At 44.9% G+C, this 144,179-nt stretch overlaps 4 protein-coding genes, 2 non-coding genes and 1 pseudogene across 6 annotated transcripts; 3 read left to right on the forward strand and 4 right to left on the reverse strand.

The window, feature by feature from the left end:
* The first annotated feature begins 2,421 nt into the window (after nucleotides 1-2,421).
* Nucleotides 2,422-2,505, forward strand: TRNAL-UAA. The gene has a single exon. It is a non-coding gene; the product is annotated as a tRNA-Leu (tRNA).
* Nucleotides 2,506-4,475: 1,970 nt separating this feature from the next.
* Nucleotides 4,476-4,559, forward strand: TRNAL-UAA. Its single transcript has one exon. It is a non-coding gene; the product is annotated as a tRNA-Leu (tRNA).
* A 3,720-nt stretch (nucleotides 4,560-8,279) lies between these two features.
* Nucleotides 8,280-10,138, forward strand: LOC123441120 (dnaJ homolog subfamily B member 1-like). The gene is made up of 3 exons (XM_045117635.1): nucleotides 8,280-8,933; nucleotides 9,016-9,335; nucleotides 9,412-10,138. Exons 1-3 carry the CDS (start codon nucleotides 8,766-8,768, stop codon nucleotides 9,890-9,892), a joined length of 969 nt encoding a protein of 322 aa, XP_044973570.1. The 5' UTR covers nucleotides 8,280-8,765; the 3' UTR covers nucleotides 9,893-10,138.
* A 12,992-nt stretch (nucleotides 10,139-23,130) lies between these two features.
* On the reverse strand, nucleotides 23,131-33,386 carry LOC123445653 (annotated as a pseudogene).
* A 12,774-nt stretch (nucleotides 33,387-46,160) lies between these two features.
* Nucleotides 46,161-62,347, reverse strand: LOC123442280. Its single transcript, XM_045118304.1, has 7 exons — nucleotides 62,228-62,347; nucleotides 58,509-62,123; nucleotides 57,425-57,669; nucleotides 55,845-55,945; nucleotides 54,643-55,711; nucleotides 51,043-51,594; nucleotides 46,161-48,345 (listed from the first exon to the last, which is right to left on the reverse strand). The coding sequence occupies exons 2-7, from the start codon at nucleotides 62,080-62,082 to the stop codon at nucleotides 46,384-46,386; spliced, it is 7,503 nt and encodes a 2,500-aa protein (XP_044974239.1). The 5' UTR covers nucleotides 62,083-62,123; nucleotides 62,228-62,347; the 3' UTR covers nucleotides 46,161-46,383.
* Nucleotides 62,348-84,654: 22,307 nt separating this feature from the next.
* Nucleotides 84,655-98,521, reverse strand: LOC123442281 (putative disease resistance protein At3g14460). Its single transcript, XM_045118305.1, has 7 exons — nucleotides 98,516-98,521; nucleotides 96,224-98,471; nucleotides 95,515-95,594; nucleotides 89,590-89,818; nucleotides 89,497-89,522; nucleotides 88,861-88,941; nucleotides 84,655-85,488 (listed from the first exon to the last, which is right to left on the reverse strand). Exons 1-7 carry the CDS (start codon nucleotides 98,519-98,521, stop codon nucleotides 84,655-84,657), a joined length of 3,504 nt encoding a protein of 1,167 aa, XP_044974240.1.
* Nucleotides 98,522-112,407: 13,886 nt separating this feature from the next.
* On the reverse strand, nucleotides 112,408-131,987 carry LOC123445654 (disease resistance protein Pik-2-like). Its single transcript, XM_045122668.1, has 5 exons — nucleotides 126,853-131,987; nucleotides 126,576-126,714; nucleotides 125,395-126,500; nucleotides 123,520-124,140; nucleotides 112,408-114,590 (listed from the first exon to the last, which is right to left on the reverse strand). The coding sequence occupies exons 3-5, from the start codon at nucleotides 126,442-126,444 to the stop codon at nucleotides 112,656-112,658; spliced, it is 3,606 nt and encodes a 1,201-aa protein (XP_044978603.1). The 5' UTR covers nucleotides 126,445-126,500; nucleotides 126,576-126,714; nucleotides 126,853-131,987; the 3' UTR covers nucleotides 112,408-112,655.
* Nucleotides 131,988-144,179: the final 12,192 nt, after the last annotated feature.

The raw sequence follows: 144,179 nt of genomic DNA on the forward strand, positions 1-144,179 counted from the left end.
TTGTTAAATTTCTAGGGACACGTCCAACCAACCACAGTTGTTAAATGTTCTTCCTTGATCGAGTCTCCTTCATTTGGCATGCATATCTAGATTGATACCAAATCAAGCATATATTTAATAGTTGCAAACATATGCAATCACAACAAAAAACACTGAATCTTCAACAAGTTTTTACATCCAATCAATCCCAAAAGTTGTTGGCCCGGCTGTCTGTGCCAAAGATCTCCTCCTTTAGCTTCTAGTATGACTGTCCGTGATGGCACCCTCCATTTTGCCCGAAGCCCTTCAACAAGCCCGCATGTGGTAGGCTACAACAATCTTCGTTGCATTGGGATATAAGTCCGACATCTTCACGGACAATATTTTGGAGTGCGTCGAAATGTCATTGATGTTATGCTTTTTATCGAGCTTCTTATCTTGCATCCCCATGAAGATGTCAAACCTATCCACCTTCTTTCCCCCCTCTATATCATTTCGCATGACACTTGCGTGCTTCTTCCTTCTTCGTCCTCTTGACCTTGAACTTCTTCGTTATCTTGGCCACCACCCCTTCTCACTTCTGCTTCTTCTCCCCCTTCCTCATGTTGTTCCTAACCACGTTCATGGCTTGAGCAAACCCATCATGTGTTTGCAAAGTTGAATCACCACATTCATCTTCATTGAGCATGGTGGTCTTGGCGGAATTTGCAGTCGAGGCAAGCAATGCTTTCCCACTCAACTTCAACCAACAATGCATATATATGAAGTTATTCTTTTCCATTTTATGATATAGTGTGTACACCAAGTACATGCTAGCAAAGAAAGACAATGGATGGTCAAAAGTTGCAACAAGCCCCAAACCGATGAAATGATCAACACACATAGCAATAAGCCACAATACTTATGGGCTCTTGGGTTGAAGTGCCACTTGGCCATTGGGTTTTCACCTGATTGTAGAAGCAACAAAATTGTTGATGCCTTCTTGAATGTTGTATCATCGATGGGTGAGCGACTTTGCATTGCGCTAATGGATCACTTGCTTGCGGTAGGAATCATAGAGCTTTTTCTCGTGAAACCAAACATGCATGCTTTGCCAAAATGTTGTGCCCCTTTGCTACATGCCCTCAAAGAAATAGATACTAGAGGCCAAACATGCCTCACACGACAATTCATTCTCCTTTAGAGAGAAATTTAATCCCCTCTTATTCTTTGGGTCGTCACCTAGCGCCCACTGCTCATCCGGATCCATGTTAGGCCATTGGGTATCCAACTGTCGGGTACACGTCTACTGGGAGTCCGGCTGCAGTTGATTGTCATCCACACTTGTCCATCTTCATAGCCGCTTCTGCCATCGATAATGTCCATCCTCTCCTCGTCCTCCGCTACTGTCACACTTGGATGAGGCATTATGGCGAACAATGACCGGGCACTGAGGATCTTATCTACGAAACCGGACGATGGGTCCATAGCTGACATTTGTGGCCGGACAAGCCCTGACGAGTGCGACTCCAAGACGTGGTCATTGTTGATGTCGGTAGTGAGCTGGACTTGATGTCGGAGGACGCAGACTGTTGCGGCAGTTGATGCATGTTAGTCAGACCAAGGTGATGGGATGCATAGTAGTAGCCTAGCTAGTAGGGCGACTTCAATTGGGATGACATCGTTGTTGATTGCTCGGACAATGCTAGAGTGCATGTGGAGGCCTGCCCTGACCAGCCGTCGGTGCACCGCCCACCTTCTTCCTTGCCTTGTAGCGGCCGTTCTTGCGTTCCGCATACGCGACCTTGCAGGGGTCACCACGCTCGGGGTCCTCCGACTCTAGCGGGACGACGATTGTCTATGTCGGGTCCTCTTGCTGCAGTTCCATCATGGCGGTGGTGATGCGGTGGGGGAGGGCAATTGGGGTGGAGGTAGTGGGAAAGGGCATGTTTTATTGCAAAAATGGTGGTGGGAATGTCCAAATGCCGAGGCAGTGGTGGTGGGAATGTCCAAATGCCGAGGTTGTGGGTGAGATTTTTTTGGTGGACCGGACGTAGTGGAGATACGAACGTCTGCAAATCCCCTTATGTTTGGTTCCGGTTTTTGACATTTGAACCAGTCCAAACAAATCAGTTAACCCTCGTTGTATAGCAAAAAAATTGTCTGGCCAATCCGGCCGAACATTTAGGGCGCTCTTGGTATGTATGTATTTTAATACAGACGTATTTAACTTACCGGTGTAAATAACCATACAAAGCAATTTTCAACCGGAAACCAAAACGACCAAGGGATGTTTGTATTTTTTACAAGTGTATTTAGCAGAAAAACTACAAACCAAACATAGCCTTAGTGACGATTTGTGATCCTATTGGATAACACACCCCGCATGTTTATTGGTTCAAAAGATGGAAACAAAAAAATGTACTGGTCATGAGTACGGCTAATGATACGAGGAGAAAACGTGCTGGTTTGCCCGAGTGGTTAAGGGGGAAGACTTAAGATCTTCTGCAGTCAAGCTGCGCGTGGGTTCGAACCCCACAGCCAGCAGAATCATTTCTTTATCTTCCTTTTTTAATATTGAATTAAAAGATTTGAACGTCCTCATTTGACATATAAAACAACTCCATTAGTTTATGTTTCTTTTTAAAACCGAAGCAATCTAACCGGTAGTACATTTTGCGGCAGTGTCCAATAAAAAAGGTTCTCCACATACGTAGTGATAATACATGTATATACTCCCTTCGTCCGAAAAAGATTGTCCCTCAAACTTGGGATAAGCTTTTTCGGATGAAGGGAGTTGCACACAAGTACGCGGATATTGTGTTTGGCTCCCAAGCTCCATTTAGTCCGGTTTCCCAAAGATTGAAAAATCTGTCTTTTAAGTTTTCAAAAATTCTTAAAAATATATGCACATACCTATGGTGTATACTACTCGTCTGAAGAGTTTCATGGTGAAACATATTTGTTGCAAGCTAATAAAATAAAATAAAATCATACATTCACCCCTATAAACGCACATGTGCCCACATTATCACTATGATCACCTACGTGATATTGAGCCGACATAATATCTTAAGATTGACGAAATTATCACAGGTGCCCCGTAGTTGACCGGAACGTTTCCTCCCGCTGAAGAAACATTGTCAAAAAGTCTAAAAAAATCTATAAAAGTGGGAGCATCAATGAACAATCTAGTACTTGAACCCTAGTGCATTCATTCAACCACAAGAAATCTAACTATCTAAGAGCATCTCTAGCAGACCCTCTATAAAGCCAACCCGTAAAACTCGTTTACAGTTTGCGGAAAAACGGTTTTGCGAGCTGACGCAGGCGCGGACAGCAGACCCCGTAAAACGGATCCGTATAAAAGGATATTTGCAGAATATGCTCTTTTACGGGTCGGCTATGCGGGGTCTACTCAGGCGTCGCCGCGTCGACCCGTAAACCGAAAACCCTGTAAATCAGAATTACCAATGTGCAATATAAGGAAAATGGCAATATTACAACACAATAATTATTCAAATCACCGTAGAAAATGAAATAATTCAATATAAAATTTGTCCCGTATACGAATTACATATGAATAAAATGAAAATGAATGAAAAAATAGAATGTGTTACTGCCGAGCCCTTTGCCAATGGTGCTCAATGAGATCTTTATAAAGTTGAGAGTGGGTGTTTGCATTTTCAATCTCCTTGTAGGTGTGAAGAAAAGCTCTAATTCGGTTAGGGTCTCTAGCTGGTTTGATATGGCTACCCACATTGGCGCATACGGTACCTTCTCCGGAAGAGGTGCGGCGTATCTGTTGGATTGTCGGCGAAGTAGTCTTGCATCAACATCTCGTTCCCGAGATGACGATTTCGAGGAATGCAAAGGCGCCCGATGATCGATCCTCGCCGCCTCTTTCTGTTCTCGTCTTCGTGCTCCTTCACAGCAAGGGCCATCACCAAAGTCTGCTGACGAAAGGTGAGAAGCATCGTATCAACTTCCGAGTCGTCCGAATCGGATGAATCGTCGAGGAAAAACTTCTCGCACGGGCTCAACTCCATCCCCGACGGTGGCTCTCCGACCACGGTGGATTGTGGGATCTGAGGAGCCGGTGCAGCGGTTCGGCGGAAGAGGGCAGGGGCGCCCCCCGGCACGATTCCGCCCGCAGATTTGGCCGGAATCGCCAACGGCGAACGGGCGGAACCAATGGTGGGCGACGGTGGAAGGGGGTGGGGAAAGGGCGCAGGCTGAATGTCTCTCCCGCCAACCGCTTTCTTGGGATACGGGGCATCGAAGGGGCGAGGCGGAAACCTGTGTTTTCTCGAGTCAGGGAGGGGATTTTGCTGCACCCCTAAAAAATTTACGGATCGGACGCGTTTGCAGGGTCTGATCGGGTTGCATTTTCCGTGCTGACCCGTATTTTGACGGTTATTTTGCGGTTCGCGGCTTTATACGGGCCGGCTTCACATGCTATAAGGTATACTTAGTTTGCATGACATGATTCCGTTTTGTGCAATTAATCAACAGTTGCTGGTTTGCCCGAGTGGTTAAGGGGGAAGACTTAAGATCTTCTGCAGTCAAGCTGCGCGTGGGTTCGAACCCCACAGCCAGCACACCATTTTATATTCTTTTTTGTATATTTCTTTTTAATATTAAATTAAAAGATTTGAATCGTCCTCCATTAGTTGATGTTCCTTTTAACACCCAAGCAATCTAACCAGTAGTACCTTTCGTGGAAGTCTTCAAGACAAAGGGTTCTCCATATACGTACTGATAATACATGTATGCAGCACACAAGCATGCCGATATTGTGCTTGCCTCCCGAGCTCCATTTAGCCCGGTTTTTGAAAGATTTTAAGATCTCTTTTTAAGTTTAAAAAATTTCTGGAAAAAATATGCACACACCTATGGTATATACTACTCGTTTGCACATTTTCATGGTACCTGGACAAACAATTTCAATTTCTTATCATAGCTTTTAGATGTCATAGGAGTGTACCCTGCAAAATTTCATCTTTTTCGGAATTCGTTTGTATTTTTTGGAATTAAAAATGACAGAACTCAATGTTTGCTGTCGAATCTAAGCAACCTCATTTTTGAAATTTATTTCCTTCTTGTATAAGGCTGAAATATGCACTAAAGAACACATATGTGATTTTTAATGCATTTTTGCTAACTTTTTTATCCATCGGTAGTTCAAATCTTATTTATATTTGCTAAATGTCTAGAAACTTACATAACGGTTTAAATATATCAAACGGACCCCAAAATATGCCAAAATTTGAAATAGATCATGTAATGATGTGTCCTGAGTACAGAAAAAAATATCAATGCCAACGGATGAACAATCGGTCGTTTTGCTTTCAAATTAGACACATACTCTCTTGAAACCACGTTTCTTCTTGAGAGATGGTTCGATTTCTAAGCCATTTACTTAATAAATTTTGTGAAACCTTCTCAAAATTTTAACACGCTCTACAGGGACCATGTGATGACACCATGCAAAGTTTCATGCTTTTCAGAATTTATTTGGATTTTTCAAAATTTTAAAGCCCAAAACTCCATGTTCATGGTCAAGTCTTAGCGCCCACATGTTTGAAATTGCTTTCATTTTCTTGTATATGACCTTAATATTCACTCAAGAACATATATACGACTTTCCAATCCAATTTTGTCAACTTTTTCCTACATTCATAGTTCAAATTTAAATTTTATTCGTTAAATGTCTAGAAATGCACTTCAATGATTGATATATAACTAACTCACTCCAAAAGATGTCGAATTTTTACATAGATCATGTAATGGTGTGTCTTGAGTGTATACCAAATTCCAATGCCAACGGATGAAGCATCGGTGGCTTCGCCTTCAAATTAGACACATTCTCTCTCAAAACCATGTTTCTTCCTCGGAGATGGTTCGGGTTCTAAGCAATGTATGCCATAACATTTACGAATCCTTCTTAATTTTTGACCACGCCCCGCAGGATCATATGATGACACCATGCAATGTTTCATGTTTTTCGGAGTTCGTTTGCATTTTTCTTAATTAAAAAAACCCAAAACTCCATGTTCTAGGTCAAGTCTAGGCGCCCTCCTATTTGGAGTTACTTCCATTTTCTTGTATAAGAATTAAACGTGGACTCAGGAACACATATAATATTTATCAAGAAAACATTTGCTAACTTTTTCATCCATTGGTAGTTTAAATTTGAATTATATTCATTATATGCCGACAGATGCACTTAATGATTTAAATATAGCAAATAGACTCCGAAAGATGCCAAATTATTACATCGATCATGTAATGACATACATTGAGTGTAGAAAAAAATATTCAATGCCAGCGGATCAAGCATGAGTCGCATCAGCACAATTTTATTATATTCACTAAAATGTCCCGTCCATACAAAATTCACTGATTGCCTATAAATGAAGATAGAGAGGAGTGGAATAAAATAAGAGTAAAGTTCATCGAAGCTCCTAAAAGTATTTCAAGTGTGTCAAGTAGGTCTTAAAAGTTTAAAGCCGTTCACCACGGGTCCTATATGTGTATTTTTATTCGTGACTTTAAAAACCTACTTGATACACTTGGAATACGTTTAGGACCTCCAGTGGATTTACACACATTTAGGATACGCGGTGAACCGTTTCAAACTTTTAAGACCTACTTGACATACGTGAAATATTTTTAAGACCTCCAGTGTATTTTACTTATAAAATAAATACTTTAGAAAAGAAAGGAACATAAAACAAAAAAGGAAAATAGATAATTACAAAAGAAAAGAAACAATTGTAAGAAGACGAAAATGAAAAAAAAAAGAAGCTTGCCATGTGCAATAAAAATACACTTGACAAAGAGAAGGACAGGAAAATTCAGAAAATACAAAAGGTTTGCCGATTGCAAAAAGAAAAAGATCTCAGCAAAGAACTATTTTCCCAGTGTAGAAGAAAAAGAACTGCTCAAAGATTTCTTTGCCCAGTGCAAAAGAAAAAGAACTCGTCAAAGATTTCTTTGCCCAGTGCAAAAGAAAAACCTGGCAAAAAATCCGTTGCCTAATTCCCCGATAAGTGCACTCCGCAAACATTTAGAACTCACAAAATCTCATATTCTAGTAGTGGGAGTCCACCCCTAACCTATCATCAGCCTCCAAATCTTTCCCCACTTAATATTCCATGCCAAACAAATAGGCGAGTGCTAAGCGTCGGGGCGCCGGTCCAACAGTTCAGCAGGTACACCCTACCCGCCCGATGCCGCGAGCTCCAGCCGTCCGATCTGCGCACGTTGACTTTCCCATCTCCTTCTTCCTCTCCGCGCGGACGCTGCCCTCTATCGCCTCGATGTCCTCCCGGCCGCCGGCCATCACCCCCTTATTTGGACATCCTCCCTCCACCGCCCCATGCTACTGGATGGGGCCCTCGACGCCGGTCGCCGTAGCAAAACGTCAGTTGGGTTTGTAGCAAAATGAGACCATACTCGTAGCAAAACTACGATGTCGGCTTTGTGTTGTAGCAAAATGTGACGCCGATTGTAGCAAAATAACATGGGGGTTGTACCAAAATACGATGCTGGTTGATACATGTAGGCAAAACTGCGACGTTTATTTTTCGCTAAGGGCAGCTCCGCTCCGTCTTCACCATCCAGCGGTTACCATGCTCGCCGTTCTTCGTCGGAGCATCCCTGGACCGTGGTTGTAGCATCTCCGGGAGATGGTTCCAGCATCTCGCGGATGGTATATCCATGCCGGTTTCCAACGCCAGCTCGTCGGGGCGCTAGGGTTGGAGGTATGGACCTGCGTGGGATTGAGGCTAGCCGGCTGCGGGATCTGAAGGACGAAGACGATGAGCGTAGGGAGTAAGAAGGTAGGGAGGAAGAAGATAAAGCGGGGGCGAGTGGTCGCGCGAGGCGTACGATGGGCTTCTATCGTTTGGGACCGATCGAAGTTTTGGCCGGCGCACCGTATTACGATGGGCTTCTATCGTTTGGGACCGATCGAAGTTTTTGCCGGCGCACCGTATGAAAACGTTTTCCTAACAAACAAGCATTTCCACGCAGAGACACAAGTATAATTCCATAATGTCATATTCTGCATATTAATAATAGAAGGCCATGTGAATATAGTTGCATGACACATAATCCCAATAGATATGAACCAGAGTTGATCATTGAACTCGTCAGCAAATCGACAAGAACATTATGTTTCTCCATCTGCGCGATCTCCTTCTTCCCCAAGTTTTCACCTACTCCTGATCCCCTTTCTCTTCGAGATCCCTGATTTAGGGTCATATGACAATCACGTAAAGGACAAGCACGCGTGATCTTTTGTACCACGGGCTTTTCTCCTCCTATTCTTTGACAGCCTCCAAATAAAGCATGGAGAAACACATGGACAGAAATGCTCTCAATTCCCATTCTCCTCTGGCCTCGAACAGATCTCTAATTGTGAGTAAACAGCACCAGCTTCTTCAATTCAATCTTGTTTGCTTGATCAATCAAATGTGAGCCTCCTCTTTCATTCAGCGATCTTTCGAGCGAGCATTTTTTGTTAGGATGTTTGGTTGAGTTGTTTGGTCAGATCGATCAAATGTTGTGTACCTTGAAACTCCGGAGCATCGTCTTCCTTTGGCGATCTTTCATGCTAGCACTGGTCTCGTTCATCTCCCATTTCATCTGGTAATCCATGCAACCGAACAACTGTCAATCGCCATACACCCAAATTCCCCAATAAGTAAGTACACACATACACAAGAAATTATATTTGTTATCGATCGGGGACCCGGAGAACTACTCGTTCTTGTCATGCATCTTCATTACGGTTCACGATGGGATCGGTGGACTACTACGAGATCCTGAATGTCGACCGGAGCGCGACCGACGACGACCTCCGCAGGGCCTACCGGCGGCTGGCCATGCGGTGGCACCCGGACAAGAACCCCATCGGCGACAAGGACTCCGAGGCCAAGTTCAAGGACATCACCCAAGCCTACAACGTACGCTCTTGTTCATCCATGCATTCTGAACAATGGATGGAATCTTCGTGTACTGCTTGATCGTTTTGCTTTGCGTGATCAGGTTCTCAGCGACGCCAGTAAGAGGGCGGTGTACGACCAGTATGGGGAGGAGGGGCTCAAGGGCCCGCCACAGCAGCCCGCCGACGACATCTTCGCCGAGTTCTTCGGAAGCACGCCCTTCACGTACTGCAATAACGTGCGGGGCAGACAGCGGACGGCGTGGGACGGCGGCGGCTTGGGACGTACTTACGGCACCGGAGATCAGGGCGTCGGGACGCCACCACCGCCGGTGGAGACCAAACTGGCGTGCACGCTGGAGGAACTCTACACGGGCGTCACAAAAAATATGAAGATCTCCAGGAATGTCGTCGACTCCAGCGGGTAAATATATACACAAGATGTTCTGTTTGGATGCTGACCGAATTAGTTTTATCGATTGAGGTGACATGTCTCGTAGGAGGATGAAGACGGAGTCGGAGGTTCTATCGATCGAGGTGAAGCCGGGGTGGAAGAAGGGCACCAAGATCACGTTCCCTGGCAAGGGCAACCAGCAGTGGAACCAGCTCTCAGCCGACCTGGTGTTCGCCGTCGACGAAAGGCCGCACCACATGTACCGCCGCGACGGGAACGACCTGGTCACAGATGTGCGTCTCACCCTCGCGGAGGCCCTGGGCACGGTGATCGTGCTCCCCACCCTCGACGGCCGGGAGCTGGCGGTGGACGTCGGCGGCGGCCAGGAGGAGGAAGCCCCCATGGTTCGCCCCGGCTACGAGCTCGTGGTGCCGATGGAGGGCATGCCCATCGCCCGCGAGCCCGGCCGCCGGGGAAGCCTCAGAATTCGTTTCGATGTCACGTTCCCGGACCGGCTCAAGCGCGATGCGCGCCTGCAGATGAAGCGAATCCTGGAGGCCGACGCCGCTTCAAGCACAGACGTCTGAGACATCATGATATGTTTTTTCTTTTCTTATGAAAAGCTTTAATGGCAGCTTATATTATGTTTGTAATTAAATAGAGCTCTACATCACCAGCAACTGTGGTGGATATAGCCAAATTTATTAGGGCGTGCCAATAGGAGAACGGAAGTTTGGAGCTTGGTGTTCATGGAGGCCAAAACTTTTGAAAAATTCAAAATTCATATTTTTCGGTTTTGAAAAAATCTGAAAAAAATATGCAAGTAAAGAAGGATGTTATGTGTATGTGTCCCATACAAAATGGACCACCCATTTGTTTTGTGATATTTCAACACTGAGCACCATCACAAAAGATAGAGGCCGACAGATAAACCTACCGTATCTCTCAAGGCATCGATACATGTATTTTTCATCATAACTTCTGGGGCCTTCCCCCACATTTTCCAATTCAAAATAAATCATCATGAAAATTAAAATAAGCTTGCTAATTCAACTTATTATTTAATTTTCCTGCGTTCATTGCGGCATGTAAGTGCATCACAACCACATCACCCTGCAGATGGACCGGGCCCAATAAGGTGGGTTTAGTTTTCCTTCATAGTTTTGGGGATTTTATATTTTCTGTTTTTTCTTCTTCTCCTTATTGGTCTTTTATGTTTTCCTTTTTTCTACTTTTTAATTGATATATGTTTACCTGTTTTCTCTTTTTCCATTGGGGGTGTGGAGTTATATAAACAAATTTTAAGAAATACATGAACATCTTTTTAATACACATAAACCAGTAATGTAACACACATGAATAAATATTCTCAAATGCATGGTTTATTTTTAAAATATATTAAATGTTTGTCATATAAAGTGAATAAATTTTAAATATTACATAGACACATTTCAAATAAGAAAACAATTCTTATTAGATATGTGAATGTTATTACTGATTTTTTAGCCGAGTACAATCAAAGAGACTCACATACACGAGCATACACTCACCCTTATGAACGCAGACACGCACACCCTACCTCTACGAGCACCTTCAAGAGACTGAGCCGGCACATTATCTTGAGATTCACGAAGTCGCCACAGACGACTTTGTAGTCGACGGGAACGCCTCCTCCCACTGAACGCACATCGTCGGATGGCCTCGAACAATTCCAGGAAAATGCAACACCAATGTCAAGTCTGGGACTTGAACTCTGACGGGCAGAGGATACCGATGTCCTCCTAACTATTGAAGCACAGGTCGATTTGCAATTTTATTAATGTTTGGGAAGGAATTTTGCTACTATATAAAATAGTTCTTGCGCTATATTTCAAAAAATTATTGAAGAGTTATGTTTTCAGTTTTTTTTCTTTCTAAAAAGTGCCCACGGGCTAGACAATATCAGCCTATTTTTCATGCATGGGAATCTTAGGATTGATGTGATCATTGTAACAAAATCACTAATTAGCGAGTACACCTTTCAACGATTATTATCACCTCCACGGTTGCGACAAATGACGCTCTGCATGCGTGCCATTTGTCGCAACCTGGGAGTTTTCCATTTTTTCGTAGATCCGTATTTTCAAAATGTTTTATCTCCTAAACCATGCGTCCAAATCTCGAACCGTTTTCATCATTGGCTTTCTCGCGTCGAGATCTTCAAAACTAGATCCCATATTGATATGTTTTGATGAATTTTTCTTTTCACGAAAAAAACCAAAAGAAAAAAACCGGACGATAAAACTATGCCTCACGCGATAGAAAATAAAAACTGAAAACACGTTTTCCCCCTTTCTGAGAGGCACAGGTCGTGTCTCTTTGCGAAGGCAAAACCGTGCCTCTCGCAGAAAAAAAGAGAACAGAAGACACGTTTTTTTCTTTTCAGGGGCGTGCCTCTCGCGAAGATAAAACCGTACCTTTCACGGAAGCAAAACCGTGCCTCTCGCAAAAAAACAGAAAACACGTTTTTTTCCCCTTTTAGGAGAGGCACGGCGCGTGCCTATCGCAAAGGCAAAACCGTGCCTCTCGCAAAAAAAGAGGCACGGACGTGTCTCTCCCGAAGGTAAAACGTGCCTTTCACGGAAGCAAAACCGTGCCTCTTGCAAAAAAAAAAAACGAGTTTTTTTCCTTTTCGAGAGGCACGGCCGTGACTCTCACGAAGGAAAATCGTGCCTCTAGCGGAAGCAAAACCGTGCCTCTCGAAAAAAAACAGAAAACGTAAAAAAAAGTTAAAATTCTTTTTCCTGTCCAAAAGTTACGAAAAACCGGTGAAAAACCATAACACCAAAAATATTCGGAAAAAACCACTCAGAAAGGCGAATACGCGTGCGAGAAAATAAAACAAGAAATCCGAAGGAAACGCTCAGAATGCGACACATGACGGCGGCTGGAAACGCGTCAAATGACGGCGTGCGAAAGCGATCGCTATAAGGCTGTCGAAAGAGCGCTTGCTAACTAGTTTCTCTCTCGTTATAACAGTTACGCGGAAGCTATGTCTGCTTAATGCACAAAGTTAGCTCCACCTCGCGTATGGCGCTGGGTGGGAGCCCACTCTAGTGGAGCGGCCCATTAATACAGTTTTGGGAAGGCTCGGTAGGAACCGATTATAGAACCTTTAGTGCGTTTTTCTTCACTCTTTTTTTTATTAATTTATTTATCAGTATTGTTTCTTGTTTCCCTTTTTAAGTATATGTCTACTTTTTTAAATACATGTTATACAATTTTCAATGCACATGGAATAAATTTTTAAAACACGTTGAATAGTTTTCAAATACGAATATTTGAATTACATGTTTTGGAAAGAAATTGAGTACATGTTAAACATTTTTCCAATAAATGTTGCATTTAAATGGTATGAAATTTTAAAAAAAATCATGTGATTGTTCACACTGTATAATATTTTTGAAATGTCACAAATTGTTTTACAAAATGTCACGGACCTATTTTTGAAATTAGTAAACATTATTTTTAATGTTATGGACATTGTTTGGAAGTACCGTATTTTATACTCCCTCCGTCCGGAAATACTTGTTCTAGAAATAAATAAAATAGATATATCTATAACTAAAATAAGTCTAGACACATGCATTTCTAGGACAAGTATTTTCGTACGGAGAGAGTAAATGATACGAGCAATCATTAAATTTCAGAAATATTTTCCTGAAATTCCACAAACATTTTTTAAATGAATTGAATGGACTAGTGCGATTAGGATTAGTAGCACGAGAGTCAAATCGATCTGCAGATTTATTCGCAACTTTTAAAAAAAAAATCGGTCTGCAGACAAATTAGCGTGCGGCCGGACAGTACTGTTGTGATCGCCTACGAGACGTACATAATCCATCCATCTTGCAAATATAAACCCCTCTCTCCTTCTTAGTTTCTCCCTTCTCATAACCACCCGAAAGCTTGATTCTCTTCCCCGATCGGTTTCTGTGCTACTTAACTCGATGACCAAGATTTTCAGGTACACATCGATCGAAACCCATCCCCTACTACTTACCTTGAGAGAGGTTCGCGATTGATCCAATCCAGCCTCTGTTTTTTTCTCTTTTTTCTTTGCATCGCAGGAGCAGCTTCTACCGGTCGAAGCAACCCGAGGAGGAAGAGGAAGAAGAAGAATCAGCGGCGGGGGAGTACGAGTTCGTGGATCTCGAGGACGGCAAAGGCGGCGGCGGCGTGGACTCTGACGGCAACGGCAACCTGGCGTCCGGTGCTGTCTTGACCACTATCATCGGCATCTCCTGCATACTAGCGGGCTGCTTGTACGTCGTATGCCCATGCGGCCTCCAGCCCGGGGCCGTGGGGCAGGAGGCCACCGTCGCGATCATCATCGGCGCCTTGTTCCTCGCTTTCGCGGCTGCCGCCTTTGCATGTCTCGCCGTCCTCCGGGGCTACGCTTGCGGCTCGTGCTGGAGGACGTCGCCGGTTTCTGACTGAGATTTGTTCGTTCTTAAGCTTACTTCGCTCTCTGCGTTGCATCGATCGAGCATTGTTTAATCTTTTAATTACAAACAGTCCAATACTACGTACCATATATATTGGACTAGGTTGTTAACTCATATTGTACATGCATGCAATACCGTTGTAACTAATACCTAGAATCTAGGATCTCCACCGGCTCCACTCCTAACCTAACGGGAGCCTTCTCTTCAATCTATTTCAAGACATATGTACATGTATCACTGATGAGAGGAATGCAAGACATACTTCTCTCCAATCTATTTCATCTAACTTGTATCAGATACCATGGCTTTCGAGGACATCCTCGGCGATCAGCTCCCTGCCGCTGCCACGGCCGCCGCGGCCACTCCCCCTGCTTCTTCCCCGGCCATCTCCACCACTACCGCTGCTGCCTCTTCTGTCCTCACCACCATGGTCACCGCACCCCCACTTGCTGCCGACCACTCCCTTCTCAATTTCCATCAAGATCACATCTCCAACCACATAACCTTCAAGTTGGATCCTGCCCTCAACAACTACATCAAGTGGCGCACCTTCTTCACCTGTGTTCTTCGCCAACACCACGTCGAGGACCACGTCCTCCGTCCTCCTCCACCTTCTCCTGACGCTGCCTGGCTTGCCGTCGATCAACGCGTCATGCTGTGGATCCTCTTCACCCTCGCTGACTCCCTCCTCGATCTCATCATGGGCGGCACCGTCGACGCCTACACCGCCTGGACGCGCGTCCGGGACTATTTCCAGGCCAACCAGGGTGCCCAGTATCTCCATCTCACGCGTCAGTTTCGCACTCTCAAACAGGGCGATCTCCCTGTATCTGACTACGCCCGCCGCCTGAAGGCCCTCGCCGATGGCCTCGCGGATACGGGTCACCCTGTCCCCGACCACGATCTCACCATGCAGCTACTTCATGGCCTCGACGCCCGCCTCGACACCATCCGCACCCTCCTCGGTGACGCGGTTCCCCTGCCCTCCTTCGCCGCCACGCGCTCTCGGCTGGACCTCGCGGAATACAACATCAACCTCCGTGCTGCCGAGGCCGGCTCCGCCGCCCTCACCATCTCTGGCGGCCCTGGCTCCTCACAGGACCGTGGCGATCGCGGTGATCGCGGTGGCCGTGGCCCGGCGACCCTGGGGGACACGGCGGTCCAGGCGGTTCTCGCGGCTCTGGCGGCGGTGATCGCGGACGCGGCCGTGGTCGCGGTGGTGGTCGTGGCCATGGCCGCTCTGACTCTGCTAGTCGCGGCCCTCCCCCGCAACCCGTCCCGTGGACAGGCTACTTCGCCCCATATGGCATGGCGCTACCGGCACCACGCCCCGCCTGGGTCCCTCCCAACGCCGCCGGCGTCTTGGGTCCACGTCCCGACGTCCACTCCCAGGCGTACCCCCTCATGTTCTCTGGTCCGTCCCCAGCGTTCCACTCTCCTCCAGCGCCGGCCCCGTACCACCCCGGCACCTCCACATGGGATCAGGCGGCTATGTTCCATCACGCCCCAAGTCAGCAGGGCGTTCCCAACCTCGGCGCCGACTGGATCCTCGACTCCGGTGCTACCACGCCCGTCACCGGCAACCCTGGTAATCTCTCCTCGTTTCGTCCTTTCCCAAAGCATATATCTTCAAGCGTGACTGTTGGCAATGGTGCTCGCCTTCCCATCATTGGCACTGGCTCCACAACCCTACCTCCCACCAATCTCTCCCTTAATGATGTTGTTGTCTGTCCTGATATTGTTCAAAATCTCATTGCTGTTCGCAAACTCTCTCGCGATAACCATGTTGCCGTTGAATTTAACCCCTCTGGTTTCTTTGTGAAGGATCTTCCAACCAGGAATCTCATCATGACGTCCAGTAGTCCCGACCCGCTCTATCCATTCTACGGCACCACCTCGACCGGCGCCTCGGCTCTCCACCTCACCACTGCCAATTTGTGGCATCACCGACTCGGCCACCCTAGCAAAGCCGCCCTGGCTTCCCTCTCCAAGCAATTCCTTCCCGATTGTAATAAAGTGTCCAACACACCATGTACCGCTTGCCAGCTAGGGCGTCAACCCCGTTTATCTTTTTCCTCTTCCAATAATTGTACCACCGCTCCCTTTGATCTCATTCACTGTGATCTTTGGACTGCTCCGGTTGTTAGTTTTTCTGGTTTTGAGTACTATCTTATTATTCTTGATGACTTTACTCACTATTCTTGGTCTTTCCCGTTGCGCCAGAAATCTGACACCTCCCCTACTCTCCAACGATTTTTTACTTACATCTATCACCAATTTAACACTCTTATCAAAACCATGCAATGTGACAACGACGGCGAATTCATTAACACGTCACTTTGCACTTTCTTTTCTAACAATGGCATCACCTACCGCGTCTCTTGACCACACACTTCACCCCAGAATGGCAAGGCTGAACGCATGCTCCATACCACCAACGATGTCGTACGCACTCTTCTCCTTCATGCCAACCTACCACCCCCCTTTTGGGTCGAGGCTCTCCACACCGCCACTCTCTTGCTCAACCGGCGTCCCTCCACCCAAACCTCTCCTCACACGCCGTACTTTCTTCTCACTGGCGTTCTTCCATGGTACGATCACTTACGTGTGTTTGGCTGCTTGTGCTACCCAAATCTATACGCCACATCCGCTCACAAACTCGCCCCCCGCTCCACTCCATGTGTTTTCCTCGGCTATCCCCTCGAACACAAAGGCTATAGATGTTTTGATCTCGCAACACGCAAAGTTATTGTGTCTCGCCACGTTATTTTTGACGAGTCCACTTTTCCCTACTCTCCTCCCACACAGCAGACCACACCGTCCCTCCCCGCAGCGAATCCTCGCCCTGCCCGCCCAATCTTTCCCGAGATCACCACCCCACCTACCTCGGATCTGCCAAATCCACCTACCTCGGTGCCCCCCGACCCACCAGCACCTACCTGGTCTCCCGCGTCGCCAACCCATGCGGCCCCACCCCCACTACTGGTCATCCCGCCCCTCCTCCGCCAGCCGACAACCTCGGGTCCCCAACCAACTCTGATTCGCCCGCTGCTCCCTCTCCCACCTCCCCATTCCCGGCTGTTTCTGCCCCGGGGCCCACCGAATCCTCCTCTCGATCACCAACCACCACTCCGTCTCCTCCACGTCGCCCCACCGTCCCTGTTCTCCCGCCCGTGAATTCGCATGCAATGAAGACCCGCGCAAAGCGCGGTATCTCCCAGCCATGCCGTCTCTTCTCTCTCACCGCCTCCACTTCTATTTCCCCACTACCAGCCACATACAAAACAGCTCTTACCGATCCCCATTGGTACCATGCCATGCTTGATGAATATAATGCTTTGCTTAAGAACGATACTTGGAGTTTGGTTCCTCGTCCTGCAGGTGTCAACGTGGTCACCGGAAAATGGATCTTCCGCCACAAGCTTAACCCCGATGGCTCGCTGACTCGTTACAAAGCCCGGTGGGTACTTCATGGCTTCACGCAAAAGGAGGGAGTCGACTACGCTGAGACCTTCAGTCCGGTTGTCAAACCGGCCACCGTTCGCGTCATCTTGAGCATCGCCACCGCCTACTCTTGGCCCATCCATCAATTGGATGTCAAGAATGCATTCCTTCACGGTGAACTTGGTGAGACCGTTTATTGCGCCCAACCCGCAGGTTTTGCCTCTCCCTCCCACCCTTCCCATGTATGCCTCCTCAAGAAATCCTTGTATGGTTTGAAACAGGATCCACGCATGTGGTTCTTGCGCTTCCGGTCATACATCCTCTCTCTGGGGTTTGTGTCCTCCAAGTGTGACACCTCTCTTTTCATCTATCGCCACGGCTCCACTATCGCCTATCTACTACTCTATGTAGATGACATCATCCTCACCGCCAACACCCCTGCCACTCTCTCCTCCATAATAACCTCCTTAAAGGCAGAATTTTCCATGTCCGATCTAGGTGATCTTCACCATTTTCTTGGCGTCAATGTTATTCGCAACACTTCCGGCCTATTTCTCTCTCAACAACAGTATGTCTTCGAGATTTTGGACCGTGCCAGCATGCTCAATTGCAAACCCATTTCCACCCAAGTCGACACAAAATCAAAACTCTCTGCTCTTGATGGTGACCCTCTTTCCAATCCCACTCACTACCGGAGCCTCGCTGGTGCCCTCCAGTATCTCACCATCACCCGCCCAGAGATCTCCTATGTTGTGCAACAGGCGTGTCTCTTCATGCATGCCCCCCGTACAGCTCATCTCCAGTTCGTCAAACGCATTCTTCGCTACCTCAAGGGCACCTCACACTACGGTCTCCAGTTTTATCCTTCTCGGTGTCATGATCTCATTTCTTACTCTGACGCTGACTGGGCCGGTTGCCCGGACACACGAAAGTCCACGTCGGGCTTCTGTGTATTTCTTGGATCCAACTTGGTCTCCTGGTCCTCCAAACGTCAGTCCACGGTTTCTCGGTCAAGTGCCGAGGCCGAATACTGAGCTGTAGCCAACTGTGTTGGTGAAACTACATGGCTGCGCCAACTCCTCCACGAGATTCATCACCCGCCATCTCGCGCCACCATTGTGTATTGCGACAACATCAGCGCCACGTATCTCTCCTCCAACCCCGTCCAACACCAGCGAACAAAACATGTTGAGATTGACCTACACTTCATTCGGGATCATGTCGCCCTGGGAGAAGCTCGCGTGCTACACGTGCCATCCGGATCGCAGTACGCCGACATCTTCACGAAGGGCCTTCCTACGGTGGTGTTTGATGATTTTCGCTCCAGTTTAAACGTCCACCAAGGTGGAGTTCCCACTGCGGGGGGTGTTAACGCATATTGTACATGCATGCAATACCGTTGTAACTAATACCTAGAATCTAGGATCTCCACCGGCTCCACTCCTAACCTGACGGGAGCCTTCCCCTATATGTAGATGTATCACTGATGAGAGGAATGCAAGACATACTTCTCTCCAATCTATTTCATCTAACTTAGGTAACACTCAATCATCTTCGCTCAATTGCTCTAGCTAGGTCATTTCATTGAGACATTTTATTGACAGCAAGACCACTTTATTTCTCGGACAATAGATGAGTCATTTACATGCAAGTGAGAAATAAAATCAGGGATAGACTCATCACTAGTAGAAAATGGGTCTTTCGACCGGAACACAAAATCATATTAGCCCCGGTTCAAACTAAAACCAGGATCGATGCCAGAGATTGGTCCCGGTTCAGTTTGATAGGGCATTGGTCCCGGTTCGGTTCATCTTACTAGTTTCAGTTCGGGGCAAAAACCAGGACTAAAGATCCAGCGCCTGCCACATGGCGTGCCGCGGAGCATTAGTCCCGATTTATAGCTAGAACTAGACGATTTATAGCAATATATATCTAGCTAGTTCATCTGCCGTAGCATTCGCTTCCCTGAAGCAGTGCGTGAAGATCACCTATGCAAAATCACTTGATAAGTCTTTATTTGCACTCTGCCAACAACGCAAGATCTAGCCCCTGGTAATTGTCAGGTTGTTTGATCGCGTCGACTGCAAAGGTACACTCTGATCGCACTTGCACGCTATTACATCCAATGTGGCTAGCCATGTATATGCAGCCCATTGCTAATGACACGAATTTCTGCGGTGCGGAATCCACAGATGTCACGGTTGTAAATCAGATGTACCCGTGCGTTGCTACAGTAATTGTTGGCTATATATTTAGATGATAATTTTTTTTGTTAATCATATTTAGATGATAATTGCTTATGTGGAGTGTGAATATTACAGTTAACAATATAATCATGAAAATACAAATGTACTATAAGCTTTATTACACTTGATTAGTTTATATTTGTAAAATATTTTTGAAACATATGTAGCATAATGTGAGTTTATTTTTTATTTTTTTGGGGTTGTCCACACGAGTGTCTTTTTCATTGAAAAAAAATTGAACATGAATAGTGAGGTTGACTCTTTCCCCGCGCCTTGTTGCGATAGCTTTGTTAAGAACATGCGTAAGTAGTTGTTAAATCTAATAAAATAAAGTATAAACTTAAAAATCAATAAAATGAAGTGTCCAAAAAACTTTTGAATTGCAGTTAAAAATGTTATTTCGAACTAAAATGTGAAGGATGGCTAACATGAATATATGATGTGGCATCATTACATGCATCGACTAATAAAAAACTAGTTGCAATTTATAAGTTAAATTTATGACTCGGTTATGTGGAAGATTTTACATGATTTAATGGAAGAAAAATACTTAAATGCATTGCTTAGTGGGATGTTGAGGTGGACACTTTGCATGTTGAGAGTGCTTATGTGAAGCACTTTGCATGGCTTAATGGAAGAAATGGTTTTAAATGCATTGCTTAGTAGGATGATAAGATAAACACCTTGCATGTTGAGAGAATTGGGACCAACTTTTTAAGAATGTAAGATTTGAGCCCATCTCCGTCCAGCCTAACACCTCCAACGTGATCAATTTTGATCTATCTTGAGCCACTGCGTGCCGCACAGTCTAGTTCAGTCCCAAACCTCTCCAGGCATCTCTTGCTCTGCGTCGGGTGAAAAGACAGTGTTGGATATCTTCATGCCCCACCTATTGGGCATTGCGTGTCAGGGTGGATACAGTCCGAGCCGGTCCGATCCCGGTCCGAGCCAGTGTCTGGACCGCCATCACTTTTCAGGGATCGGAATGGCAATGGCCGAGCTCGGGCCAGACCGAGAGGACCGGCCAAGACAAGGACAGAGCGCGCTATGAAGCTCCGACAATGGCTGCTCATCAAGGATAGATGCTAGAGGAAGCACATCTCATCAAAAAGATGTCTAGGAGCTAAACAAGAACCAGAGGGAGCTAGAGGAACGAAGAATCTGGCACGACGGCCGACAGACAATGATGAAAGAGACCACGCCTCATACGGCGATGTAGGACCTCCCACATTGATTTCTTTGGTGCAAACCATAGATCCATGGGCCGCATCCAATGCACATGGTTTCCGGAGCCAGAGAGTCCATTTTTCACGCGGATGAACAGCCACCGCGGCGGCAGACGGACATGACGATATTTTCTTGCGCCCCCGCCATGTCTAGGTCGCCAAGCTCTCGCCATGGGCCTACCACGCCTCCGCCAGGGCCCCGCCATGCTGCGGACACGCCTCAGCCATGCTCCCCCACGCCCCACCATGCTCCGGCCACACTCCCGCCATGCCGCCGGCGAACTCGGTCCGCTCAGTCGGTCTGAGCTTTAACCGGACCGGACCGATATTTTTTCGGTCCTGTTTCTAGGTCCCGGACTGGCTGTTTTTTTGGTCGGGCCAAGACCGAGCCAGTTCGAACCGAGCGGGCCACGAGCCAGTCGGGAAGACCGCTTGTGCCGTCCACCCTCCGTCCTCTAATTTAAGAGTGTTTTGAGTACTAGTATTAAAAACACTCTTAATTACACGGTGTAGGGAGTACTCCTTCCTTTCCGGTTTATAGGGCTCATCTCAAAAATTTTAGATTTCCATTACATTAGGCTCATTTTGAGTCTAATTGAGTTGAAGTGCTTTGAGTCCCACACCATATTTAATTCATAGAGTTTAGAGAAAGGAGATGAGTGGCTATGCATGCATCTTTTTTACATCCACCATGCAAGTCCAATGAGAAGGAGGATGCTACATTTATTGCCTTGGAAATTGAATACTCCCTCCGTCCCAAAATAAGTGTCTTAAGCTTAGTACAACTTTGTATTAGAGCTAGTATAAAGTTGAGACAGTTATTTTGGGACAGAGGGAGTATGTGAGAAATATTTCATTGGCTAGTTAAAATTAGTGCCATCCACTCACAATTCACCTTGGTTGATGAGATTTCAGATTTAAGCCCTATAAACCAAAAAGTAGGGAGTAGTTGTCAACAAAGTATTAATTGTGTATAATGAAACGCGCCTTGGGATGCAAAGTCGATCGGATAGGATTTTTGTCCCAAGACTAGTGGCAGTGTAGAAATTACATAGCATTTCACATGATGATGGCAAGTCCATGACTTCAAATCCCTGCATGATGACAAACAAAAAAAATTGAGGGTATAACACACTGCCAGCATATATATTTTTTCCATGAGAACATTGTTCAAGCATATAGGAGTACATTATTTTCCCTTCAGAAATTAATTACAGTACAAGATTAGCCAAACACACTAGCCACATGACGATATTGCAAGGCTAGCTAAAGGTAAACCAGAGACCACCAAGTCCAAGATGCAGCTGCACATAAACACTGAGAAAACACACAACCATGAGTGTTGAGTGTTTCAGGGGGAAAATATCCAGTGATACCAACGCTCACATGCTCACATGCTCACATGCTATAAAGTTGAAACATTCAAATTTAAACATTCCAAAAAAATCTAAAACAAAAATCATAGATCTTCTTAACACATATTTCGACAAACGATGAAAATTTCAGATCAAATTCGAAATAAACATGGAGAACCAAAAAAGACAAATTCAGATGTGAAATAGTGTCATTCCAGCTTGTGTCTTCTTTTGACACTATTCATGACGGATTTCTCTTCTTTTTCCTCGGCATATATTTCGAATTTTGATCTGAAGTTTTTACGGGTTATCTAAACATGTGCTGTGAGCACCCATGGTTTTTCTTCGGAAGTTTTGGAAATATTTAAATTAGAAATTTTTAAATCGGTAGCCTGGTATCACCTGATAGGTCCTGTACATGGATGCTTTGTCTGACTGGAACAATTAGTAGTAAAAAAACTAAAGTATTAAAAACTGCATTAATTTTACGTGTAGATAGAAAATACCATGGTTTTAATATAACAACATTTTTTGCAGTATTCACAATGTAGAGAAACTGTTTGATTACGCCACATATAACTGCAATTTAGATTGAGCAAGTACACGGGAAGAAGATAACAACGTCCCACCCCTTCTTTTCGCCTTCTCTGTTTTTTAAAAAGAGGTCTGGGGTTCTTTTTTTTTATGCAGAGGAAAAACCACAGTTTTTTCAATACTGCAGTTTTAAAATCACAATTCTTAGAGGCAACCAAACACCTCATTGTAAATAAAACTATGATAATCTCCAAAACTGCAGTATTCTAAAAATACTACGAAATTTTTTTGTTATCAAACAGGGCCTAAGGGTCACAGCTGCAAAAATCTGAGCCCCACAGAATTGTCCCAAATATTGCTAACCTGAAAGCAGAGTGGACACTTGCTCTGTTTCCTACAATAAAACATGAAAATTAACTCCTGACTAAACTGTGCTCAAAATGGGACTACTGACGAACAAAACGCCGAATGCCATTTGCTCTTACATTACAAAGAGAGTAGCAGCTCACACATGCAGTCGGTGATACAGTGAGTACTGAAATCACACTGAAGGAGATATATAAAAGCTCATCATCTATCTGAGTTACATACAGCTAGTGTGTTCGAAATCAAAACCAGAGAACGCACATAACATAACTTGGTGCATTCCTTGGACAGGAAAATACAGTGTCCTAATAATTAAATTAAGTGTCACATAATTCTTTACTCATAAACAAAAGCACGGCAACACATATTCTACCGTTCTGAAAATACAGTGACATAATAATTAAAATATATTCCAGGCTGTATGCGCGGAAACAGTTCTGCCGTGCACCATCAACACCAGGAAATAGATCCTGCTGCTGATTGTTTGTACCTTCCCATTGTGATGGTGTGACCTCCCCATGGTGATGGTGTTGCGTCTTGACAGCTCGCTAATCTCTGCGAAAGGCATTTCTCCATGTCTTGGGCTTCAGCAGGGTAGGCTCTGTTCACAAATGATGTCACAACAAATTTATAAGTTTACACTGGCAAAGCTCGAGGAACGAAGAATTTACATCATGCTGTTACCATTATCTGTGATGACTACTTGATTACCAATGTTGTACTCTCTAGTGCAGTATAGTACTTACTAATTACCAAGTGTACACGTGTATGTAACATGCATGTTTGCTGTTACACTGAAAAGGAAGAAAATCAAGACCCTCTTCCTTTAAATTACGTTCTAGTAGTACCTAGCTAGCAGGTTAGAGACTTTGGATCCAAACCGAGTTGTAGTATATATATCTGCTAGGATTCTGAATTTGTTGTTGAAATATGACGAGCTAAAAGAGATGGATATTGTACCTTGATAGCGGGCATCTAGATCTTTCTCCTCAATGCTGCTTAGATGCTGCCGCAGGCCTGCAGGGAGCCTCTTTATACCAGGACAGTTTCGAATCCTTAGATACTTGAGAGATGCGTATGATTGCGGACCATCGGGTAGGGATGACATGGTTTTGCAATCCGAGATGTCGAGGCTCTCCAGTGATGGAAACTCTCCCGAGTGAGATTCCACTAATCTAAACTCGCAGCACTCAGAAACTGCAACTATCTTGAGGGATGGGGGGAGATCCAGGACCACTGTTAGGCTGTCACACCTTTCTATGACTATCTCTTCTAAACATGGAACGGGAAAATGTTTCACCCTGGTTATGGCTGATGATGATAACACCTCGGAATGTACAGGTGATTGAAGAATTGATACTGCTGACTCTCCCTGCTGCAGACTCCTGCTGAATATGGACTTGAGCTTATTGCAATCCATAATTCCCATTATCCTCAGGGATACAGGGAGTTTAAAGATTTCTACCATGCTTCCACAATCAGTTATCCAGAGATACTCAAGATGTGGCAGGAGCTGACTCGACGGTTCTGATACTGTTGATGGCTCAGCTGCAGCAGTATGTGCGTATCCAACCAATTGTTTGCAGAAAAAAATCTCTAGACTCCTCAAGGATACCAAGCTTTGGAACTCTTTCTCTGGCCAGTGGACAAGGGCAGCACAATCTGTAATGATCAACTGCTGAAGCTGTTTAAAACATGCACATAGCTCAGTTACACCCGACTTGAAGCCAGTTAACTGCAGATCTGCCAGGGGGAAATCATGATGATTCCATTTTCCCCTGGCGTTCACCACTTGTGTATAACTATGATCAGCTACCGCTGCCGAGGTTGTTTCCGTGTCTTTACGGTTCTGCAGATTCAGATTGGTCAGTGAAGTCAAATATCTAGCTACCCACAGGAATAGTTCTTCTTCGCCTCCTTCAAAGTCTAATCGAGTCAGCTTTGGTGCTTTAGCTTTCATTGTCAGCTTTGGACAATCTATAACACACATCTTCTCAAGCTGAGGAAATATTATCTCTTCATTTTGTTCCTCATTTGTTATTTCCCACAATCCTTCCAGACATTCCAGACCTCGTAGTGTAAGCACCTTCAGATTTGGAAAAGTGATGGAGGTATCACAACTAAATAACCATCGCAGTTTTTTACAATCGGAAAGATGGATCTCAACCATGTTTCGGGACATAACCATCCACGTTGGAAAGGTGGTGCCTCCATAGGATTCTATCCTTATAGCCTGCAACCCATTATGAGGTTTCAGACCCTCAAGCACTGTTACATCATCACTAGAACTAATAGTCCATCTTAATGTCAGTTCTAGGAGCTCCTTTTTTTTTTTCGAGATTTGCGTCTTCTGCATCTTTTTTTGTTACATTCTCTAGTTGATGTAACTCTAGCTGACCACCAAGGTTTAACTGCTGCAACTCTCTAACACTACTGCACTCAGACCCAGCAGGACCTACTATAAAACATGTAAGTGTCTGTAGGGATATGAGTTTTTGTAGGTCACCAGGCATGCTCTTCATATTTGGACAACCATGGGTGTAGAGGTGACGAAGTGCAGTCATATACTTCATTTGCCTTGGAAGCCGACAAAGTTGTTCGCAGTCAGAGATGTTCAGTGTTTGCAGGTTGTATAGAATGCTGATATCTTCAGGAAGTGCTTCAATACCACTACTTGAGAGATCAAGGTACCTTAGGTGATGCAGATGCTTTGATTTCAAAGAAAATGACCTGCTCGATGTGTGGAGCTGTAATGCTTTCAGAGAGCTGTATTTTGACAAATTATGCAATGACTCTGTCACATAACGATTGAACAGAAGTGTCTGGATAGCCGGAGATCTTTTTTCCAGAGAATCATTCAAAATACTTGCTGGTTTTTCACAAGGCAAAAGTAAGTGACGAGCTGTATCTGAAAGCCACTCTACCTTGCCTGGTTTCTCAGGTGCAAGAGCACATTCTTTTTCCATTGTAGATAGTGCAACATCATGCATCAGGTCGTGAATTTTACATCTATGTTTGGAATAATTTTCCCTCCCCCATCTCTCGATGAATGAGACTCGGACTTGCTCCACATCCACAAAGAATGACCTTGAGGCCAGCTCGCTGAAGATCCATTTGCCAATGGTTTCAGCACGGACTTCTTTTTGGTCCTGAATAAAGCCGTGTGCAATCCATAGTTTGATCAGCTTGTCCACATTAATCTCATAATCCTTGGGAAACACGGCACAGAAAGAAAAGCACTGCTTCATCTGCGACGACAAGTCATTATAGCTGAGCTTGAGTATTGGTAATATTCCAGACTCCTCAGTGCAAATGTTACTTACGGTTGCTATAGCCTTCCACTCTTCTTCGCTTGTCTTTGTACGCAGTACAGAACCCAGTGCTGTTGCGGCCAATGGAGATCCACGACATCTTTTCACAATCTCAGCAACCACTAGTTCGGCAGGCCTTTTTTTTTCCTTCTGCAAAGTGAATGCTCTTGTCTCGATAATTTCCTTTATGAAGTCATCTTCCAACTCTGAGAGATCATAGGGTTTCACTGAACCCATTATTTCTGCAACTCCTTTATCACGAGTAGTTGTCAGAACCACACTACCCTTGCCACCATGTGTAAGGCGAGTCTTGAGCTTTTGCCACTTATGGTTATCTCGGTTCCAGACGTCATCCAATACAAGGAGATACCTACGCCCGCTTAGTGCATCTTGAAGCCTATCCAGTGGCCTTTTCTTGGAAGCTGATTCACCTGTACTTCTGTTTGGAGTTGCTTCTTCAACAATAGTGCTAGCCAGGGAATCCACATCAAAGCTGTCAGAGACACAAACCCATATCAACAACTCAAAATGCTTGTGAACTTCAGGTTCATTGTAAATGAGCTGCGCTAAGGTGGTCTTGCCTAGCCCCCCTACTCCAACAATGGGAAAAACCATGAGACTTTCATTGCTACCGTGACCAAGTAGTGTAGCAACAATGTTTTTAGTATCTTGGTCTCTCGATCTGCTGATTATTGTCTTTGGATCGAAGATAACATGATCCGTCTGCCTCCACTGCATGGATGCCGGTGCTTGGTGCTGATATTTAAACTCAAAGGTGTTCATCTCAGCCACAAGGACCTCAATGGCCTGCACGATCCTGCACAGTTTCTTCCCCATTTTGTCACGGAACACAAAACGGTTGTGAGTGGGAAAGAGCTTCACTGCATCGAATCCGAGCTTGCTATAGTGCCCGTTCTTCTTGGCCTCGCGTCGGAGTGCCTCGTAATTGAACTCGTCGAAGACCTCGTTTGCCTCGTAGGCCACCCTCTTGACTTCTTCCAGCCAGGCCATGGCACCATCTCTGTGGGACGCCGCCTGCTCGGCGTCGGCAATGACGTCCAGTATGGCACGGAGCTTGCGCTTGAGCACTCTGTGCTGCTCTTCCATTCCCTGCATCACCTTGTACTTGTCCAGAAGGTAGCTGGACGCCTTCTGCTTCACAATGGACAGCAGCGGCCCAACCACCATGGTGGCCACCAGCTCTGCCATCGGACTGCTCAGAGGCTCAGAGCTCGCAGATGCACACACGGAACCACAACTGCAGAAACACACACAGGGCAGAGAAGATAATGGTGGTGTGAGCAAGCTAGATCTTCAGGTAAATATGCCTCTCTCAGGAGAATTGGAAAAAAAATGTGAGTACCTTAGCACTCCCCACGGTGAGATCCTTGGCGCTGAACCTGGAGAGGGGGGCAGAGAGAACACGGGGAATCAGAGCTGCATTTTGGCCATTTACTGGATGTTTGTGTGGATCAATTGGTTTTGACAGATAGGGGCTTTATAGCAAACAAATGGTCGGTGTTAATTGTTGCGCTTAAGCTAAACCTATGACGTTAACAAGAATAGAGGGAAGAGAGTATACCTGGTGTTGTCGAAGACAAGTGGGACCGAAACGGCAATAATATCCAAGACAGTGAACCTCAACCTCGATACCAGCGTTCTCCCAAGCGACCAAACTTCAGAGATCTGCTGGGCAAACCAGAAAGATAATTTACAGTTTACAGACTATAATTAGCACATGGCTGAACGTTCCAGTTAACATCAGCGAAGACACGCAATTCATAGGATGTGAGAGATCCACAAGAGCAGACTAAGAAAGACAATTTTTTTTTTACCAGGACGACGGGTTGCAGTCACCCGTACTGGCGCAGGAGCTAGCTGGACACCTTTCCTTCACAATGGATGGCACTACCTCTGCTGTTGGAACGCTCAGAGCTACCAACACGAGTAGAACACAGGAAAACACAATTGCAATCCAGGGTGGAGAAGAGAATGATTGTATGAACTAGCTTGAGGTACAGATGATAGTTTCTGAGGAAAAATGGAAGCCAATGCGAGTATTGAATTGTTGGGGAACAAGTGGTTCTGTACCTACTAGTGTTCTTTTTCGACGATTAGGTTGCCTAATTACAATTATAAATAAACTACCCCCTCCAGCCGGCAGTAGCTCAGCATCAGGACAACATTGTTACTTGGTCGGCATAAAGTAATAGGGGGACAGCTAACTCAACCTTGTGACATAGCACGTTGCCGGCTGAGGCATCTTTATATCTTAACTAGAGGATGCCCCAAAGGATGCCAGTTTGTCATACATTGAACAACAGTTCAAAGCAGATATGAGGCTGGAGTTGAAACACTTTTATGGGAAATTCGTGCTTAATGTGGTTGCCCCCGGTGTGTGTATCATCCTCGAGCAGATTTTGGAGGAGAAGTACCAGTGTTTTCTTGCGGGAGCTAGAGGTTGTCGTAGCTTGCTTTGCCCACCTACTAGTGTCCTGGTCGAGGTCGTTTTACAGTCAGCGGCGCACTTATGTTGTGTTCCTTAGACGTGTGTGTGTTCTGTTTTTTCCTTCTTAATGCAATGATACGCAGCTCTCCTGCACACTCCAGAAAAACAAAGAGACAAACTGTAAGCACACAAAAGAGAAGAAATGAAATACAGGACCATCACCTGTGACTAGAAAAGAGTTCCAAACATGACACATGAGTGAACAAATAGCTCTCTTTGTTTGATTAGCTGTCTACATTTTGCATTAGCATCTCCTTCGTTGTTAATTCTGTACTATAAGTTTTTAATAGTTAAAAAGGGTAGACCCAAATTAAGATATGTGATGATACTTGATAGTGCAAAATATTTGAGAAGTATGCTTACGACAAAAAAAAAAGAACTAAATATATATTCGCAGTATGGCTGTTTTTCAGGTCTTCAGTGTCCAATTGAAGAAAGAAGTGCCTCACTATGCATACAACAGGATCTGGTCCAATACAACTGAATTCTTCAATCTCTGTCACCTAAAACCAGAACATGAAAATAACCAAAAAGGAGAATATTCATAGATGACAAAATTAATTGTTTGTCAGTTTAAAAGGAAGCATATACACATATAGGCTTAATGCTTATATGTGTGAAAACCTCGTTCTCAGCTTGATGCCAAGACCGGCGATGGCGGCACTCTTTTGTCTCGTTACCTTCTCGAAGGCATCACTGTGGAGAAGCTCCAGACCTCTATCTGCTACCTCCGGGGAAAATCCTAGATCAGTAGATCAGATGACAATGTCGCATTGGCGTCGTTTCCTCCTTGGGGGCGTCATTCTTGGAGGCGTACAAGGGATCGAGGGACCAGTGGGCGGCTTCTTTGGTGGAGTGGTGCTTTATCTTACCCATTGATGGCGGCGGATCTCGACGGCGTGGTGCAGTGGAGACTCGGTGCCCGATGTGCGGAGATGGACTCGCGCAGGAGGAGGTAGTTGTCTGGCGTCATGGTGATGTCGATGGCAGAGTGGCCAGACAAGGTAGTAACCTCAGTATTTGCTTTAAAGACGGACCTGTGGAAGATGGTGACGACGACACATGTGAGTGTGTCAGACCGGTTTGTGCCCCAGACCCGATATGTGGCTCGGCTGGGGCTTTCGACTTTTGATGTTAGGCTTAGGTGAGTGGTCTGGGTATTTGGCCCAGCTAGCACCCCTTCATCATATTGATAGAGAAAACGACAGATGTTGCCAAGATGATAGAATCAGGCATATTGTTGTAATACTTTGTAAAGACCTCGAAAATAATCAATAAAGTGGCCGCATGAGGCCGGGGGTCATCCTCCTTTTCTAATATCTAGTTCCGCACATCTCTCATTCATTCTAGTTTCAATACTATTATCATACTTGATTATTATTTTGATTGAACTATATTCTCGTAAAGTACCGCTTGACGCAGAAGCCGAGAATAATTTAAGTGGATAGTACGTTTGCGGGAATTGGCGGGATTCTTTGTTGAGCATGTCATACCTACAGACGGAGAATATTATCCGAATTTCAGTAGCGATGTTGGTAATAGATAGATATATATTTTAGCTAGGTTAGGGATCGCAGGAGATGATTGTATATATGCACGAACGTGTACTATATGTAATAGCGTCGAATAGATATACGGAAACTTGTTGTTCGACCAAACATAGAGAAAAATATGTCATTTCTCTTTACGTTCATGACGATGTCGTTTAACATTTTTTTAATTGCTATATGTACGTACTAGCTAGCATCTAGTTGGCACCGGTCGAGAACACCAACAGGCATAAAGAAAAAAATGATGGACAAAAAAAAAGGGAAAACACAATATGAAACCCTAAACCCTCAAAACCCCTAAACCTCTCCTTAAAAAAATAAACCCTGCGCCTGGCTGCTGCTGACGCGCGACCGCCTTTTAGTCCCGGTCGGTTTTACCAACCGAAACTAAAGGTCCTCCTGCCCTCGCGTCCCACAACGGCCACGTGGAGCACCTTTAGGCCCGGTTCGTGACCCAAGCAAGACTAAAAGTTTGGGCGGGACTAAAGGCTCTCTGAAACCAGGACTAATGACCCGTTTCCATTAGTGTCACCTACCACCGGGCTACCGCTTAAGTCTTCAGTTTCATATGTGAATCACCCTATGTTTCGTAAGTTCATAAAAACCCATCTAATGACGAACTGGTGGCTCCTACAGATTATAAACTAAGGCGTTGCTTGGTCAGCTAGAACAGAATGGTGGTATGAGCTAGCCAGGAGTGCAAGTATTGAATTGTTTGGGGGGGGGGGGGGGGGGGGCAAGTGGATGCATTTGGTACTTCACCTACTTCTTTAACCAATCGTGTCATTCTTGCAATAGCTGATGAGCACTACTGGTTTGGTATTCTTTTTAGATGATTAGATGGCCTAAATAGAAATAAGCTACACCTTGGCAGTAGCTCAGCACCAGGACGGCATGGTTGACGTACAGTAATAGGGACAGCTGACTGAACCTTCTTGGCATAGCACGTTGCCGGCAGGGGCATCTTTGTTTCTTAATTAACTAGATGATGCCCCGAAGGATGCTACAAAAGGTTTGACGTACATTGCAAAAGTTCAATAGCCAATGAAACGGCTCCAAACTGTAGCCGAAATTATTACTCTCAAAAGCTTTATGGCTCAACCAGCAATAGATTCCAAAAATCATATTTAATATCAAGATTCCAGTGAAATTATCATTTACGAGACACTTTTAAGGGGAATTCGAAATCAAGTTTGCAGAGAAAAAACGATGTCACAGGCAGAGCCACAAAGAGACAAAGTGCAAACAGACAAAAGAGATGAAATCGAATAGCTCTTTGGAGAACAAAAAGGATAACTGGATTATCATCTTCATAGTAAAAAAGAGGTCCTCCTACTTAGTTCCACACAAGGGAGCACATCAATGAGAGAGATAGAAGATGTAGGGACCAGAAGACGAACTCACAACAACACGCCAATTACCTTTATTCCATTGGTTTCTATAAGAAAAATGCAATGTGTTTAGAACTCATGTTACAATAGTGTCACTTTGTTTGTTAGTTCTCTACATTTTGCATCAGCACCTCTTTGTTAGTTATGTACTGTAAGTACTTGTGCTTGAAGGTTATAAACACAATTGCAGTACAAAGTGGAGAAGAGAATGGTGGTATGAGCTAGCTAGACCTGCAGATTCTTGCTTAGGAAAATGGGAGCCCGTATGAGCATTGAATTGTCGGGTTGCAAGTTTGGTACGTACTTTACTTCTTCAACCAATCATGTCCAGTCTTGCAATAACTCAGAATCGGGATATAACATTCATTTGAGATAATTAGGTTGCCTAATTGGAAATAAACTAGTCCTTTCAGCGGGGAGTAGGCCAGCACCGGGGCGGCTTTGTTACTTGGGTGACGTAAAGCAATAGGGACAGGTAACTGAACCTTCTGACATAACAAATTACCGGCTTGGGCATCCTAATTTCTTAACTACCCCCTCCGTTCCTAAATATAAGTCTTTTTGAAGATTTTATTAGGAGACTACATACGAAACAAAATGAATGGATCTACTCTCTAAAATATGTCTATATACATCCGTATGTAGTCTTTTAGTGGAACCTCTAAAAAGACTTATATTTAGGAACGGAGGGAGTAGATGATGCCCCACGGCATGCCACAAAAGGTTTGTCATAGCTAGGTTGATCAATAGTGCGATAAATATGTGCATCCAATACAGCTTTAGTCAAATAGCCTTGTGGAGAACAAAAATGATAACTGGATTAGTAACTGGACCAATACAGCTGAAGTCTTGAGAATGTGCCAGTGCCACGTAGAACAAGAAGATGGAAGTAACCAAAAAAGGAGAAGATTCAGAGATGACAAAAATTATTTTTTTGTCAGTTTAAAAGGAAGCATATACATATAAAGACACAAAATCAGCAAATGCACTTGCTACATGAAGTTATGAAAACCGTTGAATCAGTGACGGTAATACTCGAGACCAGCAAAGCCATGTCTTGCAGAAATTAGGTGGGACATTCCATCAAACAACATATGTGCAGAAAGGAGTTTGAGTCTACGGGTTTGGCTTGAGTCACCTTTACTGTCGGTCAAAGCAGAAAAATTCATGGATCTGGTTGAAGAACCACCACTGCATGATGTACTTGACGCAATCTAGCACCAGTAGTACAATTAAATTAATGCTGTAAGAAAACACAGTACTAGGGGTAGATGTTAGTGTCCTGAGCATTACCCCCAACTCGATCGGGGAGTTGCTGACCGGCGAGCCAGTCAGCTCTGCCTGGGGCTGCCCCGGTGGAGCGGCAGTGGCGCACTGATCTAGACGCCCCCCAATCCGTCGGCTCACCCATCCACGCGCGCTGTGGCCTGCGGAGAGACGCATCGGCATCGTAGTGGTGCAGGCAGCGGAGGAGGTCTATCCATCCCGACGTGAGGGAGGAGATTGAGGCGGCGTCAGGAGGAAGCGGACGGACCAAGCCGGATTGGAGGGTGACGGGGCCGAATGCGGCGGCGGCGGCGGCCGCCGTAGAGCGACCCGGTCCGCCGGTGTGGCTCGGTCAGTTCGACCACGGCGCTCCTTTTCTGTTTTTTGGCACAAGAAAACTGAGCATTGTACAGCCCTTGATCTCCATCGCCACCACCGTCAGTTAATGGATACCCCTTCATTTCTTTTCTCACAACCAATCAAATATATTTTTTTCATCAAAATTTATTTTATTGAAGCTGGAGCTAGATAAAAGCCAAACATTATCTTCATAGTGATATAGCTTCTGTATGAAACTGCTTCAAAACGAATTTCATAAAGTAAAGCTGATTTTAATGAAATGGAGTAGTCCTAAACATGCCCTTAAAAGGTACACCTTCAATTGAGGTCTTCAATTAAAATTGAGTCCTCCGTTCTTTACAGTGTCAATAATTTCTCAAAGCTCTCTTATTCAAAAAAATTATACATTATGTTTCCTAATTTTTAAGGCATCACAATTGATTAAGGCCTTCAATTTTCAATTAGGTCACCCGATTTTGATCGGGTTAACAATTTTTTAAGGAGCATTCTCACTCAATTCTTTTAAATCACAATATTTTTTAAATTTTGAAGCTCTTCAATTTAGAATTAGGTCACCCGACTTTGACTGGGTCAACATTTTTTTATGGACCACTCTCATTCAATTCTTTTAATTCATAATTTTTTTTTAAGTTTGAAGCTCTTAAATTTAATTGAGGTATTCAGTTTTTGATTTGATTTACAATTTTTACATGGTCAACGACTTTTTAAATCAATCCCGTGCACCCTCCCATCACCTAAAAAAAGCAGTGGCACCATGTGATACGGTAGCACCAATATACTCAAGCAACCAGCGACAAGGAAATTTCCACATATAAATATATGTTAGTTAGCGGATAACACAGAATCACATCACGAAAGGCTCATCATTTTGGAATTTAATATATCCATTTTCAAATTCTGCTTACATGTTCATAAAGTATTTATGTTTAAAAAAATAGTATTTCCAAAACTGTCCGTGTTTTCGCTGGAGTGAATAGGCTGCTACAGCAGACCAACATCGTAAAATAGAACGTCCGCTATACTCATTGGCCCCAACCTCTCTATGGTCCGTGCATGGGCATGCCCGCTCAGACGAGCCACTATGCGGCAACCTACATTTGCCGTAAAGAGCGTCAAATAGGAGGTCAGGCACCAAGGCAAATCTAAAGACGCTTTGCTTTTGTTGGACCATTTGTGACATATGGGTAACTCAAGAAGGTCGTAGAGGAAGCCCGGGGCCTCATGAAGTAGCAAGGCCTGGCCATCCGGGCCATCACCGACCTACCCCCACCTCCCCGACACTCGGACTACCCCATGTTGGGCACCTCCACCTGGTCCTCATCCTCCGGCGATGAGATCCGTCGTGATTCCTGTTGGGGAACGTCGCATGGGAAACAAAAATTTTCCTACGCGCACGAAGACCTATCATGGTGATGTCCATCTACGAGAGGGGATGAGTGATCTACTTACCCTTGTAGACCGTACAACACAAGCGTTAGTGAACACGGTTGATATAGTGGAACGTCCTCACGTTCCTCGATCCGCCCCGCGAACAATCCCGCGATCAGTCCCACGATCTAGTACCGAACGGACGGCACCTCCGCGTTCAGCACACGTACAGCTCGACGATGATCTCGGCCTTCTTGATCCAGCAAGAGAGACGGAGAGGTAGAAGAGTTCTCCGGCAGCGTGGCGGCGCTCCGGAGGTTGGTGATGACCTTGTCTCAGCAGGGCTCCACCCGAGCTCCGCAGAAACGCGATCTAGAGGAAAAACCGTGGAGGTATGTGGTCGGGCTGCCGTGGAAAAGTCGCCTCAAATCAGCCCTAAAACCTCCGTATATATAGGTGGGAGGGAGGGGACCTTGCCGAGTCCCAAGGGGGTCGGCCGAGTCCAAGGGGGAAGGCTCCCCCCCCCAAACCGAGTTGGACTTGGTTTGGTGGGTGGGAGTCCTTCCTTCCCTTCCCACCTCCCCTTTTTTTTTTCTTTTCTCTTTGATTTTCTTTCCTAGGCGCATAGGGCCTTTTTGGGCTGCCCCACCAGCCCACTAAGGGCTGGTGCGCCACCCTCAAGGCCTATGGGCTTCCCCGGGGTGGGTTGCCCCCCCCCGGTGAACTCCTGGAACCCATTCGTCATTCCCGGTAACTCCGAAAACCTTCCGGTAATCAAATGAGGTCATCCTATATATCAATCTTCGTTTCTGGACCATTCCGTAAACCCTCGTGACGTCCGTGATCTCATCCGGGACTCTGAACAACATTCGGTAACCAACCATATAACTCAAATACGCATAAAACAACGTCGAACCTTAAGTGTGCAGACCCTGCGGGTTCGAGAACTATGTAGACATGACCCGAGAGACTCCTCGGTCAATATCCAATAGCGGGACCTGGATGCCCATATTGGATCCTACATATTCTACGAAGATCTTATCGTTTGAACCTCAGTGTCAAGGATTCATATAATCCCGTATGTCATTCCCTTTGTCCTTCGGTATGTTACTTGCCCGAGATTCGATCGTCAGCATCCGCATACCTATTTCAATCTCGTTTACCGGCAAGTCTATTTACTCGTTCCGTAATACAAGATCCCGCAACTTACACTAAGTCACATTGCTTGCAAGGCTTGTGTGTGATGTTGTATTACCGAGTGGGCCCCGAGATACCTCTCCGTCACACGGAGTGACAAATCCCAGTCTTGATTCATACTAACTCAACTAACACCTTCGGAGATACCTGTAGAGCATCTTTATAGTCACCCAGTTACGTTGCGACGTTTGATACACACAAAGCATTCCTCCGGTGTCAGTGAATTATATGATCTCAAGGTCATAGGAATAAATACTTGACACGCAGAAAACAGTAGCAACAAAATGACACGATCAACATGCTCCATCTATTAGTTTGGGTCTAGTCCATCACGTGATTCTCCTAATGACGTGATCCAGTTATCAAGCAACAACACCTTGTTCATAATCAGAAGACACTGACTATCTTTGATCAACTGGCTAGCCAACTAGAGGCTTGCTAGGGACGGTGTTTTGTCTATGTATCCACACATGTAAATGAGTCTTCATTCAATACAATTATAGCATGGATAATAAACGATTATCTTGATACAGGAATTATAATAGTAACTATATTTATTATTGCCTCTAGGGCATAATTCCAACAGTCTCCCACTTGCACTAGAGTCAATAATCTAGCCCTCACATCATTATGCGAATTACATTGTAATAAATCTAACACCCATACAGTTCTGGTGTTGATCATGCTTTGCCCGTGAAAGAGGTTTAGTCAGCGGGTCTGCTACATTCAGATCCGTGTGCACTTTGCATATATTTACGTCCTCTCCTTCGATGTAGTCGCGGATGAGGTTGAAGCGTCGTTTGATGTGTCTGGACTTCTTGTGAAACCGAGGTTCCTTTGCTAGGGCAATGGCACCCGTGTTGTCACAGAACAAGGTTATTGGATTCAGTGCGCTTGGCACCACTCCAAGATCCGTCATGAATTGCTTCATCCAGACACCCTCCTTAGCTGCCTCCGAGGCAGCCATGTACTCTGCTTCACATGTAGAATCTGCTACGACGCTCTGCTTGGAACTGCACCAGCTTACCGCACCCCCATTAAGAATAAATACGTATCCGGTTTGCGACTTAGAGTCGTCCGGATCTGTGTCAAAGCTTGCATCGACGTAACCTTTTACGGTGAGCTCTTCGTCACCTCCATACACGAGAAACATCTCCTTAGTCCTTTTCAGGTACTTCAGGATATTCTTGACCGCCGTCCAGTGATCCACTCCTGGATTACTCTGGAACCTACCTGCCATACTTATGGCCAGGCTAACATCCGGTCTAGTGCATAGCATTGCATACATGATAGAACCTATGGCTGAAGCATAGGGGACGGAGCGCATATGCTCTCTATCTTCATCAGTTGCTGGGCACTGAGTCTTACTCAATCTCGTACCTTGTAAAACTGGCAAGAACCCTTTCTTGGACTGTTCCATTTTGAACCTCTTCAAAACTTTATCAAGGTATGTGCTTTGTGAAAATCCTATCAGGCGTTTTGATCTATCCCTATAGATCTTAATGCCTAGAATGTAAGCAGCTTCTCCTAGGTCCTTCATAGAGAAACTTTTATTCAAGTAATCTTTTATGCTCTCCAAAAACTCCACGTTGTTTCCAATCAGCAATATGTCATCCACATATAATATTAGAAACGCCACAGAGCTCCCACTCACTTTCTTGTAAATACAAGATTCTCCAACCACTTGTATAAACCCAAATGCTTTGGTCACCTCATCAAAGCACTTGTTCCAACTCCGAGATGCTTGCACCAATCCATAAATGGATCGCTGGAGCTTGCACACCTTGTTAGCATTCTTAGGATCGACAAAACCTTCGGGTTGTATCATATACAACTCTTCCTTAAGGAAACCGTTAAGGAACGCCGTTTTGACATCCATCTGCCAGATTTCATAATCGAAAAATGCAGCTATTGCTAACATGATTCTGACGGACTTAAGCATCGCTACGGGTGAGAATGTCTCATCGTAGTCAACTCCTTGAACTTGTGAAAAACCCTTTGCCACAAGTCGAGCTTTATAAACGGTCACATTGCCGTCAGCGTCCGTCTTCCTCTTAAAGATCCATTTGTTCTGAATAGCCTTGCGGCCCTCAGGTAGTACTTCCAAAGTCCACACTTTGTTCTCATACATGGATCCTATCTCGGACTTCATGGCTTCTAGCCATTTGTTGGAATCTGGGCCCACCATTGCTTCTTCATAATTTGCACGTTCATTGTTGTCTAACAACATGATTGACAAGACGGGATTACCATACCACTCTGGAGTAGTACGTGGTCTCGTCGACCTGCGTGGTTCGATAGAAACTTGAACCGGAGTTTCATGATCATTATCATTAACTTCCTCCTCAACTGACGTCGCAACAACAGAGGGTTCCCCTTGTCCTGCGCCACCATCCTGAGGGATGAGAGGTTCGACAACCTCGTCAAGTTCTATCTTCCTCCCACTCAATTCTCTCGAGAGAAACTCCTTCTCGAGAAAAGCTCCGTTTTTAGGAACAAACACTTTGCCCTCGGATTTGAGATAGAAGGTGTACCCAACTGTCTCTTTTGGGCAACCTATGAAGATGCACTTTTCCGCTTTGGGTTCCAGCTTTTCAGGCTGAAGCTTTTTGACATAAGCATCACATCCCCAAACTTTAAGAAACGACAACTTTGGCCTTTTGCCATACCACAGTTCGTATGGTGTCGTCTCAACGGATTTTGATGGTGCCCTATTTAAAGTGAATGCAGCTGTTTCTAATGCATAACCCCAAAACGATAACGGCAAATCGGTAAGAGACATCATAGATCGCACCATCTCTAGTAAAGTATGATTACGACGTTCGGACACACCATTACGCTGTGGTGTTCCAGGCAGTGTCAACTGTGAAACAATTCCACATTGTCTTAAGTGAGCACCAAACTCGAAACTCAAATATTCACCCCCACGATCAGACCGTAGGAACTTGATCTTCTTGTTACGATGATTTTCCACTTCACTCTGAAATTGCTTGAACTTTTCAAATGTTTCAGACTTGTGCTTCATCAAGTAGACATAACCATATCTACTCAAATCGTCAGTGAAGGTGAGAAAATAACGATATCCGCCGCGCGCCTCTACGCTCATCGGACCACACACATCGGTATGTATGATTTCCAACAAGTCACTTGCACGTTCCATAGTTCCGGAGAATGGAGTCTTAGTCATCTTGCCCATGAGGCATGGTTCGCACGTGTCAAGTGACTCCAAAAGTCCATCAGCATGGAGTTTCTTCATGCGCTTTATACCAATATGACCTAAGCGGCAGTGCCACAAAAATATGGCGCTATCATTGTTAACTCTAACTCTTTTGGTCTCAATGTTATGTATATGTGTATCGCTATCAAGATTCAATATGAACAATCCTCTCACATCAGGTGCATGACCATAAAATATGTTACTCATAGAAATAGAACAACCATTATTCTCTGACTTAAAAGAGTAACCGTCTCGCAATAAACAAGATCCAGATATAATGTTCATGCTCAACGCAGGCACTAAATAACAATGATTTAAGTTCATCACTAATCCTGATGGTAACTGAAGTGAAACTGTGCCGACGGTGATTGCATCAACCTTGGAACCATTTCCTACGCGCATCGTCACTTCATCTTTTGCCAGCCTTCGTCTATTCTGCAGTTCCTGTTTCGAGTTGCAAATATGAGCAGCAGAACCGGTATCGAATACCCAGGCACTACTACGAGAGCCGGTTAAGTACACATCAATAACATGTATATCAAATATACCTTATTTTTCTTTGGCCGCCTTCTTATCAGCCAGATACTTGGGGCAGTTGCGCTTCTAGTGACCCATACCCTTGCAATAGTAGCAGTTTGTTTCAGGCTTAGGTCCAGCTTTGGGTTTCTTCGTCGGATTGGCAACAGGCTTGCCGCTCTTCTTTGAATTACCCTTCTTGCCTTTGTCGTTTCTCTTGAAACTAGTGGTCTTATTCACCATCAACACTTGATGTTCTTTACGGAGTTCAGACTCTGCGACTTTCAGCATCGCAAACAACTCGCCGGGTGACTTGTTCATCCCTTGCATGTTGTAGTTCAACACAAAGCCTTTATAGCTTGGCGGCAGCGATTGAAGGATTCTATCAGTGATAGCTTCTTGCGGGAGTTCAATCCCCAGCTCAGCTAGACGGTTTGAGTATCCAGACATTTTGAGCACATGTTCACTGACAGACGAGTTCTCCTCCATCTTGCAAGCATAGAATTTATCGGAGGTCTCGTACCTCTCGATCCGGGCGTTCTTCTGAAAGATAAACTTCAACTCCTGGAACATCTCAAATGCTCCATGACGCTCAAAGCGACGTTGAAGTCCCGGTTCTAAGCCATACAAGACTGCACATTGAACTATTGAGTAGTCCTCCTTACGTGCTAACCAAGCGTTCTTAACATCCTGATCAGCCGTAGCGGGTGGTTCATCTCCTAGCGCAGCATTAAGGACATAATCCTTCTTCCCAGCTTGCAAGATTAGCTTAAGATTACGAGCCCAGTCTACAAAGTTGCTTCCATCATCTTTCAGCTTAGCTTTCTCTAGGAACGTATTAAAATTCAGGGTGACTGTCGCGTGAGCCATGATCTACAACACAAATATATTCAAACTGGACTTAGACTATGTTCAAGATAATTAGAGTTTAACTTAACCAAATTATTTGCTAAACTCCCACTCAAAAAGTACATCTCTCTAGTCATTTGAGTGGTTCATGATCCACTTACACTAGCTCAAGTCCGATCATCACGTGAGTTGAGTATAGTTTCAGTGGTAAGCATCCCTATGCTAATCATATCATCTATATGATTCATGATCTACCTTTCGGTCTCATGTGTTCCGAGGCCATGTCTGCACATGCTAGGCTCGTCAAGCTTAACCCGAGTGTTCCACGTGCGCAACTGTTTTGCACCCGTTGTATGTGAACGTTGAGTCTATCACACCCGATCATCACGTGGTGTCTCGAAACAACGAACTGTAGCAACGGTGCACAGTCGAGGAGAACACAATTTCGTCTTGAAATTTTAGTGAGAGATCACCTCATAATGCTACCGTCGTTCTAAGCAAAATAAGGTGCATAAAAGGATTAACATCACATGCAATTCATAAGTGACATGATATGGCCATCATCACGTGCTTCTTGATCTCCATCACCAAAGCACCGGCACGATCTTCTTGTCACCGGCGCCACACCATGATCTCCATCAACGTGTTGCCATCGGGGTTGTCGTGCTACTCATGCTATTACTACTAAAGCTACATCCTAGCAAAATAGTAAACGCATCTGCAAGCACAAACGTTAGTATAAAGACAACCCTATGGCTCCTGCCGGTTGTCGTACCATCGACGTGCAAGTCGATATTTTCTATTACAACATGATCATCTCATACATCCAATATATCACATCACATCGTTGGCCATATCACATCACAAGCATACCCTGCAAAAACAAGTTAGACGTCCTCTAATTTTGTTGTTGCATGTTTTACGTGGTGACCATGGGTATCTAGTAGGATCGCATCTTACTTACGCAAACATCACAACGGATATATATGAGTTGCTATTTAACCTCATCCAAGGACCTCCTCGGTCAAATCCGATTCAACTAAAGTTGGAGAAACCGACACTTGCCAGTCATCTTTGAGCAACGGGGTTACTCGTAGCGATGAAACCAGTCTCTCGTAAGCGTACGAGTAATGTCGGTCCAAGCCGCTTCAATCCAACAATATCGCGGAATCAAGAAAAGACTAAGGAGGGCAGCAAAACGCACATCACCGCCCACAAAAACTTTTGTGATCTACTCGAGAAGACATCTACGCATGAACCTAGCTCATGATGCCACTGTTGGGGAACGTCGCATGGGAAACAAAAATTTTCCTACGCGCACGAAGACCTATCATGGTGATGTCCATCTACGAGAGGGTATGAGTGATCTATGTACCCTTGTAGACCGTACAGCAGAAGCGTTAGTGAACGCGGTTGATATAGTGGAACGTCCTCACGTTCCTCGATCCGCCCCGCGAACAGTCCCACGATCTAGTACCGAACGGACGGCACCTCCGCGTTCAGCACACGTACAGCTCTACGATGATCTCGGCCTTCTTGATCCAGCAAGAGAGACGGAGAGGTAGAAGAGTTCTGCGGCAGCGTGACGGCGCTCCGGAGGTTGGTGATGACCTTGTCTCAGCAGGGCTCCGCCCAAGCTCCGCAGAAACGCGATCTAGAGGAAAAACCGTGGAGGTATGTGGTCGGGCTGCCGTGGAAAAGTCGTCTCAAATCAGCCCTAAAACCTTCGTATATATAGGTGGGAGGGAGGGGACCTTGCCTTGGGACTCAAGGAGTCCCAAGGGGGTCGGCCGAGTCCAAGGGGGAAGGCTCCCCCCCCCAAACCGAGTTGGACTTGGTTTGGTGGGTGGGAGTCCTTCCTTCCCTTCCCACCTCCCCTTTTTTTTCTCTTTGATTTTCTTTCCTAGGCGCATAGGGCCTTTTTGGGCTGCCCCACCAGCCCACTAAGGGCTGGTGCGCCACCCTCAAGGCCTATGGGCTTCCCCGGGGTGGGTTGCCCCCCCCCCCCCCGGTGAACTCCCGGAACCCATTCGTCATTCCCGGTACATTCCCGGTAACTTCGAAAACCTTCCGGTAATCAAATGAGGTCATCCTATATATCAATCTTCGTTTCCGGACCATTCCGTAAACCCTCGTGACGTCCGTGATCTCATCCGGGACTCCGAACAACATTCGGTAACCAACCATATAACTCAAATACGCATAAAACAACGTCGAACCTTAAGTGTGCAGACCCTGCGGGTTCGAGAACTATGTAGACATGACCCGAGAGACTCCTCGGTCAATATCCAATAGCGGGACCTGGATGCCCATATTGGATCCTACATATTCTACGAAGATCTTATCGTTTGAATCTCAGTGCCAAGGATTCATATAATCCCGTATGTCATTCCCTTTGTCCTTCGGTATGTTACTTGCCCGAGATTCGATCGTCAGCATCCGCATACCTATTTCAATCTCGTTTACCGGCAAGTCTCTTTACTCGTTCCGTAATACAAGATCCCGCAACTTACACTAAGTCACATTGCTTGCAAGGCTTGTGTGTCATGTTGTATTACCGAGTGGGCCCTGAGATACCTCTCCGTCACACGGAGTGACAAATCCCAGTCTTGATTCATACTAACTCAACTAACACCTTCGGAGATACCTGTAGAGCATCTTTATAGTCAACCAGTTACGTTGCGACGTTTGATACACACAAAGCATTCCTCCGGTGTCAGTGAATTATATGATCCCATGGTCATAGGAATAAATACTTGACACGCAGAAAACAGTAGCAACAAAATGACACGATCAACATGCTACATCTATTAGTTTGGGTCTAGTCCATCACGTGATTCTCCTAATGACGTGATCCAGTTATCAAGCAACAACACCTTGTTCATAATCAAAAGACACTGACTATCTTTGATCAACTGGCTAGCCAACTAGAGGCTTGCTAGGGACGGTGTTTTGTCTATGTATCCACACATGTAAACGAGTCTTCATTCAATACAATTATAGCATGGATAATAAACGATTATCTTGATACAGGAATTATAATAATAACTATATTTATTATTGCCTCTAGGGCATAATTCCAACAATTCCTACTCCACCTTCCACCATTATTGCCCCGGCAAGGATAACAAGGACAAGGCCAAGTGCAAGCACATGTGAATGGTGAGATGTGTAGCCATGATAGTGCCTCCTTCCTCCACTTCACCGACGCCCCCTTATATCTTGCTCTTTGTTCGTGCTGAAGACATTGACTACTCTAGGGTAAGAAGATGGAGAGGAGGCCTAGGTCATATCTAGAGGGTGGACAGATGTGCCTTGGCCCACCAAGGGATTCTACATCAGCCCATCCATCTATGTTGGCCCATATATATAAGAAGAACAACTATTGTCGTCAAGTCACACTCTTATTTGGTGCTCTTAGCGCCAGTTCGCCAAACCACGCGTACCCACCTAGCATCTTTGGACTTGCCCCATTTAATGTTTTCACAGTTTTGTCACGGGATATTCCCGTGCTGATCTAAAACTATGTGTGTTGAGCCCTTTTTTCTGTAGTCTGCACTATTTTTATGACTACGGTTCAGTGTTTCGTTTATGAATTTTGAATTTTTGGTGAAATCAAAAAAATATTCACAAATTTACAAAATGGTGATAATTTTTATAAAAAATCAGGAAATTCAAAAAACCAAGTATTTTAAAAATGTTCATGAATTGGATAAGTGTTTGCATTTTTCAAAAAAATGCATAGGAAATTTTAATATGTCCATCATAAAAAAACATGAATTATACAAACTTCATGGATTTAAAAAATCATTGTTTATTAAAGAATGTCCATGAAACGTGATTGTTTTATGAATTTCGAATATATCCATGAATTTGAAATATTTTTACGAATTCTGAATATATCCATTAGCTAGCGTGCTATAACGCGATATTAGCAAAATATTATATATTGATCAATATAGCCAGACAGTTTTCAATACATTATAGTATGCTAGTAGCGATGGTATAATGCATTATTTATTTCAGTGCTAGTGCGCAGGACGTGCAGTGCATGTCCGAGGAGGGAACGAAATGGACGGAAAATTTGGGAGAATGGAGGAGTGAACGAAGTGGCGGGAAAGTTTGGGGAATATGAGCGGGAAATGGAGCCTGAAAAATAGCTAAGATGAAAAAAAAATCCATGCATCTATTGGCTTAGCCAATACCAATTAGTCCTTATTGGCCTAAGGTAAGGCTGATAGGGACTTATTGGTCTTGGCTAGGCCGATAGAAACTAATTGGCCTAGCCAAGGCCGATTAGTCCCCCAAACGCAAGGGTGACAGGCCTGTCGGCCTAGCCAAGGCCGATTGAGACTTATTGGTCTTGTCTAAGCTGATTAGTCCCAGTCGGCCATGCCTAAGACGAGGCCACAATATTTTTGAAAACTTTGAAATTTTCGCAATATTTTCAAAAATAATAAAAATGCAATATTAAAAAAAAAAAGCTCGGGCTAGCAGGCGAGAACGCGCTATCCCAGTAACTACAGTGACACGTACGGCGCACGACTAGGTGGTGGGCACCGCCACCGAGCACTGAGGAGGACCGGATGGTGGCCTCCACGTGCCCCGACCTTTTTCAGCCTGACAACTGTAGGCTGCCGAGCACGGGTTCGCTCGTGCACGAGGCCGTCAACGCGCGAAATCACTAATTAGCGAGTATACCTTACAATGATTATTTTCACCTTCATAGGTTGCGACAAATGACGCATTGCATTTGTTGCTTGTCGCAACCTGAAAGTTTTCCCTTTTTTCGTAGATCTGTATTTTCAAAACGTTTTATCTCCTAAATCGTGCGTACAAATCGCTAGCCGTTTTCTCCGTTGCCTTTCTCGCGTCGAGATCTTCAAAACTAGATACCATATTGATAGGTTTTGATGAACTTTATTTTTCACGAAGAAACTGGAAGAAAAAAAACGGATAAAGAAAACAGTGCCTCACCCGATAGAAAATAAAAACTGAAAACATGTTTTTTTTTTCTTTCAGAGCTTGGTCGTGCCTCTAGCGAAGGCAAAATCGTGACTTCCGCAAAAAAAAAACACGTTTTTTCCCTTTCCGAGACCGTGCCTCTCGCAAAGGCAAAATCGTGCCTCTCGCGAAAGCAAACCGTGTCTCTCATAAAAAAACAAAAAAACGTGTTTTTTCGCGTAAAAAATAAAAGAAAACGCGTTTTCTTCACAAAAAAATTTTGGTCCAAAAGTTACTAAAGACAGGTGAAAACCTAAAAAAAACCACACAAAAAAGACGAAAACGCGTGCGAAATAATTAAAAAAGAAAAATCCAAAGGAAACCCTCATAGCACGACACGTGGCGACAACCGAAAACGCGGCAAGTGGAGATGCATGAAATGATCGCTGAATGCTTGTGAAAGAGTGTTCGCTAACTAGTTGCTCTCAGGTGCTACGGTGCTGAGGACTCCTAATGCTGCTACATATGAAGGCCACCCATACATATGAAAACCAGAGCATTATCCGGCCCATTGTTCGTACAAAAAAGTTTTTTTTTTTGAAACGGAGGCAAAAAAGATTGTGATTGAGCTGTCCCGTTTCAAGTACGCCCCGAAGCTGGAATTACGGCGGACACACACTTGTTGCTCCCAACATCAGCATGCATATCCCAAACACCACTACTGCAATCGGTCGAATCCTCTTATTGTTAATCAATATATATATATAGCTAGCCATGGGAGACAGTTTTTCAGCAGCACCTGCTCCGTTTCGTATATAAAACATCACACGAAAATGTACTCTTTCATGGCTCAACAGCGCTCACACAAATAGACACATATACAAATCAATGAATCGTGACGGATTAACAAAACCAAAGCCATTTGCTAGCTTATGCATAAACTCAATAGTACAGCAATATCCCACCGTGCACCTTATATCCTCCGTCCCAACTCTTCAGAACGGGCTTGTTTATGTTCTCTGCCAGCTGGCCTCGCAAGTGCTCCACGAAATCAGTATAATTCCAGTACCCCCTATACAGCATAAATTCTTTGAGGCTTGGGAGATATGTTAACCCACATAACAAACTGGGAAAGATCCAATCACCAAACTGCAGCAACTCAAGCTTAGGGGCTGCTCCTTCTTCAAATCTCACCGACTTGAGGTTTCTTAACCAATCCAGCTGCAGCACCTTCAGGCTAGGGAATGCCTCCCGGCAGAAACTGAAACGGACCTCTTCACCAACGAACGAGTTAGACAATAGACGTAGGGTGGCCAGGTTTGGTAGACTCCCAAGGACGTGTATGGCTGCATCATGCTCAGATATCCTCGACCCCAATAGCTTCAGCTTCACTAGATTTTTTAGGCCCTTGATCCACTCCGGCAGTTTAACAAGCTTACCTTTCAACTTGAGGCTCTGCAGGTGTTCTGGAGGTAATGACAGGCCATCCAAGCAGCCTCGTAAACCTGTCTCTCCGGATGACTGGAGTGACAATGACTCCAGGCTGCTGAGACGAGCAATTGCTGAACACAACTCTTGACCATTTCTCTTGCTGATGCCAATCACTCCTAACTTGCGCAACCGGGTGAGCTTTCTTATATCTTGTAGAACAACCTTCCCCACTGAGACGTCCACAGTACGCAGTGTGTGCAGGGCCTTCAGCTTCCAAATCCCTCTTGGTACTTCAACACCACCTGGATTTCGTCCTCCTGCCGCATAATAAGGTAATACGCTGCAACAGAATGCAGTGCATACATCACGCCTGCTAATTGGTGCTTTATCCCCAACTACACTATTCTCTGTGAGACGATTAGGTGCACAACATGCAAGACAACAAATCGCAGACTGTGAAGGCAAACTCATTAGCGACTGATTATCTGCATGTACATATATATCATAATGTCTCCTTCCTACGTTGCTAGCAAGAATTCGTTGCATCTTCACAAGCTTGGTGATGGTCCTTGGTAGCTTCATTATGCTTGTAGCTGAAATATCTAGTGTCTGAAGTTGTCTCAGGTTCCCCAACGAATTTGGCAGGTGAAATATGCTATTATGACCCCTCAGAGAGAGATATTTTAGGTGTACAAGTTTCCCAATATGCTGAAGGTGATGATCAACGAGACCGCTTGCGTCTTCCAAATCCAGCACTCGTAGCAACCTCATCTTTTCAGAAATGTAAAATGACCTCCAATTTCCAAACACTGTCAGTGATCGTACATGGGACAAGTCTACTATATTCTCAAACTCACACAGGTCCCCCTTCCAATTGCTGCTTATAGCAAGATGACGCACCGTGCCTTGATTGTTCAAGCTGCACCCTTCCTCCAATGTGAAAACAAGATTTTCCTCCATAGACTTTGAGATGGCAATTTCACGAATGAGATCATGGACATGGCAGGAGTCAATTCCTTTCCTACTATAAACTGATCGTTGAGATGGCAGGATCATGCTCCTGCTTATAAGTTCCATGAAGTAACCGTCCAATACTTCCTCGACTGACTTGCCACGCACCTCACTTGAGTAACCCTCTGCAATCCACCGATGCACTAAGCGCCTCCGTACAATCATGTAGTCTTCAGGAAAGATAGCCAGATACAAGAAGCAAGCCTTGAGGTAATAGGGTAAACCATCATAGCTTTTCATAAGGACTGCTTTTATGGTCTCAAGTTCTGGATTCATGTCAAACTCAGCACTGATATGCTCGTTCAATTTTCTCCATTCAAAAGCAGTTTTTGGTTGGCTTGCCAAGAAGCCACCTATGGTGACTATTGCAAGGGGAAGTCCTCTGCACTTCTTCAATATCAGTTTTGCTTGTTCAGCCATCTCAGGATATTGCTCATCCAAATTTACGGTCTCCTTAAATACCTGAAATCCAAATCAATCAAGTCATTTAGTACAAGAAGAAAGAAAGCATATATGCACCTTTGTCTAACATATTATTTTATATGGGAATATGTACTACAAAGATGTAAAAGGGAGACAATGCTACTTTTTGTTGGATAATAAGTTTCTCCACCGTCCATTTTTTTATTTTGTATATCTTCATTTCTGTTCCTATACCTGCATTGCACTTTCCCATCATGCTTCTACTTCTAAAGCTACACCTCGTCTCAGTGCTAATTGTTATTCTTGCTACTGATTTCATTGGACATCAGTTACCTCACATAGCTACAGAAGTAGGCATTAACTTGATATGATTGGGCCTTTTAGTTAATGGTTTGTATTTGTCATAATCATAATGCCTGAATGTTGTTACTACATGGGAACCTAAGGAAACAAGTGCTGGGACGACATATACAGTTGCATATGCACAGAATAATTCTGGAGGCATTCAAGGAGAGAGCGCCATAACAACAAACATACCCAATAAAGTGTGAACTATTGGATTTCTTAGAAAACAATCCAGCCGCTGTGTTGCTCCCAGTTTAATGCGGGCGACTCAGGTGGGACTCCGCCCAGCTAGGTTTAGGGTTCCCTTCTACACCTCACCCCGCCTGCAATCGCATTGTGCGCTCCTGCCACTGGATCCGGATCTTTTCTGATCTGGTAAACCAGGGAGGGGTGTGGCAGGGCTTGGGCACCGAGGCAGCGGCCCTTGGTGGTGAGCGTTCTGCAATAGTGATGTCCGGTTGCTCTGGCTTTGAGGGCGGAGGGGCGGTTGTGAGGCGTTGGCTCAAGACAAGTTGTGCGTTTTTTGTGGTCGGACCGGGCTGGCAGCAGAGGGGGCGATAGGAGTGAAGAAGTGTAGTTGACGGTGGACTTCCTCTGCAGCAGGGGCTTGCCGACTTGTTGGCATCGTCTCCGGGAGCATGGAAGTTCTGCAGGGTAACTGAGGCCTGCCTGACTGCCTGCTCACTGTGCATGTCCATTGGATACTCCAAGCTTTCTAGATTATCTTTTGCTGGCATCTTGGCATCATCATTTGTTGGACATGCTGCTGGGCAGAGGGTGAAAACCCAAGCCCGAGTCTTCTGGGCCGAGAATTAGTGGCAGACTTCCTTCTTCTTGAAGACGCCGCCTTGCTGCTTCAGAGGACCTTCTCATCGGTGGTTGTGGTGTGGTGGCTGCAGTGTGCTGTGGTTCTGTAGGCTAGCTGCAAGGCGGTAGTCGTCTGGCTATGGTGTGATCTGCTGTGCTTGGTGGCCCGAAGCGCTGGGAGGCAAGGGCTTTTCTACGGTGTCCATTGACTAGGCACACAACTAGCTCGGGCAGCCCTGAAATTTCAGAGGAGCTTCATATGAAACATTTTAATTTCTCCACAATGCAAGAAAAAGTATCCCACATGCTGAAGCATGCCAATATTTTAGATGATATATTTGAGTTGTTAGCCATTCATGAGTTTCAAAGAAAATAATTTTTCCCATCTGATCAGATGTACTGCCAGCTACTAGAATTCCTAGTCCAATGAAATAGATTATCTCATTATATACTTGTATGATATTCTGTCCGATCAACACTATTGTAGTAAACTAGAGATATATGCTATCCGATAGAAGTTAATAGCAATGCTGCCATGCTACAAGCAAATGTTGTTACATTACACATAATCATATTGCAGGACCTCCCTTTTTCTCTTAAGTAACTATGTTGTTCAGTTAAGGATCGTTTCAATTCATGTAGTTTAAATACCTCCCTTCTAATTATGTTGTTAGCATGGCAGGAGATACGGAAATAAACTCGATTTCAAGAAATAAAAATATCGGAATGCTCCAATGTATCAATTTGTACTTTAAAGAGGCATGGTTTCCTTTTATTTAAATACATAAATACAGTTATAGTTTTTCATTATAACTTGTACTATTTGCAGACTTTTCTAGAAACTCCCATATATACGTGAGAAAAAGGCAAACCACAAACCATCTAAGTCCACATTGACTTATCATATGCAAATCTGGAAGAACTAATTAAGTGACTTGATTTAAAGATAACTGGGCCAGAGACAAAGTCGACGAGAGAGTATGAGGGTGGCTAAAGATTCTTATGAGCAAATTGAATATTTTTCTATTATTATTGAAGCATGTTTTTAATTGCAGTACATCTGGGTGGATAAAAATGCTAAAACAACAACTTCATTAACGAGGGGAAAATGCCTATGCACACCTATTTGTATCTTATAAGAACATGTTGTACCTTTATTTCTGCCTCTACTAACTTATTTTTCTTTGATAGAAAAAGAGGCATATCATACTTCATTTGACAGCTACAAAATCCACAATCATTTGGTTGGACCGAACTATAAGTAAATAGTTTTTTTAAAGATCCAGCATGTTGCTGGCATTTAAATGATTTAGCAGAAGGAACTAAACAGACTATTATGTCTCCACCTTATTGTAATCGTAGTTTATGTATTCTGTAGTCCTTCGTATTTATATTTATTATTCTAGCTATTGCGCAAGATTTCTAACAAATGCCAATTCAAATTTTCTAGTGGGCAAATTGATTTTATAATTCTGTTATACGTGCTCGTAAAGATATCGTTTGTGAAGTTTAAAGCAATAATATAAATAAGAAGGAAAGGATTAACAGAACAACTAATTGAGCATGACACTACTTCATTTTTACCTTTTTGGTGAAGAGGGTGCATGCGTCATCAGGGCCCAGTTGGTTCAGCTTGTATAGGTTTAAATCATCCTTTGAGCAGTGCTTGGCAATATTCTCTTCCCTTGTGGTGACTATTACGCAGCTTGCTGCCGTTTCTGGCAAATACATTTTTATAGCATTCCACTCTCCAATGGACCACAGATCATCAAGAACAAGCAAATATCTCTTTCCTTCTAAACATCCCCTTAAATCTCTCTCATTGTTATCTATGAATTGCATAGTTAAGCTCTCAAGGATTGTTTCTGAACTGAAAGGACGCATGACTGTAACACAAGCACGCTTATCAAACATGCTACTAATCTCTTGGCTTTGATAGATATCTCTCACTAGTGTGGTTTTTCCAATACCACCCATTCCCCATAAGGAGATCACATGAAATTGCTGCAGATCTCTATTTCTGATCTGTTTGATGATTTCTTCTTTATCATTCCCTCTCCCAATGAGACGAGATTCCTCTAGAGTAGCTATTGCCTCTGTGCGAGTGATAATGTTCTTGTGTGCAGAGCTGTCAACCTAAACACAAGCACACGATTAATAATTTGATATTGACTTCGTTTCCACTAGCACATATTACTATCACAATTCTGAAGTAAACTTTCCTTAAATTTGGAAAGGTTCAAACCATTAAACTAATGGAACCGTTAATGGTGTCCCTAGAACTCATTCATGCATAACTCTGAGGTATACTCCGGGGAGTATGTACTCTCATGCCTCACGTAACATTTTTATGCTAAGGTAGCATGATGGCCAGCAAGAGAAGCTCGCCACCTTTAGTGTCCAAGCAGCCCGCTGCCACTTCTGGCGGAGGCATGTATGGCGAAGGTGATGGATTCAGAAGTGTAAGATTTTCACTTCCGGTACATGATGCCCTGCCTAGTAACTAAAGAAAAATGTAATCTAACAAAACAATAAATTCGGCTAATCAGGTTAGTTGCTGAAAAATAATGTGCCAACAGAAAATTAAGGGTAAGGCGAGGTTAGGTCAATTGGCCAGCCTAGTGTGGGACGGCCATGTTCCTTTCCGTATGTCCTTTTGTGTGACCTGAGATAAGGATGCACTTGAGCGTCATATAACCCAACACGCTTGGCATGAGCTGTTTAAATGAGGCCACTAATATTAGAGCAGATGGCATTCTTTACAGTGGATCGTGAATCGCACTCGAGGAGATTCTCTCATTTTGTGGACGCAAGAATCTGGGGCAACTAGGATGCAAAATGCAGATACGTCCTTCTGTGCAACACTCTGGAGACAGAATAGCAAAGCTTCTAGTTATATTCTATGACCTACATCATCTCTCCAGTAGCAGTCTACACAGTTCTAGCCACCAGCAATGGCACGAGTGGTCCTCTCTTATGCCAATTCTAATTTTGGTTTGGCACCATAGTTTGCTTGCTCTCGTTGGTGCCGAAGAAGATGGAAATAATATAATTTATGGAAGAAGTGATTGTTTCTGACCAGTGGCCCCTAGATAAGTACAGTAAGCCAAATAACTCCATGCAAGAGTTGAGGACTTGAGCTAGGAAACGAATTGAGTATACGGTATAGTTGTAACCTCTCGAATTATTTGCATGGTTAAGAATGGATAAGTCTAAGAAAGAGAACAAGCAACCGGATGATGGGGAAGGGAGGGGGGATGAACAAACATCAAATGGAGTCCATTTTGCACATAGGGCATGGTACATTAAGGTTACTATGGGCCTGTTCGGAACTCCTCCTGCTCCGTGAACTCCACAAGCGGAGCCTGGACAAACACCACAGCGCAAAGCCGGCGTGTGAGTTCCAAACAGGCCCTATATATCTCATCTCGCGTCGCCTCCCGTGGGCGATGCCAGGGGAACCAAACCCTAGCTCCGCCAGGTCCCTCCCGTCTCCTCTCCTGCCACCGTTGTTGCCGGCCTAGTCCATAGTGGCGGCGGGCCCGATGCCAAAGCGATAGGGTGGGTGGTGTGTTGCGGGATATCCTGGAGGTGGCAGGGTGACTCTGGCGTTGGATCCGCCAGCAGCAGGTAGGGTGGTGCCCCTTGCCTGTGCGGCGGCAGCCAGATCCATAGTCGACATGGTGCTCTTCCCTTCGGTGGAGTATATGCTTGGAGATGGGTGGACGAAAGCAGCGGATCTGGCATCCCGTCCAGATCCGCCCGGCTTGGTTTGTTCCAACCGGCGGCGCGTGGAGGACCGGTGAGGGGCGGCTGGAGGCTCCCTGCCGCCATGCCGACGACGGCTTTAATCTTCATGGCGAGGCTCCGTACAGTTCCAGTCAGGTGCGAGATCGGGGGGCCGTGACTTCCGGTGAAAATCGTGCCGACTATGGTCATGACGGACGATGGCGACGTCTGTGACGTCGTTCCCTTCTCAAGGCATCGTTGTTGCAGGTCGAGGCACCCCACTCATGATGCTATGGGGGAAACCCTGGATCTGGGTCTATCGGATCAGACGGTGATGGCACCTACGATGCTGTTGTCCCTCCTAGAGGCATCGTTTTGGAGCAAGTGCTAGCTGGAGGGGACAAGAGGAGGAGCGGTGTTACATCTACCGCAAGGCCGACGGCGGATCCCGGCGGCATGGCGCCACGGAGGTTCGGCGACGGGCGCGTGTGGACGGATACGTGCAGGATGTTGGCGTTGTCTAGCGCCGTGGTGGCATCGACGACAGGCCAGGCAAGGTCGATGAGACAGTTCCTGCACCGGAGATGGACCGGTGGAAAGATGGCGCGGGCAGCCTCTCAGAGTGTGTCGGTCCAGTTTGTGACCCAATGCCAGTACATGCCTGGGCTGGGGCATCTGGCTTTAGATGTTAGGTTTTGGTACAATGTTTGTTTGGTATTTGACTCGGATATTCGGCACCCCTTCATCAAAGGGATAAGAGTAGCAACAGGTGTTGCCTAGATGGTGGCTTCAGGCTTACTGATGCATTACTTTGTATGGTCTTTATGAATAATTAATTAAATGGCCGCAGGCGTCATCCAGATGCAAAGGCCCGGGGTATATACTCTTTTTCCAAAAAAAACTTGGTTGTATCATACTCCCTCCGTTTCTTTTTACTCTGCGTATAAGATTTGGTCAAAGTCAAACAACATAAAGTTTGACTAAATTTATATCAAAAAATATGAATATCTACTATATTAAAATTATATAGTATGAAAATAAATCTCGTGGTGCATCTGATAACATTGATTTCATATTGTGAATGTTGATATTTTTTAATATAAAGTTAGTCAAACTTTACAAAGCTTGACTTTGACCAAACCTTGTATGCAGACTAAAAAGAAACGGAGGGAGTAAGTGGAATGTATATAAATCCTAGTGAAAACTTCCATGCAAATAATTATAAGTCGAATGTATATGTGGATAAGTGTGGTTATCCTATTAACGTATATAAGTGGAGTTCAGATTATTTCACATGGAAGAGGAAACAATATAATTATTTTTTAACTAATCTGTATAGAATGATTATTAACCTAAAACTTCCAGTGCAACACAATCTAGTTAATTATGTTAACTATTAGTTGAGATACTGAAAAGAAAATAACAACAAACAATTTTCAGGACTTCAGATATTACCTTCTTGTAGAAAGCATAAAGAGACCGATCAGAAAATAGCTTCTTACGCACAAGAGCTTCATCCTCTGCTCCCATGCATAAGCTTGCAACTTCAACCTGCTCAGTGAATACTATGATTCGGCTTCCTTTCTTGTTGTCTGGGAAACATGTTTTGATGCAATCCCACTCTCCCATGGTGTGTATTTCTTTGATTACAATTAGATAACTCTTGTCATTCAAATATCTCTTGAACACATGAGCCAAACCATCATCTTCTTTCGGCGTCACCATCGTCTTCAAAACTTGGGCCCCAATGGTTGTTTTTCCTCCTTCTCCTGTCTCTTGAAAAGAATTATCGTATATTTGCCTAACAATACTTTGAATGAAATCTGTCTGATTGAACGGACACATCAATGTGATGCAGGCACAACAATCGAAATTGTTTTGTATCATGGGATCTTCGTAGATATTTTTTATAATGGATAACTCCCCGGAATCAGTGCTACTTCTGCCCCACAACGCTATCACTCGGAGTGCATCATCCCCGCAATTGATCAACTTGACAAGATCCACTTTTGCTTTATGCCGACGCAGCCTTGCATCGTCGGCGGCAGACATGGTCGCACTGGAGATGGTAGGCTGCCCAACAACGGAGGTAGGCTTGGAGCTAGAGCCCTTGATGAGGTGGTAGCGTTGGTTCCTCTGGCTGACCTCCTCCACCTCAGCTCTGAGGTCCTTCATCAGGTTTGCCACATAACGCCGAGCTAGCAGCTTGCGAGAGAGACACCACCAAGACTGCTTCTCCAGACGGACAGCAATATCCAGGAGGCAGTCCTCGACAGAGTAGGACACGTCCCGGACTTGTTTCACCCAAGTCCTGACCACACTGTTGTCGTCTCGGTCGTTGTGCGCAGCCATCAGGAATGACTGCATCATCTCGAGTTCGCCCTTGATGAAGGATTGGTCACGCTGGACACCAAGCTGCAGAGCAACCTCCTCGGCCACAGCCGACTGGGCGTAGTTGAGCGCGCCGCTCAACACGGACTTGCCGATGCTGATGGCCGTCGCCTCCATTTTTTTTTTTACTTTCAATCAATTGGTTTTTACGGATAGAGGTTGTACTGCAAGCAAACAAGATGAATTGGATCGATCCGTGTTAATGGCTGCGCTTGAGTTAAATCTGAAGAGGCAAATAACAATAACAAAGAGGAAACAGAGCATACCAGCTGGTGTTGTGGACGGCAGCCTCGTGAGAGACCAAAACGGGGTTGAAATCCAAGGCCGTGAATGCAGCCTCAACACCAACCGACCAAACTTGAGAGATCTGTCGGGCGAAGCATAAAGATAATTTATTACAAACTAATTAGCAAACTATCCACTAGAGCAGAGCGTGCTAAGAAAGGTAATTTACGATTCAGGAAGTATAATTAACAGATGGCGACATGTACCGGTTAAGATGAACGGGGACGCGTGATTCAGAGGATAGATCCAGCAGCAGAGCAGACTAGAGGGCAATAGAAATTACCAGCCCAGGAAGAAGGGATGCCCGTCCGCCGTGGCCTCAGATGGGGAAGGAAGGAGGCACGGTGGGGGAAAGGATTCGAGATAAAGCCGGGCCATGGAGTGAGATCCCTTTTCTTCTTGGCGCTTCCTCCGTCCTCCCGGAAGAATCGAAGACGAGGAGGGGGAAAGAACAAAGAAGCTTCATTTCTTGTTGCCGCAGCATACGCATCATCATGGACGCTGGATTGCTCCCTTGGTAAGGACGGATTCGATTCTTCCGGTCCATTCTCCACGGCCTTGAGGAGGAGACGGATTGATTGGATTGGATTCCAATGGAATTGCAGCCTGGGAGCAGCTCTGCAATGGCGTGGAGCAGCAGCAAGAAATCACAATCGCCGGCGGCGGAGGGGAGGCTTGTTCGGTTGGGCCGGTCTCCACACAACAGATTCCAGCCACAAAATTGGTCCAGTGTTATTAGGGAGCACGTCACTCGGAGCGTTCTTAAACCGCCTCCACCTGGCTCGCTCTCAGTGTCCTCTCCGATTTGTTTTCGCACACGTTTCTGTCTTTTTAGTTTGGGTTTTTTCGGGGTTTTTTATGTTTTGGTTTTTCATCGGTGTTTTTTAGCTTTTGGATCAAAAAAATTACGTTAAAAAAACGTTTTTTATGAGAGATATGGTTTTGCTTTCGCGAGAGCCACGTCCGTGCCTTTCAGAAAGGAAAAATACATGTTTTCTAATTTTTTTTTGCGGGAGGGATGGCCGTGACTTTTGAAAAGGGAAAACATGTTTTTTTTTGTTTTTTGCGAGAGGTACGGTTTTGCTTTAACGAGAGGCATGGTTTTTCTATCACGAGAAGCACGGCCATGCCTCTCGAGAAGGGAAAAAAGATGTTTCTATTTTTTTTCTTTTCACGAGAGACATAATTTTGCAAATGATACGAAGAATTTTATAGAATATATTTTTAAGTGATACTAAGAATTTTATACTATGTTACAAACATTTCTCTAACTGTGTGAACAAATTTTAAATTTCATGAACATTCTTCTAAAATATGTTGGAACATATTTTTAAACACCTCGGATTTTTTTTAAACATGTATGCGAATATTCATCATGAAAAAAATTCATTTCATAAAACATTCTTCAAAAATGTGTTGGAACTTATTTTTAAACACACTGGATTCTTTAATCATGTATACAAATTTTACATTCCATGAACATCCTTGTAAAATCTCTCAAAGACGACTGATTTTTTTCTCTGAAATGTTATGTGACACACTAACAGAGAAGGAAACTGACGCATGGCAGGTAGAGCAATGTAACCTTGGAGGACTTGTGGGCAAATCCAAAGACTTGATGCTTCATACATGCAGCTGTTTGCCGTTGATGTCCACCACTTGTGTCAAACAGACGACTATGATCAACCGCCATCGTCGCCGTCGCCGCCGCCGCCTTGTCTTGATGGTTCTGCACTTGTAGATTGGTGGATGAAACCCACAGGAACATCTGCTCCGAACCTCCTCGCTCACTATCTGAATCTGAGTCTGACTAAACAGTAAATAACAGTAAATAATGCTGGAAATGCTGACCTAAAATAAAACATGAAAATGAGTAGCTCTGTTTCCTAATATAAAACATGAAAATTTGTTACCGATGACTAAACTGTGCTCAAAGAGTGACTACGGACAAACAAAGGGAGTGGCGCACGCACGCAGTTGGTGATAGATTGACTGAAACCACACTACTGAAAATTCTGCCAACAACAATTATTTTGGAACAAGAAAATACAGTGCTTACATTCTTGCCTCACAAACGAAAGCCAAGGTGTATGTGCTTAAATTCTGCCAAGGAGGAGCCGTACGTGCAAAAATCAACACCCAAAAAAAAAGTCTGAATATAGATCCCGCTGCTGATTCGTCGTACGTATCTTCCCATAGTGATGGTGTTGCGTCTTGACAGCTCGCTAATCTCTGCGAAAGGCATTTCTCCATGTCTTGGGCTTCAGCAGAGTAGGCTCTGTTCACATATGACGTCACAACGAATTTGTAAGTTTACACTGGAAAAGCACGAGGAACCAAGAATTTACGTCATGCTGTTACCATTATCTGTGACTAGTTGATTACCAATGTTGTACTACTCTCTAGTGCAGTATAGTACTAATTACCAAGTGTACACGTCACGCGTATGTAACACATGCATGTTTGCTGTTATACTGAAAAAGAAGAAAATCAAGACCCTCTTCCTTTAAATTACGTACTACCTAGCTAGCTGGTTAGAGACTTTGGATCCAAACCGAGTAGTAGTATATCTGCAACGATTCTGAATTTGTTGTTGAAATGTGACGAGCTAACAGAGAAGGAAACTGACGCGTGTGTGTACGTACCTTGATAGCGGGCATCTAGATCTTTATCCTCAAGGCTGCTTACACGCTGCTGCAGGCCTGCAGGGAGCCTCTTTATGCCGGGACAGTTTTCAATCCTTAGATACCTGAGAGATGCGTATGCTTGCGGCCCATCTGGTACGGATGACAGGGTCTTGCAATCCCGGATGTGGAGGCCCTCCAGTGATGGGAACTCTCCCGAGTGAGATTCCACTAATCTCAACTCACAGCACCGAGAAACACTAATATACTTGAGGGATGGGGGAAGACTGAGGACCCCTGTTAAGCTCTCACATCCTGATATGTATATCCCTTCTAAACATGGACAGGGGAAATGTTCCACCCTGGCTACGGCTGATGATGGTGATAAGACCTCTGAATGTAGAGGTGACCCATGAAGAATCGATGGTGCTGATGCTGACTCTCCCTGCTGCTGCAGACTCCTGCTGAATATGGACTTGAGCTTACTGCAATCAATAATTGTCATATTCCTCAGGGATGCAGGGAGTTTGAAGACATCTACCATGCTTTCACAATCCCATATCTCGAGAGACTCGAGACATGGCAGGAGCTGACTCGAGGGTTCCGATACTGTTGATGGCTCAGCAGCAGGAGCTTGTGCGTATCCAACTAGTTGCTTGCAGTCCAAAATCACTAGAGTCCTCAAGGATACCAAGCTTTGAAACTCTTTCTCTGGCCAGTGGACAAGGGCAGCACAATCTTTAATCCTCAACTGTTGAAGCTGTTTAAAACATGCACATAGCTCAGTTACACCCGACTTGAAGCCAATTACATCCAGATCTGCTAGAGGGAAATCATGATGATTCCATTTTCCCCTGGCGTTCACCACTTGTGTATAACTATGATCATCCACCGCTACCGAGGTTGTTTCCGTGTTTTTACGGTTCTGCAGCTTTAGATTGGTCAATGAAGTCATATATCTAGCTACCCACAGGGATATCTCTTCCTCACCTCCCTCAAAGTCTAACACGGTCAGCTTTGGCGATTTAGCATTCATTGCCAGCTTTGGACAATCTGTAACACACAACTTCTCAAGCTGAGGAAACAGTATCTCTTGTTGCTCATTTGTTGTTTCCCACAATCCTTCCAAACAATCCAGACCTTGTAGTGTAAACTCCTTCAGATTTGGAAAAGTGAACGATGTGCTACAACTGAATAACCATTGAAGTTTTTTACAATCAGAAAGATGGATCTCAACCATGTTTTGTGACATAGCCATCCATGTTGGAAAGGTGGTGCCTCCGTAGGATTCTATCCTTATAGCCTGCAGCGCATCATGAGGTTCTAGACCCTCAAGCACTCTTTCACCACCACAACAACCGGAGGTCCATTTTAATGTCAATTCTCGGAGTTCCTTCTTGTTTTGGAGATTCACAGATTTTGCATCTTCTTCTGTCACATTCTCTAGTCGATGTATCTGTAGCTCACCACCAAGGTTTAACTGTTGCAACTCTCCAACAGAACTGCACTCAGAGCCAGTAGGACCTGCTACAAAACATGTAAGTGTCTGTAGTGAAATGAGTTTTCGGAGATGACCAGGCATGTTCCTCATCTTTGGACAATTATGAGTGTAGAGATGACGGAGGGCAGTCATATACTTCATCTGCCTTGGAAGCCGACGAAGTGCATAGCAGCCAGAGACATTCAATGTTTGCAGATTGTATAGAATGCTTATATCTTCAGGAAGTGCTTCGATATCACTATTTGAGAGATCAAGGTACCTTAAGTGCTGCAGATGCTTTGATTTCAAGGGGAATGAGCTTCTCAATGTGAAGAGTTGTAATGCCTTCAAAGAGCTGTATTTTGATAAATGCTGCAGTGAATGTTCCATTTTCCCATCGCACAGAAGAGTCTGGATTGCTGGAGATATTTTCGCCAGAGAATCATTCAAAATAATTTCTGGTTCTTCACAAGACAAAAGTAAGTGGCGAGCTGTATCTGGAAGCCAATCAGTCTGACCTGGTTTCTCAGGTGCGAGAGCACATTCTTTTTCCATTGTAGATAGTGCAACATCATGCATCAGATCATGGATTTTACATGTATGTTTGGAATAATTATGCATCCCCCAGAGCTCGTTAAATGAGACTCGGACTTTTTTCACATCCACAAAAAATGACCTTGAGGCCAGCTCACTGAAAATCCATTGGCCAATTGTCTCAGGACGGACTTCTTTTTGTTCCTGAATAAAGCCATGTGCGATCCATAGCTGGATCAGCTTGTCCACATCAATTTCATAATCCTTGGGAAACACAGCACAGAAAGAAAAGCACTGCTTCATCTGCGATGACAAGTCATTATAGCTTAGCTTGAGTACTGGTAATATTCCAGACTCCTCAGTGCAAATGTTGCTTCTGCTTGCTATAGCCTTCCACTCTTCTTTGCTGGTCTTTGTACGCAGCACAGAGCCCAGTGCTGTTGCGGCCAAAGGAGAGCCACGACATCTCTTCACAATATCACCAACCAATTTCACTAGTTCGGCAGGCCTTTCTTCTTCCTTCTGCAAACCGAATGCTCTCGTTTCGATAATTTCCTTTATGAAGTGATCCTCCAACTCTGCGAGATCGTAGGGTTTCACTGAACCCATTATTTTTGTGACACCTCCATCGCGAGTAGTTGTCAGAACCACGCTACCCTTGGCACCATGTGTAAGCCGAGCCTTGAGCATTTCCCACTTATCGCTCTCTCGGTTCCATACGTCATCCAATACAAGAAGGTACCTACGTCCGCTTAGTCCATCTTGAAGCCTATCCAGTGGCCTTTTCTTGGAAGCTGCTTCGGTTGTACTTTTACTGGGAGTTACTGCTTCAACAATATTATTAGCCAAGGATTCCACCTCAAAGCTGTCAGAGACACAAACCCATATCAACAAGTCGAAATGCTTCTGAATTTCAGGTTCATTGTAAATGAGCCGCGCTAAGGTGGTCTTGCCTAGCCCCCCTACCCCAACGATGGGAATAACCATGAGATTTTCATCGTTAGCATGACCAACTAGCATATCAACAATATTCTTAGTGTCTTGGCTTCTCGATCTGCTGATGATTTCCTTTGGATCGAAGATAACATGATCCGTGTGCCTCCAGTCCTTGGATGCCGGTGCTTGTTGCTGATATTTAAACCCAAAGGCGTTCATCTCAGCCACAAGGACCTCGATGGCCTGCACAATCCTACACAGCTTCTTCCCCATCTTGTCACGGAACACAAAACGGTTGTGGGTGGGAAAGAGCTTCACTGCATCGAAGCCCAGCTTGCTGTAGTGCCCGTTCTTCTTGGCCTCTCGGCGGAGCGCCTCGTAATTGAACTCGTCGAAGACCTCATTTGCCTCGTAGGCTACCCTCTTGACTTCCTCCAGCCATGCCATGGCACCATCTCTGTGGGACGCCGCCTGCTCGGCGTCGGCAATGACGTCCAGGATGGCACGCAGCTTGCGCTTGAGCACCCTGTGCTGCTCTTCCATGCCCTGCATCACCTTGTACTTGTCAAGCAGGTAGCTGGACGCCTTCTGCTTCACCATGGACAGCAGCGGCGCCACCACCATGGTGGCCACCAGCTCTGCCATCGGAGTGCTCAGACCTCGCAAATGCACACACGGAGCCACAACTGCAGAAACACACACAGGGCAGAGAAGACAATGGTGGTGTGAGCAAGCTAGATCTGCAGGTAAATATGCCTCTCAGGAGAATTGGAAAAAAAAATGTGAGTACCTTAGCACTCCCCGCGGTGCGATCCTTGGCGCTGAACCTGGAGAGGGGGGCAGAGAACACGGGGAATCAGAGCTGCATTTTGGCCATTTACTGGATGTTTGTGTGGATCATTTGGTTTTGACAGATAGGGGTTGTACAGTACAGGAAACGGATGCTCGGTGTTAATTGTTGCGCTTAAGCTAAAATCTCAAGTTGTTAACAAGAATAGAGGAAACAGAGCATACCTGGTGTTGTCGACGGCAAGCAGGACTAAAACTGCGGTGAGATCCAACACCAAACTTGAGAGATCTGCCGAGCGAACCAGAAAGATACTTTACAATCTACAAACAGCAAAAGGCCAAATGTGCCAACCAAGATCAGCAAAGACACTTGATTCAGAGGATGTGAGGATCCACCAGAGCAGACTAAGAAAGACAAAGAAATTTACCAGGACCCGTCACGCGCCTCCATATCACTCCTTGTACTGGTCCAGGAGGTAGCTGGACGCGCGCCTTCTCCTTCACAGTGGACAGCAGTGGCTCTGCTACTGGAACACTTGGAGCGACGGGTGCAGAACACAGGGAAACCCAATTGTAGTCCAGGATGGAGAAGAGGAATATGGTGTGGCCGTGTTAGCAGCTAGCTAGATGTGCAGATACTACTTGCTTCTGAGGAAAATGGAACACAATGCCAGTACTGAATTTCGGATGCTTGCTTCAGAGTATTGCTTCTGAGAAAAACAGATGCTTGCTTCAGAGTATTGCTTCTTTGTAGAAAACAGCTAAGCTTGACTAAAAAGGATAAGTTGGTTCACACCCTCGTCGTAGGGCATGACCAATGCATAGCCCCAGGATGATGCCCCGTAGGCCACGTAGGATCGGATGTCATGAAAAATAGGTTTGGATGAAGCAGTGGGATCCTCTATAGGAGGTGGGTGCTCGGGGAAAAAAAGTGGTCCGGTGCATAAGACTAAGAAGGTTGAAGTGAAGAGTAGAGATACATGTGTAGTGGGAGTCTTTATTCTTTATTCTTTGATAAGGCCCACTAGTGGTAGCTTGCATTGAGGGAAAAAAAATAATGTAGATGCTTCAAACTACTTTTTATCATGAGGCATCCGTATTTATATATCACCATCGTACATGTCCGTAGAAAAAGAGGTATTTAGTTCCCACACATGGGTGCACACCAATTAAAGAAATAGAAGATGCAGGGACCAAAACACGAACTTGAAAGTTGAAACCACACACCAGTTACCTTTACTCCATTGATTTATATAAAAAATGCAATGCGTTCAGAACTTTTATTACAATAGTGTCTCTTTGTTTGAACACTACTCAAAGCATTCCTAGTAGTGTGTGCATGTCCTTTTTTTTCCCGGTGGCACTAGTAGCCCCCGGATCCATGATTGTTGGTGGAAGACTTGCCTTCGGATGAAAATCCTGCATCTAGTCAGTGTCGATGGTAACGGCGTCTATGGATGTCGTCTTCCTCCTTGGAGATACCTCCGTGGAGCTCGTTTTTCTCTTCGTACCTAATGGCTTGTGGTCTTCGGATGAAAACCTAAGATTTGGCTAGGCCAGATCGGGTGGCGGTGTGGCTCACAACATAACTTCCTCCTTGGAGGCGTCACCTTGGAGGCGTCACCTTGGAGGCCAAACGGTGGTTTTCAATGGTGTGCATGCTTGTCTGTGGAGCTTGGGTTTGTGGTGGTGCTGACCTTTTTCTTTCTTTTCTTTTTGCACTAGCCTTTTGTTGTGCTTTCCTCTTCGGGCGGTTCCTCTAATGCATCTTCTGATCAATGAATTTGGCATCTTTCTTGCCAACGTTCGAAAAAAAAGTGCATTTTTGGTCTTAGCAATCTCTTTCTTTGTTAGTTCTGTATTGCATGTAGTATCGAATGAGAAGTATGCTTACTACAAAACAACAAAAAGTGGTGATTCGTAGTTCTACAGTGTGGATGGATGGAGAAAGAAATACCACATTATATACATACATCAGGATATGGTCCAATTAATATTGCTCATTTCTTCAATATGTTCCACCTAAACAACTAGAACATGGCAGGAACCAGAAAGGTGAACCTTCAAAGGTGAACCAACATTATAAGCTTGACTAAAAAGGATAAGTTGGTTCACACCCTCGTCGTAGGGCTAGGCCATGGCCAATGCATAGCCCCAGGGTGATGCCACGTAGGATCGGATGTCATGAAAAGTAGGTTTGGATGAAGCAGTTGGATCCTCTATAGGAGGCGGGTGCTCGGGAAAAAAAAGTGTGGTCCGGTGCATAAAACTGAAAAGGTTGAATGAAAAGTAGAGATGCATGTGTAGTGGAAGTCTTTATTCTTTATTCTTTGATAAGGCCCATTAGTGGTAACTTGCATTGAAGAAAAAAAATCAATATAGATGCTTCAAACTATTTTTTATCAAGGTGCATCTTTATTCATACGTCATCATTGTACATGTCCGTAGGAAAAGAGGTATTTAGTTCCCACACATGGGTGCACACTAATTAAAGAAATAGAAGATGTAGGGACCAAAAGATGAACTTGAAAGTTGAAACCATACACCAGTTACCTTTACTCCAGTGGTTTATATATAAAAATGCAATGCGTTCAGAACTTTTGTTACAATAGTGTCTTTTTGTTTGAACACTACTCACAGCAAGTACAATAAGGTACAGTCAGCAGGCTGTAAGGATTAAAATACTATATTTTTGTTGAGTTGGATGAGAGAGAGGAGGAGAGAGAAGGGAAGCGAGCTCTTCGTGAAGAGCCAGCTCTAGCACGTGCTCCTAGGTGCTTTGTGAGAATAAAAGGTGAGTCATATATGATAAAAGTATTACTCTTTTATAGCTAACTATTATACAAGCTAGCTATAAGACTGCTTATAGCCAGCAGTTGGCTATACTATTAACCATGCTCTCAAAGAGCCCACACTAGATGACAAGTTCGCTCCTAGTAGTGTGTGCATGTCCTTTTTCTGTCCGGTGGCACTAGCTAGTAGGCCTCGGATCCATAATTGTTGGTGGAAGACTTGGCTTCGGATGAAAATCTTGCATCTAGTCAGTGTCGATGGTAACGGTGTCTATGGATGTCGTCTTTCTCTTTGGAGGTACCTCCATGGAGCTTGTTTTTCTCTTCATACCTCATGGCTTGTGGTCTTCGGGTGAAAACTTAAGATTTGGCTAGGCCAGATCGGGTGGCGGTGTTGTTCACGACATAACTCCCTCCTTGGAGACGTCACCTTGGAGGCCCAACGTTGGTTTTCAATGGTGTGCATACTTGTCGGTGGAGCTTGGGTTTGTGGTGGTGCTGACCTTTTTCTTTCCTTTTTTTGCACTAACCTTTTGTTGTGCTTTCCTCTTCGGAGGGTTCTTGTAACGCTTCTTCTGAGATGAGAACATTATTTTCTGTCATATACAACCACTAGGCTATCGCCCAGTCCTCAGTTCTCATCTTTGAATCACCTTATGTTTTGGGGTTAATTGGATTCATGCCACTCCAATTTTCACCGGTTGGAGATATGCCATTACAAAAACTGAACTTGAACATGGTATAATTGACACAATCCTGCACTAGTACAGTGTTGTAAGAAAATAGAGTTAGTAACCTAGCTAAAAGCCAGAACGTGGAAGGAACCAAAAAGGTGAACATTCAGAGATGAGAAGCTTAATCTGTTGCCAGTTTAAAAGGTAGAATATGCATATACAGACACAAAGTCAGCAAATGTGCTTGCCAAAATTGCAGCCAGTTTAAAAGGAGGCATAAAATTGCAGCCAAAATATGTGCAACCAATAGTTCTAAGTATGTGCATCAATGAAATGGTTATGATTTGCAGCCAAAAAAATTATTATTGTAGAAAGCATTAAGCATCAACCACCAATAGATTCCAAAAATCCCATTTAATATAAAGATTCCAGTGAAATAACTTTTATGGGAATGCAGAGAAAAAAGTTCAGTCACGCTCAGAGACACAAAGGGACAAAATGCAAAGACACAAAAGAGAAGAAATCAAATAGCTTTGTGTGGAACAAAAATGATAGCTGGATTAGTAACTGGACCAATACAGCTAAAGTCTTCAGTATGTGCCCGTGCCACGTAGAACAAGAAGATGGAAATAACCACAAAGGAGAAGATTCAGAGATGACAAAGATCATTTTTTTGTCAGATCAAAATGAAGCATATGCATATACAGACACAGAATCAGCAAATGTGCTTGCTATCTGAACACCGTTGAATCAGTGGCGGTAATACTCGAGGCCAGCAAAGTCATGTCTTGCAGAAATTAGGCGCCACATTCCATCAAACAACATGTGCACAAAGGAGTTGAGCCTACCGATTTGCCTTCAGTCACCTAAACTTTCAAGTCAAACCGGAAATATTCATGGATCAGCTGGTTGAAGAACCAGCACTACATGATATACTCGACACAATCTTATGTAGCAGGCAGTAGTACAACTAATGCTGTAAGAAAATACTGTACTAGAGTAGAGTTTATAGTAAACTGATAGGTAATTAGGTATTGCCCCCAACTCGGGCTGCGTTGATCGAGCGGCAGGGGTGCACTGATCGAGAGTTCGAGACTCAAGCCTCGGAATCCCATCCGCGCGCGCTGCGGGCTGCGGAGAGGGAGAGACGCATCGGCACTGTAGCAGGACAGGCAGCGCGCAGCGGAGGAGGTCGATCCATCCCATTCTCCATCGTACGGCTAGAAGCGGAATAATGTAACTAGAAGACTATGTGTCCAGAGTCTTACAATCGATACCTATTAATATGCACTTCAGGCGAGCTTTAATAGGAGCATGTTGGGAGGCATGGATGCATCTGGTAAGAAGACTTATGCAGGTACAATTATCTGATCATCCAGACAATGTTCGATGGATTTTAACTGTGAATGGGGTATTCTCAGTAAAGTCCATGTATATAGATCTGATGGAAGATGGCCGCACGGGTTATCTTCAACCGGTTTGGATGGCGTGCTAGTAATAGACCAGGTGTATAGGCAACGTAATTTTGGGCATTTTGCTTGGGAGTGTCCGGAGAAGAAGAAGGACAACCAGGAGAAGGCATTGCTCGGCGTCGAGGATGAGCCGGCTCTTCTCTAAAAGTGCATCACGAGTGAAGGATCAAGATTAAGGAGGAGAATGTTAGGTTTAATCTTGATCATGCATCTGCATTTTTAGTTTTAGTCATGCATGTATTTGTCCAGAGGTTGTACATGTGACGTGTACATGGCGTGCAAAGCGATTTGCCCAAGATCGTCGTGCGAAGCGGCGTGTCTGGCCAGAGCTGGGATAGTCTGTTAGTTAGTTAGTGCATGCATGGCCGGGTCATGGAAATCATGGAGAGATTCCAGGGTTTGTTAGCAGCCGGACGTGCGTACATGGAGGACGTGCTGTTAGTGGCCAGTATGGTAGCTGGGTATGTGTGCGTCGATGTACTACTTAAGTTGTAATGCTGCATATTTACTTTCAACGCAAGAGAATAGAAAGAGAAGAAAAGACCGGATGTGTGATACAGTGGCACCAAACACCTGCGTCTTTTTCCCTGTTCTTGTGAGAGCTACGTGAGGTAGAAGAAGAGTAAGAGGGGCTGGGAGAGTTAGCCCAACATTTGATATCGGAGCTAGGTTGAAGATGACGCGTGACTCTTCAGCGAGTGGAGCGTTGGAGCCGGCAGTGGCCGCGATGACGGCGGCGGCGGCGACGGCGATGGCGCAGCGGGAAAGCTTCCATTCCCGCTGCTAACAAGGACGAACTACGTGGCATGGGCGATGAGGATGAAGTACCTCTTGCGAGCCAACGGCGCATGGGCTGCCGTTGATCGCGAGACGTCGTCCATGAAGGTTGACAAGGGCAAGGAGGAGTTGGCCATGACGATCATCTCCCAGTCGATTGACGACACGACGCTGCTGCGCGTAGCAGAGAAGGAGACCGCTGCCGATGTGTGGGCGTCTCTACGCTCCATGCACGTTGGTGTCGAGCGCGTCCGGGAGGCGAGGATTCAGTCCTTGCGCTCGGAGTTTGATGGCCTCAAGATGGGTGATGCAGAGTCCGTGGATGATTTCGCGGCGATGTTCACGACGCTCGTGGGACGCATCCGTGAGCTTGGTGATCCGCTGGAGGAGAAGTACATGGTGAAGAAGCTGTTGCGAGCCGTCTCCAACAAGTTCATCCACGTTGCTTCGTCAATTGCGTTGTTCGGCGACACCAACAAGATGGCCATGGAGGAGGCCATTGGTTCACTCAAGGCACATGAGGAGCTCGTCAAGGGGCGGGAGACGACACGTGAAGAGGAGCAACTTTTCATGGTGAGAGGGGATGACTCGTCGCGAGGACGGGGTCGTGGCCGTGGACGCGCTGGAGGGCGCAAAGACAAAAGTGAGGTACAATATTACAATTGTCGTGATTTTGGGCATTTTGCTTGGGAGTGTCCGGAGAAGAAGAAGGACAACGAGGAGAAGGCATTGCTCGGCATCGAGGATGAGCCGGCTCTTCTCTAAAAGTGCATCACGAGTGAAGGATCAAGATTAAGGAGGAGAAGGTTAGGTTTAATCTTAATCATGTATCTGCATTTTTAGTTTCAGTCATGCATGTATTTGTCCAGAGGTTGTACATGTGATGTGTACATGGCGTGCAAAGCGATTTGCCGAAGATCGTCGTGCGAAGTTTCGTGTCTGGCCAGAGCTGGGATAGTCTGTTAGTTAGTTAGTGCATGCATGGCCGGGTCATGGAAATCATGGAGAGATTCCAAGGTTTGTTAGCAGTTAGTGCATGCATGGCAGGGTCATGGAAATCATGGAGAGATTCCAGGGTTTGTTAGCAGCCGGACGTGCGTACATGAAGGATGTGCTATTAGTGGCCATTATGATAGCTGGGTATGTGTGCGTCGATGTACTACTTAAGTTGTAATGCTGCATATTTACTTTCAACACAAAAGAATAGAAAGAGAAGAAAAGGCCGGCTGTGTGATACAGTGGCACCAAACATATGCGCTTTTTTCCCTGTTCTTGTGAGAGCTACGTGAGGTAGAAGAAGAGTAAGAGCCTAAGAGGGGCTGAGAGAGTTAGCCCCAACAGGTTTTGCCTCCTTTGGTGGCGATCACTGGTGGAAAAACAGGCTTCCGTCCAGCCCCATAAGTCGCGAAGCTGTAGGAACCGCGACTAATGGGACCTTTAGTCGCGGTTCTGGAGGTGAACCGCGACCAAAGGCCTGGGCCCAGGGCGCTCGGTGGCCAGCTGGTGCACGTGAGGGGCTTTAGTCGCGGTTGGCCAGGACAACCGCGACTAAAGGCCTTCGGGCACCTTTAGTCACGGTTTGCCGGGCCAACCGCAACTAAAGCCCCTCCCCTATATATACCCATCCAGCAGCCAACACTTAGCCATTTGGAGCCATTCTCTTCACAAGTGGATGTAGGTTTGCTTTTGGTTCCTCTTATGCACATAAGGTGTTTGATGAAATGCCCCAAGAGCATGAAACAAACATGACATGAAGTGTTGGAGCCACACTCCTCGATCGCGGTTAGCAACTTGATGAACCTTTGATGTGTCATTGATAAAATATGCATGTGTGTAGTTCATTGTTTAATTTATATTGTTTGTAGCTAGTTAGTTTAACAAATGCATGATGGTTAATTATATATTTTATATTATAATAATGCAGATGAATCGGCAATGGATGTACGTTAACCGACTCTCCGGCGAGTTCACTACGGGTTTGAAAGATTTCCTCGTAGTGGCTAATGCGAACAAGCGGGGGGGTTTTGTTATCTGTCCATGTGTTAACTGTAAGAATCAGAAGGGTTACTCTTCCTCAAGAGATGTTCACATGCATCTGCTTCGGCACGGTTTCATGCCAAGCTATAATTGTTGGACCAAGCATGGAGAAAGAGGGGTTATAATGGAAGAAGATGAAGAAGGGGATGATTTCATCGATGAAAGCTATCTTGCTCATTTCGGTGATACTTTCATGGAGGATGCTGAAGGTGAAGGGGAAGGTGAAGAAGAGGCACGTGATGATCCCGTTGATGATCTTGGTCGGACCATTGCTGATGCACGGAGACGCTGCGAAACTGAAAAGGAGAGGGAGAATTTGGATCGCATGTTAGAGGATCACAGAAAGGCGCTGTACCCCGGATGCGATGATGGTCTGAAAAAGCTGGGCTGCACACTGGATTTGCTGAAATGGAAGGCAGAGGCAGGTGTAGCTGACTCGGCATTTGAAAACTTGCTGAAAATGTTGAAGAATATGTTTCCAAAGGATAACGAGTTGCCCACCAGTACGTACGAAGCAAAGAAGGTTGTCTGCCCTCTAGGTTTAGAGGTTCTGAAGATACATGCATGCATCAACGACTGCATCCTCTACCGCGGTGAATACGAGAATTTGAATGAATGCCCGGTATGCACTGCATTGCGTTATAAGATCAGAGGCGATGACCCTGGTGACGATGTTGAGGGCCAGAAACCCAGGAAGAGGGTTCCCGCCAAGGTGATGTGGTATGCTCCTATAATACCATGGTTGAAACGTCTGTTCAGGAACAAAGAGCATGCCAAGTTGTTGCGATGGCACAAAGAGGACCGTAAGTCGGACGGGGAGTTGAGACACACCGCAGATGGAACGCAATGGAGAAAGATCGACAGATGGTTCAAAGATTTTGCAGCTGACGCAAGGAACATAAGATTTGCTCTAAGTACGGATGGCATGAATCCTTTTGGCGAGCAGAGCTCCAGCCATAGCACCTGGCCCGTGACTCTATGCATCTACAACCTTCCTCCTTGGTTGTGCATGAAGCGGAAGTTCATTATGATGCCAGTGCTCATCCAAGGTCCGAAGCAACCCGGCAACGACATCGATGTGTACCTAAGGCCATTAGTTGATGAACTTTTACAGCTGTGGGGTGGTGTCCGTGTGTGGGATGAGCACAAACAAGAGGAATTTGACCTACGAGCGTTGCTTTTCGTAACCATCAACGATTGGCCTGCTCTTAGTAACCTTTCGGGACTGTCAAATAAGGGATACAATGCATGCACGCACTGCTTACATGAGACTGAAAGTGTACATTTGCCAAACTGTAAGAAGAACGTGTACCTTGGGCATCGTCGATTTCTTTCGAAAATTCATCCAGTAAGAAAGAAAGGCAAGCATTACAACGGCAAGGCAGATCACCGGCCGAAGCCTGCGGAACGCACTGGTGCTGAGGTATTTGATATGGTCAAGGATTTGAAAGTCATCTTTGGAAAGGGTCCTGGCGGACAATCAGTTCCGAAGGGAGCTGACGGGCACGCAGCCATGTGGAAAAAGAAATCTATATTCTGGGAGCTAGAATATTGGAAAGTCCTAGATGTCCGCTCTGCAATCGACGTGATGCACGTTACGAAGAATATTTGCGTGAACCTCCTAAGCTTCTTGGGCGTGTATGGGAAGACAAATGATACAAAGGAAGCACGGCAGGACCAGGAACGTTTGAAAGACCCTGATGACCGGCATCCGGAATGGTTTCAAGGTCGTGCCAGCTACGCTCTGACCAAAGAAGAGAAGGTCATCTTTTTTGAATGCCTGAGCAGTATGAAGGTCCCGTCTGGATTCTCGTCCAATATAAAGGGAATAATAAACATGGCGGAGAAAAAGTTCCAAAACCTGAAGTCTCACGACTGCCACGTGATTATGACGCAATTGCTTCCGATTGCTTTGAGGGGGCTCCTGCCGGAAAATGTTCGAGTAGCCATTGTGAAGCTATGTGCATTCCTCAATGCAATCTCTCAGAAGGTAATCAATCCAGAAGTTCTACCACGGTTACAGAACGATGTGATCCAATGTCTTGTCAGTTTCGAGTTGGTGTTCCCGCCATCCTTCTTCAATATTATGACGCACCTCCTGGTTCACCTAGTCGAAGAGATTTTCGTTCTCGGTCCTGTATTTCTACACAATATGTTCCCCTTCGAGAGGTTCATGGGAGTATTAAAGAAATATGTTCGTAACCGTGCTAGGCCAGAAGGAAGCATCGCCAAGGGCTATGGAAATGAGGAGGTAATTGAGTTTTGTGTTGACTTTGTTCCTGACCTTAAGCCGATTGGTCTTCCTCGATCGCGGCACGAGGGGAGACTAAGTGGAAAAGGCACGATCGGAAGGAAATCAACGATATGTATGGACGGCCATTCTCTGACTGAAGCACACAACACTGTACTGACCAATTCCATCTTGGTGGCTCCGTACTTTGAGAAACACAAGAATATTTTACGCTCTGACAACCCGGGGAAGCCTGAATCCTGGATTAGGAAGGCCCACATGGAGACTTTCGGCAGTTGGTTGAGAAAACATTTAATGAATGACAATGATGTTGTAGATCAGCTGTACATGTTGGCCAAGACACCATCTTCGACTATAACGACTTTCCAAGGGTACGAGATAAATGGGAATACATTTTACACGATCGCCCAAGATAAAAAGAGCACCAACCAAAACAGTGGTGTCCGCTTTGATGCAGCAACCGAGAATGGGCAAGAGGTCACATATTATGGTTACATAGAGGAGATATGGGAACTTGACTATGGACCCTCCTTTAAGGTCCCTTTGTTCCGGTGCAAATGGTTCAAGCTAACAGGAGGTGGGGTAAAGGTGGACCAGCAATACGGAATGACAATGGTGGATTTCAACAATCTTGGTTACCTTGACGAACCATTCGTCCTATCGAAAGATGTCGCTCAGGTTTTCTATGTGAAGGACATGAGTAGCAAACCGAGGAAACGGAAAGATAAGAAAACGATCAGTACATCATGCGATGATCCAAAGCGCCACATTGTTCTTTCAGGGAAAAGAAACATCGTGGGAGTGGAGGACAAGACAGACATGTCAGAAGATTATAATATGTTTGCTGAAATTCCGCCCTTCAAAGTGAACACCGACCCAAGCATTAAGTTAAATGATGAGGATGCTCCATGGATACGGCACAATCGTAAGCAAGCAGGGACACAAGGGAAGAAATGATGTGTAATAATTTATTGTACCAAACTTTGTTGAATGGATCATGTGAATTATATTACCCGTGATGTGTTTGGTGTCCATTTTCGAATGATTCGAGATACCACTGATGATACATGAAATTTGGAGTGATTTAGTCATACTCCTGCCTAGGCGTATAATATGCATACTCGTAGTCTTCATAGCCGCCGTCGTCGTTGTACTGGTAGTCGTCGCCTTCTAAGTTGCCGCCGTCGTCGTCGCTGCTGTCGTCGCTGTCGTCGGGCGGCGCTCGTGGCTCGAACTGAGGGTAGCGCAGGCGGGGGATATCGCCGGCCGTGATGTAGTCCATGACGCTCTGCAGAGTCCGGCCGTACCACCATAGCCGACGGCCGGCCTCGTGGAAGTTCCCAGGAGGCAGACCGTCCTCCTCATACCTGGCGAGCGCCCTCTCACGCCGATTGATGAAGAAGGCGTCCCAAGTATGCTGGTTATCGGGATGCCAGCGGGGATTCATCCGCTGCTCCGGCGTGAGGTCGAGGTAGTAGTGGTTCGTGATGGCCGCCCGGCGCGCAGTACCCTGAGGGACGGGAGGGACCGGCACGCCGCCGGCGCTTAGGCTCCAGCCGGTGGGGACGCGGTAGCCCGGTGGACAAGGGTAGTTCGAGGCGCAAAGCTCCTCCACCTGCTGGTAGGTTAGAGTGGGTGCGGTGGAAGCCATGAGAGTGATGAGAGATTGTAGAGATGTGATAATGCTGGCCAAGCCGGGCTACATATATGTAGTGAGAAATGGCGGGAAAAATGGGAGCGGGAAGACAGGAGGCGGGAAGACAGGAGGCGGGAAGAAAGTGGCGGGAAGAAAGAGGCGGGAAGACAGGGAAGAAATGGCGGGAAGAAGAGGAATCCAGAGCTGGTCATCTAACCTTTAGTCCCGGCTGGTTGGTGCAACCGGGACTAAAGGCCAGACCAACCGCGACTAAAGGTCGTTGCGCGCGGGGAACGCAAAAACGACCTCTCAGCGGGCGGATAGGAGAAGAAAGGGGCGGCGCGCTCACGGCTCGGGCGAGAGGCCTCTCAGCGGGGCATCACAGCCACCGCACCAGGCTGGCGTGAGCAAGATGGGTCGAGGCCGAAGGCCGGCCCAGGCCGGGGGGGAGAGAGGCTGTGGCCAATGTTCCCTTTAAATGGATTCTCTTTTTTCTGTCCCGTTTTAGGCAGATTCAATGTATTGTCTCTATGCATATTTTCCCTACGAAAATATGCTTAGAAAACAGAAAATAAAATGTTTGAAGTTTCTATAAAAGCAATGATGATTTTTCTGAAAAGAAAAAGATAAAAGGTTCTGAAAATAAAAGAAGATTTGGGGGGGCCTTTAGTCGCGGTTGGTCTGGCAAACCGCGACTAAAGGTTACCCTTTAGTCGCGGGTCGCCTCCCCAACCGCGACTAAAGGGGGGGGGGGCGCGGGAACGCAAAAAACCCGCCAAAAACCCTTTAGTCGCGGTTGGGGAGGCGACCCACGACTAAAGGGTACCTTTAGTCGCGGGTCGCCTCCCCAACCGCGACTAAAGGGGGGGCTATAAATACAAGTGCGGGTCGCCTCCCCTGCCGCCGTCTTCTCCATCTCTCTCGTCTTCTCCGATTCTCTGCCGCGCGCGCCGAAGGCCTGCCGCCGCCGTCGCCCTCGCCCTCGTCGACGCCGCCCGCCGTCGCCCTCGCCCTCGTCGCCGCCCGCCGTCGCCCTCGCCCGCGACTAAAGGGTTCACCCCTATCCTTTCATCTTTCCCGCGCCGCGCCCGCCAGCTTCCTCGCTTCCTGTCGCCGCCTACTGCCCCCTCCGCTCGAAGCATTGCGCTCGTCGTTGCGCTCATAGCCGCCCTCGTCCCCGCGCCCATCGATGCCGACAGGGCTCGCAGAAATCAAGAACGAACATCTCATCCCGACGTCCCGTGGGTAGTTCGTCTTGGAAGAACGTCTTGGAAGAAAAAGAACAGAGACTATCTATTTAAAAGTTTCATCGAATATAAAAAGTTTCATCGAATATGAAAAAGAACAGAGACTATCAAATATGAAAAAGTTTCATCGAATATAAAAAAGATCATCGAGTTAAAAAATCATCAATTTAAATAATTAATCAATCTAAATTGAAAAAAATTAGCGAATTTGGAAAAGTTCACCATTTTTGGTTGAGTTTAAGACTATCTATTTTGGTTGAGTTATTGCAGGACATGATTTTGGGAATGTATCAATTATCTTTTAGATTATTTCAAGTTACTTTATTTGTGTAGTTTAAATTATGTGTGGGATCAATTGTGAGTATCAAAAAATCAACAGAAAACCAAGAAGAGAGGGAGTCATGGGACGAAAAAACAAAGGGAGTAGGAGAGGCAACGGAACCAACTCCTCTTTTAATAATGAGATACTTACATAATATTTACTCCCTCCGTTTTTAAATAATTATAGCCAAAAAAAGATAGTCTAGTTTTTTTAACTACAATTATTTAGGAACAAAGAAAGTATTTTCTTTTATGATTAAAAACTAGCAAATGAACCAGCGAATCGGCGGTCGGCCAGTGCAAAGCTGAAGCAGCAGGTTTACGGTCAAAAACTCTAGTTAAAACTCTAGTTAAAACTCTAGTTCACGGTTCACGAAGAGAAAACATATTGTCGAGCCCTATGATTTCTCGATGCACCTGCACAGTCCCGGGTCTCATACTCGTGTGGTTAGTACACACGACAGTGATGAGAAAAAAAGTATGGTCCCGGGTCTCCCTCTCCGTGACGCCGTCGTCTGCCGCCCCGTCTCGCGCTCTACCGCGACACCCTCTCCCACCCCTTCCTCGCCCCCTCCTTTTGCCACCGCCCTTTCGCCACCGCCACCGCCACCGCCCCCCTTCTTCACTTAATTAATTTGTTTTTACTGCATGTTTTCAGGACTGACATAATGGCGGACGATAGAGCTGACCCGATTATGGACAACTATGATCCGGACGGTGAAGCACATATGTTCGGCATCATAAACGGCGATATTCTATATGTGCCGACCGGAGAAGAAGAAGATGATATCTCTTCTTATCTGAACCTTGACGGTGAAGATGAAGGGCGCCGTCAGCAAGATGATGCCGAACAAACGTCGATAAACGACGATCTTCAAATGGAAGTAGCAACCACCTCCGGCGCCGAGGTATATATATACATTGAGCCTCTGGTGATACAAACTAACTGATTTGAATAAATATGTGTGTACTAACGCGCGCGACTCTCTTTCTTATTTTAGCCCTCGGCCGGATCGTCGAAACAATCGAGTACGTCGTCAAAGCGTGGCGCAACCAAGACGATGAAACAAGGAGAAACATGCACCATCGAGGTTGTCGACAGTGCAACCGGCAGGCCGCTGGAGCCCCGCAAGAACGCCACCAAGTTTGTCAGCCAATGCGGAGCCGTTGTTAGAGACAACGTCTCGATCACCGTCCAGGAGTGGAATGAGCCAAAGAAGGCACGAATTGCTGCAGGTTTCACTTTTTTCGATAAGAGAACAAAAAAAGATTGCTTCAAGAAGCTTATGGAACATTTCGTTCTACCTCCGGAATACAACAAATTCGATGAGGAGGGTAACAAGATTGAGGAAAACAAGGAGAGGAGGAGGCTAGTCAAACAGTTCGCTCTTCATAAGATGGCCGACGCATTCCGGAAATTCAAGCAAAATCTAGCCCATGACTTTGTCAAGCAGAACAAGACTCCGGATTTCAAAGGACAATATGAGAAACTGAAACATGATTGGCCAGAATTTGTGAAGCAAAAGAAATCGGAGCAGTTCATTCAAATATCGAAAAAAAATAAGGAAAATGCGGCTAAGAAGGAGTACAATCATATTATGGGGCCAGGAGGGTATCGCATTTTGTTGCCTAGGTTGGAGAAGATGGAGAACGAGCTGAGGGCGCGAGGAATCCGTCCAGGTACGGAGGGATGGGACCCAAGGGCCAAAAGCTGGTGGTACGGGCATGGGGGAACGCTGAACCCGGAGACAGGGGAGTGTGTTTACCGGGGCAAATTAATTAAACCCACCCAAGCCCTTATTGACGCAATGAGGGATGCTCAAGAGGGGAAGATCAAGTTCAACAGAGAGAACGACGCGCTGACAAAAGCCCTCGGGAATCCTGAACACGGAGGACGTGTACGAGGCATGGGGCACATTCCGTGGAAAATAGGGTTCCCCCAGAACGATGACCCATACGGTTACAGAAACCGTAAGAGAAAGATGGATCGGGAAGCAGATGTTGTGGCGCGGTTGGCATCGGAAATGGATGTGATGAAGAAAACCATGAGTGTACTAGTAGCCGAAAGAGATGCAACTCGGGTGCAGCATGAAGATCATCCAGCGGATCTCGGAAGCCAGCAGCGGAGAAGCAGCGTGGCTTCCACGGAGGCCCCACCGGCTGGTGCAGATGCACCGACGATCGAAATTAATGCACCGGAGCCTCTGGTGGTCGAAATTACTGCACCGGAGCCTCTGGTGGTCGAAATTACTGCACCGGAGCCTCCTCGCTACCCCGTGGACGATATAAAGGAGATGAAAGAATGTCATCTGTATTATCCTATCGGGAACATGTCCATGAAGGTAGCCATCGGCAGTGCTTTACCATGTTTACCTGGAGCACTCCACCACAACAACCCCATTCAAGATGGCTATGCTCGTGTCACGGTGGAGGACATAGTCCAAGGGTTTGAGGACCTGGAGATTGACATTGCTACACCTGAAGGGGAGAAAAGACTTGGAGATGTCAAGCGCCATTTCATTCTATGGCAAAAGAAGTTTATCAAGTTTCCAGGCGAGGCGCCAAGGACAACAAGTCCACCCCCCTACGGTGGTGGTGGTGGCGGTGGCGGTGGTGGTGGTGGTGGTGGTGGTGGCGGTTCACCTACACCTCCGTCACGTCAGCCGACGCCCCCCAGTCCACAACGTCCGGCGGGTGATCAGACGCCGCCCCCCAGTCCTCGTCCGGCGGGTGATCAGACGCCGCCCCCCAATCCACCTCCGGCAAAGAAGCAGAAGCAGAAGCAGTCCTGGATTATTAACCCGGACCCTTATGTACCTAAGACCACAAAGGTACCGGAGCCATCACTGAAGCCTCTCCCCACAAGGCCTTGGGAACGTAGTGCCGAGGAAGTCGACGCGGCCGCGGCTGCTGATTTGGAGAAATGGAAGGCGGACTGCAAGAAGAAAAGAGAGCCCGAGCCCAAGCCAGTATTTTCTGATGAGCAAAAGAAGTGGGCTAAGTCATTTTTGAGCACACCGTCCCAAGCCGCGAAGAATCTGCCTGACGACTATGCACGTGAACTTCGCAGGCAGGCACTCATGTTCAAGGAGAACAAAGAGCGGGAGAAGGCCGAAAGTAAAAAAAGCGGGAAACAAGTTGCCCAGCTCGGGGAACAAAGTAAACAATCGATTGCCCCGCTTATAGTGGAAGCCGCCGGTCCGGATGCCCCCGAGATCATACAAGCTGCGGCAGCACAGGGATTGACTGCAACGAGTGCCAGAGAACAAGCGGCCAACTTAGGTATTACTCTTCGTGAACTGTTAGGCCTTGATGAGGCGCCAGTGAAGGAGGTAGTAATTACATATGTCAAGAATGGGCCTCTCGTCGAGCCTGCGCAGGAAAAGGATCTACCTCCACAAATGAAAGGTCTGCTGAAATGGTACAAGGGTTACATAAAAAATAAAAACGCCAAAGATTATATTTATGCGGAAGTTAGACATGAGCATCACTTCAAACATTACTATGTACAAATTGAACTGAGTGAATTGTTCCAGCTTTTCAATCTGCGCGATCTCGACAAATCTATCATCAGTTGCTACGTTCTGTAAGTGATTTATTTCTACCCCATCTCGTTCATATTGCCTGCACTATATATATGTCCTAACTATATTGTTGTGTCCGCTATTATACATGCAGAATGAAGATTAAGGAATGCAGAGTAAGGAACATCCATGATGTTGGGTTCATTGACCCACACATCGTTAATGGACATGTGTTGGAGCATCACCCCGCCGACATGGAGGCAGACCTGTGGCAGTTTCTTACAAAGCAGGAACTCAAAAGTGATATTCTATTTCCTTACCATTTTGGGTGAGTGTTTCTGTCTTGAGCACATTCTCTTTTGTTTACTCCATGCATGGTATGTGGCCGGCTAATCGATGAGTTATGCATGACGTACTGTGCATGTATCGTGTCCGCAGGTTCCACTGGATTCTGCTAGTAATTAAAGTTAACACCTCAGAATGTCTCGTCCACGACTCTCTGAATATGGATCCAAAGCTTTGGGGCGGCATGAGAAGAATGCTGCAGAAGTAATTATTTTCATTCATTTGCGCTCTATATCGATCGGCCTATTTCGTTCATTTCCTAATATCAAGTAACTAATAACTCTCTTGTTCATTTAATTTTCTTTGCCTCGTAGGGTTTGGAGACGGTTCGTAGATACAAAGGTCGGTGAATTCAAAAAAGAGCTAGAATTCAAAAGGTCAAAGCCGAAGAATGCTGGGGATATTCAGCCAGCGGGGACCAATCTATGTGGATACTATGTCTGTGAGATGATCCGGAGATACACCTCTGAGCGGGTTCCGAGTGATACCAATGCTAAGAGGAATAACCTCCGGATGATGCTTAGTCCAGAAGCTCGCTTCCGACCACTTCAAGAGGAACTAGCTGGATGGTTCAGCAGGGAAGTCCTCCATCCTAAAGGAGAACACCATTACGAGGACGTAGAACTTTATATGCATTAAATTATGTATGGAAACTTGTTCAAAATTGTATATGGTCATCCGATGATATTGAATATATATTGTATATTCCTCTTGAATTCTTTTTGGTTTTAATTTCAAATTTGTTTGAAATTGTACATTCATATGCATGTATGTAGTACCGTAGAATATATGAAATTCCTTCAAAATTAAAATAAAGCACAAAAGAAATAAAACAATACAAATTAAACAGAAAACAGGTTTAGGGGGGGGGGCGCGCGCGCTAAAACCCTAAACCTATGGCGGCCTTTAGTCGCGGTTGGCCAGAAGAACCGCGACTAAAGGTCCTCCGCCCCGACGGCCGCCTGGCGCCCACGTGGACGGGCCTTTAGTCGCGGTTCTTAAGAAACCGCGACTAAAGGTGGGGGGCTTTAGTCGCGCTTAGTTGGTCGCGGTTGCGCAACCGCGACTAATGGCAGTTGCGAACCGCGACCAAAGGCCTTTTTTCCACCAGTGGATTGGGTAAAGAGAGAGATTCGATTCTCCCGGTCTAGTTGATGGCCTTGAGGGATTGGATTCGAACTGACTTGCACGGGAGCATCTCGGCAACGGACTTGAGGAGGCGTGGAGCACACTACAGGAAAAAACTTATAAGCCGAGTGCCCGAAACACTCGGCTTACGACGGATTACACTCGGCTTATATATAAGCCGGCTGTTTTCCCCGGCTTATCCAGTGTAAGCCGAGAGCAACAGTTAAAACACTCGGCTTACATATAAGCCGAGTGCACCCACGTAAGCCGAGTGTCAACGGACACACGATTTACACATAACGGCAACGTGGTTCTAACGGCAAGCCCTGTGACGGTTCATATAAGCCGAGGGCCTACCGTCACACGGTTTATATATAAGCCGAGGGCCTACCGTCACACGGTTTATATATAAGCCGAGGGTCGAGACCGGGCGCACGGGTTATATATAAACCGAGGGCCAGTGTGACACGCACGGTTTACATATAAACCGAGGGCCAAATCTGACACACGGGTTATATATAGGCCGGGTGGTAGTGTCTGGGGCACACGGCTTACAGCCCCAGCGCCTGGGACAACGGTCTATAAGTCGGGTGCTATTATCTGGGACACACGGCTTACAGCCCCCAGCGCCTGGGACAAACGGCCTATAAGCCGGGTGCCAGAGCCTGGGGCACACGGCTTACAGCCCCCGATGCTCTGTAAGCCGGGTGCCAGTGCGTGTGACACACAACTTATAGCGCCCAAGAGCATATTTTTTTTCCAGACAGTAGCAACAACAATATATTACATATCCAATAGATCACAACAATATATTACATATCCAATAGAACACAACAACAATATAATTTCACAAAAACATGCATACGCGTACATATGCAACAAGAACACAAATGAAATGGTCATGCATACATATCCAATATATTACAAGTTCACAACAATAACAATCCGATGATGAGTTCTAAGTCCACACACGCATACATATCCAATACAGTTCCACAAAAGCACACATACATATTCAAGGAGGGTTCACAACAACATGCATACATATGCAAGAAGAGTTCACAAATGAAAGCATGAGTTCAACCTACAATATGCAATGAACTTCCACCACAGCATGTATGCCCACCGTCGACGATATCCGTGATCGATGCAAACCTATAAGTTCAATAGCACACGCATGAGTTTCCAAAATTAAATTGCAAATGATCGATAAGGCACAAGAGTCAATAAACATGAACATATAAGTTTCAACTTGAAGATAAGGCACAAGAGTCAATAAACATGAACATATAAGTTTCAACTTGAAGATAAGGCACAAGAGTCAATAAACATGACCATATAAGTTTCAACTTGAAGATAAGGCACAAGAGTCAATAAACATGAACATATAAGTTTCAACTTGAAGCTAAGAAGTATGAATAATACAAGGATCAACACTTGTGGGCTCTACTAGCAGCAATGCAAAGTTCTGAGTTGAGAGGCACAACCAACGACAAGACACAAGCATGAATAATGTACAAGCATAGACAAGTACCTCGAGTGATCATTGTGGCATGGAGGTCAAAGCATCTTCAGCCGCAGTGCGTGTCATTGGGCTTGCTTGGGTAGGTGTAGATCCAGCAACCACAAAGTCATTGAAGTGTTCTCCTGACTATGGATAGTTCAAGCATGATAGTAAGATGGTAAGATGATTTAAGAATGATGGTAAGATGCATGGTTGAAAAGTTGAAGACTTACAAGGCTGAATGTAGGAAGAGGCGGAACAGGAGGAAGATCCGGCAAAGTTGAACACTGCATGATATTACCGAACCGAGCAAACGTCTCCTGCAGGGCTGCCTGTTGTTTAGCCATGAATTCCTGCTGCTGAATTAGGGTTTGCTGCATTTTCATGGCTTGCTCTTGTTGAAGTAGGGCATTGGCCTGAGCTTCCTGTCGTAGCCTGCTTTCTTCCTCTAGGCGGACCTACAATATGCCAGCACAACAAGTTCACCATCGTTGCAATGCAAAGATAAAATCAGAAGGAAGATCAGTGAAGTAAAACATACATGGAACTGATGCAGCATGTCCATCCCAGGTTGTGGGCGACGCTCAATAGCAGGACCTGAGCTCGATGTGGTAGCACGAAGGTGGGCGAGTTTTGGAATGTTCTTCTTACGAATGGAACCGTCACCAACATATAACCGGCCACGCTTCTTGCCTTCTCCCGACTTGAGGGAAACCATAACGTCAATGTCTTGTGAGGCCGGATCAGAGTCGGGCCCGTTGCACTCCTTGAACTTCCCACTATATGCATTAATCCTAAAGCCAGCCCCTGGGTTGACCCACCCCCCCTTCCGGTTTCTTTGACTTACGTGAGAGACATAATCCCGTGAAGGTATTGAGAAGCTCTTCACCCTCACCTCTCTCCCTATTCTGCAATAGAAGCAATAATATCCACAAGGGCACAAGTTGAGAAGTTCATAAACCAAATGATATTATTACCTTCTTCTGCACGTAAGCATGGAGGTTGAGGTTGCCTTGAAGGTGTACCGGACCACCCATCAAGGCACACCGCTCCGAAGCCGTTGTGTGTGTGGCCCTCCACTCCGGGTTTATCCACCTAGATATGATTTGTTGGTAGCAACGAATCTTGTTGTTGCACCACGGAGGAACCGCCTGAAACATGTCAAATATATCCAACTTAGGAATGAAACTAAGTTGTTTTAATCCACGCAATCACAGCTAAATGAAAACTACCTTCATGTACATGGAACGGGTGAGATGCACTCTACGGGCTAGCGCCTTTGGGAGAAGCATCTTGCGTTCATAGGCGAAATACTTCACCACCGAATTGACACGAGCATGGTAAGGCATGTCTTGGACAACCTTCTTGGCAATCTCCTCCACAATATCATTAGCTTCATCCTCCATACCCTCAACGCAAGTAAAGAAGTCCTACGAAAGTACATCAATTCACATAAAACAGTTATCGATGCAATGATTTTGAATATTGCTAAAGAAATAACTATGAAAACTGACTAAGAATTTTACCCAAAAATCGTTGACCACCCGCTCTGCAGCATTGCGGTATTCCCTGCCCCACTTGTCTTTCATATCTGGAGCGCGTTTCCAATGCTCCCAAGACCAAGCTGGCTCCTCCTCACCGTCTCCTATGGAAACCAGGCCAGGGTAATGATGCCTGCAAAGACAACCAATGATGGTGCTTGGCTGGCGTGGCGGGATTGTGGTTTCTGGAATAACCACGAAGGCCCTGCACAATAGAAAGGCAAGTGAGTTAGTATTGGCAAAAAACTTGAATGTAAAGACATAGTTAAGAGTCCACAAAAGCACTTACTTCTCACCGACAGGTTTAACAATGATCCCTTTATGTGGATATGGCCGCGAAGGGAGAGTGGACACCCCACGCAACCATATTTTGGTCTCCTTAGGAACCGGCCATTCCATGTCCTTTGCCGATTCCTCCACCGCATACTCTCCCTCCTCCAACTCCTCCTCCTCAACTAGGTCCTCCTCCCTCTCCTCCTCCACAGCTGGCTCCTCACTCTCCTCCTCCTCCGACTCCTCCTCAGAATGGGCGGAGGGGATAGGGCTAGCAACACATGGTACAAGCATACTATCAACTCGTCTAGCCCGGGGACCATCCACTGTGGCTCGTTGTGCGGGTTTGCCCCTGCCTGCCTTTGTGGAACGTGTTGCACCTGTGCCCTTCTTTTTTACCCCCATCGCCTTGCCTAACCTTTCAATCACATTGCCAAGTCTCGCAACTTTTTTCTTTTTGTTGCATGGCATCTTTCAGTCACCTGCACCGAGAAACAATATTGCGATTAGTTCATGTTGAAAGCATCATATCCAAAACAAAATCAGTTCATATGCAGAAGTAGTTCAAAAGTTCATATGCAAAACTAAAGGAGTTGAGAAGGCCATGTTTAAAAGTTCATATGCAAAAGTAGAGCACTTCAGAAGTTCACGTTTAAAAGTTCATATGCTATCACAAAAAAACATGTGCAAAAGTTCAAAATCATAGGGCGAGAACTTCTTGGCAAGAAGCACAAGTTCATAGAACATAGAGTTGTCTTACATCTAGAAGTACATCAAGTATTTAGACTCGACAAAGTTCACATTTAGGAGTAGATAGTACATAGAGTTGGTTTACATCCAAAAGTACATCATCGCTATCACACGTCTTGTTGGTACAAGTTCATGGTACACAGAGTGTTACAAGTTTCAAAAGTCATAGTCCTCATCGTTTGGATCATCAGTTGGCCCGGGAGTTTCATCGTCGCTGTCGCGCATGTCGTCCCACCGTCTTGAATCGTAGTCTGGAGGTGGACCGTCTGACTCATCGTCTTCACCTAGACGGACTCGTTCAAGTAAATTCAGGTCCATGGGGTCTTCAATGATTTCATCAACATCTGGCTCATCGCCTCCTTCCATGCCATCATCTTCATCTTGCTCACCGTCTACTTCCATTTCATCGTCGTCAGTGGGCAAGTGAATACAAAATTCTCCTATGAGCCCATCTTCCTGATAGAACTCACCCTCATATGTGTTAGGATTTATGCGTTGGTAATCTTCATCGGTTGGAGCAGCTGGTTTACTATGCGTGGGTACATTGATCACAACATCCCAGCCCTTCAGGTTCTTCACAGTTTGGCATGCATATGGTAGATAGAATACCTGCTTGGCCTGGTTAGCCAAAATATAGACATCATCTCCGTCATACTTGTATGCTCGCTGAATTTCGACCAATCCTATGTCTGGGTGCCGCCTGACTCTGGTTGGGTCGAACCAATGGCATCTGAATACAACAGGGTTTTGCCAGTCGCCCAAACCGTAATCCAGCTCGATCATTTCCTCGACTCTACCATAGTAGTAAAGTCCATCTGACCCTAGTGTTTCGACCCCGCTGTTTATTGTCTTTACACCGGGCCGGCTCATGTCGTAACAATGGGTATGAAAGCGATACCCATTCACATCGTAAGCATTCAATTTCTTGGCGGAACATGTGAAGCCTATGGCAAAATCTTTCAAATCGGCTCTCATAGGGTCCCTTTTTGCCTACAAGTTCAATAAGAAAAGTTTGATGTATGAGTTGAAAACGACACCAACTTGAAATGTGGACACTAGAAGAAAGTTGGACAAATTGGCATACTTTTTCCGCGAACCAAGGAATGAAACCGCCATTTCCTTTACCGCCTTTTTTAAAGATATGTTCCCTCTCCTCTTCGGTAGGAGGCCTTTCTAGGTTCCAGCATTCAAGTGTGAATTCTCTGTAGCAATTGGAAGGAAGTTAAGGCATACACAAACTTAATTGTGATTATTTGCGAAAAATATAGGAAGCACTTACTCAATGTACGGTTGTACTTCAGGCATGTTTGTCAACACGTACGACATAATAGTCATCCACTCTGGATGTTTTATGTGTCTGGGTCTTCTACCACTTGCTCTGCCACCTATCCCTGAGAAGATGCTAAGCCGGGGTAGATCGTCCGGGGTGATGACATTGTAACGAAGGATTGGATTGTGCTCAGTGGGAATATTGGCATCATAGTACTTTGTTGTGTTGTTTGACACCTCCTCATTGAGGTAGGCCTCGACTATAGATGCTTCAATACGACATTTATTCGTGCATTTGGCACGAAGATTCTTATTTTCTCTCTCAGGTCCATACATCCAACGGTACTGCACAGCCCCCCCCCCCCCCCAAACGCGCCTCAGACGGAAGATGCAAGATCATATGTTGCATCGGATTAAAGAAGCTTGGTGGAAAGATCTTCTCTAGCTTGCACACCAACTCTGGTGCATGTTTCTCTAGCTTGTCAACAATTTTTGGGTCTAACTCTTTAGCACAAAGTTGACGGAAGAAATAGCTTAACTCCGCCAGCACTCGCCAAATCTCCTCGGAGACAAAGCCTCGAATCATCACCGGCATCACCCGCTCAAGCCAGACATGATAATCATGGCTCTTGAGACCCCCTATTCGCAATGTATTCATATTCACTCCCTTCATTATATTTCCTGCGTACCCATCAGGGAACCGCAATTTATCCAAGACCCACTTCATCATTACCTTCCTATGCTTCCTTCCAGGGCAGAACGGGGCTGGTGGCTTGCACCACCCTTTTCTTTTGGGTCCGGGTTCGACCATTTTTAAATCTAGCCTATCACAGAGTTTCTCTTGATCAAGTCTGGCCTTGACGTTGTCCTTCGTCTTCTCAGTGTCAAAGATTGTGCCAAAAAGGGCCTCGACGATATTCTTTTCAGTGTGCATTACGTCAATGTTATGTGGGAGGAGGAGATCCGCAAAGCAAGGGAGCCTCCATAGGCATGGTATGTGAGTCCAGTTATTTGTCTCTCCATATCCCACAAAACCTGACCCATTGGCATTGGGCTGGAGACCATCTAACTGAGCCTTGATCATGTGACCGGTCATCACAGGTGGTGGTGGAGCATCCATAACTTTACCTTTCTCGAAGTTTTTTTTGTCTTGTCTGAATGGATGATCAGGATGAAGGAACTGACGATGCTTGTCAAAGCAGGTATACTTCCCACCTTTCTTCAGCCAATAGAACATTACATTCTGCATACACACCGGGCAAGGCCACTTCCCATGTACGCACCAACCGCAGAAGATTGCACGTGCTGGTAGGTCATGCAAGGATGTGAAGTACCAAACATACATATCAAAGTGTTTCTTTGTTAGGGCATTGTATGTCCGTATCCCTTTATCCCAAGCGACCATCAAGTCATCCACAAGCGGCTCCAAGTACAAACTCATCTTCTTGCCTGGATATTCAGGACCTGGAATTACCAGTGACACAAACATGTATTGTCGTTTCATGCAGAAGCCAGGGGGGAGATTCATCGGAATAACAAACACAGGCCAACGGCTGTATGTGGCATTAGTCATACCAAATGGATTGAACCCATCAAGTGTTATCGCAATAGCTACACTGTCCTGTTTACCAACTTTGTTTGGGTATCGCTTAACAAAATCCTTCCATGCTTCAGCATCAGACGGATGTATCACGACACCAGGCCGGTATCTAGTCCCTTCTGCCGCCCACTTCATGTTTTGGGCAGACTCCGCGGACATAAAGAGACGTTGGATCCTTCGTATGGGATCAAGATACCGAAGGACCTTGTGTGGGATCTTGAGCTGCCTCTTGTGACCATCATCACCGTCAACCTCAATATACCTAGAGGATTGGCACTTTGGGCAGTAATTATCATCCGCGTGTTCTTTCCTAAATAAGATACATTTGTTTGGACAAACATGTATCCGCTCATATGGCAGCTTAAGTTCACTGAAGATTTTGTTTGACTCATACATGTTCTTTGGCAAAATGTTGTCTTTTGGCAAAAGAGTGTGAACAACGGTCAGAAGTGTATCAAAGCAAGATCTAGTCCAGCCAAACTGGGCCTTCACAGCAAGCAGGCGTGCCATGCCATCCAGTTGAGTGACCTCTGTATGCCCGTGTAAGGGTCTCTGTGCCCCATTCAAAGTTTCATAGAACTTACTCGTCATTTGCTCCTCATCCTCCTCCCCCAGCCCCTCTTCACCTACGACAGGATTTTTGGGCGCTGCAGCATTTTCTAGGTCATCTAGCATGAATTCAACATGAGTAACATATTCGGGTGAGTCTGTGCGTTGTCGTACCACCGACTCTCTCGCACGCTGGGGCTCAAACTCACCATGCGCGACCCACCGATGGTAGTTTGGCATAAACCCATTCTTAAGAAGGTGCCAACCCATTTCATCCTTTGTTTTTTCCTTGTTGTTCCCACAACTGGTGCAAGGGCACCAAACTCCACCATGTCTTGTGTGTCTGGCAAATGCTACTTCCAAGAACTGATTTGTCTTTGTAATCCATTCTGGAAGCACATCCCCTCCACTCAGTCGTCCACTATACATCCACTCACGATCCTCCATCTGATGTGTTTTTCATTGACCAAGTAGTTTCAACCAGTATTAGTTCAATTAATTACAACTATTCAATTTTTACGGCATGAACTCAAAACTACCTAATAGGTAAGGATGGGTCCTAATCCCACCCGAGGATGTGTAGGTTGGCTTCGCTTTCATGCCCTACTCCGATCCGACACAGAATTTTGGCAGCACCTCCCCGCTGTTCTCGAAATACACGTCTCGACATAAGCAGAGAGAATGTGTATCCGGAGAACAACGGGGAGACGCTGCCAAAATTCTGTGTCGGATGGAGTAGTGCATGAAAGCGAAGCCAGCCTACACATCCTCGGGCTGTCCGTGGAAAACGCTGGACAATTCGAAAGAGTTACGGTTATAAATATGCAAAGAGTTGCATATTTATAAATAATGTAACTTTTTCGAACGGGAGACACATAGGTAACGCGACTAGCTAGCTACATGATTTACATATATATAAATCCTTTGAGGCAAATTATTCTTACCCTCGAAGTGTGCTCGGCAATGGTTGTCCCTCCAGCAAAAAGCCTTGCCACGACCCTTCCAATGTCAAATTGATGTGTGTCCTACAATAAAGTGAAAACTAGAATCAAACATAATTCACATGCACAAACCAAAACACAACATATTCTACAGTTCCTTAATAAGTCGTTCTTCGTTTATTTGCCACCCGACATGTTTGATAATTATCCATGTTCCTCGTGTTATATCATCCATAGTTACTATTACTTCAAAATTAAACTAACCCAAGAAATTATTAGCAAGACCAAATTCCAAATGGCTTTCTTTGATGTAATTCTCAAACAAATCAGATTTTCTGTTGTTTTCTGTTGCACCACCTTTCAAACACCTTTCTCAAACTATAATGTAAGAATCTACAACCTTTCAAACATTTCAGGTTGTTTTCTGTTGCACCACCAACAAACAAATGAATCTCTGATTTTAAATCACCTAAAACTTGACACCACTTCATAGCATATCTGCATATCCACCTTAGCTACATAGATACATGCACCACCGAAAATGAACCTTCCACCTCAAATAATGCTAGGAGGAGCACCTTGCTGCTGGAGGAAAATCTTCTAGCACCTTGCTGCTGGAGGAGCCTAGTCTGTGAGCACCTTGCTGCTGGAGGAGCCTAGTCTATCTGCAAAAACAGAAACACCCAGTCAGAGAGATAAGAGAGAGAGATATAGGGAGAGAGAGAGACTTACCAGTGCAGGGGCCGGTGGAGGGGGCTGGTGGAGGGGCCGGTGGAGGGGCCCGTGGAGGCGGCCGGTGGAGGGGGCAGTGGAGGGGGCCGGTGGAGGGGCGGTGGAGGGCCGGCGCAGGGGCGGCGGAGGGCCGGTGGAGGGGGCTGGCGCAGGGGCGGTGGAGGGGGCCGGTGCGGTGGAGGTAGTTGGGGTGGGGAGCTCGGTGCAGGGGCAGCAGTGGTGGGATCTGCTGCGCGAGGTGGAGGGGAGAGGTGAGTGAGCGCAGGATTTGGAAAAAAAACCAGAAAGCGCGGTCTATTTTGGAGAAAGCGCGCGTGATATTTGGCTAACTCCCGCGTTTTCTGTATATGGAGTAAGCCGGGAGCAAAAATGTAAGCCGAGTGCCCTATGACAAGTACACACAGCTTACACATGAAAATATGTTCATGTGTGTGCAAATTCGTGTTTAACTTCTATTTTGAATATTCGTGTTTTTAACTTCCATGACATTCATCTGGTATGGTATTTAATTACTTCAAATTCACATCATAGTTTTTTTATTGACATGACCAAGAAATACCTAGAGCAATACTGTAAGGTTTTTAGATTACTATTAAGGCATTACGTATAGTGCCAAATTTTATTTCTTTTACATACTTCGAGAAAATAAAAATGTTGGTTGCACTAAATCTAATCTTGAAACTTTGGCAGGAATAAAATCGGTTTCTTTATGGCTCTGAACCATATGATGTCCTATGTGATGTATTTGTGACATGGGTATGCCTTGTGCAGTCGTGGGAGGGGCAGCCCCAGTCCTCAGGATCAGGCACGACGTCATCACATGCCCCTTGTAGGGTGTCGTAAAAGTTTGGACGCGGTCTGGGTGGGCCTTACCCGAGGCCGTTTGTAAACTGCACCATCTTCGAGGTAGTCTCTTGGTATCGAGAGGGAACGTGTCACGTTTGTGAAGGAAGTGTCGGTCATGTTGCTCCGTTGGCATCGAAACTCCTCGTGCTCTCAGAGGAGGCCATCAAATAACACGTGTCAGGCCCCCGCATTTTTCTGACCCGCCTACAATATTTGAGACATTATTGCAATTCTAGGGTTTCAGTGTCGTAAATTGCAGATCTGCAAGGCGACACATGAAATCATGCCCAGAAGAAGCATGGAAAATCCTATGTGATGTATTTGTGACATGGGTATGCCTTGTGCACTCGTGGGACGTGCAGCCCCAGTCATCGGGGGTACGAAATCACTTGGGTGACATGCCTCATCAAACCGTTTGAAGCCTCGGAAAATGGTACGATGCCAGACATCATCACATGCCCCTTGTACGGTGTCGTAAAAGTTTGGACGCGGTCTGGGTGGGGCTTACCCGAGGCCGCTTGTAAACTGCACCATCTTCGAGGTAGTCTCTTGGTATCGAGAGGGAACGTGTCACGTTTGTGAAGGAAGTGTTGGTCATGTTGCTCCGTTGGCATCGAAACTCCTCGTGCTCTCAGAGGAGGCCATCGAATGACACGTGTCAGGCCCGTGCATTTTTCTGACCCGACTACAATATTTGAGACATTTATTGCAATTCTAGGGTTTCAGTGCCGGAAATTGCAGATCTGCAAGGCGACACATGAAATCATGCCCAGAAGAAGCATGGAAAATCCTATGTGATGTATTTGTGACATGGGCATGCCTTGTGCAAGCGTGGGAGGGGCAGCCCCAGCCATCGGGGGTACGAAATCACTTGGGTGACATGCCTCATCAAACCGTTTGAAGCCTCGGAAAAGGGTAGGATGCCAGAAATCCTTAGGATCAGGCACGACGTCATCACATGCCCCTTGTAGGGTGTCGTAAAAGTTTGGACGCGGTCTGGGTGGGGCTTACCCGAGGCCGTTTGTAAACTGCACCATCTTCGAGGTAGTCTCTTGGTATCGAGAGGGAACGCGTCACGTTTGTGAAGGAAGTGTCGGACATGTTGCTCCGTTGGCATCAAAACTCCTCGTGCTCTCAGAGAAGGCCATCAAATGACACGTGTCAGGCCCCCGCATTTTTCTGACCCGCCTACAATATTTGAGACATTTCTTGCAATTCTAGGGTTTCAGTGTCGGAAATTGCAGATCTGCAAGGCGACACATGAAATCATGCCCAGAAGAAGCATGGAAAATCCTATGTGATGTATTTGTGACATGGGTATGCCTTGTGCAGGCGTGGGAGGGGCAGCCCCAGCCATCGGGGGTACGAAATCACTTGGGTGACATGCCTCATCAAACCGGGTGGGCACGTTCCGGGTGGGCCCACAACTATTTGAGACATTTATTGCATTTCTAGGGTTTTGGTGATCTTTCTACCCCCCCCCCCCCTACACGGTCTATAGCCGACATGAGAGACATTCCTGTGGTAAAATGAATAAATAAGTAACATTCAGGGATTAAAGATAAATGCAAGGGAAACCACTTTAGAACTTTTTTGAATTTGAAAATCTATAAAATATAAACCGAGTGCTTTTGCAGAACACACGGCATATAGTGTGTAAGCCGTGTCTACTTACCAAGCACACGGCGTATACTATGTGTAAGCCGTGTGTTCTTGTCAAGCACACGGCTTATAGTGTGTCTAAGCCGTGTGTACTTGTCAAGCACACGGCTTATAGCTCAAGCCGTGACGGCGCCGTCAAACACCGTTGTTGTAGACACGTGGCGGGTACCTTTACCGGGTGACACGCTATAAACCGAATACTTTCTTCATATATACCGTGTGAAAACTATAAGCCGAGAGCTTTTTTTGGACACTCGGCTTATATGATAGCATAAGCCGAGTGCATTGTTTTTACCTGGTGTTTTTGCTTGTGTACACGGCTTATATTTAAATAAGCCGAGTACCCGAAAAAAAAAACACGATTTATAGCTTGCCACACGGTAAAACGTGATTTTCCTGTAGTGGCAGCAGCAAGAATCACAATCGCCGGCGGGCAGCAGCCGGCGGCGAACGGAGGCTTTTCCGGGGAAAGAACTGCAGGGTGCTACAAGTAGTTCGGTTGTGCGAGAGAATATCAATGCTAATCGTAAAATGGGCTAGTAGAAGAGCAGCACCGATCCACAAAATGGGGCCTGTTACAAGGCGATATCAATGCTAATCGCAAATGCCGTTTTAGGATACACTTTTAGTGGGGATTGGTTTTTAGTCTGTAATCTTTCACACGGATTTGGTAAGGCTAGCTCTACATTTAAAAAAATCATGGTGTACTTTTACTTTCCAAACAGGAAAAGGAAAGAATTCTCAAAAAAAAAAAACAGGAAAAGGAAAGAAAAGACATTGAACACCAACCCGCACGCTACAGATGCACCTACGAAGCGACCGGAGAAAAAAAAAGGCAATGTCATAAAAAAGGAACTACAGTAGTTCGAGCCGGCCCACGTGGGGTGTTCAACGGGCGACCCGCTTTATGGGTGAGCTAGACGCGCCCTGTGCTAATTGCCTCCTAAGTCACCCTGGGCGTCCGGCTATTTCAGTTCGGGTAGTTTGATTTATGGGTAAGTTGGGTACTTCAAAATGAAAACCGAATTTTTTTTTCTGCCAAAAAGATATCCGAACCCAAATTATCCAAAATTTTGGTTCGGGTACAAAAACCCCAAAATATTCGAAGCATACATCAAATTTTAATATAAATATAATTTGGATAGTATGCATATTTCATGAAGATGTCATTCCATCAAGTAGGATAGATCTAAAGATGCCGTTGCATACAAAAACCTGGCTAATCTCTGAACGGATGACTGAATTTTTGGCCGAAACGTTACATGACACACTAACATAGAAGGAAACTGACATATCTGGAGGCAGAGAGGCAAAAGCTTTGATGTTGGAGACCCAGCTGTTGTCGTTGATGTCCATAACCTGTGCCAAACTATGATCGATGAGCCACCTTTGCCGTTGCCGTCACCCTGTCATGATGGTTCTGCAGTTTCAGATTGGTGGATGAAACCCACAGGAACATCCGGTCGTCATCTCCATCAGTGCCTCACTCGTCACATCCGATCCTCTGACATGCAACTCATGAAGCTGAGTAAACAGTAAATAATGCTGGAAATTCTGACCTGAAGGCAGAGTTGGACACTCCAGTTTGGTAGCACTTGCTCTGTTTCCTAAATAAAACATGAAAATTTACTCCTGACTAAACTGTGCTAGAAGAGTCACTACATACAAACAAAAAAAGGAACGTCATTTGCTCTCACAACAAAAATGGAGTAGCAGCTCACACACGCAGTTGGTGATACAGTGACTAGTGAAACCACACGGAAAGAGATATAAAAAAGGTCATTCTTCTAAAATATCACGGAACATATTTTTAAACAGTGGACAATTTTAATTGTAATATTCATCGCGTATGAAGAAATGTTCATCAAATGTTTAGAAAAGTTTGGTAGATATTAAATAAAAGGTTCATAGTGCATCAAACAATATTCGCCGCGTATTTAACATGTATAACAAACACTGTTCATTGTTTGTGTAAAAAAGGCTCATGGGATAATGAAAATTAAGTATCATTTGTTGAAAATTAGCATCATTTATTTGAAAACGTTTTATTTTGTTGAAATGTGTTTTATCATTTTCATTTAAATTTTGTTTCCAAATCTTTAATAAATATTTGTTTATTTTTGAAAAAGTGCTCGTACATTTAAAAGATTGATGGTGTACTTTTGAAAACAGGAAAAGGAAAGAAAAAACGTTGAACACCAACCCGCACGCTGCAGATGCATGGACCAAGCCACTTGAGGGACGCTCCCTGTGCAAATTGCCTTGTGAGGGAAATGATGAAACTCTACCTTCTTAAACTCTCTATGAATGTAGCAAATTTTGCTGATGAATGTCTCACTTCACCCTACTTGGGGATCTATGAATGTTCGGAAGCTTAAACTCTCTTCTCGAAGCGATATGCCCCTTCAATTCTTGAACAAGACTGGAGCATCTAGCTTAGCCACATCCTTTCCTGATGCTAACGACATTGACAAAGGTTTGTGGTACGTACAGGCCCACTCAAGGATCGCCGGTAACTGGGGAGCTAGAGCCAGTGCTACCATTCCATGCACGCCTGCAACTCTGTCCAAGATGCAGCCGCACATACATACATATATATATACTGTCTGTCTCGGAATAATACATGTATACCACACAACCATGACCATGAGTACGTGTTTCAGCAGCTTCTGTACGTACATGCTTGCTACTGACGGAAGGTCACAGCTACAGACATCTGAGCCGGACAGGGTTGTTTCAAATCAGACACACATCACACAGAGTCATTCATTTTTTTAAAAAGAAGGCCTCGCCCCGGCCTCTGCATACACAGAGTCATTCATGACGAACAAGAAGGGCGTGTTCGGCTTCCAACCGCTCCGCGACTCAACTCTTGGAGCTGGCCGAGTTGAAGTGAAAAATCATGGAGCTCGGGAATAGATGCACCGCAGATCCTTAATTTTTGTGAAGCTGGTGTGTTGCCGAACAGCTCCCAAATACAGTGGCATGCCAAAGTTACCGGCGATAGATCCACGCCTGCAACTCTGTCCAAGATAGAGGACGCACATAACATAACTTGGCGCATTCCGTGGAACAGGAAAATACAGTGACATAGTACTTAAATTAAGTATCACAGAATTCTTGGCTCACAAACAAAAGCACGGCAATAGACTAGGTTGGTTGTAGTGATGGTGTTTTTTTTCGAAAAGGAGGCCTTGCCCCGGCCTCTGCATCGAGAGATGCATACAGCCATATATTAATCAAAATAAGTATTCAGAAAGTATAGAGTATATGAAAAAACAAAAAGATACAAGGCGAACATCGCGCCGCAGCCTGGAGTGGCTAAAAGATCAAGATGACTAAACACCTATCCTATTAATATGCCGCCATCCAAACCGGTTGAAGATACCCTGTGCTACCATCTCCCAACAGGCACACCCAGTAACCATAAGCTCCCTGGCTGCCACCGGAGTTAGTGACGACCATGTGCGGATCAGTGCGGTAATTCGGTAGATAACCTGCAAGAATTGGATGTCACGAGAGCCTTGACAGCTTGCTAATCTTTATGGCAGGCATTTCTCCATGTCTTGGGCTTCATTAGACTAGGCTCTGTTCACAAGTGGCGTCACAGGAAATTCGTAAGAACTAATGCAGCATCAGAGATTACACTAATGCAGTGAAGGTACGAAAAAGAATAGATGTAAACTCCAATGTTGGTTGTCGTCGTGTTGTTACCGTTATCTTTGCTGTGTGCTGTTACCATTATCTAACTACTCCCTCCGTTCCTAAATATAAGATCTTTTAGAGATTGCACTATAAACTACATACGGATGTATATAGACATATTTTAGAGTATACATTCATTCATTTTACTTCGTATGTAGTCTCCTAGTGAAATCTCTAAAAGGTCTTATATTTTGGAACGGAGGGAGTAGTTGATTGAATATATTCTCTAGTAAGTGCACATGTGTATGTAATGCAGCCCCCACAAAAAAAACAGAGTCTCCTTGTTTAATTACGACTTATCTACCTGACTAAAGAAATTGATCCAGCTCAAGTAGTACGTATTATATCTGGAAGGATGTCTCAATTTGTTGCTGAAACGTGACAAACCAATAGACAAAGAAACTGACGAGTGCGCACATACCTTGATAGCTTGCATCTAGACTTTTGTACCCGAGGCTGCTTAGACATTGTTGCAGGCCTGTAGGGAGCATCTTTATACCAGGACAGTTTCGAATCCTAAGAGACCGGAGAGATGCGTATGATTGCGGCCCATCAGGTAGGGATGACAGGCTTTTGCAATTTACAATAGAAAGGCTCTCCAACGATGGGAACTCTCCAGAGTGAGATTCCACTGATCTCAACTCGCAGCACTTAAAAACGGTAATTTCCTTGAGGGATGGGGGGAGACCGAGGACCCCTGTTAAGCCGTCACACCGTGATATCAATATCTCTTCTAAACATGGAAAGCGAAAATGTTTCACCCTGGCTACGGCTGATGGTGATGTCACCTCTGAATGTACAGGTGACCCTTCAAGAATCGATGATGCTGACTCTCCACTCTGCAGACTCCTGCTGAATATGGATTTGAGCTTACTGCAATCCTCAATTCTCATATTCCTCAGGGATGCAGGGAGTTTGAAGATCTCTACCATGCTTTCACAACCCCATATCTCGAGAGACTTGAGATGTGGCAGGGGCTGACTCGAGGGTTCTGATACTGTTGATGGCTCAGCTGCAGGAGCATCTCCGCATCCAACCAGTTGTTTGCAGTATCTAATCTGTAGAGTCCTCAATGACACCAAGCTTTGGAACTCTTTCTCTGGCCAGTGGACAAGTGCAGCACAATCACGAATGTACAAGTGCTGAAGCTGTACAAAACATGCACATAGCTCGGTTACACCTGACTTTAAGCCATTTAAGCTCATCTCTGCCAGAGGGAAATCATGATGATTCCATTTTTCCCTGGCGTTCACCACTTGTGTACTATAACTATGATCACCCACCGCTACCGAGGTTGTTTCCGTGTTTTTACGGTTCTGCAGCTTCAGATTGGTCAACGAAGTCAAATATCTAGCTAACCACAGGAATAGTTCTTCCTCGCCTCCCTCAAAGTCTAACACGGTCAGCTTTGGCCATTTAGCATTCATTGCCAGCTTTGGACAATCTGTAACACACAACTTCTCAAGCTGAGGAAACAGTATGTCTTTCTCCTCATTTGTTGTTTCCCACAATCCTTCCAAACAATCCAGACCTTGTAGTGTAAACTCCTTCAGATTTGGAAAAGTGAAGGATGTGCCACAACTGAATAACCATTGAAGTTTTTTACAATCGGAAAGATGGATCTCAACCATGTTTAGCAAGATAGCCATCCATGTTGGAAAGGTGGTGCCTCCGTAGGATTCTATCCTTGTAGCCTGCAGCCCATCATGAGGTTCGAGACCCTCGAGCACTCTTGCATCATCCCTACCACCAACGGTCCATCTTAATGACAATTCTCGAAGTTCCTTCTTGTTTTTGAGATTTGCTGCTTTTGCATCTTCTTCTGTCACATTCTCTAGTTGATGTATCTGCAGCTCACCACCAAGGTTTAACTGTTGCAACTCTCCAACACCACTGCACTCAGAGCCAGCAGGACCTGCTACAAAACATGTAAGTGTCTGTAGTGACATGAGTTTTCCTAGATCACCAGGCATGTTCCTCATCCCTGGACAATTATGAGTGTAGAGATGACGGAGGGCAGTCATATACTTCAACTGCCTTGGAAGCCGACAAAGTTGATAGCAGCCAGAGACATTCAATGTTTGCAGGTTATATAAAATGCTAATATCTTCCGGAAGTGCTTCAATACCACTGTTTGAGATATCAAGGTTCCTTAAGTGCGGCAGATGCCTTGATTTCAAGGGGAATACCCTGCTCCATGTATAGAGCTGTAATGCCTTCAAAGAGCTGTATTTTGATAAATGCTGCAGTGGATGTTTCATTTTCCTATCGCACAGAAGTGTCTGCATTGCTGGAGATATTTTCGCCAGAGAATCATTCAAATTAATTTCTGGTTCTTCACAAGACAAAAGTAAGTGGCGAGCTGTATCTGGAAGCCAATCAGTCTGACCTGGCTTCTCAGGTGCGAGAGCACATTCTTTTTCCATTGTAGATAGTGCAACATCATGCATCAGATCGTGGATTTTACATGTATGCTTGGAATAATTATCCCTCCTACTACGCTCGTTGAATGAGACTCGGACTTGCTTCACTTCCACAAAGAATGACCTTGAGGCCAGCTCATTGAAAATCCATTGGCCAATTGTCTCAGGACGGACTTCTTTTTGTTCCTGGATAAAACCATGTGCGATCCATAGTTGGATCAGCTTGTCCACATCAATTTCATAATCCTTGGGAAACACAGCACAGAAAGAAAAGAGTAAAAGGCGCTGACGGTCATAGAACTTGTGTTGCGGGTGCACTTAAGTCCCGCTACTTGCAAACCGAAAAAACCCGTCACAGAACTTGCGATGCGGGCTTATCTAGGTCACAACCGCCAGTTGGACCGGTCCGCTGCCCGGTTTTCTTCGTTCGCGGTCACGCGAGGCTCACGTGTGATGTTATTTTTGCACAGAAGACCCTGGTGATTAACGATGAGGGGCGTATTGCACATTTGACATATGATAAATCGTTTTTCCCCTTCCTCTGTTTTCGTTGCTGTGTTTGCTCCTCCTTCCAGATCCGAACTCGCGTCAGAAATAACCAGGCAAAATGGGGGGCGGCGTGGGTGGCAGTGATGTGGCCTTTGTTGGAGGTGCAGGCGGCGCAACAACTGGAGGGATTTCGTCCGCGTCTCGCATCCCGGACTCGCGGATCTTCCCACAAGAGGTGTGGCAGCGCGGTGAGCCGGAGATGCGGCCCGAACGCGGCCGCGTTCTCATCGCTCGCGCTTCTGGCATGGCGGCGCTCGAGCGGGCGTTCCTGGGGCATGCATTGTATGCCGTCATCATCGGACAGCCACGGACGAAGGTGACGCCGGAGGCACTCGCCGCGGTGGTAGAGTTCGAGTCTGGCATCCTGCCGTCGCAGATGACAGTGGAGGTAACCGGCCCACCATTCCACTTCTTTTTGCGGTTCCATTCAGTGGAGGATTGCACTCGTGTGGTGTACGCATCGGAACATCTGCGCTGCGGCGGAAGCAGGATTGGTTTTCAGAGGTGGTCAAGCTGGTCGCGTGGCAAGCCGTCGCAGCTGTCGTTCAAGACGACGCTTAGTTTTGAGGGGCTACCGGAAGAGGCGTGGGATGAAGACACTATAAACCTGGTGCTCGCAGGTGTCGACGGCGAGTTCATCGACATGCTCCCTTCTACAGACAAGTGGTTGCTGCATTGCACGGCGTGGCTACGCAATCCTAGCGCAGTGCCGAAGTTGCTTACTGTGTCTGTGCCTGCACCTTCTCTGCAACCCTGGAAGCCAGACTCTGATGACGAGAATGCTCATTCACCGCCGCGTCCGCTCTCTCCAACTGATCGTCGATGCATCGATTATACTGTGATCATGCATGTGAAGGAGGTCATTGACCGTGGGCCATTGCTAACAGAAGGTTTGGCTGATGAATTCCTCCCTGACGAAGGTGTTGATCTAACACGCAAGCACAAATTTGCAACCTGGCGAGGCAAGATAGATGGCACTGGCCCTGGAACAAATGGCAAAGCTTAAGAGCACTGTAATAGCTATCTTGTTATGATGTACTGTAATAGCTATCTTGTTATGATGTACTGTAATAGCACTGTAATAGCTATCTTGTTATGATGTACTGGCCCTGGAATTCTATTTGTTCATGATGTACTGGAGATGTCAGTTGGACTTGTTTCAGTAAACAACAAACAAATGATCTGCTGCAACATAGTACTTCCTTCCTTCAGCATAAGTCATAACAGTTCCAGTACTGAACTTAGTCATAATAGTTCCAGTACCAAAAGTCATAATAACTTAGTACACAATAAAATAAAAACAACAGTTGGACATTTCAATTTCACTCTTCAATTCCTGGAGCTCCTTGTGTGGTCTGGACTTCATCTTCCACAGTTTGTGAGCTTGTTCCTTCACCAAATAGTAGCCACTGCAAACCCCTTGTCTTGGTTGGTTTCTTTGCTCTTTGCAACAACCTTGTAGTAGCTGCACTTCTCCTTGATCTGCTTCCTCTTGTTCCTCCACCTCCTCTTCTACCTCTGCCTCTGCCACTGCCACATGTTGAGGCTACTCTTACTCATGTGGTTGTTGTAGTTGTTGCTGGATGTGCACCACCAGTGGGCCCTGATAAGTTGGTTCTGCTCTCTACTACAAATGCACTTTCTTCTGGTATTCTGTGAGCCCTGTTAATAGGAACACCTTTTGCAGGTCCCTATGAGAGGAGTTAATAGGAACAATTAGTGACCTATTCTCAAAGATAATTTTAAATTTAGTTCTAATTCTTTTACCTCATGTGACAATATGTGCACCATGCTTTCTTTGATCTGTGTTGGGTCCATTTGTGGCCTCATAGGTTTTTGTTTCATGTGCTAGTAAACAAAAAAACAAACAATGTTGTCAGCATCCATTATAATTATTTGCAACATTTGCAAAATTGATGTGTTGATACTTACTGTTAGGATCACTGGGAAGTCCACATCTCCACACTCATCAACAATCTTTTTGGACTTCTTTTTCTTTGCCTTCTCCATCATTTCTTCTATCTGTTGCAACATCTTATCAGTAGGCTTTCTTTTCCTGCCCCTTTTAGTTTGTGCTGTAGGTTGCTCAGTGCCAGCATGCTCCTCTTCCACCTCTTCTTCATTTTGTTGCTCATGCACCTCTTCTTCATTTTCTTGCTCATGTACCTCCCTTTCAGTTTCTCTTAATATAGCACATTTCAGTAGTGAGCATCCACTTCTGTTATGCCCAGGTAGTTTACAATACCCACAGTGCATAATTGCTCCATGCCTGCTTAGTTTAGTGCCATCTTCATTCTCCTCTGGTTGCTTCCTTCTATTCTTCCTCCTCCTCCCAGCTTTTTTCTCATAGTGTGGTGGCAGTACATGTGTTGCATTTACTGGGGACCACTCATCTTTGTCCCTGGTTGGATATATCTGAACTCCATAAGCACACAGATATGTCTGCAGTGAATAACAGGAAGAAACCATGGTCTCTGGCCTAATTCTTTCATGTCTGCAGCAAGCACATGCATGGCTACATGGGATTCCAGTAAGCTGCCACCTTCTGCAAGTACATGTATGCATGTTCAGCTCAACAATGTAGGTTTTCTCATTGGACAAAACTCCAAACACACCCATGCCTGATTCTTCTGGGTGGCAGTTGGCTGACAACTCAACATTCTTCCTTAGTTTGTCCCTAACTTTGGGAGTAATATGTCCTGTCCATTTTTGAAGAGCTTCTTTTTGTTTTGACATGTGTCTATGCATTAACTGAGATCTTATTCTCTCATACATAGACATGACAGGTAGCTCTCTGGCTTCTAGTATATACCTGTTGAATACTTCCCAAGTATTGTTCAAAAGAATGTCACATTTTGGAAATTCACTAAAAAATGCTCTAGACCATTGATTTGGTGGCTTTTCCTCCAACCATGCATATGCTGCTGCATTGTCTTGCCTCAACTTGTCCATATTCTGCTCAAATACAGTAGGTGTGGTTGATTTTGCACAAATCCAGAGTTGTTGCCTGATAGTTTCTCCCTTGTGGACTGCATGGAGATTTTCATACAAGTGTCTGACACAGAACCTATGCTCAGAGTCATGAAAATGCTCCTGCACAGCTTTGATGAGGCCCTTTTGTTTATCACTCATAATAGTGAATGTGCTAGTGTTCATGATATTTAGATCTTGCTTTAGTGTATACAAGAACCAAGACCATGATGCATAGCACTCTGTCTCCACCACTGCCATTGCAATTGGATATATAGAATCATTCCCATCTATTCCAACTGCAGTAAGTAGTTGCCCACCATATTTTGTCTTTATGAAAGTACCATCAAGACATATTATTGGCCTGCAGCCCTTTAACCACCCTATCTTGCATGCTGCAAGACTAAAGTAACATGTGCTAAACAATCCATTTTCTAGGTTTAGATAGAAAGAAGATCCTGGGTTGGTTGTTCTCAATTCCTGTGCATACTTCCAAAGAAGTGTATATTGCTTCACCTCATCCCCATGCACCACAGCCAATGCTGCTTTCCTAGCTCTCCCTAGTTTATGCCTGCTTACTTCCATGTTGTATTTCTTCCTCACTTTCCTTGCAAATGTAGACAAAGACATCTTGTCATTGTCCCTGAACATCTCCACATATTTTTTGGCCAGAAAAGGGGCTGTAAGTTCTTTCACATCCCATACTTTCTCACAATTATGCTCTCCAACAAATGTTTTGACAAGAAAGGATTGGGTCCTGTTATCTGCCACAGCTACAAGTTTCCAAGGGCAACCCTCTGTACATACTGCCTCAAACCTCTTTTTGTTATTTCTTTTTTTCTTGATCTGCACTCTGTTCTTAACTGCATAATGTGCTACTGCAGTTCTCAACAACTCCACTGAATCAAAAACCATACCTAGTTTGAATTGAGGATTTTCCATCTCAACTAGTGGGTTGAATGTTTTGAACCTGTATATGGGTTTCTCTTTCTTTTTCTTCTTCATGTACTCCTCATCATCAGAGTCACTCTTCTGCATCTTCTCACAATCATCTTCTTCTGGTAGCTACAGTTCCTCTTCAGTAACATCATCTGAGCCTGGAACATGTCTGTACTCAGCTCCTACTTTCTTCCCCTGCTCAAGCAATGCATCCTTCACAGCATCATCTACATTTTTATCATACAAATCATCATCATCATCCACTGCATAATCACTATCATACCATGTTGGATCATGCTCTGAATCACATTCCCATTCCTCTTCTGCATCTGATGACTTGTCTGAACTATCTGCATCTTCAGCACTCTTTGTAGTAGCTGTGTTGCTCTCTTTTTTCATATGCCTCCTTTTCTCTTCCCTCATAGGGCTAAGTATTACTTCAGGCAATTCAGGCCCAACCCTATAAGCAATGTCATCTTCCTCATCCTCCAATTCTTTAATCTCAGTTCTTTTCACATGCTTCACAAACAAAACAAGCACCTTTGAATTAACAGAAGCTTCAGCCATCTTCAAACAGTCCACTTCAAAATCAATTGACACCATTTCTGAAATTGTCTTACCAGGTGGGCACCAGAAAACAATGTCCAACTCACAAGGTGGATATCTCAGCTAACCCAACATATAGTCAATCATATCATTGCAGAAAGTGTTCCTATCAAGGTTATCAAAGAATGCTACTTTTTCATCCAAATAAGCCAAATTAATTCCTTTTCCCATGAAAAAGCCACCATGATGAATCTCAATACTGAACTTTACTGAATCCGAACCTACATTGCGAAAATCATGGAAGATTAGCCCTAGATCGGCCGCTGAGGGGGAGGAAAACTAAACCTACGGGAGGGGAGGGGGAAGAAACTGACCGTAGATCGGCTGGCAAACATCTTCTGTACTCAACTTCAGCAACCTCTCCATCACCTCCATCAGCTCATTACTTCCCGCCGACGAGCTCGACGCACCAGCACGGCGGCCGCCTGTCGCCTCCCTCATCTGTCCTAAGGCAGGGACGTCTCCAAGTGATTACCAAAACGACCAGGGTCTTCTGTGCAAAAATAACATCACACGTGAGCCTCGCGTGACCGCGAACGAAGAAAACCGGGCAGCGGACCGGTCCAACTGGCGGTTGTGACCTAGATAAGCCCGCAGCGCAAGTTCTGTGACGGGTTTTTTCGGTTTGCAAGTAGGGGGACTTAAGTGCACCCGCAACACAAGTTCTAGGGCCGCCCCGAGCTCCTCGCCCCCGAGCTCCGGCACCGCCGCCCCCGATCTCCTCCACCGCCCCCGATCTCCTCCACCGCCACGAGCTCCATCCACACCTCCGGCCTCCTCCAACGCGGGCTGTCGAAGGTGAGCTCCCCTGCTCCGGATCCCTCTGTCTCCTCGACCGCCGGCCTCCTCCACAGCGAACTCCGGCCGGCCCTGTTTCCTGTATTTTTTTTACAGAGCAACACTATGAAATGTTGTGTGATTCTACAACATGATCATCGAGGATGAGAGAGGATTTAAACTGCCCTGTTTCTATGACAATGCTGGTACTCGTGTGCAACCGGAAAGAAACCCTTGTCGCGTACAAGTTTTTCTTGAAGCACATCGTCAGATTGAGGATGCAAACACTCATGGTCAGCTCCGGGATGATCTAGTAGAGCACTAGAGGCAGTTGGTTGGGCGGCGCCAAGGCTCATGATCTACCTTTATTTACTTTTCTATGTCCTATTTGATTCGAACAATTATTATGTAATAAGGGTTGGGTTTGAGGGTTCTAGTCTTTGCCTCTCTTTTTCAACAGTTGATGTATCTTGTCTTGTGGCCGGCGATCTAGCCGTGTCCTAATGGAATGCATGCGTTTGTTTCAAAAAAAACCTTAAAAGTGTCAAAAATGATCAATTCTCAACCCTTAAAACTGATTTTAGATTTAAGGGTTTGAGGGCACTACTAGACATGCTCTTAAAGCATCTACAACCGACCCCTCATGCCTCCCTTCCCTCAAACGGCCCGGACAATAAGCACGAGTTGAATCCTCCCCCACCCTCCGCATCGCTCGCCGCCTCTCCGCGCCCTTCCTCCCTCCTCCTCTCGTCATCGCTGACGGCAAGGACCAGCGGGCGAAGCCCGGCTGGCCTTGACGGTGTCGGGGCCTTGTTCCCTCTCACATCGCCCTCCCCCCCCCCCGGTTGGCGCAGGATAGATCGGGGCATGCGAAGGTGATGTGCTGGCGCAAGGCGCGGCGGTGCGGTGACAAATGCTTCGGGCGGCGACGCGTGGTTGGCGGCGTGACGCCCCGGGCATGCTCTTGCGGCACGACGACTGCGGGTCTGTGGTGGGCTATGGATGGTGGAAATCCTTGATGGACTGCGGCATCCACGATGCCGATGGGGCGCTGTCACCCTTGTACTTCTTGGAGTCGGTATCGAGTCCTTGCCCATGGCCCCCTCTCCTATTCCCGGATGAAAACCCAAATCCCCTCGGATTGGGCGAGAACGACGCCTTGGCGTCCTTTCTTCCTGAAGACATCGCCTTTGGGACATGTGAGTGGTGGTCACGGCTTTAACGTGGTCGGTTTGCCGGATTATTGAGTTGTTCCTCCTTGACAACGTTCCTTAATCCGTGTGGTTATGGCACGATGCGGTGACGTTGACCTTTGCCGGCGTGGTGGCATGTTGCCATCCTCTCCCAGTCCATCCGAGCTCAAGGGCGAGCTCTCGGATGGTCGGGCAACGGTATGGGAGTTGACGGATGTGCTCTTCCTCTGGAGACGGGCTGTTCCATTAGCGTGAGACTATCGGGGGCCTCTCCTGGTGTTGTCGGGGTCCTCGATGTCCTAGCTGCTAGGGTAGTCAGCACTGTTGTTGTTCAGTAGCATCTTGTATCCTGTGTCGCCTATCACTTTTCTTCTTCTTTTTTTTCAGTTGTTTGGTGGTTGTGTGCTCGACTGTTGCTTTTATAATATGAAAAAAGCGCGGGGGGGGGAGGTGGGGGACTTTTTTGTGAATTTTAGAAACTTTGGTGAAAAAAACCACATATTCAAAAAATGGTGACAAATTGTAAGAATTTAACAAAGATTTATTTTCATGCAAAAACAAAGATTTATTTTCATGAATTTCAAATGTTTCGAATTTTTAAAATTGTCAATGAAATTTAAAGTTCATGAATTTTAAAATATTAATGAAATACTCCCTCCGTCCCAAAATTCTTGTCTTAGATTTGTTTAGATATGAATGTATCTAGTCAAGTTTTAGTATTTAGATACATCCATTTCTCGACAAAGTTAAGACAAGAATTTTGAGACAGAGGAAGTAATAAGCAACCATGAAAATCAAACAATCGTGAAATATTTTTATGTGTAAATTTAAAAATATTCATCAGTTTATTATATTTTCCCAAAAATTCTATTATTTCTAGATTTAAGGGGAAAAGTTCATGAATTAAAAATCACACAAGAAATAAATAATAATAAAACTAACATGAAAAATGAACATAATGAATAAGAAAACCTAGAAAATAACAATAAAAGAAAATCAAGCACAACATAAAAAATGGCTGGAAGGTTCTACTTGTTTCCAAAAACTGGTAAAAGATAGACTATATGGCCTGGCCCATCTAAAAAGACTAAGACTGTAGGGGGTACATAGGGAGCAATTAGTTAGCGAGCACTCTTCCGGGAGCCTTCAAGCGATCACTCCCGCACGCCGCCACTTGGCGCGTTCTCAGTCGCCGCCTCTTGTCGCGCTCAGAGCGTTCCCTTTGTATTTTGCTTTTTTATTTTTTCGCATGTGTTTTTGGCTTTTTAGAGTGGTTTTTTACGCAGGGTCGTGCCTCTCGGAAAGGAAAAAACACATTTTATGTTCTATTTTTTTCCGTGAAAGGTACGGTTTTGCTTCCGCAAGAGGCACAATTTTGCTATCGCGAGTGCCTCTCGGAAAGAGAAAAAAAAACGCCGGTTTTCTCATGATTTTTTTTTGTCAAGATCTATCAACATGGAATCTAGTTTTAAAGATCTTGACACGAGAAACCCAACTATGAAAACAGTTCAAGATTCGAACGCACGGTTTAGAAGATAAAATATTTTAAAAATATGAATGTACGAAAAAAAAACCTCCAGTATTACAATAAGTGAAACACATATTATATGTCAGTTGTCACAATATATAAAGGCAAAAGTAATCGTTAGAAGGTATACTTTTCAACTAGCGATTTCAAGGTACGCATTGCGTTCCTAATAGACGCAACACACGGCGACAATATCTCGCTTAGCGTGAGTGCTTCTTCCCTCTAGCCAAAAGTTTCCCTCTCATGTGTAGCTACTGGGCCAATACATATTTTCTATTATTCTCTTCGTATTTTTGAGTATATATCTAATACGTTTTTCTAATACACCTCAACATTTTTTAAATATAAGTTGAACATGTTTTCAATAGGTGGTCAACTGTTTTTCCATATAGATTTTTCGAATAATTTATTATCATTCTCATTTTCGCAAAGGTGAATTGGACAGTGTGAAATTCGAGACGATGGTCGCTGCCAGGATTAATTGTACATGCGGTGAGATAACACCATTGTACATGCCGTAAGATAGCACCGCTCGGTCCGGTCTTTAGCGGACCGAAAGCCTGGCCAAAAGCCCGCTCGCCACGTCCAACCCTAATCGCAGTCTTGCTCTTGGTTTTTTTTAGGGGTCCTGAATCGCAGTCCTATTTGTGCACCCAAAAGCTGGGCCACCAGGGAAGCTAGAGGCCAGAGCTGCACCCCTAGAGCGGAGGGTAGTGGGGCTGCATCGTCCGCCATCAAGCATGGCAGCGCACTCCCGTACCTACTGCCCGTCTTTCATGCACTCGGGACCGTGAGATGAACCAACGCCTTCGTCGGCTCTTCGGAGCTCCTCGGTTATTAGAACAAAGGAAGATGAACCAACGCCTATATTAATTAAAATTGTGTGAGAGTTTCAAAAAAAAATTTGTCTGCCAATTAAGGACACATAATTCCTGTCCTCACAAAGATTTGCGTTTTCAGCTGTCCGTTTTCATGTTCTGGACGTTCGGATCCCTGTGTATACCCACCTCTCCCGCACTAGCCCAACTGTCCTGTGGGCTGCTGCTCCAGTGGCCGAAAGGAAGACTTCTGCTAAAATGGGCCACTGATGAGCCCATTATCTAACCGAGGGTCACTCGTGCTTGTAAAAAACAAATCCTCCCTCGAGGTGATCCAAGCGGCGCTCAATAAGGAGGAGAGGAGTAGGAGGATTGAAGCGGCGCTCGAGGGGATCGATCCTATCGCGCGCTCTGCGGAAAGGGAGAGGAGCGGATCGAGCGGCCCCTTGCGCAGCGGGGTGTTGCCGTCGACGAACCAAAAGCTGTGGTTGCGACACTTCCTCTAGAGCCAGCAGTCCACCACAACCTGCACCAGCCCTGCTCGGCGAGTCTGAGCGATGAAGGCACCCCGGCGGCGGGTACACATCAGACACGCATGAGGAGTCAGCTGAATGACCGCATCAAGGAGTTTGCGAGATTGAAATTTAGCACTACACCTTTTTTCGGGGTGAAAGATAGCAGCACAGGGAAGAGGGTCCAGGTGAGAGACAGTGGGTTCCTCGTTTCATCTTCCACCCAGATTACATTGTTTTAATGCATGGTCAATATTTTTCCTATACACATTTAACATTTTGAAAATGTTTACTTAATCTTTTGTTTTCAAATGCAAGAGTAACACTTTTTGAATAGATTGGTAACATTTATTACATACATATTTATAATTTTCAAATGCTTTATTAATATTTTTTGAATACTTGTTTAGCATTTGTTTTCAAATTCTTGATTTATTTAAATAAAAATACAAGATAAAAAATGTCATACATGTTGTATTTGTTTTGTGTATGTCAGAAATAAATTGTATACACACATAAAACATTTTTAAAATGCCATGCTTGATTAACATTTTATTTCAAAGAAATTATGGAAAAAAATTGTAATATATTTATTTAGAATATTTAAAAGTATAAGGAAAAATAAAAAAATCAAGTAATAAATAAAAAGTAGAAAACATGAGAAAAACGAGGCTATGACCTCCCATGCGACTGGGCCAACCCAAGTTGTGACTCGCTTCAAACGAGGCTTCCATATGTCATGTGAAGCAGACATAGTGGCGCCCGATGCAACAGGCATCACATGTCTCACGTGAAGCCGGCATAGTGGCGCCCGATGCAAAATACATCAAATAGGGTTCATCGCTGGGTTTGTTTTGGAGATATAATGATTTCCTGCTTAAAAAGGAATCCTGTACGTTTTTAGCCAGAGTGATTTGTATCTTATTTTCTTATTTTTTACCAATTTCGTAGAGGTGAAAACTGTCCGATTGAAAAAAAAATTACGATAGGCATTTCTCCATGCCTCGGGCTTCGGAAGTACTAATGTGCTAGCATAAAAGTTTACACTGGAAAAGTATGCACCGAAGGAACGGACAGTTATACTTACTTGAGAGGAATATTTCTTCCCAGTCATGCACAGTTGCATTTTCTAACTAGTTGATTAAATATTCTCTAGTGTGGTAGTGGTAACTGGGAACGTGATTGTTGCTACAATGAAAGGAAGAAAATCAAACACCCTTTAGAGCAATGGATGCAGCTCAAGCGGTAGCCTGTCTGAAAGGATTAATTGTTAGATATTCTGCCTAGATGCGATTGTAAAATACTCCCTCCGTCCGAAAATAGTTGTCTTCGAAATGAATGTATCTAGACTTATTTTAGTTATAGATACATCCATTTTATTTATTTCTAGGACAAGTATTTCCGGACGGAGGGAGTAGAAGTAAACTGACGCGCGCTGATGCCGACCACGATCAGCTATTGCCGCAGAAGCTGTTTGGATTGCGCAGTTTCAGATTAGTCGGTGGTTTCAGAGCTAGACCCACGTACATCTTCATCGGCAGAGCACAGCAGGGCATATATATAGCTCTCTGGCTTGGGTTGGATGTGGCACTTTGGGTCAGTCAACTCATACTCATACTCATACTCATACTCATACATGTCCCGGTGTCATGTCTTGTCCTGGTGATGCTACCCGCTGCTGCTGCCAGCTTCTCGCAGCCTGACTATGACGAGCTGAGGAACCTTTAATTATCCCGATCAACCCTTATACATACATAGTGAAAGCAGAGTGGGCAAGTTGTCGGTACCTGTCCCGTTTCCTAATACATACTCCCTTCGTCCCATAATACTATAAAACGTTTTTAACACTACACACTAATTGAGTACTTAGCAGCTTACATCATCAACTCAATCCAAGAAAATACCACTATATAAAAGGGAGGGACCTAATAATACGCACATACATGAATACTCTATTAAAATAGACGAAAAAGGAAGTTGAATACAGCTAGTGATTTCAACTCCTCAGAACGGACTTGTTTTCAATCTCCGCGAGCTGGCCTTGCAGGTGCTCCTCAAACTCGGTGTACCTACCCCAATAGGACACATCCAACATAAATTCCTTGAGGTTTTTGAGACATGCTAACCCCGAGAACAACCCAACACTGGGACTGTCCCAACCACAATACTGCAGCAGCTCAAGCTTAGGGGCCGCTCCGTCTTCAAATCCCACCGACTTGAGGTTTCCTATCCTATGCAGCTGCAGCACCTTCAGGCTCGGGAATGCATCCACACAGAAACTGAAACGGACCTCTTCACCAACGAACGACTCACGCAATAGACGTAGGGTGGCCAGGTTTGGTAGACTCCCAAGGACATGTATGGCTGCATCATGCTCCGATATCCTCGACCTCAATAGCTTCAGCTTCACTATTGGGACTTATTGGTCTTGGCTAGGCCGATAGAAACTAATTGGCCTAGCCAAGACCGATTAGTCCCCCAAATGCAAGGCTGACAAGCTTGTCGGCCTAGCCAAGGCCGATTGGGACTTATTGGTCTTGGCTAGGCTGATTAGTCCCAGTCGGCCATGCATAAGACGAGGCCACAATATTTTTGAAAACTTTGAAATTTCCGCAATATTTTTCAAAAAGAATAAAAAAATGCAACATTTAAAAAAAAATAGCTCGGTCTGGCAGGCCAGAACGCGCTACCCCGGTAACTACAGTGACACGTACGACGCACGACCAGGTGGACCGGATGGTGGCCTCCACGTGCCCTGACCTTTTCCAGCCTGACATCTGGAGGCCGCCGAGCACGGGTTCGCTCGTGCACGAGGCCGTCAACGCGCGAAATCACTAATTAGCGAGTATACTTTACAATGATTATTTCCACCTTCACAGGTTGCGACAACTGACGCACTGCATGTGTGCCGCTTGTCGCATACTGAAAGTTTTCCCTTTTTACGTAGATCCGTATTTTCAAAACGTTTTATCTTCTAAATCGTGCGTACAAATCTCTAACCGTTTTCACCGTTGGCTTTCTCGCGTCGAGATCTTCAAAACTAGATACCATATTGATAGGTTTTGATGAACTTTATTTTTCACGAAGAAACTGGAAGAAAAAAACCGGATAAAAAAACAGTGCCTCACCCGATAAAAAATAAAAACTGAAAACATGTTTTTTTTCTTTCAGAGCTGGGTCGTGCCTCTCGCGAAGGCAAAATCGTGCCTTTCGCAAAAAAAACAAAAAACACGTTTTTTTTCCCTTTCCGAGAGGCACGACCGTGCCTCTCGCAAAGGCAAAACCGTGCCTCTCGCGAAAACAAATCGTGTCTCTCATAAAAAAAAACGTGCTTTTTCGTGTAAAAAATAAAAGAAAACGCGTTTTCTTCGCAAAAAAATTTTGGTCCAAAAGTTACGAAAGATAGGTGAAAACTCGAAAAAAACCACTCAAAAAAGGCGAAAACGTGTGCGAAATAATTATGAAAAAACAAAATCCAAAGGGAACCCTCATAGCACGGCACGTGGCGACAACTAAAAACGCGCCAAGTGATGATGCGTGAAATGATCGCTGAATGCTTGTGAGAGAGTGTTCGCTAACTAGTTGCTCTCAGGTGCTACGGTGCTGAGGACTCCTAATGCTGCTACATATGAAGGCCACCCATGTTGGTTTTGGAACGCTTGGAACAGATCACCTTAGCAAGACACACGTAGCTGGCTGAATAAGCAACCAAGCAGGCAGCTTGATCGATTCTTCTGAGTCTAGTACGTGGGTCGCTGTGGTCTATGTATTGCGTACGTACGTACGTGAGCTATTGTCTGATCGGAAACTTGCTCGGCGAACAGATCAATCAGGAGCGAAACTGGTTTTATTCGATGTGTCTAAACTTGCTACTTTTCTCTTTTTCTTCTTGCGTATATATAGTAGGGATACAGACCTTGTTGCCGCGTCGAACACATAGCCGGCTTGGCCATCAACACGACGCAGATCCGGACTCGTACAACACTTGTCCGGTTTACTACATGAGAACGAAACTGACTAGTATCAGGACTCTAGACTAATACGTGACTAACCTAATACTACAACTAGATTAATTCTTACAACCCATACATATGAAAACCAGAGCATTCTCCGGCCCATTGTTCGTACAAAAAAGTTTCTTTTTTTTTGAAACGGAGGCAAAAAAGATAGTGATTGAGCTGTCCCGTTTCAAGTACGCCCCGAAGCTGAAATTACGGCGGACACACACTTGTTGCTCCCAGCATCAGCATGCATATCCCAAACACCACTACTGCAATCGGTCGAATCCTCTTACTGTTAATCAGTATATATATATAGCTAGCCATGGGAGACAGTTTTTCAGCAGCACCTGCTCCGTTTCATACATAAAACATCACACGAAAATGTACTCTTTCATGGCTCAACAGCGCTCACACAAATAGACACATATACAAATCAATGAATCGTGACGGATGAACAAAACCAAAGCCATTTGCTAGCGTGCCACCGTGCAGCTTACATCAACTGGTGCTAGCGTACCACGGACATCAACTACATAGCTACTCTCCGTTCCAACTCTTCAAAACGGGCTTGTTTCCATTCTCTGCCAGCTGGCCTCGCAAGTCCTCCACGAACTCAGTCCGCCTCCAGTGCCCTATAAACAACATTAATTCCTTGAGGCTTGGGAGATACGCTAACCCACACAACAACCCAACACTTGGACCGCCCCAACCACAATATTGCAGCAACTCAAGCTTAGGGGCTGCTCCTTCTTCAAATCTCACCGACATGAGGTTTCCTATATCAATCAGCTGCAGCACCTTCAGGCTAGGGAATGCCTCCCTGCAGAAACTGAAACAGACCTCTTCACCAACGAACGAGTCATACCATAGACGTAGGGTGGCCAGGTTTGGTAGATTCCCAAGGACTTGTATGGCTGCATCATGCTCCGATATCCTCGACCAACATAGCTTCAGCTTCACTAGATTTTTTAGGCCCTTGATCCACTCCGGCAGTTTAACAAGGTTACCGTGCAACTTGAGGCTCTGCAGGTTTTCTGGAGGTGAGGACAGCCCATCCAAGCAGCCTCGTAAACCTGTCTCTCCGGATGACTGGAGTGACAATGACTCCAGGCTGCTGAGACGAGCAACTGCTGAACACAACTCTTGACCGTTTCTCTTGCTGATGCCAATCACTCCTAACTTGCGCAACCGGGTGAGCTTTCTTATATCTTGTAGAACAGCCTTCCCCACTGAGACGTCCACAGTACGCAGTGTGTGCAGGGCCTTCAGATTCCAAATCCCTCTTGGCACTTCAACACCACCTGGATTTCGTCCTCCTGCCGCATAATAAGGTAATATGCTGCAACAGAACGCGGTGCATACGTCACGCCTGCTAAGTTGTGCTTCATCCTCAAGTAGAAGATCCTGTGCGAGACAATTAGGTGCACAACATGCCACACAACAAAGCGCCGACTGTAAAGGCAAATTCATTAACGACTGATAATCTGCATATTCATATATATTACTATGTCTCGTTCCTATGTTGCTAGCAAGAATGTGTTGCATCTTCACAAGCTTGGTGATGGTCCTTGGTAGCTTCACTATGCTTGTAGCTGAAATATCTAGTGTCTGAAGTTGTCTCAGGTTCCCCAACGAATTTGGCAGGTGAAATATATCAGCATGTCCCCTTAGAGAAAGATATACAAGATGTACAAGCTTCCCAATGTGCTGAAGGTGATGATCAACTAGGTCCCACTCTCCTTCCAAATCCAGCACTCGTAGCAACCTCATCTTATCAGAAATGTAAAATGACCTCCAATTTCCAAACACTGTCAGTGATCGTATATGAGAAAAGTCTACTATATTCTCAAACTCACACAGGCCCCCCTTCCAATTGCTGCTTATAGCAAGATGACGCACCGTGCCTTGATTGTTCAAGCTGCACCCTTCCTCCAATGTGAAAACAAGATTTTCCTCCATAGACTTTGAGATGGCAATTTCACGAATGAGATCATGGACATGGCAGGAGTCAATTCCTTTCCTACTATAAATTGACCGTTGAGATGGCAGGATCATGCTCCTGCTTATAAGTTCCATGAAGTAACCGTCCAATACTTCCTCGACTGACTTGCCACGCACCTCACTTGAGTAACCCTCTGCAATCCACCGACGCACTAAGCGCCTCCGTACAATCATGTAGTCTTCAGGAAAGATAGCCAGATACAAGAAGCAAGCTTTGAGGTAATAGGGTAAACCATCATAGCTTTTCATAAGGACTGCTTTTATGGTCTCAAGTTCTGGATTCATCTCAAACTCAGCACTGATATGCTCATTCAATTTTCTCCATTCAAAAACAGTTTTTGGTTGGCTTGCCAAGAAGCCACCTATGGTGACTATTGCAAGGGGAAGTCCTCTGCACTTCTTCAATATCAGTTTTGCTTGTTCAGCCATCTCTGGATATTGCTCATCCAAATTTACGGTCTCCTTAAATACCTGAAATCCATATCAATCAAGTCATTTAGTACAACAAGAAAGAAAGCATATATGCACCATTGTGTAACACATTATTTTATATGGAAATATGTACTACAAAGATGTAAAAGGGAGACAATGCTACTTTTTGTTGGATAATAAGTTTCTCCGTCGTTCATTTATTTATTTTGTATATCTTCATTTCTGTTCCTAGCTGTTAGAGTTATAATATAAGTCATGTACCTTTTCTATTTATCCCAATGTCTGCTGCATCCGGCTATGTTGTTGTTCCTCGTTGTCCGGTGATCTTTGATGATACTAACTACACCGAGTTCATTGGCTTCATGCGCATTCACATGCGTCGCATCCGCCCCTGGGGTTTTCTTTCTGACGAGGTCTGCTGTCCGCCACGTCCGGTTCCTCCCGTGGCTCCCACTCCGCCGTCCCCACCGGTTCTTCCTGCAGATGCTCCTCAGACCACAAAGGATGCGGCAAAGCTTGCTGATGAGGCCGCTATCCGTGCTTATGATGAGAAGGTATTGGCTTATGAGGATGCTCTTCAGACGTATCATGGTGCTCTGTCTGCTTACACCCAGTGGCTTGATGATGATGCTCGTGCTGCAGCTGTTCTCACTGCTAGCGTTCTGCCTCAGTTTGCCTCTGAGTTTCTGGGCCTTCCTACTGTGTTTGAGATGTGGACTCGCCTTCGTCAGCGCTATGAGCCCTCTGGTGATGCCTTATACCTCTCCATGGTCCGTCAGGAGCATGCTCTTCAGCAGGGTGACTCTACTATTGATGACTTCTATGCACAGAGTTCTGCTATCTGGCGCCAACTTGATTCTCTCCACAGTGCTGGTTGTCGCACTTGCCCCTGTTGCCAGGCTGTCCAGGCCGACTTAGAGTTCCATCGCGTCTACGAGTTCCTGTCTCGGCTCCGTAAGGAGTTTGAGCCCCGGCGTGCTCAGTTGTTTGCTCGTGGCCGTATTTCTCTCATGGAGGCGCTTTCTGAGATTCGTGCTGAGGAGACTCGCTTACGTGGTGCTGGTTTGCTGGAGGTTCCCTCGGTGCTCGCTGCTCGGACTTTTTCTACGCCACCTGCTGCACCGACCCCTTCTCGCTCGAGTGCTCCGCCGCTCTTGCCCACTCCTTCTGGAGGCTCATGTCGCCCCCGTCCACATTGTGACTACTGCAACAATGATGGTCATATTGAGTCCCACTGCTACACGAAGAAGAAACACTTGCGCAAGGCGCAATCATCATCTACAGCGACTTCGTCATCTACTTCTACAGCTTCAGCCATCGCTTTGACTGAGCAGGATATTCTGAGACTTGCGTCTGCTCGCTGCTTCAGGTTCTTCCTCGACGGGTACTGTTGGTTCTGTGACTGAGGCTTCCCGCACTGAGCAACCACCTTCTACACAGTCAGGTACATCCCCATGGGTTCTGGACTCTGGAGCTTCCTTTCATATGACTTCTAATTCTTCCACTCTGTCCTCTCTTCGATCGCTTGATTCTCCTGTTCATGTCCTCACCGTTGATGGTACTCCCCTTTCTGTCGATAGTAGAGGCAATCTTACCACTCCTTATTCTGTTCCTGATGTTGCTCATGTTCCTCGACTTACCATGAATCTATTTTCCGCTGGTCAACTTGCTGATTCTGGTTGTCGTGTCATCCTTGACCTTGACTCTTGTTCTGTCCAGGACCGTCGCACACACACTCTGGTTGGGGCTGGTCCTCGCCGCCGTGATTCTGAGGGTCTTTGGGAGTTGGACTGGCTTCATGTTCCTTCCGCTGCCCACTCTATCGCCAGTTCTTCTGCTTTGGTCGCCTCGGCTACTGGTTCCTTCCAGCAGTGGCATCATCAACTTGGTCATCTGTGTGGTTCTCGTTTGTCGTCGTTAGTTCGTCGAGGTCTTCTGGGGTCTGTCTCAGGAGATGCCTCTTTAGAGTGTCAGGGTTGTCGTCTTGGCAAGCATATTCAGTTACCATATCTACATAGTGAGTCAGTGTCTAAGCGTCCTTTTGATTTAGTTCATTCCGATGTATGGGGTCCGGCTCCCTTCGCTTCGAAAGGGGGTCATAAATACTATATTATTTTCATAGATGACTTCTCTCGTTACACATGGCTTTATTTCATGACTTCTCGTAGTGAGGTGTTGTCCATTTATAAGCGTTTTTCTGCCATGGTTCATACTCAGTTCTCTTCTCCCATCCGTGTGTTCCGTGCTGACTCCGCTGGCGAGTATATCTCTAAGATGTTGTGTGGTGTTCTTGCTGAGCAAGGGACTCTCTCTCAATTCTCTTGTCCTGGTGCTCACGCTTAGAATGGTGTCGCTGAGCGCAAACATCGTCATCTTCTTGAGACAGCTCGTGCATTGATGATTGCTGCCTCTCTCCCGCCTCATTTTTGGGCTTAGGCCGTCTCCACCTCCACCTATCTCATCAATTTCCAGCCTTCCGCTGCTCTACAGGGTGGTGTTCCTTTTGAGCGACTTTTTGATCGATCTCCCGATTATTCGATGCTTCGCTTGTTTGGTTGTGTTTGCTATGTTCTTCTTGCCCCCCGCGAACGCACCAAACTGACCGCTCAGTCTGTTGAGTGTGTCTTCTAAGGCTATAGTAATGAGCATAAGGGCTATCGTTGTTGGGATCCTATCGGTCGTTGGATGCGTATCTCTCGGGATGTGACTTTCGATGAGTCTCGTCCCTTCTCCCCACGCCCATCTTCCTCGACCTTTTCAGTGGAGGATATCTCTTTCCTCACTTTTCCTGACACACCTATCACACCCGTCGAGCCTTTGCCTATTCGTTTCGCTCCCTCTGCTTCTCCACCTTCAGTCGATTTGTCGCCACCATCTTCCACGATCTCCTCGTCTAGCATGTCATCTGATTCTACACCTTCATCTTCAGTGACTTCTTCGTCGCCTCTCCCCGATTCTACCTTGGCGATTCCTCCTTCTATTGTTCCATCTTTTCCTCAGTGTTACACTCGTCGTTCACGTTCTGTGGATACCTCTGTGGATGTGTCGTCATCCTCGTCTCAGCCTACTTATGGCTTGCGTTCTCGTCCTCGTCCGCCTGTTGATCGTTTTGGTTTTTCCACCGCTGGTGCTGCTTTCTTGAGCCGACTACTTATCATCAGGATGTTGTTCATCCTGAATGGCAGTTTGCGATGGCAGAGAAGATTGCTGCTCTTGAACGCACTGGTACGTGGGATCTTGTTTCCCTTCCTCCCGGAGTCCGTCCCATCACTTGTAAGTGGGTCTACAAGGTTAAGACTCGCTCTGATGGTTCTCTTGAGCGTCACAAAGCTCGTCTTGTGGCTTGTGGTTTTGAGCAGGAGCATGGTCGTGATTATGACGAGACTTTTGCTCCTGTGGCTCATATGACCATTGTTTGTACACTTCTTGCCGTGGCCTCTACACGCCACTGGTCTATCTCTCAGCTTGATGTTAAGAATGCTTTTCTTAATGGTGAGCCGCGTGAGGAGGTGTACATGCAGCCACCACCTGGGTATTCTGTTCCTGATGGCATGGTATGTCGTCTTCGTCGCTCTCTCTATGGCCTTAAGCAAGCCCCTCGTGCCTGGTTTGAGCGTTTTGCCTCTGTGGTGACTGTCGCTGGTTTTTTAGCCAGTGTTCATGATCCAGCATTATTTATTCACCTTTCTCCTCATGGTCGGACTCTTCTTCTTCTCTATGTTGATGACATGGTCATCACTGGGGATGACCCCGAGTATATTGCCTTTGTCAAGGCCCGTCTTAGTGAGCAATTCCTTATGTCCGATCTTGGACCTCTTCGCTACTTTCTTGGGGTTGAAGTCTCTTCTACCTCCGATGGCTTTTTTATATCCCAGGAAAAGTATATCCAGGATCTTCTTGCTCGTGCTGCTCTTACTGATGAGCGCATTGTTGAGACTCCTATGGAGCTCAATGTTCACCTCTGTGCTACTAATGGTGATCCCCTGCCTGACCCGACGCGTTATCGTCATCTTGTTGGCAGTGTTGTTTATCTAGCTGTCACTCGTCCGGATATCTCTTATCCGGTTCATACTCTGAGTCAGTTCGTCTCTGCTCCCACATCGGTTCACTATAGTCATCTCTTCCGTGTTCTCCGATATCTTCGAGGCACGATCTCTCACCGTCTCTTCTTTCCTCGTTCCGGTTCCTTACAGCTTCAGGCCTATTCGGATGCTACGTGGGCTAGTGATCCTTCAGATCGTCGTTCACTTTTCGCTTATTGTGTTTTTCTTGGTGGTTCTCTCATTGCCTAGAAGACGAAGAAACAGATTGCAGTTTCCCGTTCGAGTGCAGAGGCTGAGTTGCGAGCGATGGCTCTTTTGACGACAGAGGTGACTTGGTTACGGTGGTTACTTCAGGATTTTGGTGTTTCTGTCACTACACCGACTCTGTTATTATCTGACAGTACATGTGCTATAGCATTGTGAGCGATCCTGTGAAGCATGAGCTCACCAAGCATATTGGTGTTGATGCTTTCTATGTGCGCGCTGTTGTGCAGGATCAGGTTATTGCTCTTCAGTATGTGCCTTCAGAGTTACAGTTGGCGGATTTCCTGACGAAGGCCCAGACTAGAGCACAATATGGCTTTTATCTCTCCAAACTCAGTGTTGTTCATCCACCATGAGTTTGAGGGGGGTGTTAGAGTTATAATATAAGTCATGTACCCTTTTGTATTTATCCCAATATATAAGGGGTTTCTTGCATATAGTCCACCACCTGTACATGTATATATACTGGCCTATGGCCTCGTGGGAATACAAGTTGCTTATTCCTAACACTAGCAACATACCTATACCTGCATTGCACGCAAAAATGCCAAGCAAAACAATGCCCTTTCCCATCATGCTTCTACTTCTACAGCTACACCTCGCCTCAGTGCTAATTGTTATTCTTGCTACTGATTTCATTGGACATCACTAGCTACAGAAGTAGGCATTAACTTGATATGATTGGGCCGCTTAGTTAATGGTGTGTATTTGTCATAATCATAACGAGTGAATGTTGTTACTACATGGGAAGCTAAGGAAACAAGTGCTGGCAAACGACATATAAAGTTGCATATGCACAGAATAATTCTGGAGGCATTCAAGGAGAGAGCACCATAACAACAAACATACCCAATATAGTGTGAACTATTGGATTTCTTAGAAAACAATCCAGCCCCTTTGTTGCTCCCGGTTTAATGTGGGCGACTCAGGTGGGACTCCGCCCCACTAGGTTTAGGGTTCCCTTCTACACCTCTCCCCCGCCTGCTATCGCATTGTGCGCTCCTGCTACTCGATCCGGATCTTTTTTAATCTGGTAAACCAGGGAGGGGTGTGGCAGGGCTTCGGCACAGAGGCAGCAGCCCTTGGTGGTGAGCGTTCTGCAGTGATGATGTCCGGTTGCTCTTGCTTTGAGGGCGGAGAGGGGCGGTTGTGAGGCATTGGCTCAAGACAGGTTGTGCGTTTTTTGTGGTCGGACCGGGCTGGCAGCAGAGGGGGCGATAGGAGTGAAGAAGTGTAGTTGACGGTGGACTTCCTTTGCAGCAGGGGCTTGCCGACGTGTTGGCATCGTCTCTGGGAGCATGGAAGTTCAGCAGGGTAACCGCCGCCTGCCTGACTGTCTGTTTACTGTGCATGTCCGTTGGATACTCCAAGCTTTCTAGATTATCTTTTCCTGCTGGCATCTTGGCATCATCCTTTGTTGGACATGCTACTGGGCAGAGGGTGAAAACCCAAGCCCAAGTCTTCTGGGCCGAGAATTGGTGGCAGACTTCCTTCTTCTTGAAGACGTTGCCTTGCTGCTTCAGAGTCTCTCCTCATCGGTGGTTGTGGTGTGGTGGCTGCAGTGTGTTGTGGTTCTATAGGCTGCAAGGCAGTTGTCGTCTGGCTATGGTGTGATCTGTTGTCCTTGGTGGCCCGAAGCGCTGGGAGGCAAGGGCTTTTCTATGGTGATAGGTGGCCATTGACTCGGCACACAATTAGCTCGGGCAGCTCTGAAATTTCAGAGGAGCTTCATATGAAACATTTTAATTTCTCCACAATGCAAGAAAAAGTATCCCACATGCTGAAGCATGCCAATATTTTAGATGATATATTTGAGTTGTTAGCCATTCATGAGCTTCCAAGAAAATATTTTTTCCCATCTGATCAGATGTACTGCCCGCTACTAGAATTCTTAGTGCAATAAAATAGATTATCTCATTATATACGTGTATGATATTCTGTCCGATCAACACTCTTGTAGTAAAGTAGAGATATATGCTGTTCGATAGAAGTTAATAGCAATGTTGCCATGCTACAAGCAGAATGTTGTTACATTACACATAATCATATTGCAGGACCTCCCTTTTTCTGTTGAGTAAATATGTTGTTCAGTGAAGGATCATTTCAATTCATGTAGTTTAAATACCTCCCTTCTAAATATTTTGTTAGCATGGCAGGAGATACGGAAATAAACTCGATTTCAAGAAATAAAAATATCAGGATGCTCCAATGTATCAATTTGTACTTTAAAGATGTATGGTTTCCTTTTATTTAAATACAAAAATACAGTAATAGTTTTTCATTATAACTTGTACTATTCGCAAACTTTTCTATAAACTCCCATATATACTCGAGAAAGAAACAATCAGAGATTTCATATCTGTCGCCCCCTCCCGTCGCACCCGTGGGCGACCAAGGGGTAACCCTAGCCGCCGCCGCCGGTCCTCCCTCGCTCCTCCTTCATCCTCGCCGCCGCCAGCAGTGCCGCCGGGCGAAGCCTGGCCGGCAGGGGCGGCGGTGGGGATCCTCTCCCCTTCACGCGACATGGCTGGCGTGGGACGGCCGTCCATGAGGAGGCGCCGGACTAGCGCGCGGTGCGGCGGCGCGGCATGTGGATCCTAGCGGCGGCCGTGCGGAGCGCGTCGAGGGCTAGGGTTCGTTCTTGCGGCGCGGTGTGGCGGCTGCGGGAGGGGCAAGACATGGTGGTCGCGTGCGTCGTCGAGTTCGGGTTAGATCCTTCTGGATCCGGCGTCCGTACACCGTTGGCCAGCGCAGGGTGGTGGTACTCGTCACTGTTCAAATTGGATCTTCATTGATCCAGATACCCGTGGTGTGCTTCTCTCCTACGGTTTCCTGCGTTGTCGGCGTGGCCGCGGATGAAGCTGGTGGAGGAGATTCAGATAAGGGGAAACCCATTGGTCGGCCCTGGCCGGCCGCGCCGCCGCCGACGCTCAAGGGCGTCGTTGTTCTTCCCGGAGACGTCGATCTACGTCTGCTCCTCCACTTCCTACCTCACCGCCTCTCGGGTGAAAACCCTAACTCCGGTGGGCGGCGGCGGCGTCCTTGACGTCGTTACCTTCCTGAAGGCGTCGCCTTGAGGGCTGAGTGGTGATGGGCATTATGTGGGTCCTGGATGGTTGCTGGTGGTGGGCACTGCTTCGGGGGAAACCCCGAGATCTGACTTTCCAGATCGGACGATGGCGGTACTGCGGTGCCGTTTCTCTCTTGGGAGCATCGTTTGTGGAGCAACACTGGATGACGGAGGGAGGAGATGGAGCGACTTCGTTTGGCCCGAAGATTTGGTGGAACTGTCAAGTCATGCCTGGCCGACAGATGCTATGCTGAGTCATGCCTGGTTGGTAGGTGTTACGAACGACAGTTCTTCCAGAATCTTCGTGTTTGGACGAATGAGCACAGGATGGTGGCGCTGTTTGGTGCCGTGCTGGCGTCGATCATCTTGCACGGAGCTTTCGGTGGAGATGTCAAGTCATGCCTGGCCGACAGGTGCTACGTTGTGTCATGCCTGGTCGGCAGGTGCTACACACGACAGATCTTCCAGAATCTTCGCGTCTGGACTGACGAGCCGTGGTGGCGTCGACGGATGGACGGACTGGCAAGGATGATACAGATCTCTCTCCTGAAGATGGGTCAGCGGCTTGATGATGATGGCGGCGTCTAAAACGTGTGCATGTGGTGTACGCTTTAGGTCTGCTGCACTGGTTGTGGGTTCCGATACGTTATGTGGATGGATCGGTGATGGCACCGGTTTTAGACATGGGGAGTGAGAGCACTCCACATTATCGATTTTCATAGGTGTGAGTGGTGGCTTCGGATGGTTTGATGTATGTTCTTGTTAGACCTATGTTAAAGAATTAATAAATATGGCCGTATGCATCGATTGATGCAGAGGCCGGGGCTTTGAACCTCCTTTTCCAAAAAAAAATATATACTCGAGAAAAAGGCAAACCACAAACCATCTAAGTCCACATTGACTTATCATATGCAAATCTGGAAGAACTAATTAAGTGACTTGATTTAAAGATGAATGGGCCAAAGACAAAGCCGACAAGAGAGTTTGAGGGTGGCTAAAGATTCTTATGGGCAAGTTGAATATTTTTCTATTATTATTGAAGCATATTTTTATTTGCAGTACATCTAGGTGGATAAAGATGCTAAAACAACAACTCATTAACGTGGGGAAAATGCCTATACACACCCTTTTGTATCTTATAAGAATAAGTTGAACCTTTATTTCTGCCTCTACTAACTTATTTGTCTTTGATAGTAAAAGAGGCATATCATACTTCACTTTGACATCTTCAAAATCCACAATCATTTGGTTGGACCGAACTATAACTAAACAGATTTTTTTTTAAAGATCCAGCATGTTGCTGGCGTTCAATTGATTTAGCAGAAGGAACTAAACAGATCATTATGTCTCCACCTTATTGTAATCGTAGTTTATGTATTCTGTAGTCCTTTGTATTTATATTTATTATTCTAGCTATTGCGCAAGATTTCTAACAAACGGCAATTCAAATTTTCTAGTGGACAAGTTTATTTTATAATTCTGTTATACGTGCTAGTAAAGATATCGTTTGTGAAGTTTAAAGCAATAATAGAAATAAGAGGGAGAGGATTAACAAAACAGCTAATTGAGCATGGCATTACTTCATTTTTACCTTTTTGGTGAAGAGGGTGCATGCGTCATCAGGGCCCAGTTGGTTCAGCTTGTATATGTTTAAATCATCCTTTGAGCAGTGCTTGGCAATATTCTCGTCCCTTGTGGTGACTATTACGCAGCTTGCTGCCGTTTCTGGCAAATATATTTTTATAGCATCCCACTCTCCAATGGACCACAGATCATCAAGAACAAGCAAATATCTTATTCCTTCTAAACATCTCCATAAATCCGTATTTGTCCCATCATTATTTCTGAATTGCGTAGTTATGCTCTCAAGGAGTGTTGCTGAATTGAAAGGACGCATGACTGTGACACAAGCACGCTTATCAAACATGCTACTAATCTCTTGGCTTTGGTAGATATCACTCACTAGTGTTGTTTTTCCAATACCACCCATTCCCCACAAGGAGAACACATGAAATTTCTGGGCATCTTTATTTGAGATAAGTTTGATGATTTCCTCTTTTTCATTCCCTCTCCCGATGAGACGAGATTCCTCTAGAGTAGCCATTGTCTCTATGCGAGTGAGGATGTTCTTGTGTGCAGAGCTGTTAACACCGATAGGGGCTATATATGAGGTGGACCCTTTTTCCGCCGAATTCCTTCCCTCCTGATAAACCTAAACACAATCACATGATTAATGCTCAGGTGTTGCCTTCCTTTCCACAAGATAATATTTTGTCCTATTTTAAGTTTTTTGTATTTTTTATATAATACTTTTGCTCTTAAATGATTTCAAAATCTCTAACAAACCAGGCAGTTTGTTCGGTAGAACACCAAAAAGAGAGTATATTTGGAGTATATATATACATGTAGGGAAGTTGTTGGATATGATGTGGGCACAATACTTCAACATGCAAAATATCAAACAAAAAATTATGATATGGAAGAGTTTACAAGTAAAATGTGTACTTGGATTTTCCATCATTACCTGAAACACTGTTAAGAGTTCAAGTGGTTAGAACCTTTCCAAAATTCATGAAACAAACTGGAGGAGCATTATGATGATACTATATAATGATCCCTTGGCTAGTTTCAAAACATTTGGCCGTTCATAAGTTGTCAGTCACAATATATGTCAGAAGTCTTTCTGTTGGAATAACCCAACCAGGGGATAATCATATATTATCATCTCTAGGCGTAGTCTCTCCACAGCTCTAGCCACGAACAATGGTGCCAATGGTCGCCTCTTATGGCAGTTCCAATTTGGGTTTGGCCCCATAGTTTGCTTTGCTTTCATTGGTGTCATAGATGGAGAGGATATAATTCGTTGGTGGTTGCTGACGAGTGCCCCCTAGATAAGTATTGGAAGGGAAATAACTACATGCGAGAGTCGAGGACCGAAGCTAGAAAACCAATGGACTATGAGGTATACTTGTAACCACTGGAATTACTTGGATGGTCAAGATTGGATCTAACACTAACGCAGACAACATTCAGTCAGATGATGGGGAATGGAGGGGGTTCTAGAAACACCAGAATGAGTCATTTATGCACACTCGCCTTGATAAATTAAGGTTACTAACTTACTATATATAAGGTTACTAACTTACTATATATATATATATATATATCAGTAGTAGCAAGAAAATTATACAAATCCTACAGATTCTTTCTCATGAAAAGAGGAAAATATACAATTATTTTTAATTAAACTATGTAGAATGATTATTAATGATGGCTGCATGCATCGATTGATGGAGAGGCCGGGGGCTAAGTTCCTCCTTTTCCAAAAAAAAAAGGTTATTAATAGTAAGATTTTCATGAAAACACAAGTCCAAACTAGTAAATTATGTTAACTATCAATTGAGACACGCAACAAAAATAACAAAAGGAACATTAGTTTGACACCTTTGAGGACTTCAAAAATTACCTTGTTGTAGAAAGCATAAAGAGGCTGGTCAGCAATTAACTTCTTATGCACTAGAGCTTCATCCTCTACTCCTATGCATAAGCTTGCAACTTCAACTTGCTCAGTGGATACTATGATTCGACTTCCTTTCTTGTTGTTTGGGAAACATGATTTAATGTAATCCCAGTCTTCAATGGTGTGTATGCCATTGAGTACAATTAGGTAACTCTTGAAATTCAAATATCTCTTGAACTCATGAGCCAAACCATCTTCGTTCACCACCGCCATCATCTTCAAAACTTGGGCCCCAATAGCAGATTTTCCTTCTTCTCCCGTCTCTTGAAGAGAATTAACATAAATTTGCCTAATAATGCTTCGAATGAAATCTGTCTGATTGAAAGGACACATCAATGTGATCCCAGCATAGCAATCGAAATTCTTGTGTATCATGGGATCTTCATAGGCACTTCTGATGATGGATATCTCTCTCAGATCACTGCTACTTGTGCCCCACAATGCTATCACCTGAAGTGCATCATCCTTGCAATTGATCAACTTGACAAGATCCAGTTTTGCTTTGTGCCGCAGTAGCCTTGCATCATCTGCGGCAGACATTGTCGCACTTGAGATGGTAGGCTGCCCACCAGCGGAGGTAGGCTTGGAGCTAGAGCCCTTGATGAGGTGGTACCGTTGGTTCCTCTGGCTGACATCCTCCACCTTGGATCTGAGCTCCTTCATCTCCTTCGCCACACGACGCCGGGCTACCACTGTGCGAGGGATGCGCCACCAAGACTGTTTCTCAAGGCGAACTGCGAAATCCAGGACGCAGTCCTCAACGATGTAGGACACATCACGGACTTGCTTCACCCATGTCCTGACCACCATATTGTCGTCCCGATCGTCGTGCGCAGCCATCAGGAATGACCGCATCATCTCGAGCTCTTCAGTGACGAAGGAGTGGTCACGTTGGACACCAAGCTGCAGAGCCACCTCCTCTGCCACAGCCGATTGAGCGTACTTGAGTGCCCCACTCAATGCGGACTTACCAATGCTGATGGCCGTCGCCTCCATTTTTCTGAATGTTCGTGTGAATCAATGGTTCTGACTGATAGAGGCTGCGCTGCTAACTGATACTGTGTGTTAATGGCTGTGCTTGAGCTAAATCTCGAGAGATAAATAACATGAGAGGAAACAGAGTATACCTGATGTTGTCAATGGCAATCAAGACGAAGAATAAGGCGGTGATAGTAGCCTCCTAAGCGACCAAAACAGTTGTGAAATCAACGACGGTGAACGCAACCTCAACACCAGCGTACTCCCAAGCAACCAAACTTCAGAGATCTGGGCGAACCAGAAAGATATTTTACAATTGATAAAACTGTAATTAGCAAATGGCCAAATGTTCCAACTAAGATCAACAAAGATTAAGAAGATGTGAGGGATCCACCAGAGCAGACTAAGAAAGACAAAAAAAATTACCAGGACGCCCCTCCATCATCTTGCAATGGTCCAGGAGGTAGCTGGATGCCTTCTCCTTCGCGATGGACAGCAGTGATCACCCGCACTCCTCTTGGAATGCTCAGAGCTCACAACACACGCAGAACACAAGGAAACACAATTGCAGTCCAGAATGGAGAAGAGGATGGTGTGAGCAAGCTAGCTGTGTGGATGCTTTCTTCTGAGAAATGGAATCCAATGCGAGTATTGTAGAAAATTTTGTGGGCAAGTGGATGGTTTTGGTCAGTTGCATCGATTACCACAATACAAATAGATGGTTGTACTTACTAAAATAACACTAGTTTGCAGGGGTAGAACTTTTTTAATTGAACATGCGTGGAAACACGCATCATGTGTCTCACTGGGCCTGAGTTCTTTTTAGACAATCAGCAGGGCTTAATTAGAACTAAACTAATCACTCCAGCTGCCAGTACCTCAGCGCAGGGCATTGTTAACAGGGAAAGCTTGATCTGCACTTCTTCAACCAATTACAGCATCCTATCTTGCAAAAGCATGCATTCAAATGGGCGTCATGTGTCTTACACTATAAGGAGTAGAGCTTCATCTGCACTTCTTCAACCAATTACAGCATCCGATCTTGCAAAAGCTCAGCACTGGGCATGTATTCTTTTTAAAGAACTAATTAAGCAATAAACTACTCGCTCCAGCTGGCATTACCTCGGCACAAGGCACTGTTCTTCGTTAGCATATAATATAGGGGCAGCTAACTGAGCCTTCTGACATAGCACGTTAATAGCAGGGCATCTTTATTTCTTAAGTAAATGATGCCCCAGGTTTTGATGTCGAAATGCATGCTGCACACCAGTGAGAGAAATAAAAGATGCAAGGACTCAAAGATAAACTTGAAATAACACACCAGTTCACTTTACTCCATTGGTTTCTGTACAAAAGACATGCAATGTGCTCAGAATTTCTGTTACAGTACTGTAGTGTTGCTTTGCTTTATTGGTTCTCTACATTTTGCTTTAGCCTTTATGTTTGTTTGATAGTTCTATAGTGTAAGTAGTTAATAGTTAAATACCGGATGAGAAGTATGCTTACAAGAAAACAGAAAAAAGTTCTGATTAATAGCATGATAGTTTTTCAGGTCTTTAGCATCTAATTTATATACATGTAACAGGATCTAGTCCAATACAGCTGAATTCTTCAGTATGTGGCACTGGCACCAAAACAAGAACATGTGGCAAGATAACAAGGGAGACCATTCAGAGATGACAACATTAAGTTTAAAAGGATGCATATACATATACTGACACAAAATCAGCAAAGCGCTATAGTCACAAGGAAACACATTTCGTTGTTGATCTAGTCGTTTCCTCTAACTCACAAGACAAAAAAGGTAGCTAGGATCAGATCAACTACTGTGATCTAATTGGAATACACAATTTTCTGATGTGCCTAAATTACATGGCCACAGGGAGCTGAACCCAGGCAGGCCTGGACGCAGCAGTGTGCTTTCACACACCACTGGGCTGTCGCACAGTCCTCAATTTTCATATGTGAATCACCCTACGTTTCAAATGTTCATTATAATCCATGTAATGGCCCAATCTAGGAAAGCGACACATACATATCATGTTGAATATTCTATATTGAATGGCCCATACAGATTATAAACTAAGCCATTGCTTCGGCAGCTATTAATGACTGGAAGCTTGGGATTGAGGACCCTGTGATGCTCCTCCATCACCTTGTACTAGGACAGGAGGTAGCTGGACTCCTACTCCTTCTCCTTCACTCTGGACAATAGTGGTCCGGCCATGGTGGCCACCAGCTCTGCCATTGAAATGCTCAGAGCTTGCAACACACACAGAACATAGGGAAACACAATTGCAGTCCGGGTGGAGAGAGAATGGTTATGGTGGTGTGTGCAAGCCAGATGCCATTATTGTAACTAAATTTTGGGGGCAAGTGGATGTGTTTGGTCCATTGCGTCGATTACGACTGCACAAAATAAAATAGCACTACTTTGCAGGAGCAGAACTTTTTTTTCTTAACATGCGTTGAAATGGGTGTCATGTGTCTTACGATTGGTCTGCACTTCGTTAATCAATCACGTCGGATCTTGCAACAGCTCCACACTGGGCCAGTATTCTTTTCAGACAATTAGCTGAGCCTGCTTAGAAATGAACTACTCACTCCAGCAGTTTCTTGGTCGACGTGTAAGAATACAGACGCTACATGAGCCGTCTGACATAGCACGTTAATAGCAGAGCATCTTTATTTCTTAGCTAAATGATGCCCCGAGGGAATGCTAAAGACAAATGTGAAAAATACACCAGCTAACTTTACTCCATTAGTTTCTACAAATAAAATGCAATGTGCTCAGAACTTCTGTTACAATAGTGTCTCTTTCTTTTATTAGTTCTCTACATTTTGCATTAGTGTCTATTTATTTGTTAGTTCTGCACTGTAAGTAGCTATTCTAGTTGAAAAGGATAGAACAAAATTAAAACGAAGAATTCTGCTTCATAATATGATTGTTTTTCAGGTCAACAGAGTCTAATTGAAGAAAGAAGTACTACCTCATTTTCAACTGCTCATTATATACATACAGTAGGATCTGGTCCAATACAACTGAATTCTTTAATATGTGCCACCTAAAACCAGAAGATGGAAATTACCAAAAAGAAGAACATTCAGAGATGACAAAATATTTTTGTCAGTTTAAAAGGAATCATACACATATACAGAAACCAAACGAGCAATGTGCCATATGAACACCATTGAACTGGTGAAAGTAATACTCATGACCAGCAAAGCCATATCTTGCAGAAATAAGATGAAACATGTGCACAAAGAAAGTCGAATCTATTGGTCTTAGAAACAATGTGTTCTGTTAGTTGAAATTGTGCATAGAAGTTGTTCATAAACTTCTTGACCCCTGCAAATTGTCTGAATTTCAACCAATGTTAACTGATTTTAGAAAAAAGAATCCTCCGGCAATCGATGTGAGCAAGCTAGATGTGTGGATTCTTGCTTCCGAGAAAACGGAATCCAATGTAAGTTGTAACAAATTTTGGTGGCAAGTGGATGCGTTTGGTTGGTTGCATTGAGTACAACGATATAAATTGCAGGAGTTTTTTTTTTTTGACCATGCATTGGAACAGGGTATCATGTGTCTTACTGGAGGGGAGTAGAGCTTGATCTGCACTTCTTCAAGCAATCACGTTAGATCTTGCAAAAGCTCACTGGGCCAGTAGTATTCTTTTTAGATAATTACCTGAGCCTAAGTAGAAATAAACTACTCACTCCAGATGGCAGTACCTCAGCTCAGGGCATCTTTTCTTGGTTGAAGTATAATAATACTGACAGCTAACCAAGCCTTCTGACGTAGCACGTTAATAGCTGGGGCATCTCTAGTTCTTAACAAGATGATGCCCTGGGCATTGCTGCGGGAATGCATGCTACACACCAGCGAGAGAAATATAAGATGTAGGGACGAAAAGATAAACTTGAAACAACTTACCAGTCAGCTTCACTCCATTGGTTTTTATTAAAAAATGCAATGTGTTCAGAACTTATGATACAATAGTGTTTCTTAATTCTTTTTTTATTAATTCTCCACATTTTGCATTAGTGTCTCTTTCTTTGTTATTCTGCAGTGTAAGTAGTTATTCATAGTTACAAAGGATAGATCAAAATTATAACTTATAACCCTTGATAGTCCAACATACTGAATGTGAAGTATGCTTACAAGAAAAAAAAAATGGTATCATATTATGATTTTTTTCAGGTCTGCAGAGTCTAACCGGAGAAAGAAGTACTACCTCATTATCAACTGCTCGTTATACAACAGGGTCTGGTCCAATACGACTGAATTCTTCAATATGTGCCGCCTAAAACCAGACCAAAAATGCTAGACCTACTAAATCTTACTTACGTTTACTAAACCTTCCAACTAATCTAAACATGCCCCCCTGATTTTCAGGGGTGGGTGGGCCTCACCCTCCTCTTAATCCAATCAATGATTGCCAAATCAGACTATCCCGTAAACATACGTAAACATTTACGTAGATGTAGCATTGCTCAAACCAGACATGGAAATAATCAAAAAGCAGAACATTCAGAGATGACAAAATCTTTTTTTACGAGCTTAAAAGGAAGCATATACATATACAGACACGAAATCAGTAATGTGCCGGATGAACATCATTGAATAGGTGAAAGTGATACTCTAGACCAGAAAAGCCATATCTTGCAGAAATTAGATATGACATTCCATAAAACAACATGTGCACAAAGAAAGTCGAATATATTGGTCTTAGAAACAATCTGTTCTGTAAGATAAAATTACACATAAAAGTTCATGAACTTCTTGAGCCGTGCAAGTTGTCTGGATTTTCACCAACGTCATCTGATCTTAGATAATATCCTACGATAATCGATGTGAGCAACCTAGATTTGCGGAAGCACGCTCCAAGAAAATGGAATCCAATGAGTATTGTATTGAATTTTGGGGGCAAGTGGATGTGTTTGGCCGGTTGTGCATCGATTACATCAACATAAATAGATTGTTGTAATTAATAAAATAACTCTACTTTGCAGGACGATAAATAGATTGTCGAAACGCGCATCATGTGTCTCACTGCAGGGGTACTGCAGTTGTTGAGCCGTGCAAGTTATCTGGATTTTTATCTGATTCTAGTCAAAATCCTAGGATAATCGATGAGAGGAACCTAGGTGTGCGGAAGCAGGCTTCCAAGAAAATGGAATCCAATGCAAGTATATTGTATTGAATTTTGGGGGAAGTGGATGTGTATGGTCGGTTGCGTCAGTTACCACGGTATAAACTGATTGCTGTTCATAATAAAACAGCACTACTTTGCAGGAGTAGAACTTTGCACTGCTTTGCGCCAGTGTGTGTGCACTAAGAAATATTCCTGTTGTTTGGCCATCTAGAGGAAAGCAACGCATACTGATACAGTTTACGGTGAAGATTTCTCACAAACTGAATGGCCCATACTAGCTAGGAACAAATCCTTTGGTTGGGCAAGGATATTTGGACAGATATACTAGAGTTTATTAACCTGATTGTGACTGACAGCTACCCAACTAACCAATCTGCAGGGAGGAAGAAGGGGAATAATTTATAAACTCACCGGCAGGCGGAGCCGGGAATGGGATGGGAGGGAGGCCGGCGAGTCCGTGCGCCCTGGCCGGGGCCTGCTCCGGTTGAACGGAAAGGCGAGTGCCGATCGAGACTCCGGCATACCCGCCCATCTACGCGCGCCACGGAAAGCGGGCCGAGGGCGGTCGATGGATGCAGACGGGAGGCGGGGAGGTTGGTGTTGAAGAGGCGGTGGAGCGTGTAGGCGGACGGATGCAGCCGGATTGGAGGGCCGAATGCGGCGTCGCCATCGCCATCGCCGTCGCCGTTGTAGGTGTGGCTCAGTTCTCTCGAGGGATTTTTATTTATTTTCGGCACAATAGATGAGCATACGAGAGCCGTTGGATCTTCATCGCACGGTTAAGACTAGGAGAGATGATCCAGATCATGAAAATAAATAAAATGCGACTTTCCAGATCTATTTATCAGATGATAGATCACTTTGTCAAGAAAACAAAAAAGACCACATGCATGACAACTTTTTTACATAAGAAAAAAGACCATGTTGATGACCTCCTCCTTGAAACATTAACACGGTTAGGCTTTTTTTCCGCTGATAATAGAGTTTTACTCCGAAAGCATAGGGTTACGAGATCAAGAGGCAAGAGTTCCTCCACACATGGAGGACCTCGACTTAGCCATAGCAGTAGTATTCTCGGTACGACTATACAGAGCCAACCGATCTGCTACCCTATTTTGCACACAATTAATTTTTAACGGAATAAAAGCTCTATCTATCATAAGATGACGAATCTCAGCAACTAGGTGACCATAGACGGATCTGCTTAAACTGTCAGCAGACAAGGCGAAGAGGGACAGAGATGAAACCGACAGGACTATAATGGGAAGCTCAGAATGCTGAATAGTCAATGCCATGCCCTGCATTAGCGCATGTAGTTCCGCCTCCAAAGCATCATTGCAATGAAAGATGCACATGTATGCAGCGAATATAACACTCCCGCCATGCCTTCTCAGAATCATGCCGGCCGCCGCGGAACCATCAGTGATTGAATAAGAACCGTCGACGGACAGAGCTAGTTGATCTCGCGAAGGCCTCGGCCAAGGCAAGACCTGGGCAACCCTGCGCACCACAATCGGCTCCTGTTGTACCAACGACATCTTCCCCTTGATAATCTCTACAGTAGAATACCTCCTTGAAGAATGTAAAGACTGCATATAACTCTGAAGATATAAGACAGTCGCAGCCACCGTTGGCACCTCCTTATCGTGCAATAGATCAGATCTGAGAGACCAGACTCGGCATAGCAACATGATCACACAATCCCTCATCGATTCATTGCAATTCGCCAACAAGTTCAGCAGCCAATCCTGCCCCGTATCAATCAGCAGCTCATGATGGGGTAAACTCCACACAGTCCTCATCTGCGACCAAACCACGCGGGCATGTTCACAAGCAACTAATGCATGGAAACTTGTATCCTTCTCTTTAGCACATAATGGGCATGTATCCCTCGTAGATATATGCGGAGGTTTTTGCAAACATTCGTGGCAAGGGCACCCGCGACCACCTTCCATGCCATAATTATCATCTTAAGAGGTACCTTAGCACCCCATAAGCAGCGCCAGAGAGGTCGCTCTCAAGTTGGCATATTACTGGATGCGGTCACACTCATGACCGAGCCCATAGTAGCAAGGCGATAGGCACTCCTAACCGAGAATTGGTCGTTCTTCTCCGGAAACCAAGCAAGAAAATATTGTCCATGCCGCGGGGACGTTACAATCTTCAGGATTTCACGCACATCCATCTCCCAAAAATGTTCACGCAATCGCTGGACATTCCACGCACCATGACCGTCCACGAAGTGAGCCACCCAACTGAATCTGCAGTTGCGCTTAGGTGTCAACTAGCCGAAAGTTATATATGGTCCCTCGGGATCCAAGCATATATCCAAGTTTTAATCAATGTGCCATCTCCCACACGCCAAATAATACCTTTCTTGACCAACTCAAGACCATGGATAATACCCTTCCACACAATCGAGGAGCAAGTTGGGAAAACAGTGTCCAACAGATTACCATGAGGGTAGTACTTAGCTCTTAGAAGCCTAGCACACAAGCTTTCAGGACAGTCCAACAACCGCCAAGCCTGCTTAGCCAACATAGCCTGGTTGAAGGCTCTCATATCACGGAATCCCATATCCCCCGTAGATTTTGGAAGCATCATCTTCTCCCATCTAAGCCATGCCATTTTCCTCTTCCCATTCTCCACACCCCACCAGTATTGCCTTATCATCCTTGTCAAGTCATCACACACTAACGCCGGCAACCTAAAGACACTCATAACATATGCTGGAATAGCTTGTGCAACTGCTTTGATTAAGATCTCTTTATGTCCCACTGACACAAACTGTTCGCTCCAGTCAATTAATTGACTTCTCAATCTCTCCTCATTTGATTCAAAGTGGCCTTTATTCATCCTACCATCTCGCACGGGCAATCCCAAATATTTTGGCTCAAAACTTGCTGAGATATTTCCAAACTACCTTTGACCTCATCTAGAACCGCCGCATTACAATTGTTGGAAAACGGGATGGAACACTTGTCTGGGTTAATAAGTTGACCCGTAGCGGAAGTATAAAACAAACCTTTGACAATGTTAGCATGTTGCCCCGATGCTTCGAAGAACAACATTGTATCATCAGCAAAGAGCAAATGAGAAATAATAGGAGCACCCCGGCAGATACTCAAAACCCTTAGTTCGCCATCCTCTACTAGTTTGGAGAACAGAGCAGACAGGGCGTCAACGACAAACAGAAATAGAAACAAAGATAATGGATCACCATCTCATAACCCCCGTGAGGGGGAGAACACCTCCAATAACTTACCGTTAAACTTCACGGAATATGTGACAGACTTCACACACGCCATGATCCACATAACCCACTGAGTAGAAAAAACCCATTTTACGAGAGCCCTCTCTAGGAATTCCCAATCCACTCGATCATAAACTTGTGACGGATCAAGTTTATATGCACAAGCAGCCGACCTATCCTGCTTCAAGGATTGAATGTGATGAATACACTCGAACGCTATGATGGAGTTGTCAGAAATCAGGCGACAAGGGATAAATACACTTTGGTTTTCTTAAATTAAGTCTGTTAACAAAGGCCGCACTCGGTTCACCAAACACTTAGAAACAATCTTGTAGATCACATTGCACAAACTTATGGGATGAAACTCCTTAAGTTCCTTAGGGAAAGGAACCTACAGAATCAGAACAAATAGCAGTGTCATTCACACCCTCTCGCATAACACCTATTCGGAAGAATTCTAACACTACAGCAGTTATCTCACTTTTTATAACATCCCAATTGCGTTGATAGAACTGAGCTGGGAAACCGTCTGTACTAGGCACTTTTAAAGGCCCAATTTGGAAGAGCGGATTAGACAATTCCTATTAAGAAAATGGTGCACATAAAATATCATTCATATCCTGTGACACTTTAGGAACAATATTATCTAGACCTGACTCCGGGGAAAGGGTTGGGTCCTTTGTGAAAACCTCCTTGAAATAAGATGTAGCCATCAACTCCATGTCCGAGGGGACCAAGCACCAAGAACCGTCATTGCGCCTTAACCGCTGAATGGAATTCTGGCGCGCACGCCACACAACACGCCCATGCAGATAGGAAGTATTCCTCTCACCCTCCTTGAGCCAAGTGATGCGTGACCTTTGCAACCATAGCATCTTCTCCCGATATAACAACTCATCCAGTTGATTCATCTTTTGCTTTATGGTTACTCTATCCGCATCATGCTGCTGTAATTCCACTAAGTCAGATCGCAATTTTTCAAGCTGGGAAATAACATGGCCGAAGTTAACCTTACTCCATGACCGCAACCTCTGCATCATCTCCTTAAGGGCATCCCGAACATCCCCTAGGTTCTTGATGACGAGTTGATGGATATACTTCTCGCTCCTCGTTGGTTACCCCAAGTGGAAGATGGAGATGTAGTCAGCAGCAGATTTCCCTTACACGGGGACTGTAAGGTTTATCGAACTAGGAGGACTCCGAGGATCAACAAGTAGGTGTCCACTGATCTGGCGCTAGAACAAGATGTGGACCTGCACACACAACAAATAACTTTGCTCCCAACGAGTACAGAGAGGTTGTCAATCTCTCCGGCCTTGTAGTTTGCAAAGGATCAAAACACAAGCGGGAATAGTGATAGTGATTGCAACAGAAAAATAAATAAAAATAGTAAATGGTGGAGGTGTAAGCAATGGTGGTAATATGGACCAGAGTCACATGATGTTCACTAGTGATGTCTCTCTCCCAAAAGACCATAAACAACTATGCATGGGTAAACAAATTACAACTGGGCAATTGACAGAATTATAAATGCACCGCAATGCTAATCATGTTACAAGAAAGTTAGAGGCTCAAAAGTAATGGGCAGGATGCCAACACAGGTAGACCATTTATTCACCAGCATCTACTTGCTAATCATCCACCTTGAGATATCTATCGAGAACATCTCGCTGGTCTTAAGTTGCGAGCCCCACACAAAGTGTAAACTCAAAGCAACGGACAACTACGTTAACGAACTTTGCGTAAGATGAACAATCCTTGCAACCGCGGTCACAAGCACCGTTGTTTTCTCCCTGGTGGCATCAGCACATCCCTTAGTCTCATGTTTCTGTCACTCAAGCTAGACATCAGGGGGCATGAACCCACAATCATGCATAACACTCCCTCTTGGATTTACAATCTACTACTCGACCAAAGAAATAAATAGCAACGGAGAACATGCATGAATCACTAAAGAACATAATATAAAAGAATAACCAAATATATAACTCATCATAATCTGAACATAATCTCAGAATCCATCGGATCCTAGCAAACCAAGCATAGCAACAACATGTAAATTACATAGATGCCTTAATCATGTAGGGCAGCTCACAAGGGCTAAGCATTGAAGCACAAGATTGGAGAGAAGACATCACATAGCTACTGGTCATGGACCCATGGTCCAAGGAGGACTACTCACGGCACGTCCACGAAGCGTCCATGGTGGTGTAGAAGCTCCCGGAGGTCAATCCTCCCTCCGGCAGGGTGCCGGGAAGAGGTCTCCTCGTGCTCCCGATTTCTGAAGCGTTGCGGCAGCGGAACAATGGAGAAATTCATGATTCTGAATATGATGGAAGAGTTTTCGATCAAAGAGGTAAATATAGGCCGAAGGAGGGCACCAGAGGAGGTGGGCCCCACCCAGGCGACCTGGTGGCGCGGCTAGGAGGGGGGACGCGCAGGGAGGACACCTGGGCAGGCCCTGGCTCCGTTCTGGCCCATCTTCGTGCTTCGTGAAGCTTCCGTCACGCTGATATATATATTTTTTTCTCGGAATTTTTGGGGCTGTGTAAATTTGGGTAAAAGTCCTTCCAAAAAGACATCAGTAGACAGAAACTCGCACTGAGTGCACTGAGTTAGTAGGTTAGTCCAAATTTGTGTAAAAAGGTATGAAAGTGTAGCAAAACACATAACAATGTCACCCAAAAGATCATGGAACAAACAGAAATTATAGATACGTTTGGGACGTATCAACATCCCCAAGCTTAATTCCTGCTCGTCCCCGAGTAGGTAAATGATAACAGAGATACTTTCTGTGGTGACATGCTAACACACACATAAGAACTTCAAAGTAAAGCAAGTAAGATATGCAATTAAAGTCAAGACAATAACAAGCAAGAGCCTATATTTAGTATTGAAAATAGCAAATTAAGAACATAAAGGTGAAAGAGCTCTCGCTGTCCGTGACTCGAATGTCTCCAAATGGTGTTTGCGTCCAAGAAGTGGGAGATGGGTTTAGAGCATAAAAATAGTTTATAGTTTAATTGAGAACTCAATCTACTAAAACTTCACACTTGGTCTCTTTCGAATCTTATTTTGACTCATCTCAAGACCACTAGTCAGGCACAAGTCAAAATAATCCTCTCCCTTTCGACTTAGAACACTCATGCAATGGATGAGCGCAAGCAAGATATGTTGGCGCTTAGGATGGAAAATATAATAATGATGGCAAAGGAAGACAAAAAGGTATGAAAGGCACACATCAATGAGGACAACCATAGGCGAGAGAAAGCCAAATGATAGATATGATGTGAGGAGTAGGGATTGCAATGCAACGAATGCACATATGAGCTAAGGTAAGCTCTCCAATGGAACTAGTGGGGGTGCTTCCAACTTGCTTGTTGATGAAGACCTAGAGCTCATTTGAGGAGGCTCATCATTGGAATATACAATCCAGGTTCTATAGTGTAAAGGTCCCCACATAGTTATGCATGAATGATAATCTCTACGAAATACAAATATAACAATGGAGTACGAGTGTGGATCATTCAAAAGGAATAGTAGTGTTGCCCCCTTCTCTCTTTTTTGCGGCATCTTTGGCTCTTTCTTTTCATCTCTCGTTTGCCCTCTTTGGGATCTTTTCATTTGTCCTCTTTGGGATCTTTTAATTTGTCCTCTTTGGGATCTTTTCCTCACTTAAGGGCAACTCTCTATATTTTACAAGAATAAAAATAAGATCCTCACACTTTATAAGAAGTACTCATCATAAAGACAAATGAAAACTATCATGATGTACATAAATGTATGCCTCTGCCAGTGTAGCAGGATATGCAATGAAAACTAGCGCGTCATGTAGCAATAATAAGGGCAAGGCCCAACTAGCATGCGGCTCCTCGATCAAGCAAAAACATGTATGACATAAAGATCAAGTCATGAGATGGTGGATGTTGCATGACAATGTATCTCGGAAAGGCTATGGAAATTCCTTAATAGGTATGTATGATGGTTGTTTTGAGGAAGGATATAATGAGGCTTATGATGACAGAGCGTATCATGCCAAGGGTTTGGATGCACCGACGAAGTTTGCACCAACTCTCAAGATGAGAAAGGGCAATGCACGATACCGAAGAGGCTAGCAAAATATGGATGGTGGAAGTGCCAACAATCGAATACTCACATTAGTCTGAAGAACTCATGCACTTATTATCGGTAACTCTCTATCTAGTCAGGAGATTCACAAAGAGACAAGTACGCCGAGGAGGAGTGTTTGGTGGTTTGGTTATCCTTGCGCATCATTGACCCATGGTAACGTGAGGGTACTCTATATATTCCAACCCCTCCAGAGGTTAGCGATCCATTTAGTAGCTAGAGTTCTCAACAATTTTTTTGTTAGTTTTGAAAAAACACACGGATTTCCTAAATACGACACCTATCACTAATAGGCTCAAGCCCTTGACACCAATAGTCCAAACATTACTAAAACAATACCCCAAAACTATTGCAAGTTACTATTATACTTAAATAGCAACCTCAATTACCTAGTCATGCAAGACACACAACTCAGTGCAACAAGCCGACTCTCTAATCAAGATAAGCATGAAAACTCAAAATAGTTCCAAAAACAACCTAAATAAAAGATCTTAAAAAAATAAAGCATGAAAACTAAGAGCTAAGCATGACAGCAGCTATGAAAAAACAAAGAACACACAAAAAATATAAGCATGAAAATCTATGTTGTATTCTAGGATGGAGTGGAGCGTGTTTCTCTCCCAAACAAAGAAAGCTAGGTTCCAACTTGTTATGAACAACAAGAAAACTAAAACAAACTAAAAAATAAAGAGCGGGGCGCTCCAAGCATATCACATAACATATAAAGTGATAAAAATATAGCATGGAGATGGGTGAACTGATGATTGTTGATGGAGAAGGGGATGCACGGGGGCATCCCCAAGCTAGAACGTTCCTTGAAACGGTTTTTCATTTTTTTCATTTTCTTTTTTCTTTATTATTTCAGGTTTCTATTTTTTCTGATTTTATTTCAAAAATGTTGTGGATTTTTAAATAATATTCTGGATTTTTAAAAAACGTTTGGGATTTTCAAAAACATTTATTGAAATTCAATAATATATTAAATTTTAGAAAGATGTTCTTGATTTTAAAAAAATGTACTGGGTTTCAAAAAATGTTCTTCCAATTCTTTTTCTGCTTTTTTTTTCAGTTCTGGATTTACATAAAATTTCGGAATTTCTAAACAATGATTGGGATTTTCCAAAAATGTAATGGGTTTTCAAAAAATGTTCTTCAAATTTGGAAAATATTTCTGACTTTTTTCAAAAAATGATCGGGATTTAAAAAAATCTGAATTTTCAAAAAAGGTTCAGTATTTTCAAATATTGTTCTTCCAATTCTAAAAAAGTTTTTACTTTTTAGAAAAATGTCCTCGATTTTAGAAAATTGTTCCAGAATTACAAAAAATGTTCTGGAACCTAAACATTTACTATGGATTTTCAAAAAATATTCGGGATTTTTAAAAATTGTCCTTCAAATTCGAAAAATATATTATAAAAATGTTCTCTATTTTCAAAAAATGTACTGGTTTTTCGAAAATATTCTGCAAATACTGCTTCTTCTTTTTTTCAGAAAAATGTACTGGATTTTCGAAAAATGTTCGGAAATTTTAAAAAAATGTACTGGCTTTACGAAAAATGTTCTTCAAGTTCGGAAAAAAAAATCTGGATTTTCAGAAAATGTTGTGAATTTTTCAAAAAGTGTTGAGCTTATTCAATAACTGTTCTTCAAATTCTAAAAGTGTTTTTGATTTTCAGAATCTTATTATGGATTTAAAAATAATGTTCTATAATTTCAAGAAATACTCTGGATTTTAAAATTTTGTTCTTCAAATTTGATTTTTTTTTGTGTTTATTACAACAATGTTCACGATTTTCAAAAAATGTACTGGGTTTTAGAAGTTATTCTTCAAATTCTATTTTGCTATTTTTTATAAAAATGTACTTGATTTTCCAAAAATATACTGGATTTTCAAAAAATGTTCTTCCAATTCGGAAAATATTTCTGTTTTCTTTCAAAAAATGTACTGGATTTTTTAAAAACCTTCTGAATTTTCCAAAAATATTCATCAAATTCTAAAAATGTTTTTGCTTTTTATAAATAGGTTCTGGCTTTAAAGAAATTCTGGAGATTTCTTCACCGGAACGCGACACTCGAGGAGGCGGGGACGACAAACACGAATCCGTTGTCCATAAAAACTGCATGATCGCGCGAGGGCAATGTTGACGTTGAGCTCCCGAGCACCATGGAGGATTCTTCCATGATCTTGGTTGAGATTGGAGTTCATGTTGATGAAGACACCCGTCCCATCTAGATGATCCGACGTGGCGCGCAGTCCTCGGCCTAGCCGAGGTGACTAGTCAAGCCGGTGACGAAGATACCGGCGTTGACGATGTAGCTCGGTACCGATGCGTAGATCGCGATGGAGCCGATCTGATTTCCGTAGCGACTGGCGACTACTATGCAGACTCTGAATGAAAGCACCATGTCGGTGTCAAATCCGGCATATCTCGTAGAAGGGGTCCTAAGCTAGGCGTTTTGGTGCGATGGTAACATTGACACATGATTTTACCCAGGTTCGGGCTCTCTCAACGAGATAATACCCTACGTCCTGCTTTTGATTGTATTGATATGGGCATAGTGCATAGAAAATGTATCTACTCCGAGATTGTAGTAATGAATATATCGATCTATTGACTAGTCTGACCTCGATTTATATATGCACCATAGGCCTAGGGTCTTGTGCGTCAAGTCTTGTGGAATCCTCCTTGTATTCGGTATGGGCTGCCTGAAGTGGCCCATTACTGAATCATTATGGTGGTCCTCGGCCCGACCCACTGGTCGGAAGACGACGTGGTGAGTACTCCCTAGTTCATGACACCGTTACTGATCTTCGCGGAACAAGCGGTGACGACTATCTTTGGTCGTACCCTTCTTGGAGACATCGTTTTGGAGGCCTGGATTCGTTGTGTCTGATCCAACTCTCTATTGTTTTTGGTGGTGTGGTGTGTCGGTGTCCGTCACCTCTGTATCTTGCCTTGGATGTATGCGTTGTTCGCAGGGCCGGCCCTGAGGGGGGGGGCAGAGGGGGCGGCCGCCCCGGGCCCCCGATTTTTGGGCCCCCCTAGCCAGATACGTACTTGTTAGGCCTGGGTCTTTGGTCTGCTGCGGTGAAAAGAACCCTGATGTGCCTTGACCGTGTTCATGGGAGCACAGCCTGAGGAGCATTGACCGATTCCAATTGGATCGGCAACTTCCTATACGTATCACACGGAGACATCGACCCTAAAAAATCTAACAGATGCATCGCAGTAGAGAGGGTAGACCAGGACTCCACTAGCGATTGGATCTCTCGCGGCTGCGGCGCTCATCAGGTTGCAAACTGACTCCCGTGATGCCTCATCGCCGCCGCCTAGATCCTGCCATGAACAGCAGCGCTGCCTCCTGCTCGCGTGCTCCCCATGCCATAACCACACAACTCCATCGGATAGGTAGACATACCCACTCCGTTCCCATGCAGCAAAGAGAAGGTAGTGATTTTACCATAATTTTTTGAGGATAATTGCAGAGATTTTATTGGATTGATCTAGTATGCTCATGTCTTTGTGTCAATTTTCAATTGCCTAATTTTGTTTTAGTTTCAACACCATCATGTCATCTACAAAGGTATGCATCTGATTGTTATAAAAAAGGAAAGCATATACATGAGTTAATAGAATCACAATCAGGATTCATTGATTAATTTATAAGGGAACAACCACTTCAAGAAATCCACTACCAGTCCGCGGTAGTTGCCGCAAAACGATAATCAAATTTTAGTCTAGAAGATAGGATCCTACTGAAGATAATATTGACACCGACACGGATGATAACAGTGTGAGTGACTACGATCTCATGTTTGATTCACGTGATAAGACATCTTTGTAGTTTAAATTAAACTTTAAAATTGTATTATATTAGAACACGGAGGGATTAGTATATATATACGAGAAACCATATTTTACTAATGAATAAATAAACTAGCGTACCCGAAAAAAACAAATAAACCAGGATAATCTTGTGACAAAGAAGGGACATTTCGTCTATAATATATGTATTAAATCATATTTGCATATTTATATTAAAGGGCATCTGGTTCTTTTTTCTCCCCGGGCCCAGAATCCTCAGGACCGGCCCTGGTTGTTCGGTCTTTCAGTTGTACTCGGTTATGGTTGCTTTATAATATAAAGCGGGAGAAAACCTTTTTTCGAAACATAAAATGGGAGTTTCACCTCCTTCCAAACATCTACTACACAATGGCTGGAATATGACACGCAACAACTTAATATACCACAAGATATCAGTGATACTTTTCCTCAGTTAATTTCTGCACCTATTCGATGACGGAGATTTTGAGGTGGCGATCTATCTAGAGAATCCAGCATCTGCCTCTTCTATCTGGCATCGAGAGAATCAGTCCAATATAAATCTCACTTCTCCTTTGGACCTTTGCCAATGTAACTTCTCCCGGACGACGCAAGCCAATCACAAGGAAGAAGTTGATGCAGCGGAGTACATGCATCTCGAGAGGGGCAGTCGCAGTGACGAGAAGAAAATCTCCGGCAATGCATTCAGTGACAGCATGCTCACCCTCCGTGGCGCCTTCGGCATCCTCATCGAGCTCTACTACGTTGTCATGGGCTGCTTCTTCCTCTCGCTCGAGGCGGAGTCGGAGGGCGGTGGGTCTATCATCGTTGTTGGCGCCTTGCTCTTGCTTTGGACCGTTGCGCCGGCCTCCATTCTAGTTTCGGGGTTAAAATATGCTAAACGAGCGATTGGTGAATCGACATAAAATCTTTGTCTTAATTTGACGATTTTCTGCTTTTAACTCTGTATGCTGCAGATAGGTAAAAACAAAAAATTACACGATGAACTCAACCTTAATAATAAAAGCGAACCATATTAAATAGTGATTATTATTACTATAAGTTGATTTCACAATCTCCTTTTCGGGCGACTCTAAGGGTCCTCGAATGATACAAGAAAAATATAGATCGCATAAATCGTTTGATCAACCACACCACCCCTCGCCTTAGGTCATGTCCCCTATTTGTCCTCTTCTTCGACGGGTGCTTTGGCATTTGCAACACTGACACACCATCTGTTGTAGCAACAGAAAAGAGTCGGCAACCACCCAACATTGTAACACCGAGCTACTAGTTCCAGCACTGGCACGACAACTTTACCAAAGAAAAAGGAGCACGTTGACGACCCCCTCCCGCCTTGCAACATCAATCCACACAGGTAGTATCTCCGCA

This window comes from Hordeum vulgare, chromosome 3H (assembly GCF_904849725.1).
Source record: "Hordeum vulgare subsp. vulgare chromosome 3H, MorexV3_pseudomolecules_assembly, whole genome shotgun sequence".
Lineage (NCBI taxonomy): Eukaryota > Viridiplantae > Streptophyta > Magnoliopsida > Poales > Poaceae > Hordeum > Hordeum vulgare.

Bases quoted from the DNA above. Each gene is read 5' to 3' on its own strand.
- LOC123441120 (XM_045117635.1), top strand. From the start codon at position 8,766: ATGGGATCGGTGGACTACTACGAGATCCTGAATGTCGACCGGAGCGCG. The intron at 8,934-9,015 runs GTACGCTCTTGT...TTGCGTGATCAG, and splicing joins ACATCACCCAAGCCTACAAC to GTTCTCAGCGACGCCAGTAA. The intron at 9,336-9,411 runs GTAAATATATAC...CATGTCTCGTAG, and splicing joins AATGTCGTCGACTCCAGCGG to GAGGATGAAGACGGAGTCGG.
- LOC123442280 (XM_045118304.1), bottom strand. From the start codon at position 62,082: ATGGCAGAGCTGGTGGCCACCATGGTGGTGGCGCCGCTGCTGTCCATG. The intron at 57,670-58,508 runs GTACGTACACAC...CTGTTTAGTCAG, and splicing joins TCTAGATGCCCGCTATCAAG to ACTCAGATTCAGATAGTGAG. The intron at 51,595-54,642 runs GTAATATCTGAA...GCTTGTGTTTAG, and splicing joins TTTATGCTTTCTACAAGAAG to GTTGACAGCTCTGCACACAA.
- LOC123442281 (XM_045118305.1), bottom strand. The intron at 89,819-95,514 runs GTGTGCCTGTTG...CACCTCGCGCAG, and splicing joins AGGGAGCTTATGGTTACTGG to CAGATCCCACCACTGCTGCC. The intron at 88,942-89,496 runs GTGCTCACAGAC...ACTTTATTGTAG, and splicing joins TAGGCTCCTCCAGCAGCAAG to GACACACATCAATTTGACAT.
- LOC123445654 (XM_045122668.1), bottom strand. From the start codon at position 126,444: ATGGAGGCGACGGCCATCAGCATTGGTAAGTCCGCATTGAGTGGGGCA. The intron at 124,141-125,394 runs GTAATTTTTGAA...GATTGTGTTTAG, and splicing joins TTTATGCTTTCTACAACAAG to GTTTATCAGGAGGGAAGGAA. The intron at 114,591-123,519 runs GTAAAAATGAAG...TATGGATTTCAG, and splicing joins GCACCCTCTTCACCAAAAAG to GTATTTAAGGAGACCGTAAA.